The 121,104-nt window shown below is 37.8% G+C and overlaps 19 protein-coding genes and 1 pseudogene across 26 annotated transcripts; 15 read left to right on the top strand and 5 right to left on the bottom strand.

The window, feature by feature from the left end:
* The first annotated feature begins 3,113 nt into the window (after positions 1-3,113).
* On the top strand, positions 3,114-7,940 carry LOC110771439 (Zinc finger C-x8-C-x5-C-x3-H type family protein). Its single transcript, XM_021975734.2, has 7 exons — positions 3,114-3,614; positions 4,302-4,471; positions 4,746-4,799; positions 5,561-5,677; positions 5,783-6,076; positions 6,843-7,103; positions 7,249-7,940. The coding sequence occupies exons 1-7, from the start codon at positions 3,473-3,475 to the stop codon at positions 7,591-7,593; spliced, it is 1,383 nt and encodes a 460-aa protein (XP_021831426.2). The 5' UTR covers positions 3,114-3,472; the 3' UTR covers positions 7,594-7,940.
* An 11,983-nt stretch (positions 7,941-19,923) lies between these two features.
* Positions 19,924-21,302, top strand: LOC110771446 (ethylene-responsive transcription factor 3-like). Its single transcript, XM_021975744.2, has one exon. It carries the CDS (start codon positions 20,234-20,236, stop codon positions 20,948-20,950), a length of 717 nt encoding a protein of 238 aa, XP_021831436.1. The 5' UTR covers positions 19,924-20,233; the 3' UTR covers positions 20,951-21,302.
* Positions 21,303-24,913: 3,611 nt separating this feature from the next.
* LOC110771465 (mitochondrial pyruvate carrier 4-like) lies at positions 24,914-27,849 on the top strand. The gene is made up of 5 exons (XM_088250665.1): positions 24,914-24,968; positions 27,243-27,341; positions 27,435-27,487; positions 27,616-27,686; positions 27,780-27,849. Exons 1-5 carry the CDS (start codon positions 24,914-24,916, stop codon positions 27,847-27,849), a joined length of 348 nt encoding a protein of 115 aa, XP_088106791.1.
* A 940-nt stretch (positions 27,850-28,789) lies between these two features.
* On the top strand, positions 28,790-33,401 carry LOC110745351 (uncharacterized). Its single transcript, XM_088250450.1, has 11 exons — positions 28,790-28,948; positions 29,549-29,797; positions 30,108-30,314; positions 30,411-30,491; positions 30,614-30,700; positions 30,800-30,895; positions 31,049-31,102; positions 31,209-32,383; positions 32,650-32,698; positions 32,802-32,841; positions 33,044-33,401. The coding sequence occupies exons 2-11, from the start codon at positions 29,555-29,557 to the stop codon at positions 33,190-33,192; spliced, it is 2,181 nt and encodes a 726-aa protein (XP_088106576.1). The 5' UTR covers positions 28,790-28,948; positions 29,549-29,554; the 3' UTR covers positions 33,193-33,401.
* A 143-nt stretch (positions 33,402-33,544) lies between these two features.
* LOC110745339 (eukaryotic translation initiation factor 3 subunit I-like) lies at positions 33,545-36,156 on the top strand. Of its 2 annotated transcripts, none has more exons than XM_088250451.1 (5): positions 33,545-34,011; positions 34,137-34,264; positions 34,364-34,483; positions 34,578-34,660; positions 34,968-35,056. In XM_088250451.1, the coding sequence occupies exons 1-4, from the start codon at positions 33,762-33,764 to the stop codon at positions 34,611-34,613; spliced, it is 534 nt and encodes a 177-aa protein (XP_088106577.1). In that variant the 5' UTR covers positions 33,545-33,761; the 3' UTR covers positions 34,614-34,660; positions 34,968-35,056. The 2 variants fall into 2 exon arrangements, with proteins under 2 accessions (XP_088106577.1, XP_088106578.1); XM_088250452.1 differs by lacking the exons at positions 33,545-34,011; positions 34,137-34,264 and adding exons at positions 35,142-35,221; positions 35,650-36,156 and having other exon boundaries at positions 34,968-35,054.
* A 3,837-nt stretch (positions 36,157-39,993) lies between these two features.
* LOC148295985 (triacylglycerol lipase-like protein) lies at positions 39,994-42,355 on the top strand (annotated as a pseudogene). The gene is made up of 5 exons (XR_015834693.1): positions 39,994-40,312; positions 40,443-40,515; positions 41,398-41,462; positions 41,747-41,856; positions 41,972-42,355. The product of XR_015834693.1 is annotated as a triacylglycerol lipase-like protein (transcript).
* A 253-nt stretch (positions 42,356-42,608) lies between these two features.
* Positions 42,609-45,807, top strand: LOC110745358 (triacylglycerol lipase 2). Its single transcript, XM_021945439.2, has 9 exons — positions 42,609-43,446; positions 43,535-43,645; positions 43,737-43,877; positions 43,987-44,097; positions 44,220-44,363; positions 44,447-44,487; positions 44,795-44,874; positions 44,952-45,047; positions 45,174-45,807. Exons 1-9 carry the CDS (start codon positions 43,234-43,236, stop codon positions 45,491-45,493), a joined length of 1,257 nt encoding a protein of 418 aa, XP_021801131.2. The 5' UTR covers positions 42,609-43,233; the 3' UTR covers positions 45,494-45,807.
* An 888-nt stretch (positions 45,808-46,695) lies between these two features.
* Positions 46,696-49,192, top strand: LOC110745342 (triacylglycerol lipase 2-like). The gene is made up of 6 exons (XM_088250030.1): positions 46,696-46,917; positions 47,010-47,120; positions 47,211-47,354; positions 47,459-47,535; positions 47,620-47,715; positions 47,884-49,192. Exons 2-6 carry the CDS (start codon positions 47,107-47,109, stop codon positions 48,201-48,203), a joined length of 651 nt encoding a protein of 216 aa, XP_088106156.1. The 5' UTR covers positions 46,696-46,917; positions 47,010-47,106; the 3' UTR covers positions 48,204-49,192.
* A 2,900-nt stretch (positions 49,193-52,092) lies between these two features.
* On the top strand, positions 52,093-54,591 carry LOC110745357 (triacylglycerol lipase 2-like). 2 transcript variants are annotated; one of them, XM_021945437.2, is made up of 9 exons: positions 52,093-52,579; positions 52,672-52,782; positions 52,875-53,018; positions 53,105-53,215; positions 53,309-53,452; positions 53,558-53,595; positions 53,741-53,817; positions 53,925-54,020; positions 54,189-54,591. In XM_021945437.2, the coding sequence occupies exons 1-9, from the start codon at positions 52,421-52,423 to the stop codon at positions 54,506-54,508; spliced, it is 1,200 nt and encodes a 399-aa protein (XP_021801129.1). In that variant the 5' UTR covers positions 52,093-52,420; the 3' UTR covers positions 54,509-54,591. The 2 variants fall into 2 exon arrangements, with proteins under 2 accessions (XP_021801129.1, XP_088107347.1); XM_088251221.1 differs by having other exon boundaries at positions 52,475-52,579; positions 52,672-52,729.
* Positions 54,592-54,886: 295 nt separating this feature from the next.
* Positions 54,887-57,109, top strand: LOC110745350 (triacylglycerol lipase 2-like). 2 transcript variants are annotated; one of them, XM_021945430.2, is made up of 9 exons: positions 54,887-55,116; positions 55,241-55,351; positions 55,438-55,578; positions 55,670-55,780; positions 55,881-56,024; positions 56,128-56,165; positions 56,286-56,362; positions 56,437-56,532; positions 56,701-57,109. In XM_021945430.2, exons 1-9 carry the CDS (start codon positions 54,961-54,963, stop codon positions 57,018-57,020), a joined length of 1,194 nt encoding a protein of 397 aa, XP_021801122.2. In that variant the 5' UTR covers positions 54,887-54,960; the 3' UTR covers positions 57,021-57,109. The 2 variants fall into 2 exon arrangements, with proteins under 2 accessions (XP_021801122.2, XP_088107348.1); XM_088251222.1 differs by having other exon boundaries at positions 54,888-55,116; positions 55,881-55,931.
* Positions 57,110-59,266: 2,157 nt separating this feature from the next.
* On the top strand, positions 59,267-62,647 carry LOC110745346 (protein disulfide isomerase-like 2-3). Its single transcript, XM_021945424.2, has 9 exons — positions 59,267-59,468; positions 60,091-60,249; positions 60,516-60,629; positions 60,866-61,023; positions 61,158-61,257; positions 61,379-61,555; positions 61,646-61,791; positions 61,961-62,107; positions 62,198-62,647. The coding sequence occupies exons 1-9, from the start codon at positions 59,334-59,336 to the stop codon at positions 62,376-62,378; spliced, it is 1,317 nt and encodes a 438-aa protein (XP_021801116.1). The 5' UTR covers positions 59,267-59,333; the 3' UTR covers positions 62,379-62,647.
* Positions 62,648-62,828: 181 nt separating this feature from the next.
* ATZW10 (centromere/kinetochore protein, putative (ZW10)) lies at positions 62,829-68,189 on the bottom strand. The gene is made up of 14 exons (XM_021945423.2): positions 67,454-68,189; positions 67,135-67,272; positions 66,772-66,945; positions 66,359-66,520; positions 65,569-65,802; positions 65,354-65,491; positions 64,793-64,885; positions 64,580-64,675; positions 64,124-64,252; positions 63,935-64,012; positions 63,656-63,814; positions 63,417-63,564; positions 63,229-63,311; positions 62,829-63,143 (listed from the first exon to the last, which is right to left on the bottom strand). The coding sequence occupies exons 1-14, from the start codon at positions 68,009-68,011 to the stop codon at positions 63,063-63,065; spliced, it is 2,271 nt and encodes a 756-aa protein (XP_021801115.1). The 5' UTR covers positions 68,012-68,189; the 3' UTR covers positions 62,829-63,062.
* A 2,366-nt stretch (positions 68,190-70,555) lies between these two features.
* LOC110745340 (uncharacterized) lies at positions 70,556-71,646 on the bottom strand. Its single transcript, XM_021945419.2, has one exon. The coding sequence runs from the start codon at positions 71,516-71,518 to the stop codon at positions 70,850-70,852; it is 669 nt and encodes a 222-aa protein (XP_021801111.1). The 5' UTR covers positions 71,519-71,646; the 3' UTR covers positions 70,556-70,849.
* A 2,993-nt stretch (positions 71,647-74,639) lies between these two features.
* On the bottom strand, positions 74,640-77,368 carry LOC110745348 (GDSL esterase/lipase At2g04570-like). The gene is made up of 3 exons (XM_021945426.2): positions 76,777-77,368; positions 75,286-75,775; positions 74,640-75,053 (listed from the first exon to the last, which is right to left on the bottom strand). Exons 1-3 carry the CDS (start codon positions 77,140-77,142, stop codon positions 74,860-74,862), a joined length of 1,050 nt encoding a protein of 349 aa, XP_021801118.1. The 5' UTR covers positions 77,143-77,368; the 3' UTR covers positions 74,640-74,859.
* Positions 77,369-87,018: 9,650 nt separating this feature from the next.
* LOC110745347 (GDSL esterase/lipase At2g04570) lies at positions 87,019-89,089 on the bottom strand. Its single transcript, XM_021945425.2, has 3 exons — positions 88,639-89,089; positions 87,734-88,223; positions 87,019-87,449 (listed from the first exon to the last, which is right to left on the bottom strand). The coding sequence occupies exons 1-3, from the start codon at positions 89,002-89,004 to the stop codon at positions 87,256-87,258; spliced, it is 1,050 nt and encodes a 349-aa protein (XP_021801117.1). The 5' UTR covers positions 89,005-89,089; the 3' UTR covers positions 87,019-87,255.
* A 3,297-nt stretch (positions 89,090-92,386) lies between these two features.
* On the bottom strand, positions 92,387-95,271 carry LOC110745349 (GDSL esterase/lipase At2g42990). The gene is made up of 3 exons (XM_021945428.2): positions 94,771-95,271; positions 93,917-94,409; positions 92,387-92,841 (listed from the first exon to the last, which is right to left on the bottom strand). Exons 1-3 carry the CDS (start codon positions 95,134-95,136, stop codon positions 92,648-92,650), a joined length of 1,053 nt encoding a protein of 350 aa, XP_021801120.1. The 5' UTR covers positions 95,137-95,271; the 3' UTR covers positions 92,387-92,647.
* Positions 95,272-98,134: 2,863 nt separating this feature from the next.
* On the top strand, positions 98,135-101,680 carry LPXB (lipid-A-disaccharide synthase B). 3 transcript variants are annotated; one of them, XM_088249927.1, is made up of 9 exons: positions 98,135-98,227; positions 98,504-98,798; positions 99,094-99,193; positions 99,361-99,466; positions 99,550-99,773; positions 99,935-100,007; positions 100,331-100,569; positions 101,000-101,226; positions 101,329-101,680. In XM_088249927.1, the coding sequence occupies exons 2-9, from the start codon at positions 98,563-98,565 to the stop codon at positions 101,528-101,530; spliced, it is 1,407 nt and encodes a 468-aa protein (XP_088106053.1). In that variant the 5' UTR covers positions 98,135-98,227; positions 98,504-98,562; the 3' UTR covers positions 101,531-101,680. The 3 variants fall into 3 exon arrangements, with proteins under 3 accessions (XP_088106053.1, XP_088106055.1, XP_088106054.1); XM_088249929.1 differs by having other exon boundaries at positions 98,142-98,227; positions 98,542-98,798; XM_088249928.1 differs by lacking the exon at positions 98,135-98,227 and adding an exon at positions 98,234-98,371.
* Positions 101,681-102,149: 469 nt separating this feature from the next.
* On the top strand, positions 102,150-102,844 carry RALFL17 (RALF-like 17). The gene has a single exon (XM_021945436.2). It carries the CDS (start codon positions 102,317-102,319, stop codon positions 102,644-102,646), a length of 330 nt encoding a protein of 109 aa, XP_021801128.1. The 5' UTR covers positions 102,150-102,316; the 3' UTR covers positions 102,647-102,844.
* A 1,748-nt stretch (positions 102,845-104,592) lies between these two features.
* LOC110745355 (mitochondrial pyruvate carrier 3) lies at positions 104,593-106,417 on the top strand. Its single transcript, XM_021945435.2, has 5 exons — positions 104,593-104,922; positions 105,478-105,576; positions 105,866-105,918; positions 106,060-106,133; positions 106,227-106,417. Exons 1-5 carry the CDS (start codon positions 104,868-104,870, stop codon positions 106,273-106,275), a joined length of 330 nt encoding a protein of 109 aa, XP_021801127.1. The 5' UTR covers positions 104,593-104,867; the 3' UTR covers positions 106,276-106,417.
* A 50-nt stretch (positions 106,418-106,467) lies between these two features.
* LOC110745353 (mitochondrial pyruvate carrier 4-like) lies at positions 106,468-110,424 on the top strand. Of its 2 annotated transcripts, none has more exons than XM_021945433.2 (6): positions 106,468-106,601; positions 108,809-108,915; positions 109,404-109,502; positions 109,734-109,786; positions 109,927-110,000; positions 110,090-110,424. In XM_021945433.2, exons 2-6 carry the CDS (start codon positions 108,861-108,863, stop codon positions 110,136-110,138), a joined length of 330 nt encoding a protein of 109 aa, XP_021801125.1. In that variant the 5' UTR covers positions 106,468-106,601; positions 108,809-108,860; the 3' UTR covers positions 110,139-110,424. The 2 variants fall into 2 exon arrangements, with proteins under 2 accessions (XP_021801125.1, XP_021801126.1); XM_021945434.2 differs by lacking the exon at positions 106,468-106,601 and adding an exon at positions 108,292-108,509.
* Positions 110,425-121,104: the final 10,680 nt, after the last annotated feature.

Genomic DNA, 121,104 nt, shown 5'->3' with positions numbered 1-121,104 from the left:
CTTTAATTTATTTATTGTTTACCTTTGGTTTAAGCAGGGGAATTTAAATGCTTATACAAAAATCACAGCTTAGCTTCTGTCGCAGTCAAATTCTTTTGGTAAAATGTAAGTTAGTCATGATTGACTTTTCGAAAGCATGGTTTGACCAGCCTTTATGCATGCTAATTTGTCCCCTTGTGAACTTGTTGGATATGATTCGTTTCCTAGTTTTCTTGGGACATCTGGTCTAAAAGCTTAGGATCCTAACAATCTATAGCTGGAACCAAACTAGCCAATGTGAAGGCGACTTTACTTTTAAAGTGCCTGACCGAAGACGATGTTTAACTTCATGCTAGTGTTGTTGCCTACTTCTACTGGCTTTTGCTTGACCTGTTAGTTTTCAATAATTTATGTTAAAGCTTTAACGTCCTTGACCAACTGCCAACTCCCTTCTTTCTTATTATGTTTGTTTACTATCATGGTCCTCTTCCATATGCGGCAGCTGCCTTTAGATTTCTCTCTCTCTCTCTCTCTCTCTCTCTCAAAACATACCTTTCCCTGTTTCAGGGCAACATACCTTCCAAAGGACTACTTTGGACGCCTTGACAGGTCTTTTCGATAAAAGATGACACGTGTTGTCCTATAATTTCAATGTCAGAATTATTTCCGGAGATTCAGTAGTTTAGGTATGAAGCCCACAAAAGTGACAGTTAGCTAACTTATAAAGACTTTCACATCAGGAGTGATAAAACATCAATTAGTACTGAGTTTACGAATTTCAAACTTTACTATTAACCGAAAATGGAAAATTCGATATGGGTAAAAATATTTCATAAGATCGTGACATAGTTGCCTGTTTTGGCGTTTGCCAAGCAAGATATGCACCTAAAACGAACCCAAGTATTTTCATTTACGATTTATTTTTATTTTTTTTAAAACACCCAACCATTTATGCTGCATCTAATAATCACATAGGTGTACTATGGTCTCATTTGATGGCCGGTCTTGGTCTTGGATTGAATTAGAGTCAAGTCTAAACCAGTTCTCATCTCTATGTAGGATTTATAAGATACAGGATTGTTGTCCAATTTAACAAAAATGAGTCTTGAAAGTTATTATATATTAAACTGTTGTCCAATTTAACAAATCATTTCGATGTTACTGCAATTATGTTGTTTGACTGCTTAGCTTATCAGAGAATTTTGAGAAAGAACAAAAGAAAAGAAAACCCCGTACCCAAACCGGTGGTCAAAAGTGGAGAATACTTTCTTCTCAGTTTGTTGTGGCAGAAATTAAGTTGACGTAGGGGTCAACAATAGTCCTGAGTTGCTGCGACGCAGTGAACCTACGAAATCAGGGCCTGTGCTACAGAGCCTAAAGCGACCAGTGAGGACATACAATGGGGTCGTTAGCCAATCACAAAAATGAGCGAGTCGTGACAAAGAAGGCCAAGGGCTCTCTCTCTCTGGGTGTCTGGACATGACACTTTCTACGCTGCCAATTGGTGGTGGTCCACTCGGTCGAATCTAATTGCCCACCCTCCCCCGGGACCCACACCTGTTAGTGTAGTGTGAATTGTGCAAAGAGATTTCTTGGGGCAAAATTAACCTCTTTGGACCATCGTACCCTTCCCAATCCCAGGTGAGTCCCCCTTTACGGTAATTAATTTAATTCCACTCAATTACAGTGATAGCGACACCCAGCGAAGTGCTTGGGGTCTCAGTTTCTTATATTGACCATTATACCCTTCCCCTCATTTTCTTTCCTTCTTCACAAACAATAAAAGGAAAAGGAAAAAGAAAAGGGTTTTATAATGTCTGAACTGGTTCAGTTCTCCTCGTCCAGTCCACTTCAAAAAAAAAAAAAAAACTATTGACAACGTTGGTGCACACGTTTAGAAAATCCTACACTTTTGAAAAATGCATAGACCTTGTCCATGGTGGTGGCAAACCTAGCTATATATATATATATAGGTGATCCTATGATATCCTTATTGCTACTAGTAGAGTGAAGCATGACATTTGTTTATAGGATGAAGCATGGATCTTTCTCTATCCATAATTTTAATTTTTATGTTCCATTTGTAGTAGATATTTCCCACCACAACCACTGGAGTGCTAGTCCTCTACAAATGTGATTGAGGAACTATATATACGCTAAGAAACAAATAGTACAACTTCAAAATAATTTTAGCGTATTAACATAAACGTGTCATTTTTTCATTCTCAAGTGTTGTTTGAGGTCAAATAGGGCAGTTGGTAGATCAATTAATGCGTGGAAAAAAAGAGAGTATATCTTCAAAATAATTTTAGCATATTAACAGAAACATGTCGTTTTCTTATTCTCGCTCACTGTTTGTAATTAAAATGAGTAGTTAGTAGAAAAATTAGTACGCATAATTAATTAAACATGATGGTGCGTTACTAAAATTTGAGTTACAATTCAAGATCCATAGGTTTCACTAATGAACTCCCATATATAATTTTATATCTTGTGGTCGAAATCTCACCACCTCCCCCTAACTTTCATCTTGCCGAAATCTCTCCTGCCCTTTTAAGGGCATACACCTTTTTTACATTTCTTCAAACCCAACAAAATGAAATACAAATTGTAGTAAACAAATACTTCTTTCAGGAAGACATAAAACACTCTTGTTGTCATTATTGTGAATAACTTTTTCATTCATGGGGATAGTTTCGTCTTCTACAAAATACGGTAGTTTGCAAAAGATCACTCCGAATCTATTCCACTAGAATTCTGAATCCAACGATCCATATGAAATCACAGGCTTATGAACCAACAGTGATGGATTTATTCAATTATATCACATTGAATTCCTTTTTCCAAACCATAAATAAAATATATAATAAGAAAAAGATATTCCGGACCAAGAAATATTTATTTCTTTAAGATAATAAATTCCTGATCGCCTGAATGAAGCAGTAAACAATGGCATGGGCCTGTGCGCTTTAGTTTTTGACAACATGCTTCTGCATTAATCAAAGGTATTAACCAACATAATTACTCAAAATAACGCAGCATAAGAGCCCGACACGTGGTGGGCATAAATGTCTTTTCACGCAAGGAGCTATTTAATTATTCGTACACGAGGGGATGAAACTTACTTTTTCCGGGTTCACATTCAAAGATCCCCAACAGTTCCTTGGCCTTTTTGATATAGTTGGAAAAGGAAAAGAGAAAAAAAAGCATGGAGAAAAAATAAATAAATTAAATTTAAACAAATTTATATCAAATAAGAAACACATTGTCATAGCCATAATTTTATTTAGAGTTATATCTCTCTGATTCTCAGTCCCTTTTTTTTATGCTCCAAAAGCTTTTTTGTTTTTTTTCTATCTCCTCCAGTTTCAGAGTCTTTGATCACATTCACACAGCCTTTTTATTTTGATTTTTGGGTCTGTTTTTGTTGCAAATTTCTGAGATTTGGGAGTCGGCTGCTGTGATTTTCCTGAGAAAGTCCGAAGCTTTTTTTATGAGTTTGATTGGCGAAACTGAGAAAAGCAGAGCAAAGCAAAACAAAGGGCGGGTGTACACAACCTCTGTGCTACCGATGCCAGAAACTCGGCAGGCCCAGAAGAATGCTGTTCCGAATCAATCCGATGGCAACGTTGAAGGTAACACCGCGTTTTGATGTACCCAGTTGGGAGTATAACGATCTGATGATGGTTTTGTATTGAAATATATCTCTTATTTTATGGTTATGATATTTTGTGATCATGACGGTGCAATGTGTTATGTGTCGGTTTACTCTGGGAATGTATTGAATTGTTTTGATTCTGTGTTTTGTTGATGTGTTGATATTGTCATGGTTTCGGAGAACTCCAGTGGTAGGTGCAATGCATATTGTGGATTATCAAGGAATTTGTGTTTGTTCATAGTATATTAGTTGAAATTCGGAATTTTGTTTTCAGTTGTTTAAAAACTTTACCTTTTTGTGACAAGTGGGTATTTAGTTGGTAAGAAGTATGATGTTGATGCAAGTCATTTTCTTATTGGGGTTTTGAAGAATGTTGTTTTGTATCGTTGTTTAGTTGTAAATTTTCAATTCGTTTGGAGATTTCACATTATGCCTTCAAAGTTTCTATTTTTGGGGGTTCACTTTCAGAACCAATTGAAAATTTGATTGATCCTAGTTTACGGCTTTTTTAGTATCACATTTCGGAAATTGTAATCTTTTGCTACTTCATGTTAGTTCTTTTGAGGAGTTCTGATAGATTATACAATGCAGATTGAGGCTTTGGAAATTTGAAGATTTGATGTCCATATTTAATTTACACATCTATTTCTTGTATCCATTGTAGAGGCATTTTGGCGGTTGAGTATCAACGATAATCAAGATGGGGGCGGTGTGGCTCAGTCTAACCCATACCCTGATCGACCTGGTGAACCTGACTGCATATATTATTTGAGGACTGGTTTGTGTGGTTATGGAAGTAATTGTCGTTTTAATCACCCTAAATATGGTTCACAGGTAATTAAGAATGTTCCTTTAATTGATATGCATGGTTTCTATAGAGTGATTGCATTTTGACTGAAGTGTTGCGGCCCTTGCTAGGAGTTTTATTCATTGCTTCGACACAGCTTCTTTCTTTGCCTTTTGCAATTTTCTTGGAGTGTTGTGAGGAGTTCTATTGATTGCTTCTACACAGCTTCTTTCTTTTTTCTTTTCTGGCTCTTAACTATGCAGAGTGTGGCTCAAATGGTATTAGTGAACTGAAACTTATGGTACATTATTATATCTGCAGGCTGCTCAGTACAATGGAGAACTCCCTGAAAGAGTTGGACAACCTGACTGTGGGGTAAGATTTTCATTTAATTCAGATTGTGCTGATTAAGAATCTTCTTTCTTACTCATTCTTCTCCCTCCTTTCCTTCTTTGTATGCTTCCTACGTTGATGCTTTCTAAGTCATATAAGATTAGAACTTCTAGGAATTAGAATAAGATTGAAAACAGGGTATTGTTTTGTTCATCGGATACACTTTGTTGGTTGAGTTGATATAAGTTTGTTAGGTGTATAAATTATGTAATTGGCGATTTGAATCATCATATGAAGAGAAATATCAAATATATTGCTGATCCTAGTGGTGTGGACCTGGGAACAAACAGAACATTAGACTGGTCGCTTGTTTAATAAGATCTAACCAAGTTATTCCCTCTTAAAAAATGTATCTACTATATTATCCAAGTGCAGACTTTTATGGAGACTGTCAGTGTGAGAATCTCTTAGGGTTAAGTAGAAACATGAAAATTGAATGATGATATCTAGGCAAGCTTGTTCTAAAGATATTCCGATTATAGTCAGTTGTTTGCTACATCTAATATTGTATTTGGTTATGACCTGATGCTCCTTTATTTTTTTTCTTTACGGGTATTTGTTAAATTTGTTCACCATTAGTAGGCATAATCCCATGTTTCAATTAACATGGGGTTAAACATAAGACCTTTTTTTCCTTTAATTCCTTTATATATCTGTGAGCTGTTGGTTCATTGGGTAAAAGAAACTTTCACACTTGGATTAATATTAACGATTGTAGCAAATGTATGCACTCTGTGTGGCAGTATTTTCTGAAGACAGGAACTTGCAAATATGGATCTACCTGTAAATTCCATCATCCAAGGGACAGGCGTGGAGCTGGACCAGTCGTATTCAACATTTTAGGACTCCCCATGCATCAGGTTCTTGACTTAACTTTGTCACTTGAGTCCTGGTTGTTCTCAACTAGACTTTCAGAGAATAAGTGTGCTCGCCATTTTAACAATTTTTAGATTGATTAATCTCAGGAAGAAAAATCATGTCCTTATTACATGCGAACTGGATCATGCAAGTTTGGACCTGCATGCAAGTTTCATCATCCCCAGCCTCAGTCACTTGGCACTGTCTTACCTGCTTTTGGAGCTGCAGGCTCCACAGTTTTGCCTTCTTCAGGTCTACCTTATGCAGGTGGACTTTCTGCATGGTCATTTCCAAGAGCGCCATATTTATCAGGCCCACGTTTACAATCTCCACATTCTTACATGCCTGTTGTTCTTCCACCCCAAGGCATTGTACCTGCCCATGGATGGAACACCTATGTGGTCAGTGTCTTATCTCTTTAATAGAACAAAATGCCGACATTACTATATTATGTTCCTATTAGTGTCATACATTCGTGAGGAACACTAAGGTTTCTCTGCTTATATTGTGGTATTACACTGTGTTAAAGCTGGTTTTTTCTTTTGGGAGAAATGACAAGAAACTGCTTTATAGCCTTTTCAATTTTTTTTCTTTTCTTTTTGAATAAGATTGCCATGGTTTCAGCTTGGAATGCGGCAAGGACACTTCAAAATTTGTCATGTAGTTTACTTCACACTGATGAATTGTTTAGTATGAAGAGTTTATATGATCTTCAAGGATCATTGACAGTCATCTGTCGAAAACAGTGGAAAGTACAAAGTCTTTAAGAATCTCTGATGTCATTGTCAACTATGCTGCTCCTTGCTTCTTTATATCCTTAGCTATGAAGAAATTTTCCTTCCCATTATGCGAATGCGTTCTATGGGTGGATTGAAATGTTTGTTACATTCTTTTTCCCCCTCATATTGGCATGTAATTATGAGTTGCTCAAGAGTCTTAACCAAACCAAAGGAAGCTGCAGCCTAACATTGTCATGTCCTACATCTATATGCCCTTTATTATTCAAATTTCAATGTCCTACATTATTCTTTAAAGTTGATATGGCTGCTCATAAAGGCCTTAACATTTTGCATCTCTGGTGATTTCAGTGATTGAATTTTTTGTGGACTAAAGAGGAATTGTTGCAAGTTTTCTTTATTTCTAATTCATATTTTATTTGTTTAATAGGGAAACATTAGCCCTGTGACTTCCACTGGAATTCTTGGCTCCAACCTCACATACAACTCTAGAACTCAGGGGGAGTCAGCTTCCAATGGGCAGGTTCACTTGTTGTCAAGCTCAAGTCTCCCACATAGGCCTGATCAACCTGAATGCCGGTATTTTATGAGCACGGGGACTTGCAAATATGGAATAGATTGCAAGTACCATCACCCAAAAGAAAGGATTGCAGAATCAGCTACACACCCACTTGGGCTTCCCTCAAGACCTGTAAGTTTTGTTTCTATTTTCTAGATTACAGTGATGTGCATGTTGGTTTGTGCACTGTTCAGCTCAGTTCTTATAAACAACTCAGAGAATTGTTTCGATGGTTCTTCTATCAGTATTCCTTTTTAATATCTTAGCCAACTTGCAGGGGCAACCAGTATGTTCATACTACATCATGTATGGAATCTGCAAGTATGGACCAACTTGCAGATTCGATCACCCATTTGTGGAACATTCTGCTGGCTATAATTTTGGTATGAATGCTTTGCCACTTGATTCCTCCCTCCTTGGTTATCCCAGAAGCTGGTCAGTGGCCCATGGATTAGAGACTTCCCCCTCCATCTCCGCAAAATTTCCTGATGGGGTCAAGAAACCTGTGAACAACAAGTATGAGAACTCAGATACAAAGATTGCTGACGATTCCCCTGAACAAGCTGGTTCTGTGCCACCTTCTCCAACTTCCTCAGAACCCGTACAAGACCAATCTGGTTGAAGCCAGATTTTTTTAGGTGCACTTTGCTTATTTTTTTATTTCAGTATCTTAAAAGGGAATATTTAATACACACTCTCCTGCCCCCCCCATTTTCACCTGTGAATCTCCGGAGTTGGATAGGTTCTCTGGAGATCAATTTGATGAGCAAAAACTGGGGGGCATGGAAAGCATTTTTTTTGTGGTGAATAAAACGCAGGTGGAAAATTCTAAGATTCCTCTTTCTTTTTTCCTTTAAAATTCCCTATCCCCCAAACTATCTTTTTATTTGGATGATACCTTTTCTCCAGTTTGGCTCACTGGATGATGTTTTTATTTGTTCAAAGGAAGTTTGTGCTTTTAAACCTCAATTTTGATTGCTATTGGGTGTGAAAAATTGAATTCTTGCATTCTGTTACAAGTGACAAGAAATGGCTAGCTGTTGGTTATGTAAATCAGATGGTTAGAATGTGGATGGTATGGATGAGGAGTGCAAATACATAAACAACAGAGATTGATATGACACTTTGGGCTAAGCGGGTCTTCTTCTTGTGCAAAATTGCCAATAGCTGAGCCTTGTTGGGCACCTTTACTCCCTTAAAGAATGTGGGCCAGCCACGTTTTATACAACAATAACGGGGAAGAGGCAATATGGAAGAATAAAGGAGAAAACGTTTTCAAGGTTAGAAGCTATTATTGACACTCTAAAATAATCATCACAAACTTCTTTCTGATGAAGAAAAATAACATAGAAATGAGTGTAGGATTACTATATTATAGTGCTAATAGCAATTATGTAGATTTAAGTTTAGAGAAATTAAAAAATTGAGAATAATAAGTCTATGAAAATCGGTAGTACAAACTTTTATGGCTAACCCGAGTGATGAGGAATGGAAAGAATGTGAGTTATAATTAGGATAGTTTATGAGTTCTATCTCTTTCTAATTTACCAACAAAAGACAACATATGGTTTAATCCTTGTATCACCTTAATATAAAATTTGTACCTATGTTTTGTAATAATTTATTATTTAAAAGTTTAATATTAGTAAGCAAAACCACTTATTTTATCACACATTTTTTTTCTTTACGGGATGGAATTATATTATAGACTTTATGATGCTCAAGACACGGTCACATGCACAGAGGTCCCGAGTCACGTGACAGAGCGGCATCAAAATATTTCCATCCAAAATCTCTGTGATGCAATTAAATAGGGTCCCACACCTACCATGCGCATTTAATCATCCCCCGCACCAGTCAAACTCTTTGTTCACCACGACCGTCTGATCAATGATTTAACAACGACCAAACACCTTTTGCCACAATTACCACTATACCCCTCGTTGGCGCAAGCATGCAATCAAGCGAAGTCACCGGCAGCCCCCATCTCTTTTGCGCAGGTTGCGTACGATACCATCTACTTTTCTTTCCCGCAAAACTAAAACCCGAAAAAAGCTGCCCCTGCTTCTGCTTGGTGCTAACGTGCGCTTGTGGCAATCCCGCAAACAAAGCAACGAAACGCAACCGAAGCTAGAAACCAAACAAGGCGACGGGTAAGCTTATTTTGGAAGCGTAGCCCCGTGATTGGTTTGTGCGCTGATTTTCTGGTTTTGGCTTAGCATAATGGTCCATGCTGTCGCTTTCAGTTCTCGCCACGTCGTCTAGAGGACCTACAATGCCTTCTCGATCAAAAGCAAATTGTATTTCTTACATGCGCACCCAAAATATCTCTTTGCACCCACTTATTATTACTATTTTACATTATATCGAGAAGCATTTGGATTTTCAATAAAAAAAAATTAACGTTCCTTAGAAGCATTTCTATAAATAAAAAATTGCTTATGAACATAAGTGTTTGTTACAATAGCTTTCCCAAACAACCTTAGGGGGCATTTATAGTCAAGAAAAATAAGATTGAGGGCTAATGAGGGTTTATTCAGTTGGTAAGGTCCATATACTGTGTGTAGTCTCATTAGTGTTCAAGTCTCACTGCCAGCAATCTGGCTCGAGGTTGTGGGTCTACTCTGGCGTTTGTGGTGAGAATAATTAATCTCCCCTTAAACTATTTTTTATTATATTTATAAAATATATATATATAAAAAAAGGGATTGAGGGATGACATGCCAAGACAGTGTACCCTCACATTGCACATGAGTTCAATCCTCCCACAACATTAGAATAGTTAAAATATAGTTTTTTCCAAAAATAAATAAATACATTTTGGTGTGCATTTATGTTTTTTTTTTTAAAGGGGAGCGCCAAAATCACTACGCCGTGATTATGGTAGCAAGTTTCCTATAAATAAAAAAAATCTCATTTTTTCTTTAATTGTGGTGTGTATAAAGAGACAAAATTTGATTTTTAAAAGTTGATGTAGAGAAAATGAATCTAGCAACATTTTTTTTTAAATTTTAGGGTGGGGAAATGTAAATGAAAAGTTATCTTTACCAAAATAGTAAAGAGGGTAAGTTAATTAAATAGTCTCCTCTCCTTTGTAACTAAATAAAATTATTGATAAAATGTGAAGGATTGAATAGTGACCCTACACGTGTGTGAACATGCATCTTTAGACTAGCAAAAAGTAATTCTCTGAATTATTGCTTAGTTGGTGGGAAAGTTATTACACATGTGAATTAGGTCTAGTGACACATAAAGTGACTTAAGTATTAAACCAGAAATGTACTGAGGTAGATACATTTTCACATCATCATTGTGCCCTATCCTTTTAAGAAATTTGACATTATAGGAAACCTACTCTAAACCAAATTCAAATGGAATTACAACATCTCCAATTGTGTATTTATTGTTCTTACCTAGTTTTTATCTATTGTACCTAGTTTTCAATTCGAAATTAACCTCAATATTCAAATTTTAAGAAGATTTTTCAAGCTAAAATCTATCTTTAACTATGTACATATTGATAAGGAATTTGTAGCTCAAGCGATTAAAAACATTTTCTATGTAGTCCACTGATATTAAGTTTGAACCTCAATAACACCTTCGCAGTGAAAAATCCTCATTACCCATCTTAACTTTGGAAGAAAAAAAAAGTGCTTACCCTTAATTCCTTAAGTGAAATTTGCTTTTTTGGGTGACCCTATGCTCCCATAATAAATAAATAAAAACGTTTTATTCTATGAGTGACCTTATGCCACATCATTGAGTCGAGTGACGTGGCATAACCCACAGAGCAACAGGGCGCACATTGTCCATTATGCCTCGAACAAAACAGGGTTGAAGTCAAAAGGTGGTTTGAGTTCATTAAATTAATGGAGCAATTTGTGTACAAGAGGAACACGTGTGGGTCAGAGAGTGGGTGATAGATTATATAGGCAAAGGGCCGAGCGAGGGAAGGCGTCTACAGCTGTCGGTTGGCTGTGAGGTGTGGCTCTCAGGGAAGGTCGCCTCGGTTTGGTATTTTGTGTGAGGTGTCTGACTCGTTTTGACCGGGAAACCGGTGCTCCCGGTTCTCATATTCGGGTCTTGATTAGTGTGATTCACGCGGATGGATGGTAGCAGATGCCTGACTTACTTGTCTGATTGTGGCAGTGATTATGTCTTTCATTAGGAATTTTGAATCAAAAGACTACCATTAAAAATAAATTAAAAAACTTTTTCTTATTTTATTTCTTTATTTTTATTTATCAAGGGCACCATAAATATTTTCGTTTTTAAGGGACAAAAAATACATGAATTAACATTGTTAGTCCCAACACACTTCTTGGACATTAGTTTGTGAGCGTTTTTTAAAGTTGAAGTTTAAGAAATTTCTTTGTTCAAATCGGCTAATTTAAACATTGTTCTATCTTTAGGTTGAAATTCTCGTGACACCCTAGTAGTATGTGTGAGAAACTCCTTTTCATTTGTAAGTTAGACTATCGCTTGTATTTTTTAAAAAACATTATTCTATCTTTTAGTGACAATCTAACCTTATGATATATAGTTTTCATTTTTATTTTTTGAGAAGATCATAAATTCAAAGTTAATCATATCCAATTTAACTGCAGTCGAGTTTTGTGTTTCATAATCCAATCTAATGCAATTAGAAGTTGGATTGAATTTGTGTTTTCGTAATCCTCGTGTTAGGTTATGTGGATATTTGAAACATACAAATTCTCAACATTTTCACAATTAAATAAGAACATGCCCTTGACATAAATATTTATAGAAGAAAAAAGAAAAAGTGGCAAAGTCCAAACTCACACCCTATAACACTAAACATGTAATATTTTTTGTACTTAAAAGGATGTAAAGCCAATTAAATTGGTTTCACATTTCACACAGAATCCAACCGGTAGAGGAGAAAACCAATTAAAATTGTTTGATTAGACTGAATTGATTTTAGTTTGGATCTTAAAACACTTATTATGAAAGCAATAAGTCTTGTACCTGACAAAAACATAAAAAAAGGGGGAGCATGCAAAGTCCTAATTTCAGTTCAAAGATATCGATGAACTCAAACAAGTTTAGTCATATATACACGCTTCTTGCCAGTCAAGAGGAGGCAAATCCCAGACAAAAAGCAATAACTATAGAATATATATTGGCGGAGTTAGGATTGTATGTGTGGGAGCTGAACTGTAATACAAGTATAGAAATAAAAAATCAATCATGCATCAATAATATATATAAGAAAAAATTGATATTTTTTACAACTTTGTAATCAATTTCATGTATCAAAATAGAAAAGTCTTTTGATAAAATCTCATTTCCCTTTAAACTATTTATTTTTTATTCCCTTGGCTCATCAGTTTGATTATTAAAGGATTAATACTTTCCTTTTTATGATTATTGGCTCAGCGGTGTAATGGGTCCACAAATATTTTACATATAATTATAAATGAAGTTATTATGAATTGCAATGGGGGCCATTAGAATGGTTATATGGTTTGCATTGTTAAATATACGAACTAAAGCCCAACCTTTACTGTGTTGAGAACAAATTGTGAAGGGGCCAGGGCCACCTCAAGCCCTAGAGTACCTCCACTCCTATATAGAGATTCTGTTGAGGGATTTCTAAAATAAACTCATTTGATGGACACTTTTGCAGGGCCCACTCCACATTGTATTTCACTAATCCAAACCATAATTCGAAGATCATCTCAACAAAATCACTCGAATCCGATATCATTTGATCACTCAATTAAATTATTAAAATTTAAGTATTTTCTTAAAGCATCGTGTTCATTGATTTTGTTAGTCTCAATTAGATATCTTAATGATTTTCAATTTGCATGATTTTTTGCAAGGATGATCTTTGAATGAAGATGTGAAAAATAAATGGTTTGAATCATTGAATTATTTTTTTTTGTAGGGGACCTTATGGGGTGTCCCTCCCTCAATAGAATGAGACTATACATATACACATACACATTTAAAGCAGCAATAACTTGTTGTATTTTATCATACTTAAATATTATACAAGAGTTTTTTTTTTTTTTTGGGTTGGGGTAAGTGGGGGCCTAAAAGCCCAAAGTCAAACAAATTACAAAATAAAAGAACGAGGCCTCACAACGCCCCTAGCATCCATAGCAAGAATATCTTCGAGGAAGTCAGGCACCTTATCATAGACATGGAGACCAGGGCCAAGATTATAACTTCTGGTAGCCAAAGCATCTACAACTACATTTTGTTTGCGGTAGATATGCTTAATTGCACAACACTATGGTTCATGGATCTTCATTTTACAACAGGAAATTATGCAGTAAAAAGGGTGAGTTGGAACAGTAGGAGAAGATAAAAGAGTTACAGCAACATTAGAGTCACATTCAATCTCCACATCACAGCGTCCCAAGCCAAACTAAGCCCCCAAAAGATACCCCATAATTCAGCCTCAAGGATTGTACTTGCACCCAAATTCACAGTAATGAGAGAGTTTTTTTTTCAATATAAGTAATAGTCTACATTACTCTAATGACTATTAATTAGTAATCGGAATCAAAATAAGGAGTTGAATTCCTACTAATTTAATTCATCCTAATCCAATTAGGGATTGGTAAACATGCTTTAAATTAATCTAATTTACAGAAATAAGGATAACCTTAGGTGCAAATGGGGTGACTCATTGCATTAACTAATTGGCCTAACTAGCCTAATTCACGTATTAGTTTAAGATTATAAATTTGAACTTAAAAGAATAATAATAGCCCTTTTTAATTGGAAAATAAATAAATAATAAGGTGGGAAAGAACTAGCCCAAATGGCACCGCAGGGTTCAAAGCGGGTTCTTGAATCTGAAGAAGGGAGATAAATAACCACTGTGGCTATCTAATAAAAATGTAGCCATAAGTAAATAAAATTGAATATAAAGCTGGCTGTGGGCTGTGCGCATTTGTTCAATGAAACGAGAAATGCCGGACCGGTGGTCTCAATCTCAAAATTGTTTAAGTAAACGTTCAAAGTGGGACCCATAAGCCCATTACGGTGTTGGGGCAGCGGGCTTGGTCGGTTCGGTGGTATGTGCAGTCTATGCAACTACGTATTGATATTTAATGACAAAATTGCCCTCGTCTTATTTGAAGGGGTAATTTCGTCTAACAATTATTAACACTTCCATAAGTATGAGAAAATATTGGGATATCGATATGATACATCAACCAATAAATGAAAAATATATAGCAAAACTGATATCCGTTGTGTTGTTTTTATCTAGCCCTGTCATCCATTGATTCTAAAATGATTGCATGATCCTGTTTTTCAAAAATATAAACAAATAAAATATTTGCCATTTCAATTAGAGTTGCAAAATTTGAGATAAGTGTTAAGTATGATGAAAAACGTTGCTCTATATCATACCATCAATCTTGTTAAATTAGAAATGAGTTGTTATCACAAATAGTCTATGAGGTTTATCAAATTATCACATGTTCGGTGGTTCTTTATAGTTTTTTTTTTCTTATGATATTATTAGTCTTTTATGTTACACCTTACATATCAATTTGATTCTACCGTGAAATTCCGTCAATGTTTTATGTTAAATTAGGAACGTGGCACGTATGTGGTGCCCACATAACCAATGAGATCATGCCCCATCGACCACAAACCACCCCCTCCCCCCAATTCAACCCTCTTCATGGACTCAACCTCATAGACCGCCAATTCCCCCCTTCCCCACCTCCGTCCCTCTCTCCCTCTCTTTCTTTCTCTCACCCTTTGTTTTTCTCTCTATCGAGAAAACTCCCGAGCCCAACGCCACCATATAACCCCCATACCCCACCCAAGATCTACCCCATCCCCATCCCCATCCCCAACTCCACTCAAGACCTATCCCTCAACAACTACCCAAATTCCAGCCCCACCCCCACCCCCACTCAAAACCTTAGGAGCCATTTGTGATACTTATTACTAGCAGATACGAGCCTAGTCAAGTTGGCTAAAGCGAATGTGCTTCCTACTCTACACTCAAATTTGAATTTCTCTCATCGTAGTTTAGATTATATTAAAATAGAATATCACTTATATATTAAAAAATATTTATAACTAGAGTGCACATCAACAATAAGTCTCTCAATGTACTATGTAAAGTCTCAAATTGTTTTTTGACCAATTAGGTCTTTGTGAATGATATTCATCTTTCTAACATTAGAAATATGTCCAAATTTAGCTAACTAATTTTCCATCGATAAAAGAAGTTTTTATTTTCATATTGCAATTTTAAAAAATAAATAAATACTTCAATCACGCACCTAATCCTATTTTGTCTGCTTCACTCATACTTGATTGGGGGAATAAGTCATGAGGTGCAAACCCGTCACATTAAAGACTGTTAAAACAGCAACAGCAAAATAGCTTCAATAATAATATACTGCCAGTAAAATAGTAAATGAGTGGCCCCCAAGGGTTTTAATTCTGATTTTAACCATGATAAATTACCTATCTTCTTCTTGTGCATCTCATAAAGATCAATTAATCCCCATAGCCAGCGAAAGAGAACATCTAATTTTCATTGTATTTAATGGTCATGAAAATTATAAGAGCTTGTAATTAAAGTGGCTAAAAATATTTACCATTTCACATAAGATCATGTATTCAATTCTTTCATATATCAGTATTACTTGTATAAAATAAATGTAGAAAATAAAAAATTAAGACGAAAAAATAGATGATAATATATTTTTTAAAATACAAGTGATAATATAAACTACAGAGAATGAGGTTTCTCACACACACACTTAGGGCCTATTCGGTAACGTTTTAAGAGGTTGTTTTCATTTTCAGATAACAAAAATGAGGCAAAAACACGTTCGGTGGCCCAAAAACAGAAAACACTGAGAATGTTTTCATAAAATGAAAACAAATTCATGTGTACTTGTAGAAAACAGAAAAAAGTTGTTTTCATTCTCGTGGAAAACGTTTTCATAAAAATAACTCACATATTATTATTTCAAATTGTACTACCAGACACGTTTTCATTGTTTTTGTTTTCTGAAGATCTTTTCTAATTAATATACCAGATGCATTTTCATTTCCTGAAAATGCAAATTTGTTTTTTTGTTTTCATTCTCTGAAAACATTCTCTAAAAACGTTACTAGACGGGCCCTTAAGTATCATGAGAGTTCAAATATGAGACCACTAATTTTCAAGTTAGGGCTAGTTTCCATTGGATTAGACTCCATTGGAAATAAATGGCATTTTAGTATGGTTAGCTACCACTAACTAATTTATGTACTGATGATTAGTATTTAAATTTCATCTTCGCTCGAAGCACTGCGGGGGTGGGAGTAGTTATACGAAACAGTGCAGGAAATTTTGTGGCTGCTATGGCAAAGCCCTACGCATATATGTCATCGGCTTGGGAAGGACTTTGTTTTGCAAGTCTCATACATGAGGCAGGAATTGTGCTTGAAGGAGACTCGTTGGCTGTTGTAAACGCCGTTACCTCGCATAATGAGGATTGTTGAAGATGCTCGTGTTGTTTTGCAGGGGTTCACGGAGGCTAGGTGCCATTATGCTTCTCGGGTTAGCAACGGAGTTGCACATCAGCTTGCTTGTTTTGTTGTAACTCTAAATGATAATTTTGAGTGGTTTGAGGTGTCCCTTGATTTTATTCAGGATGCCCTTGTAGAGGATGTCATGTATTGGGGTCAAGCTGTTATGTCCCCTCGAAAATATTATAAGTGGAAGAAAAAGTATGGAAATAAGTTAATTTGATTTGATGGATATCAATTCAATTTATTTTAATCTTTGATGTAATTTAATAATACTTTGTAATATTAGGTAATTGTCTAACTAATTATTCATGAAGAGAATAGGGCAATTATAGTAGAGTGCTGCTAAATGAACCCTAAAATTAATTGAGTACACCCTATTACCAAACTATTTATTAAATTACTAATTTACCCTAATATAAAATGACCAAAAAGAATATATTAAATTGTGAAATAAATATAATTTTAATAAGTACACCATACTCATCATATTCAACCCTAATCAAACATAGAGAAGTTTTCATATTCCTTGGTGCCCACGAACAACGCCGCAAGCACTGATGAAGGCGCAAGGAGGTGTCGTTGAATGGTGTATAGCAGATAGGAAGGGATAGATAGCAATGATTCTAATCCAGCTAACTTACTTGCAATAGTATCAATCTTCGATGAGTGACTAGAAGAATTTTTCCTTTGCGGAGTAAAAAGTGATCTTCATAAACATATGGTAAGGCAAACTTCCCACGCACTTTAAACAGATCAATAACCGGAGGAAAAATGAACCTGATTCTGTCAGCTGCAATATAGCCTTCATGACAAAAGAAAAAGAATTAATTTTAGTCACTGAATACAAGTAGATTATAACCAAACAAGACATCAAGCTGGATATCAACCAACAAATAATCATACAAGTAGGTTTACTTAATTTAAGGTTGAAGAAGATGAGAAAGTATGGAATATTAAATAAATTGCAGACATTGAGATTAACACTGGCCTCTCTAATAACATCACCAAAGTCTTCTATGCCTTTGCTTTCCTGCCAAAGTAAAAAATTTAAATAAATTGTAGACATTAAGATTCATGAGTGTAGAAATTGCAACAAGTAAGATCTGGAAAAGTATAACACTCATAAAAAGAGAAATTTGGTTTAGGATTGGTATTAGGGTGTTGTGTAATAAGAGTGTATTAGGGTGTACAAAGGGTATTTTTGATAGTTAAATAGGGTGTACTTAGTTAATTTTACATTTTGATTAAAATATTAGGGTGTACTTAGATCATAGGGTGTACTCAGTTAATTTTAGGGTTCGTTTAGCAGCACTCTTATAGTAACATGCATAAAGTATCTTCGAATTGTGGCACTTTAATAATAGTATAGGGTATCTAAGGCTTCAAAAATTTCCTGTAATGTTCCGCAACAATTTTATTGCGACCATATGAGGAAATGGTATCAATTTCCTAAAAAATGTATAAAACTTCACCCACCGTTATGTTTTTTTGGAAATAATTTATTTTAATGTGGCCTTCCTTTATTCTGTTTTCTGTTAGACGATTGTCACATTCTTTTTTTAAATTTGTAATCATCGTATTGACATGCTATAACGGATTAATCCAATAAATATACACATAGAATAAAGGGTTATTCGTAGCAATGGTCCCTCAACTATACCAGTAGTTACACTTTGGTCCACCAATTCAATTATTAGTTGCAGGGGTCACTCAACTAGGTGCTATGTTGCACTAGTAGTCCTTCAGTCAAGTTTGTGACTTTTTTCGTTAAAAATGAGGGTAAATTCGGAAATTCATCCACAACCCTCCCTTTCCTCAACAATCCTCCCCTTCCTCCCAGTGGTCCTCCAGTTGATCCTCCACTTGGAAGGAGCTTGAATGGTGGCTATAGGTCTCCACCTCGTGGCTGGGCTAGAGTTGGCCCTAGAGATTTTGGCGCTGGGATGCCACCTCCAAGGCATGAAGGCAGGTTTCCTGACCATCAAATGCGAAGAGATCGATTGGATTACTCAGACAACCATAGAGGAAGAACCAAGTTCGATCGGTTGGATTCTTCACCACCAAAAGATTATAACCGGCCTATGTACATGGATCGAGGACGAGATGATCGTCGCGGCATGGGGCAAGGCTGAATTGGCTCAACCCACGCCTTCGTCCTCCACTCACGCTTGAAGAAGATGGGCCATGGATCGAACTTTCGCAGCTTTGATTTTCTCTTCTTTTCTCTCTAACCAAACGGACGAGAAGTGGTGAAACGCTACCTTGGCTTGCGAGCGTTTGTTTTGGTGCGAAGCGAGAGTCGTCGAGAGAGTGAGAATTGGGTCTGGAAGTGCCAAAGGCTTTTACTGCATAGATCGAGTTGGGTTTATTTCTGTGTTCTTAATCTTTTAGGTGAAAGTTCTGTTTTTGCATTTTGGTTATGGGAATGAAGGGTGATTTTCAATTTGGGCATGATTCAAATTCGTTGAATCTTCTCTCTGAGGTTTTTGTTATCGTCAAAAATTGGAAGAAAGATGATGTTAAGAAGGCCATGGCCATGGCTATGAGAAATTGCTGCTGCAACCCACTTCGTGGATATGGATTTGATGGGTGTTTGATTCCTTAGAAGGCCATGGTCAAGCAAAACAAAAGGGTTTTTTCATCATCATCATCTTCTTCTTCTTCCTTGGATACGTTGGCTGAAGTTGCAACCCAACAATTGATGGAGTTGGGGGATGGGAATGGACTCACAATCGAGTGGGTTTTTAATGAAAAAGCTGTTCTTGCAGAGTTCTTTAGTTTCTGTGCTAAAAAGAAAAGGTGATATGCAGGTGATATGCTAAAAAGAAAAGCTGTTCCGAATTTACCCTCATTTTTGACAGAAAATTTAACAGAGTTTGACGGAGGGACTACTGGTGCAACGTAGCACCTAGTTGAATGACCTCCGCAACTAATAATTGAATTGGTGGACCAAAGTGTAACTACGGGTATAGTTGAGGGATCATTGCTGCGAATAACCCTAGAATAAATATATAGATACGTGACAATATGACCACGACACTCAAGTATTTTTATGAATTTCGATACATCACGAATTTTCACTGAAAATAATTTAAATATAGATAAATAGTTCAATTAAAACAACAAATGTGTATATGGCATGACAAACTTTTTTTTTTTTTTTTTTTGGGGTTAAGATAAAAAATCTTCTCATTGCGTGCATGTGCTGGCGTTTTACGTGACCTTATAGAGTGTGCAAGAGAATATGAAGTTAAAAAGAAGAGAGGGGCATTTAGTTTGAAATAAGAAAAAAGGAAATGGAGAGACACATGGAAAAGGGCAGAAAAAAAGCACAAAAATCCACGTGTTTTTGTAGAGGAATGGTGTTTAGGTAATTTCACGACAGCCATTTTCTTTTTCCGCATTCCCCATTTCGAAAGAATAAAAAAGGCAAAATGATAACAAACAGCGAAAGGAAGAAAGAAAACCAGGAGAGGAACAGCAAAGGCAGAGAGAAAGAGGAGAGAAGAAAGAAAGTGATCAAACAAATCCAAAAACACCAAAAAATTGGAGAAGAAGACCCAACAACTACAACACTAACAATCACAATCCCCTCCAACCCCAACCCCTCAAGGAGGTGGTAGAAGAAGGAGAGAGAAAACAGAGCCCCCTCATCCAAGGCCCTTCTTCAATCTTCATCTCTACCTACCATCTCCTTTTTTTTTCTTTTTCTTTCTCGGTTTCTTTTTCCCATGCGGCGAGGAGGCAGAGCCACCGCAGCAGCAGCAGCAGCAGCCGCAGGAGGAGCAGGAGCCCAATTATGCAATTCCAAACCCAAGCCCACGGCGGCCCAAGAAATCCGGTTCCGCGGCGTGCGGAAGCGGCCGTGGGGCCGATTCGCCGCCGAGATTAGAGACCCCTGGAAAAAGACTCGGGTCTGGCTCGGCACCTTCGACTCGGCGGAGGACGCGGCTCGAGCCTACGACGCAGCCGCTCGATCCCTCCGTGGGCCCAAGGCCAAGACCAACTTCCCTCCCCCTACCTCCGCCGCGGATTACGACATCAACAATAACCACCGCCTCCCTCCTCATCATCCTACTCTCTACGACGACGACACGGTTTGCGATGTCGTTCAGGCAAGCAGGCCCACCTCCAGCAGCCTCAGCAGCACCGTCGAGTCGTTCAGTGGGCCCCGCCCCCAGCCCAGGCCCAACTCCGATGCTCAGCTGCAGCGGAGACCCGTGCACCCTGTCCCACCCGATGACTGCCACAGCGACTGCGACTCCTCATCCTCCGTCGTTGACGACGGCGATGATTGCGTCCTGACGTCGTCGTTTCGGAGAGTCTCGCCTTTGCCGTTCGATCTCAACCTGCCGCCGCCCCCGATGATGGACGGCCTCGATTTATTCAAATCCGGTGAGGTTTGTGGTGATGATCATGATCTTCAAGCCACCGCTTTGTGCCTCTAATTACCGTATGGATCTCCATAATGGTTCTCCCCTTTTTCCTTTCTTCTTTCGTTTTTTTTTTTTTGTCTGCCCTTATTTTCTCGGGAAAATCATTATAAAAAAAAAAAGAAAAGAAAAAAAGAAGAGGAAATCTGGTACTTGGTGATTGAGAAGAAGAATTTGAGTTTTTTTCTTTTCTTGTTTTGTTTTAAATTCTACGTTGTTAGAATATTATTGTGTAGAAATAGCATCTGGGTTTTCTTCTTCAACTTGATGGGTTTTGGAGGAATATTCTGTGTATTGTTGAAGCTAATATTAGATCTTGTTTACCCAGCACTAGATCAAGATCTGATCTGGGTTTTTGCAATCTTCATCAGATTCTCAATACCCATCTTTGTTTAATTTTTATTTTTTTTCCCCTTTGTGTACAGAACATTATCTGAATTTAGAAAAGGGCTCTATTTTATTCAAAGGAAAGCTTTCCATTTTGTTATTAGTCAGAAATTTGTTTGGTGAGAGAGAGAGGGGGGCAATGCATGTTGATAGGGTTCTTGATAAGAACCATTTATTAGCTGCACATGTGATGTTATGCAGATTCTATTGAGTATCAAATATCAATATATCCCCAAACCCCAAGGCCCCTCCTGCAGACAGAGGGCACCCTTCCCTAGCTACCTTACAGAATAATACTGAGAGAGAAGCTTGCCCTTCAAATCACATGCCTTTTCTCTTTTCTTCTTTCTTTTCAGTCACCTCCACTCCTCCACAAGTGAAATGAAAGAAAGACAAAAAAATAAAGGAAAAATATAATGTTTAATTGCAAGAGCTACTACTACCAAAAGTGAGTGAGGAAAAGTCTTTGATTTTGGAACATCTCTTTTGTTGTTCAACTTAACTTGTTTCATCTTTGGATTCTTTTTTATTTATTTATTTAAATTGTTTACTTTGATTCTATTTGGTGGGTGTTAGCTAGTAATTGTTGGAGAAGACGTGGCTATTGCAAGAAGACTTGTCCAACGGGGAATTCCTAGCTTTGTGTTGAGCATGATCATTATTTCTAGTGTGCGAAGAAGACTTCATGATTTTGTTCCTATAGGAACTATTTATAATCATTCTCTTTTCTTCCCTTTTCCTTTTGCTTCTTCTTTTCCAAGTAACACAAATAAATTTGTCGGGTTACGCTCGAACATTTTCTACCCCTACAAATTTATCATAGAAAAGATTGAGCTTGGCATTTCGCAAACAAGAAACTTGGGTTTATCTTGGAGTATTTCTTTAACTTGGGTTTATCTTGGGAGTATTTCTTTGGGTGTTCGTCGAAATGAGTGGTGGTGGTGAAGAAGCACTGACCACTGAAGCCATCATTTATATTCATCTCAAAACTCGTCGTTTTATGACTCTTGATATTCTTAGGCTGAATCATATTTTTGGTGGCCGTAACGTAACTTGCTTTATTTTTCATTTTGGTCTCCATCATTTTGATTTTGACAATTGAGTTTGGTTTGTATTTCTAACAACCTTACACTTGCAGAACTTGATTGCCACCTAAATAAGACTAATATACCTGAAAATGACCAACTGCGGGGATTCAAAATGTAATTGAGCAACTTTGTATACCTTTTTTATTTTCCGTTGAACAAGAAGAAAACTGTGATGGAGTTTTGTCCCTCAGATTATAATTACAATTTTCTTTCATATGCCTATTTGCTTTGGGTATGGTTAAATGGAACAAGAAGAAAAGAAAATCTTTTTTTTTTTCTTCCCTTTTTATTATTATTATTTTTTAAAATAAAATCTTAATTACCATAAATCTATTGGAAGGCAGAGGATTAGGACACCTGTTTCTTTCTTTATCTTTCATTTTTTCGAGAAAAAAAAAAACAACCAAATAGAGGTATTATGAAAATCTATTTTTGTCATTTGTTTTCATTCTAAACCCACTACGAAATTGTCGCATTAGTTAGTATCTCTGATATTTTTGGTAAAATTTTCTAGTACTCTGCTGCACATAGAATTGGGTAGGTTAAGCACAACAGATTGGGCCCAATCCAGATCTTAAATCTTTATGAAATTTCCAGCCCAATTTGCTCAATTTGGCCTACTGCCCTTTTTTGTTATTCGCAAGTTATGTTAGAGCATTTCCAGCAGTCAACTTAGGTCATTCGATTACCGAAGGTCCTCACCTTCTTCCCTATTGAAGATACCACCTTCCTACACATTCCTTTCCTAAGTTGACCCTCCCAAAAGGAGCATCAACAAAACGGTTTCAAAACCTTCAAACCACAGCAACAGAGATCAACATATCAAAAATAGGGTTATCGTACCTCCATTGAAATACCCAGAGCTCTCAAAAAACCCTAAAATTCAATTTCTTAATCTGTGTTTCTTTAATTATGGATTTTCTTTGACAATTTCATGATTGAGGCTTGATTGGTTTCAGAAATTTTTGTACTATTATTTATGGTTGAGGTCACACGCAATTTGGTCATGTGGTAGAATTTCTCTTTGTGAACATCAACATCTTGATGCAGGCCAAAAAACTAGTTTGTTTACTTCTCTAGTTAATTAATTCTGTTTCCCTTACTCTACATGTTTTGCAATGTTTGTGTTGATCATTTAGCCATATTGTTCTTCTTCATTTCTCAATGATGAATTGCTGATATCAAAGTTTGAAAGCTTAATTATGTCCGAGTTTAGTTCATTTTTTAGTAAACACCATGCTAATCAGCTAGATGGTGCTTAATAACCATGCATCAAAGTTCTTGAGGTTCAAGAACATGATTGAGATTATTGGTTTCTAAGTCAGAAACTAGTTTATCAGAGAAAGAAAACCCTCATCAGTGTTTAAACCCAGGCCTCAGATTTGATTTAGGTACAAGCTTAGGCCTCAGATTTTTGTGGGCAAAACCAGAACTTTCCCAATGGATCACAGGATATATGAACACTTATTGTGATAAGAAATTGTAAAACAACATCAGAGCCACTCATGTTAAAGGTTTATTATGTGTTTTAATTTTGCAGTTCATTTTTGGGCCCCAACTTTTAAATGGGGTCTAACCATTGCAAATATTCTTGACTCCTCAAAACCACCTGATGGATTATTGTTGGATTATGTTTGAACCTCATGATTCAATTGAGGCCAATGAAAAATTTAACCTCATTGATCGCTTCTTTCTCCCAGACCTACTACTTTATGACTGGAATGCTACATGTAGATTTTTAGTTTGTATTAAGCAAAACAAAGTGATACATTGGGGTCTGCAATGTGGTACATGTAGCAGAACTTCTCTATATAAACATCTTCATTCAGCACCTTTAACCCCGCGCATACAAGCCATTGAAAGAGGGTTAATTAGGTGGTAGAGAGCGTTTATCCCTGCACTCAAAGCCAGAGTTTGAATCCTTCCCTTTTCTTTTGGCCTTCCTTTTAACCAAAAGGAAAGAAAAACCTTACAAAGCTTTGGTCATTGCAGTATTTCAGTCACTAACAAGTTAACAACGGCTATTCGCCTAGAGAAAATAGCGTTCCATCGCCTAATTAAGAGCACTGCTAGCTGCTAGTTGTATTGTAAGGCTGCTTTGTAGCAAGATATGCCTATTACATATACCAATTCATGAAAAACCCAAAGAATATGACATAAACAGGTGATGTACAAGACTTGTATTTCTTAATGGTGAAGATGTTCATGAAAAAGAGTTTAAAATGCCTTCAAAGTCACCTCTCAACAAATGAATAACTTGAACCAGCGGATGTACAATTTTTTAATGGCTTTGACCAAATCATAAAGAGATACAATTTTGATTCTATCCTCTGCTTAAATATTATACAGTCCCTTTCTTCTAGTCAAAAGGTATTCAATCGACATAATAATAAGTTCCTTTCTTCTTCCTCCTCAGTTTTGCTACATTACTTCAAACAAAGAGAGAGAGAGAGAGAGAGAGAGAGAGAGAGAGAGAGAGAGAGAGAGGTCAAATTCTAATTTCATGGCAAATTCTAAGCTGCAAGCAATTTGGAACCACCCAGCCGGCCCGAAAACTAGTTCGTTTACTTCTCTAATTCCCCTTACTCTACATATCTCTACATGTTTTGTGTTGATCATTTAGCCATATTGTTCGTCTAATTTCTTAATGATGAATTGTTAGTATGAAAGTTTGATATCAAAGCATCCCCTGCAGATCATATAACTGAGTTCTGTACATTAAAGTTTTAGTAAGAACCATGCAAATCAGCTCCATGGTGCTTTATTATTATTATGCATCGAAGTTATTCAAATTAAAGATCACGACTGAGATTATTATTGATTTCTAATTGTTTGCGCTAAAACTAGACGGGTAGTAAATAGGCCAACTTAAAGATGAGGTGGATGCTGAAGGTAAGGACCCTCAGTGTGTGAGAGCATTCGGTAAGTAAATAGGCATGCATACATAAGACAAATGTACGTGGTTCACCCGAATAATGGGCTACGTCCATGGAGAAGTATGTTCTCATTACGATAATGTGAGTATACATTGCACATAGGTTTAAACTCAAGGAGAAGAGGAAGAATACCGAAGGCTGAAGGCCGAAGACCGAAGGCTGAAGGTCGGAGGCTGAAGATTTGGCTGAAGGCCAATGTTCCGTGGGCTTGTAAATGGGCTCATGGGTAAGCCCATAAGGCCCAAGTAGCCTGCCCAACTCTCTCTTTCTTGAAGGGGAGAGGTCTCATTTTATAAAGAAGGGAGAGTCCCCTCCTCTTGTGTTTTGTCGATGTGGGACTCCCTTCCCGAAGGCTGATAGCCGAAGGCTGAAGGCTGATGACCGATGCCGAAGGCCGAAGGCTGATGGCCGAATGATGATGGGGTGCCGAAGGCCGAAGGCAGATGCAGAATCATTGGGGGGATGTGAAGACATCGCACGCGCCGAATGATGATGGGGTGCCGAAGGCCGAAGGCATATGCCGAATCATTGGGGGGATGTGAAGACATCGCACGCGCCAAATGATGATGGGGTGCCGAAGGCCGAAGGCATATGTCGAATCATTGGGGGGATGTGAAGACATCGCACGGGCCAAATGATGATAGGGTGCCGAAGGCCGAAGGCATATGCCGAATCATTGGGGGGATGTGAAGACATCGCACGCGCCAAATGATGATGGGGTGCCGAAGGCCGAAGGCATATGTTGAATCATTGGGGGGATGTGAAGACATCGCACGGGCCAAATGATGATAGGGTGCCGAAGGCCGAAGGCATATGCCGAATCATTAGGGGGATGTGAAGACATCGCGCGCGCCGAATGATGCAAGGGTGCCGAAGGCCGAAGGCATATGCCGAATCATTGGGGGGATGTGAAGACATCGCACGTGCCAAATGATGATGGTGTGCCAAAGGCCGAAGGCATATGCCGAATCATTGGGGGGATGTGAAGACATCGCGCGCGCCGAATGATGCAAGGGTGCCGAAGGCTGAAGGCAGATGCCGAATCATTGGGGGGATGTGAAGACATCGCGCGCGCCGAATGATGATGGGGTGCCGAAGGCCGATTGTAGGAGGTGCCGGGGGCATGGCTCAAAAGGGTGCCGAGAGCACTCGTGAAGGAGAACGACATAGTATTTTGTATCGCTTCCCACAGACGGCGCCAAACTGTTTGCGTTAAAACTAGACGGGTAGTAAATAGGCCAACTTAAAGATGAGGTGGATGCTGAAGGTAAGGACCCTCAGTGTGTGAGAGCATTCGGTAAGTAAATAGGCATGCATACATAAGACAAATGTACGTGGTTCACCCAAATAATGGGCTACGTCCACGGAGAAGTATGTTCTCATTACGATAATGTGAGTATACATTGCACATAGGTTTAAACTCAAGGAGAAGAGGAAGAATACTGAAGGCCGAAGGCTGAAGACCGAATACCGAAGACCGAAGGCTGAAGGTCGGAGGCTGAAGATCTGGCTGAAGGCCAATGTTCCGTGGGCTTGTAAATGGGCTCATGGGTAAGCCCATGAGGCCCAAGTAGCCTGCCCAACTCTCTCTTTCTTGAAGGGGAGAGGTCTCCTTTTATAAAGAAGGGAGAGTCCCCTCCTATTGTGTTTTGTCGATGTGGGACTCCCTTCCCTTTGGCTTGGGAGTGTTTGGGGAGTGCTTGGCCAGATATTGTACAAACACTAATTTAAAAATAAAAAAAAATCCTCATCAGGTTTCAACAATCCATGACCTCAGGTTATTGATTTTTCTTATGTCTCTTGTGTTTCAGTCAACCAAAAATGTGAAAACTACTGTTGTGATGCTAATTGTAAAAGAACATCAGAACCACTCATACATGTGTTTTAATTTTGCAGTCCATTTTTGGGCTCCAACTTTTAAATGGGGCGTAACCATTGCCAATATTATCGACTCTTCAAAACCACCTGAGCAACTCTCCTACGTTCAGCAATCAGGTTGGTTTAATAGATTTCTCTCTCTCTCTCTCTCTCTCTGTTTGTTTTTTTGAGGCCTCTGATAGAAATTTTTGTCATCCCCATTTTATCCAGCCCTTACATGCAATGGACTTATATGGGCAAGAAACAGCGCAGTAATTACACCAGTAATTAATTCTAAACCTCAGTTCATTAACTTAATGCTTAATTTTTTATTTTTTTAGGCCAATGATTTTGCAGTATATATAAGTTTTGAGTTTTTTCTTATAGTTTGTTCATTTTGGGACCGCAAAAGAATTGGAATCTTTTCAGTGTCAGTATTGGGATGGCTGCAGCTTCCATGTTTCAACTTTCACGTAAAATTCAGTAAGTAGTGGTCATTCACATATTTTCATTTTCTTTCTTATTTTGAAAAGTAATTACAATGAATTAATCATCATCCATTTCCGCATTTTCCAGGCATGACTTATCTCCCAAAAACCAACAAGCTGCTGCAAAAGAATCACTTCATCAACTTATTATAGAGTAACTTGGCATACCAAGTTGGGCACACTCTGATTTGAGTTATGTAAACTGATTATTACTTTTATTGACGCTAAAAAATGGTTCAGCACTTTTTAGCCCAACTTAGAGATGAGGTGTGATGGATGATGGGTGAAGGTGAGGACCATCACCAAGTGTGTGAGAATTTGGGCAAGCGATAAATATACAGAAGGCAAGATTTACGTGATTCACCCTTAATCAATGGGCTACGTCCACGGAGAAGTATATTCTCATTATTATAACAATGTGTATTTACATTTGTACAAGGGGCTGAGCCCAAATATAAAGAGACTAAAGATCAAGCCCAACCAAGGGGAGATCCCTTCCTAAGTGGAGTGTGGTCTCCTTTTATAGGTAAGAGGGAGTCTTCACTTCTTGCAATATTTCAATGTGGGACTCTGCGTCTTGTTTAGCATCGCTTCTAGTTGCTTGGTCGAATATGGTATAAACAACTTTCTTTCTTTTTTTGAAATACAATCGATGGTAAATTACGGAAGAGTGAGATTAAACTCGAGTGTAATGAATAAGCACACCGTGCCCAACTAACCCAACTATTTGTGTTATAATTACTTAATAAAGCCCAACTAACCCAACTATTTGTGTTATAATTACTTAATAAATTATATTTTTTTTATGGATTAATGTTGGATTATGTTTGTCAATAAAGCCCATTTTGGTAGCTGTGTCTTATGCTACGTTTTTCACCAATCACTCCATTTGTAATAAACATTGCTCCAAAAATTAAATGAATATAACAGACAAAGAGAAAGTTCTAAATAGAAAAATATATGTATATATACAAAAATCTAGAAAGTTCACTAGCTTGGCTAATCCCTTAATCCCTATGGCCATGCGCCAGCACATACGTAACATGCGGTCAACTACACACTGCTGTTAATGTTAGCAATATTCCCACATATTACTAAAGTACGCCGCCTCTTATTCCGCGCCCCCATTCCTATATAAGCAACTGATCGTCAAAATTCTTTTACCATTTGACGTCTTAAAAATTGAGCTGATATATAGGACAACGTAATTCTCAGAATATCCGCTTCTCAGAAAGACAGAGTTCGATCATAATCTGAGTAAGTCATCCCAATTCTCAATCTGGGTTTCTTCAATTATGGAATTTTCTTTCATAATTTCATTATTGAGGCTTAATTGGTTTCAAAAATCTCTGTACTATTCAATTTAGTTCGTTCATTTCTATGCCTATGGATTATGTTGATGGTTTGAAAACTGTTTGCCCTTTTTTTTTCTTCTCAGTTTGAGCTGATTTTCATTGAAATTTCAGGTGAATTCTTGTTTGTTTTTGTTGTTTTTGTCAGTGGGGTAATATTAGGTACTTATGGGTGCTTTTGATTACCGCTAAAGTGGAAAACTTTATGTGGGTTTTCTATCTTATTTCAAAATTTTGATGGTGGAATGAAGAAATGATAGTTTTCATTGGGTATTGAAAAGACTGATGATTTTCACTTAGCTTTCTTCATTATTGTATTTCAGTAAATAAAGTTTAGGAATTTAAGTGTGCATCTTGTATAAGTAATTTTGGTTTGTTGGTAAATCTGCATACATTCTTATATATATATATATCAGAAGTTGACATTTTCTCTTTGGAGCTATAGCTATTATTATAGACAATAAAGATGCACATAATCAAAAAAATTTGTCACACTGTTTTGCAGGACAACATGCAAGATCCACAAGTTGAACACAACATTTGGGTCATATGGAGAGGAAAGAAGTTTAATGTGGAGATCAACGCGGGCGCTACTCTTAAGGACCTCGGGCATGAACTGCAAAAGTTAACTAATGTCAAAGCAGATACGATGAAGCTAATTGTTCCACAGTTTTCTAATAAAAGCTCAAAATTGCTATCTCCTTTCTCTGATGAGCATGAGAAGTTGAGTTTAGAGGAAACTTCAATCATTGAGGTATCATATTTAGTTGTCTTCGCATAAATGGTTTTACAATCAGAAAAGAATATCTAGCTATGGATACTGCTTATGGAGTTTGGTTTTTGTACTTGTTTATAAGATCTGATAACTTGTCCCAAAAGAAGTTCAATGTCAGCGACTTAGATGGCAAGGCGGCACACTTAAGCGCCCTTTCGATTTCTGTTCAAGTTTCACTAATGATGTGCAATAAATTTCTTTAAGGGGATAATCTTGCTATTTGATTGAATTTCTATGATGAACTTTCTGAGTTCTTGCATGATAACTGATTGCTTTTCTTCTTGTTCAGGGAAAGTCCATCAGAATGATGGGAGTGTCTGAACATGAGGTTGATGAAGTTTTACAACATGCAAAGACAAACTTAAGGATAGCTGGATTTGATGAAGAGGAAATGAGATTGAGGCAGCGAATGTCATACAGGCCTCATACTCTGAAACTTCCACAAGGACCTTATATCTTTTGTGATTTCCGAACACTTCAACTTCCAGGAATTGAGGTATTCTAAAATTATGTATGAGGAAATGTGAAGATATTGCAATTATCAATTTTTGGTAGAGGCTTTTAACTTCAACTTCTTGTTACTTGTCTGCAGTTGAACCCTCCGATGTCAGAGGCATTGAAAAGAATGCACATGCTTGCTGCAGATCCTGGAATTATTTCTGTCATGAACAAGGTATCATTGATGCATATTCTCACACTTGTATAAGCAGAATGTCCAGTATGCTGTGCATATGATTCCTTGGTATACTCTTGCGTCCCTGCTGGTAATTTATCTTTGCATTGTTCTTCTTAAAGCATCGTTGGCGTGTGGGAATCATGACCGAGATGGCCCCTATTGGTTATGTTGGCATAAGTCCCAAATGCATCCTCGGCTTCAATAAGGTAATCACACTCTAAACATCAGAATATATGATGAAATTAGTAGCAATAGTATTTTCTCTTTTCTTTTAATTTCTGATTGACACTTGGTTGCTGTTGCAGAACCACGGGGAGGAGATATCTCTGCGCCTTCGAACTGATGACCTTAAGGGTTTCAGGAAATATGAAAGTATCAAGAAAACTCTTTTGCATGAGCTTGTAAGCTATATATTTACCACATTTTCACTGTGTGCACATATTTTGTGTGGGTACATTATTTGTCTGCAGAAGCTTTGTGTGGTGTATGCATATGATTACATGATATGGTGTTATGGTTTTAGGGGCCTTATAGTTTTCTCATATTCATATCAGGCTCACATGGTATATTCTGAACATGATGCGAACTTCTATGCTCTGGATAAACAGGTAAAAAAAAATAATGGTGTTCATATGTGAGAGTGTGCATGTTTAGGCTTCCATGGTTGTTTCCACCTTAGTCTCCTTCATTTAATTTAATGCTATTTCTGTTTAGTTGAACCAAGAAGCTGAAAGTTTAGATTGGACGAGATCAAGAAGTCACACACTGAGTGGAGTGCAGTATTCAGAGCATTATGAAGAAAATTTCTATGTTGGAGGCAGAAGTAATTCTTCTCAGAAGCTTGGAGGAAATATGTCAGATCGGCTTCCAAGTGCTCGTACATCTTCAGTGGCTGCTGCTTATCAACGTCTAGCAACTGCTTCTCATGATAGTGTGTCTGAAGTACATGAAGAATCACACCCTGATGATTCCATCCCCCATATGCGAATAGAATCCAGCCATATGGATTTTGTGGGAAAAGGAAACTTAGAGATCAGAAGTTCACACAAAATTCAGTGGAAACCTGATATGGAGCCTGATCCTGATGACCAGTCTGGTAATCAGAACAATTTTGAGCCCAGTCCTGATGAATCTTCCTCACAATCTTTGGGAAGCGGGACCCTTTTTGGACAAGATTTCAGTGAGTCTGTGATGTCTCACCCTGTGTCGCATTCGGTAAGTAACAGGAAGTTGGAAGGGACAGAGTCTCGTGAAGAACCAGATGCTGATTATATGGAAACTTGCTTGAAGCATGATGTTGTAGCTGAACCTGAACCTTTTCACTCTCACAAGATGGAGATTTTGGAAAGCAGGATTCAGCCAAGGAATAATGTGGACGAACCTGATCCTGATGACTTGGATGCAAAACCAGATTTAGGATGTGGTTCTTATGGAAATATCATAAGACCTAACCATGATGATTCTTTGGTTAGTGAAACTATTAAATATGAAGCCCATCCAAGGAAGGTTCATAATGAACCTGATCCTGATGATTCTCAATCAAATGGAGTCATTCAGGCAGAGCCTGATCCTGATGATTCTCAATCAATTGGAATGATTGATGATTTGCAATCAAATGGAGTCATTCAGGCAGAGCCTGATCCTGATGATTCTCAACCACTTGGAATCATTCAGACAGAGCCTGATCCTGATGATAATTTGGTGCATCCACGGGAAATATCCAGAATGCAGATTGATGAACCTGATCCAGATGATGAAGAATTTCAAAGAATTCAAGACCCTGTGACAATTTTTTGTAAACGCTTACAGGAGAACATTGAGTTGCTGCAAGCTGAGGTTAATCCCACACAGGCTACCACAGTCCTCCAAACTCTCTTTAAGATAATTAGGTACAGTAATCTAATTTGACTTTTAGCTTATAGCCTTCCTCCATGCACATATAGAAGTTTTTCGATTGGTGTATATCACCAGCTGGTTTTATCTTTTATTTTTTACAACGAGCATGGGATGGGTCACATTTATATCCAGTCTCTTGCTTTGAAGCAACTTATAGAACTCAGGAATCCCCTACATATAAACTGCATTGTTATGTCAATCTGTTGTTGTACCTTTCTACATTGAGTTGTTCATCGTGGCTTATCCATATTCTTTGTAGGAATGTGCTCGAACACCCAGGTGAGATTAAATACAGAAGACTGCGCAAGGTACAACATTGTTACCCTGAATAATATGTCATTTTACCTTTAATATTGGAGTTTCCTCCTCGTTAAATGTTTCTCCTAATAGCTGACGGGTGATATATTGCAGGCTAACCCAGCAATCCAAAGGAATGTGGCAAACTACAAAGGTCTGAAACTTCTCTTACATCTGGATTTTATTTTTATTAATATGGTTTAAGGAGTATTTCCCATATTTAAATGGAACTCTGAGGGGTTGGATAATAATTATAGGAATATATCTGATAATTTTTCTGCTTGAAATTAAAGCTGTAGCTTCATGATGAAAAATGAACAACTTTTAACCTCCCCCTCGTTTTGTTGTGATTTTAGCTGCAATGGCTATCCTTTTCCTGCTTGGCTTCAATGAAAATGTTGTGGATGAAATTGGAAGACCAGAAACTTATCTAGTGTTGAAGCGGGATGATCCGGGCCTATTATGGCTTGCCAAGTCCTCCCTTGAGACATGTATTACTTTCTAGTCCTGGAAATATTAACATATGGAGTTCTACCTGAAGGCTACAATTGAAGCAAAAGGAGTCTGCTCTATTTTTTCTCTACTGTATTGTGCTTCATGTAATGCATGCTTGGTTGTACATTTGATTGTAACGTGTTTAAGTAGATGTATACATATGATTGTTCCACACTGACACTACTACGTTTAGGCTAATAAATAAATAGTTTTCGTATCTTTGTATTGGCCTGCTTTGCTGAAAAAAAACTTACCTATAACGAGTATAGCATTGTTTTGCTATCTCCGGCCAATAATACAATGACACATGAAAAAGTTATTCTATATTTTCTTCTTCTTCATCTTTGTCCCCGAGATCTGGGATGTTATGTGATGCCAGATTTGAAGAACCCCACCAGCCACATTTATTTATTATTAATTTAAGTTTTAATTTTATTAATTTTCTTTTAAATATATTATACTTAAATTTTATATTAAAGTTAATTATTTTTAACTTAATTAAATAATTTTTAATTAATGAAATTGACGGAAATGAGACATTAGACTTGATTTGTTAATAGCTGCAAGTACAGTGACCACATGAGGCCGATTCTGATGAAAGGGCACGGGAGGCCCTTGACATTTTTGAGATACAACAGGGAGGGGGACCTCCTTTTCTCCTGCGGCAAGGATCATACACCAAATGTATGGTTCGGTGACAACGGCGAGCGCCTCGGCACCTATCGCGGCCACAACGGTGCCGTTTGGGCGTGCGATCTCTCAAGAGACTCCGCGCGCCTCATCACCGGTAGCGCGGATCAGACTGCCAAGCTGTGGAACGTTCAAACCGGTCAGCAGCTATTCACCTTTAATTTTGACTGTCCGGCGAGGGCGGTTGAATTCTCAGTGGGCGATTGTATTCAATTTTTACAGAATAATTGAATTCTGAGTCATTGGTGGTTTCAATATTTTCAGAGGTTGGTGAATCGGCTCTGATACTCAAAGGACCTCAGGGCAGAATTAACAGGGCTGTTTGGGGGCCTTTGAACAGAACCATCATAAGCGCCGGAGAAGACGCTGTTATTCGTATTTGGGACTCGGAGGTGACTATTGGCTTATAATGTTATTCAATGTGCATTGGAAATTCGGAAGCTTTTAGTTTATTGTCTTAAGTTTTGTTTTCCATTCTTTCCAATTTGCAGACTGGCAAACTACTAAAGGAGAACGATAAGGAAGTGGGTCACAAAAAGACGATTACATCACTTGCAAAATCTGTTGATGGTTCGCATTTCCTCACTGGCTCGCTAGATAAATCGGCCAAGGCACTGCGTCTCATAAACTCCGTCTTTTTGTTTCTATTGAGTTGTAGCTTCTGTATTTGTACTGATTTTGTGTTTTCTGCTGCAAAATTTTCAGCTTTGGGATATTAGACGCTTATCAAGACCTACGTGACTGAGCGTCCAGTCAATGCCGTTGCAATGTCTCCTCGTCTTGATCATGTATGTTATTGTAATCTCTTTTTTTCACTATTAGTTACTGATATTCGTAAAATTGTCATCGTTTTGTTTTCCTTTCCATTTGAGTCAATAAGTTCCCACGTATTAAGTTAATAGTGGGTTGAGTACAAATATGATTACATGCATTCTACCGGTCGCATACTCAATAATTTGCATGTTTAAATTTGATGAATGGATGATACTTACTAAAGATACGTTCCTTTATATCTCGTTTATGCACTGTTTTTCCTTGTTCATTATACAAGTCTTTTTCTTTTTCTCAAAACAAAATTCCTTATGTGCTGTCCAGGTGGTACTCGGTGGTGGTCAGGATGCATCAGCTGTCACCACAACTGATCATCGTGCTGGGAAATTCGAAGCCAAATTCTATGACGAGGTAAACCTTAATATTTTTGTTTATATTTTTTGTATAGGTTGTTGTCACTTCAGTACATCATTTTTTTTATCCCAATGACATGTATAGGTTCTTCAAGAAGAGATTGGAGGTGTTAAAGGGCATTTTGGACCTATAAATGCTTTGGCTTTCAATCCTGATGGAAAGAGGTACAGTTCAATCCCATAATTGGTATTGTTGGTTTCATGAATACGTAAGGAGCAAATTCTTCTTAATTAGAATTGGACTGCATTTTAAGTTTTCATTGTGATATATTTGTACATGAACAATTTGTTTAGCTCCAAAAAGTTATTTTAACTATAAAACCGAGATGAGATTTTGCATAACTTTTGTACATGCTATCCGGCATATGTACCTGGTTAAAAGTCTTTAAAAGGGTGCTAGAGTTTAATTTATGAGGTAGGTATGGCGGTATCAATGTTTCTCAACTGATAAGTGGGTTATTATCTGCCTGTTTGCATTGAGACAATTGTCATGGACAGCAATTTCATGTTTCTGTAATCAGAAGTATTTTAGCATTACTGTCCTTTTGTTTGTGTAATGATTTGTTTATTTTATTGTATTTTGTAACTGTCAGTTTCTCAAGTGGAGGTGAGGATGGTTACGTACGTCTACATCACTTTGACTCAGATTACTTCAACATCAAGATTTAGGTTACTTCAACATCAAGATTTAGGTTGCAGCATACTGTGATATCAATTCTCACTTTGACTCAGATTACTTCAACATCAAGATTTAGGTTGCAGTATACTTTGATATCAATTTTCACTTTGGAGCGTGCTGGAAAAGCTATTTCGCCCTTTCCCAAACCATCTGTTTCCAGCAATTATTTCTGTAGTTCTGGTATTGGGATTAGTTTTGGACCTGGTATTGGGATTAAACAACCATGTTCTGTATTTGCTTAAGAAGTACTATGTTACATTCTTTCATTTTCTATTCTCAGAGCATTTCCACCCATTTGCCATGGCAACCCAAGGGCAACCACCATTCACGTGAGATATGAGGAGAGTAATTTGTATAAAGTTTTGGTGCGGGAAGTGATTTATAAATATAAAAATATAAAAATTCTGAAATTTTTGGTGTTTTTTCAGATTTTTTTAATTTTTGTTGTTGTTGCGGACATCATCAATGATGTCACAACCCTAAGGCAACAGCTCAGGCTGTTTTTGCCTTAGGGCAGTTCAAGCAGTCAAACCCTTGTCATGGCAAGGGGGGGGGCTAGGGCTGACACTATTCACCTCAATAGTGTCTGCCCTTGCAAATCGTAAGTTGCACTTGCAGCAGTTGCCCGGGCAAAGGGCAAGTACTATTCAATTTTTTGTTTTTTTCACAAATTTGTTTACCTAAACAATTAATTTGGACAATATTTTCGGATAAAATATTCGGAGAAGATTTTCAGTTTCAAATTTCAGATAAATTTTTGTTTCAAATTTCGGATAAATTTCAAAATTTAAATTTCATATAAATTTCATCTGAATTTCAAATTTTAGATAAATTTCATCTGAATTTCAAATTTTAGATAAATTTCATTTCAATTTCAACTTTTCATTTCAATTTCAAATTTCAGATAAATTTCATATGAATTTCAAATTTCGGATAAGATTTTCAACCTATAAAATTGCGCCACGTGTCATATGAATTTCAAATTTCAGATAAATTTCATTTGAATTTCACCTTTGCATTTGAATTTCACATTTCCGAAAAATTTCATTTGAATTTCAAATTTCGGATAAGATTTTCACCCTATAAAATTGCGCCACGTGTCATGTCTATCGACCTAAATTTTTCTATAAAACTAAGGCTCAGCTCCACAAACCTCTCACACTACATCTTCTCAAAAATTTCTTTTCTCAGATTTTAGATTTTAGATTTCAGATTCCATATTCCATTCTCAATGTCAGACATGGAGGAGGTCTTGGAGAGGCAAGAGCAAGAAATAAGAGAAAGAAGGCGTAGACGAGCTGCAAGCAAAAGAGCCCAGAGAGATCTAGATCAGCAACTTGTCATGGCTGTGGCTTTGCTTGATGAAGAAAATCAGAGCAGTCGTGGTTCACATGAAGGCCGTGCAGCAAATGTTGACAGACATAGGCATTCTCGGGGTAAGAATCTTATGGAAGATTATTTTATCCCAACATCTCTATACTCTGATGTTCATTTTTGAGGGCGATATAGAATGCAACAACATTTGTTCAATAAAGTCATGCATGATATTTGCAATTATGATGAATACTTTGTGCAAAAGAGAAATTGTGCTGGTGTTTTGGGACTGCTTCCCGAACAAAAGTTCACAGCTGCTATACAAATGTTGGCGTATGGTGCATCTGCTGATCAGGTGGATGAGATTGCCCGGATGGGGAAGTCCACTGCTTTGGAGAGTTTGGTTAGATTTTGCGCTGCAGTCGAAAATCTGTACACCAGGGACTACCTGCGCAGACCTACGCCCATGGACTTGCAACGACTTCTACAGAAGGCCGAACGGAGAGGATTTCCAGGAATGATTGGTAGCATCGACTGCATGCACTGGCAATGGAAGAATTGCCCAACCGCTTGGCAGGGAGATTACGAAAATTGGAAAGGCCAAAAAAGTATCATCCTTGAAGCTGTTGCAGGATTCGATACATGGGTTTGGCACGCCTTCTTCGGAGTTACTGGATTACAAAATGACTTGAACGTCCTAGGTCAATCCCCGGTGTTCAACGATGTTTTGAGAGGAGAAGCCCCGAAAGTCACATATGAAATCAATAATACCGTCTACCAAACTGGGTATTATCTAGCTGACGGCATCTACCCAAGGTGGACAACATTTGTGAAATCAATTCCGCATCCCCGAACCCAGAGCAAAAATTATTTGCTACCCATCAAGAGAGTTACAGAAAAGATGTGGAGAGGTGCTTTGGTATCCTCCAAGCTCGGTGGGCGATCATTAGAGGTGCGGCACGTATGTTTGATGAGGAGGTGTTGAGGAGCATAATGATGACATGCATCATCCTCCATAACATGATTGTGGAGGATGAGTATGATTACGAAGCTGAAGAGGTGTATGAAGAGGATCCCATGAACACGGCCTTGACAAGAATTTATGAAAAACCCATAGGCCCAAATGGAGAACTATTGGAGCATGAACCATTGGTTAGAGATGGTCGTTTCATGCACCAAATGATTGATCGATATACGATGATGCAATCGTCGTATATTCATGAACGCTGTCAAGTTGACTTAATGGAGCATTTATGGGCGGTGAAAGGCAATGACGGTGAATGAAGTGAAGTGAAGATGTTTTTTAAGATTTTAATGTTTATATTTTATGTTTAGTTATGTTTGGTTTTTTTATGCTTTAGTTGTGGTTCGTTTGTTTTTATATTTTTAATGCTTTGGTTGTGGTTAGTTTTTTAAGTATGGAATGTTTTGAATAAAAAAGAATTTTATTTAATAGTTTCTTTGGTAACTCAAAGAAAACCAATACTACTAATAAAATAAAATACATGAATTACAAGCAAACTAATTAAACAAAACATTAAAATACAATGAAATGAAAAGGCAAGCAAACTAATATGATAGAGAAAAATTAAACTTGAAAGTGAAAAAAATATGGAGTCGAAAATGAAAAAAATATGGAGTAGAAAGTGAATAATAGTTGGAGGAAGAGAAAATGTATGAGGATTTGTTGTTAAAAATGAAGAGGATTGATTGGTATTTATAGAAAAAAATTCAGTAATTTTTGGGATTTTTAAAAAAAAATTTCCGAAATTTTTTCATAATTTTTGGCATTGAAAAATTCCTGGGCGTTGGATTGGATGACAAAAGCAATCGGAAGGACCAGAAGCTGCCACGTGGTGTCTGACCCCTGGGCGTTAAAAAAAATTGAATTGCGCCTGCTGACGTCACGCTGGCGTCAGCAGCGCCTTCGGGCCAGCACTCGGGCTGATTCTGCCTTCGGGCCTGCCCAGGCAGGTGGACTCCAGTAGTTGCCCGGGCTAGACTTTGTTGCTGGAAATGGGTTTTAGCGTTTTACCCCCCCCCCAGCCCTTGCCCTAGGGGGCTGCTGGAACTGCCCTTAGGGCCTGCCAGGGCTTGTGGAGCTCATGCCTTGCCTGGGCTGTTTTATACTGCTGGAAACTGCTTCTTGGGCCTAGGCCCCCCTTGCTCGGGCTGGGGGGCTCCACTGGAACTGCTCTAAGAGCATTTCCAGCAGTCAAACCCTTGCCATGGCAAGGGGGGGGGGGGCTAGGGCTGACCCTATTCATGTGAATAGTGGCTGCCCTTGCCTTTTTTAGCTATGTGTGTTTCCAGTAGTCAAACCCTTGCCATGGCAACTACTATTCATTTTTTTGTTTTTTTCAAAACTTTTTTTACTTAAATAATTATTTTTGATAATATTTTCGGGTAAGATTTTTGGGTTCCTACGTGCACTGGCGGATCCAGAAATTTTTTAGCGGAGGTGCAATATTGACTAAGTATGAAAAATGATTTTTCGGAATAATCATTTTCTCAAGATAATTTTTGGCAGCTTTTGTTCCTTACACATCAAATAAGAAAACTTGATTTTATGGGATTTTATTATGAAGTATATATTGACTTAATGAGCCATCATTTTTAGCCTAAATTGTATTTTGCAAAACCGATTTTTCATATTTTGATTTGGTGAGAATTTAATTTTCTAGTATTTTTATTTGAATCCAAATAAGGGGTACTTCCTTATTTACATTGTAAATTTAAGTAAATGGAGTGACACATAGCACATTACAGTTGGCGCACGCTGACGTCATCACTGACGTCAGCCTTGCCCTCGTTTTGGACCTGGGGCTAGCCTTGCCCGAGGGCCAGCCCAGTTCGGTAGGCCCCACTGCTTGCCCGGGCCAAAGTCTGTTGCTGGAAACACGATTTTGGGCTTCCCCCCCCCCCCCCAGCCCTCCCCTTGGCTGCACTGCTGGAAATGCTCTTATGGACTCCCTGACTGTTTAAATAGTGATGAACTCACTGAGAGCACATCTGATCTTGATTCTTGACCAATAAACGACCCAAAGAGGAGAGGTGAAACAAGGAAGAAGAAAGGGAAAGGTTGAGGCCTTGCCTTCTTTTTACCCTCCCAGAATTACCGTGTTGGTTTTCCCCTAGAATGCACCATGCAGCGACTTAGAGGCGCAGGGACCGTAATTTCGCGCTCTCTACCCGTGACCCAGTTAAGGAAGAAAGCTTTCAGATCATGGGCAGCTGTTCAGGACACTTTTTTTTCAACCAAAGTACTTGCTTTATCTAATTTTTGGGGTTTTCTTTGAGTTTGAGCTAATGGGTACCAATTGCCTTCGATTTTGGTGCAGTTTTGTGGGGGTTTCTAAACGCTTTGTTTTTTCTTTTTGCTGAATGTTTTAGGATATATTTGAAACGCATAAGGTTGTATTTACGGTTGGAACTTCCATAGCTTCAGTTGCCACAGCATGGTTTGGTGAGTTTCTTTGTGAATTTTTTGTTCTGCCACTTTTTAATTCTCAATTTTGTTTTGCTTTTCTGCGTATGTGTTTGTTTATGATCGTCAAATTGATAAAGGGCGTGAGTTAATGATTAGTATTTTGAGTTTAGCTAGCTATATGGTGAAAAGAGTGACATTTTGGCACTCAACTTCAATCGCGATTTGCAATTTTGGCAGACAGTGCGTTGTAATTTGTTTGAAACCATCCTTAATTCAAATTAAGGAAAGTTTTTGTAACCTACAATTTTCTCACTGCACTTCACCTTATTTCAATAAGTGTAAGGTATAATGAGCAAATTGTAAGGTAAATATACAAATTCCCTTAAACTAGCCTTCACATAAAAGGGCAAATGGGTTTTTGCAAGCCTTGATAGTGCGACTTCAGTTGGATGAACTTGAATTCAACCTGAGCTTTGGGTCAATCAAACGTATTTGATAAGTTTACCAAACATGGGTATGAAGTCTTAATCCGAATTACAAGTTGGGTGAACATGGACAAAATGATTCCAGTATGTTATAACATGTAAATTTCAGATATACAATATTTTCTAGTCATAGGTGAGTTCTAGTGCTAGATTTGCAGAGTGCCAAACTTATGAAGTTATGATATAATCAATTATTAATCATTTCTGGATATGGATGAACTATATAGGCATCTTCAAGAAAACATATTATGGTTTATGTTGTTCTTTGACTAACTTATTTATCTATGATTGAAAGATTCATTATAATTTAAAAAATTTGGTCTGCTAATGCATTGAGGTGCAAAAGTTTTCCTTGAACCTTATTACTATTGTCTCTCTCAATGGCATGTTAGAAAAGAATGTCTTATCCAATACACATCTGTTATGGGTGCAGGATATACTTTACGTCATGTACATGAATCAAGAGTTGATCAAAGGCTCGAATCAATCGAAAAAGCTGTAAGGACAATATTGAAAACTGTTGACATTTCACTTGGTATATTGCTAAACTCTTTACAAAAACACTGTTGGGTTTTGAAGTCGCCCTGAACGGACAAGGATTTTTTTTTCTTCCTGTTAGTTATATTATCCATGTCTTGTATTCCTTTTTTCATCCCATTTATGTTGTTAATATTTTTTTATGGTAGGATAAGGCATTATGTGAGCCAGATCTCATTCTTAATTTTTCTAGTTAGATTTTGGTTATGCTTACATTTGGATGTTTGTTTATGTTTTGGTAGCAGATGAAAAGCAATCATAATCTGGAACATTCGGAAATTAGAAACATTGTTAATTCTGGAAGTATTGGTATTCCTTCATGCATAGCCACTGCCGGAACCACTTTGGTTGTCGGGTTTGTTACTAAATCTTAATTTCCTTGTCTGAAATATAATTGCCTCTCCAAATGAAACTAGAAATATTGAACTATTCAGGCTTTTTACATGTCCACCTTTTTAACTGAATTGCAGTTACGCTTTGGGTTGGCGAGGTGGAAGGTGGTATGCAAATAGGAAGTTCAGAAGGGAGCAGATGAAATTGCTAGGGCAAATTAAACCTAAAAGGTGGCAATTGCTCAGGAGATCATTGATCAGACCAAGAACTCAAGACAATGCAGTCAAAACTTTAGAGAAGATAAAGGACACTCATACCCCACCTAATTTTGGAGAATCGCACCAATCTTGTTAGCAAGCATAAATCATGACAGATTTTTGTATGCTGAGAAAGCCTGATGGAAAAAAGATTGTTGATAGAACTTTATAGTTGTTAACGGTTTTATTTTTTGTGCAGGTATTTATTGAAACATAAGATAAATGATGAGAATCATAAAAAGGAATTAGATTCAGCATTGCCTTTCTTGTTGTGAATCAAGATATGCGTAAATGAATCCGCTTTGTACTCGCTAACTGCTTGAAATAGACCAGTTGATGAATTTTTTTCCTTCTGGTTTCATTTGATTCCTGAGCGCAATCTGTGTGAGAGATGAGGTACGCTTGCTTAAAGTACCTCGTTTATGCAGAAAATGGTTGACTGGAAATGAAAGTATTGGTGGTTTTTAACTCTGATTGGCCACACAGGAGGAAAGTGTTTGAGCCCTTATTAGTTTGATAGTTTCTCTCAACCAAAGAAAGTGTCGGGGGTTTTATGAAGTTTGGCTTTGTTTTTTATCTCCATTGTGGCATGGTTTTGTGATTAGAGCCTTGTAAAAGGTACCTCGTTTGTTATTATGTGCTCTCTCTTTCTCTCTCTGGTCAGATTATAATGTGCTAAAAATGAAATCTACATGAATGTAAGAACTCTTTTTATTCGCCATGTGTGAAATGAGGCAATGGGGTTTTAGCTTTCTATGCCTCCATTGGCAGTACGTCTTAATCTCTAACTAATTAGACAAAACAAACAGTGACAACGTATGAGTCTCTGGACATGAACATGTTTTGGCTTACACTCTTGGACTAGGTTTGAACTAACAGAGGAAATTCTTTTTAAAATATGGAATCGTGGCAGCGACGAAATCCGAGGTTGATGTAGTTTTTAATTGTTTTAAATTTGGAAGGGGGTAGGTCCCACGAAGATGCCTTAGATTAACTGTGTAGTTTAAACCACTAAGGCAATCTGTTGACGAAAGGAGGTGTATGAGCTCATGTGAACACCCCAATTCTGTTTTTATCTGGTTTTTCTGTACCTATAAAAAATATGTAAGAGCCATAAAGGTGATTCTATCAGGAAACAATTAATGAAACACATGACGAAGATGATGGGTAATAACATTTTAGCCTCTAGTATTCTAGTCATTCTTCTTTTCTGTGAGTCAGCAGTTGGAGCAAGAACAAAGCTACTCTCAGCCAATAATGGTCAGGATGCTACTTCTGCATTGGCTCCATCTGCCAATGATGGCATCTGTGCAACAATGGTGGAAACTCATGGCTATGCTTGTGAAGAACACACAGTTATGTGTCTGCCTTTGTTGCTGCTCAGTTTATCAAGAGCTATTCACACTAAATATTGACTGAAAGTTGCATTTTTGGGTTCTATAGGTAACAACACAAGATGGCTATATACTCAGTATGCAGAGAATTCCAGTTAGAAAGTCAGGGGAGGCATCCGGAAACCGGATACCGGTACTTCTACAACACGGGCTGCTGATGGTCAGTAATTCTGCGCCGGTAACTTGAAATCTTCAATAGGTTCAGTAAATTGGTTAGATGTAACAGTTTTTTTATATGGTGTGGTGGGCAGGATGGGATAACATGGCTGCTACTACCTCCTGACCAATCTTTGGCATTCCTCTTGGCTGATAATGGGTATGAGGTCTGGCTTGGCAACACCCGCGGCACCAAATATAGCCTCGGCCATACATCACTCAGTCCCGATGATCCGGTAACTACGTGCCATTCTTTTCTTGGTTACTTGTGAAAACATGAAAATGCTCAATAACACAAACGCCATATTGTTTTTCATATTAGATGCCATTTTGCTCGTTTTTCAGGCTTATTGGGAATGGTCATGGGATGAATTGGTCGCTTATGATCTTCCAGCTACATTCCAGTATGTACATGATCAAACAGGACAGAAAATTCACTATGTTGGACATTCACTGGTGAATTTCACAAACTCTGAAGTTTTGTTCTGTTCTGTTCTGGGACTTTTTTAAAAAAAAATATATATTTTTTTCTAAAGACACAATATTAATGGAATTATTATTATTATTATTTTTGGTAGGGAACTTTGGTAGCTCTTGGTGCTTTTTGCAAAGACCAGCAACTGACTAGATTGAGATCAGCTGTCTTACTTAGCCCGATTGCTTATGTTGGTCAGATACCTTCACCCCTTGCAAGAGCTGCTGCTGAAAACTTTATTGCTGAGGTAAGAGCAAATCCCTTTTTCTAGTTATTTTAGTTGTCCAAAAGAAATCAACTCTTTGACAACCTATTACCTTCTTCTAACAGGCATTATACAAGGCAGATATCAGAGAGTTTAATCCAAAAGGGTAACAATTCGTGTTCACTTGTTCTTTACGATTCTCAAACCACTGTTTACCAAGTACAGCAGTATAATATTTTATCTTGTACTTTAAGAAACTTACGATTTCTCCAAATGCTTCTAACTTTTCGATGTTATATTCCTTAAAAGTTTTCGAGAAGACTCGAGAGTTCTGATTCAAATTTATTTGCATATACAAATTGACGTGTGCTTTTCCAATGTCTCCAAGCGAAGCCTAGTTACAGACATAATATTCATTCCTATTAATTTGATGAACTATAATCTGGTCTGTTTATGTTTCCCCATACGAACAGGAAGGCACTAGTCGAAGTTCTCAAGGCTGTCTGCAGTAAACCAGGTGTTGACTGCACTCACTTGTTGACCGCTTTCACAGGTAGCACAGATGTCCCTAACATTGTTACTAGCAATTAAACATTCTTCTATTGACTATTTTTTTTTTGGCAACTGAAGGCAAGAATTGCTGCTTAAACTCTTCCATAGTAGATGTTTTTCTGGACCATGAGCCTCAGTCAACCTCAACAAAAAACTTGGTCCATATATCTCAGAGTAAGTCCTCTTAATTTCTGATTCACAAACACCATGGAAAAATCTTCAAATTATAAAAGCAAATGTTTTTTATGTGTGCTCAAAATAAGATTAAAAATCAAATTCAATCCTGTGTTTTGTGTACAGTGATAAGAGATGGAACAGTTGCAATGTTTGACTATAATAACAAGGATGAGAACATGCAACACTATGGGCAGCCCAATCCTCCAGTGTACAGCATGACAAGCATCCCAAATGACCTTCCTCTCTTCCTTAGTTATGGAGGGGCAGATGCTCTTTCTGATGTCAAAGATGTGAAGCTGTTGCTGGCCAGCCTCAAAGATCATGATGGAGATAAGCTTGTGGTTCAGTACAGAGATGATTATGCTCATGCAGATTTTGTCATGGGTCAAACTGCTAAGCAAGATGTGTATGATCCTCTCATGGCCTTCTTAAAACTTCAATGAGAATATTTACTCGTCAAAAAGTTCTTTTCCATTTGACACCGCGCAAAATTATACAAATTCTAGACTTGAAAATAATGCCTTGCGGGTTAAGCAGTATGCAGTACATGTGTGAGCTTTCTTGTAGTGTAACTTGTTCTTTATCAGGAATATAGTACAAATAATTCAAAGCTATACATAACAACTAGTGCTGAACAAAAGGAAGTTTCAAAACTTGGTGAACATGGAAACGGTGGAAACTGTTCCAAGTCTCCAATAGACAGTGACAGAGCGTGACCAAAAGAAAACCACCCATTTTAGTTTCATTGTAAACCACCTATTGTATTATCATTATAAACACCAATTTTCAATTAACAGAAATTTTATGTTTATGAAAATGATGGTCAGTTCATAAGTTGTGGACACTCTACGTTGGGATGAAGTTTTTGTTTCATTTGATTAAAATCCAAGACTTGAGAGAGACGTTCGTTTTTGGCGATATTTATGTCCAGTGCAATAAGCTCCATACCATTGATAAACAGAATGGACAATGTCCGGCTCAATCGTTTTTGGCGATTAAGAGTATCAGCAGCATGGACAATTTCTAATGAATTTTTTTTAAGGGAGATTCACTATTATGCCCGATATGGGAGTCCAAATTAAAAAAAAAAACCCTATATGAAATGGACTTACAACATAACAAAAAAAACTTTTAACTTCTTTTAAATTACAAAACTGCCATTGATTTCTTAAACAAACCCAACCCCAAAACCTCATAAAAAAGCCCAAAACACTCAATAGGGCATCAAAGTAATTTAATAATCAAAATTAAATTCAATGGGGCCAGCTGTCATTTTTTCGGTTTTTTTTTTGATTTGTTTATAGAAATTAAATGGTGTAGGGTATATCTATATTATTAGTGCTAAGAATGGATATATGACTAAATATCTCTATTTTTAAACATAGCTGCATGGCATTGAAACAAGAAAATTTGGAGAGAAGAAACTGAAAGAGAAAGGCATTTGGGTGAAGAATTTGGAGGTGACTTTTAATGGGTGAAATGTGGCTGATTATGATTAACTGATGTGGCCAAAAAAGAGTTTGCCTTAGTGAGCCATACATCTTTTTCCAAATGGTGAATGATAGAATGACACTGGATCCTGCCATAAATATTATTGTCTTGGTTAAACTGAAGGCCTGTGTTTCAATAATCTGTTTGATATGCATTCGTCTACTATAAATAACACAATCTGTAACAACTGTTACACACAGAGACATCTTAGATTCAAATGGAAAATCCTCCAACCATTCTACTTGTTTTGGCTCTACTTTGTGTTTCAGTGGTTGCAGCAACAAGAACTAAGCTGCAGTCAATCAACAATCTGGATGTTGTTGGTATTTGCAAATCAATGGTGGAGACACAAGGCTATACTTGCCAAGAACATCAAGTAAGCATCAGAAAGTACTTCCTGCCTTATCTCTATCTTTTTCAGTTTATGTGACAGATATCAATGTTTTTGTCACTGTTGATGAGTTTCAGGTAACAACAGAAGATGGTTACATCCTTGGCTTGCAGAGAATTCCAAAGGGACGGTCTGGTAATGAGATAGCAGACAGGCAGCCTGTTCTGTTACAACATGGGGGCTTACTGGTTTGCACCTAGGCACCATGTATTTGAGCATGCATACATATACATGTGCAAGACATGAATGAACTAAAAACCAATTGTGTGTGGCAACAGGATGCTTCATCATGGCTACTCAATCCACCGGATCAATCTTTGGCATTTATCTTGGCAGATAATGGTTTTGATGTATGGCTTGCCAACTTTCGCGGGACAAAGTCTAGCCGCGGACACACATCGCTTAGTCCTGATGATGATCCGGTTCTCTTTGCCTTTTTGAACATTGATCACATCATGCAGATAATATCATAAACTTAACTTGGTACAAAGTTTTAGATATTTTGTTCTTCTCAAAATCCCAACAGGCAGATCCAACAACTTGTGGAGTTTATCTGCACAACACGGGGCATTGACTGCTCGAACCTCCTGGCAGCTATAGGAGGTAGTAGTAACAATGTTAGGCTTGCTCATTCACACTTTTATTTGATTGAATTGATTTTTTGTTTTTTGTTTTTGCAATCTCCAGGCCCAAATTGCTGCCTCAATTTTTCAAACATAGATGCTTTAGTTGAACATGATCCACAGCCAACTGCGACGAAAAACCTTATACATCTGTCTCAGAGTAAGTCTCTTTCATTTCCAGGTTCAGTAATGGTGAGTTGTAATATCTAAAGTATAATAGAAACTGTAGTATCTGTTTTGAAAGTTCCAGTTCTCAAAAATCCTAACTAATTTAATTAAGTTCTTACAAAATTTCAATTTTTGCTCCTTGTTTTTTGATTTTGGAAAGTTGTCAGAAAGGGAACCGTAGAAATGTATGATTATGGTCTTGAAGACACTAACATAAAACACTACAAGAAACCCACTCCTCCTGTGTACAACATGGCAAACATTCCGAAAGACGTTCCTCTTTTCTTCAGCTATGGAGGGAGAGATTCGATTGCTGACATTAACGATGTGGGGATTTTGCTTGACAAGCTCAGAGATCATGACAGGGACAAGCTTGTGGTACAATACAGAGAGGAGTATGCTCATGTGGATTTTATTATGAGTGTGAATGCCAACCAAGATGTGTATGGTCCTCTACTGGCCTTCTTCAGGCTCCATTGAGAGTTTAGTTACTTTTGCAGTCTATAACATATTGCCTTCTGTAGGGTTTTGTTCACCATTAATAATGAGATTTATAACTATGTCTACAAGGCTTGTGGTAGGTAGGCAGGTTGAACATGCTTTTCAAATGCTGCATTAGGTGCCCTTAAGTAGAGGCTAATTATATGATTAACAAAAACAAATTAATCACAGAACAGAATATTACAGATTATTTGCATCTGGATGAGCATGTGCTGTAATGTTAGGCTTCATATTACCATATAATTATGAAAAGGCAATGAAAAACTAGGCAGCTTCAACTGTTAATATAATTAGCTCACTGAGAGGATCAAACAAGCTCTCTTTTCCACCAAGATCATTACAAGACAGAAGACTCAACAATAACTCAGAAACCTTGCCATCTCTGTCTTCTCAAATACAGATGTTTGGTCTGAGAGCAAAATGATTCTGAGCTGCAGCATGAACTGCTAAAAAAGGATTGACATGATTGTTTCTTGTTCGATGGCCCTTTGCACTTTTCGAAGGCAAGAAAAGCTCTTCGCAGCGAACAGCACAAGGCGGTGAAGCTCTAACGTTAACTTGCTGATTAAGGTTCCTGTCAGCTGAGCACCCCAACATCTTCAGCTTGCTAACCAAATTGATGAGCTTCTCCATCCTCTTAAGCTTCTTTGCTGTGCTTCTCATAACGTACCTCACTCTCCTAAGTTGGCAATGCTGGGTTTTCGGGGCTTGCTCAGCTTATACATATATGTAGTTAGGAGTTGAAAGTGTGCTCTGGCATATCACACGGAAATTGTGTAAGCTACTACAAGAGCAAGAGTTTGTAGTTTTCACGAAACTTGCTTTTCTTCTGTTATTTCATAAATGAATGAGAACGTTGTCATGACCAATAGGCCTTGTCTTTTTCTTGCTTTTATAACGCTCTTGCAAGCCTTAGCTTGAGGATGTTACGTTCAGTTTGTTAGAGAGAGAGAGAGAGAGAGAGTGGAGATTTTTGGTTTCTTAGCTCATTAGGAAAAAGTTGAATGGATCAAACAATAATTTCATTGCTTCTTCCAATTTTATTCATATTTATATTTGTTTCCAACTAAATTAAAAGTGAATTGATATATTTCTGATGTTATAGCTGCTTCCATTTACATGATATTCGAATAACAAAATATTGAAAAATCAAATATATATGCTTGCCATAAACTTATTACTAGCTTTTCCAATGTAATAAAGAAATTAAAAATGTTCTACAAAAAAAAAAAAAAAATGTTTCTTGGATATTTCTTTGAGTTGTAACTTGTGCCGACTATAAGTTTATCAGTTATTATTTTTTTATTTGGAGAGAGATTTGAAACCGGAGCCAAGCTGACACTTCATTATTTATTTTTCAACAGGCCTCCCATACCATCTTTCTTCTTCTATATGTCGATGACATCGTGGTAACTGGCAGTGATTCCACTCATCTCCAACAATTCATCTCTGTTTTAGGTGGCCACTTTGACATCAAAGACCTTGGTCCGCTAAGCTATTTCTTGGGTTTACAGGTTCTTCATAAGGATGGTACTTTCCACATCAATCAACTCCAATATGCACATGATCTTTTACAGAAAGCCAATCTTCTCAACTCCAAACCCGCATATACTCCATTGGCTGCCAAGGTTCTCCTCTCTATCTCTGATGGTGCTCTCATCTCCAACCCAACCGAGTATCGTGAGCTTGTTGGCAGTTTACAGTATCTCACTCTTACTCGCCCTAACATATCTTTTGCCATCAACACTATTGCTCAGTTCATGAGTGCCCCTCGCACCTCTCACCTTGTTGCCGCTAAACGGATACTTAGGTACATCAAGGGCACTATTGATCTCGGCCTCACCTTCACTCCTCAAACTGCCGCAGCTCGTCTCTCCGCTTACTCTGATGCGGATTGGGCTGGGTGCCCTAATTCTCGTCGGTCAACCACTGGATATGTGATTACTCTTGGAACTAACCTCATCTTATGGTGTTCCAAGAAACAGGCCACAGTCTCGTACGTACATAGTCGGAATATTGTGCCCTCTCTCATGCTTGTGTCGAAACCACATGGCTCTGCTCCCTTCTTCATGAATTGGGTGTGCGTCTTCGGTTCCCGATCCAACTCTTTTGTGACAATCTCAGCACCACGTACATGGCTGCCAATCTAGTTCTCCATGCCTGCACACGTCACATTGAGTTGGACTATCACTTTGTACTTGAAAAGGTTGCTCTTGGAAGTCATCAAGTTTGCTTTGTTCCTTATGTTGACCAACCTGTGGACCTGTTCACCAAAGCCCTTCACAAACCACGCCATCAACATATGTCTTCCAAACTTGTGCATCCTGTGACGCCCAGTTTTCCGGGGGGTGTTAACGCAACTTTCCTTTCCTAGCACACGCAGAAGTCAACTTCACAATCTCCTCCTAGAAATTAGCCTTTCCTACTATAAATCAGATTTCTTGCTGTAAATCGGATTGTATTCATGTCTATATTATTTTGAGTGCTGCTATTTCCACCCACCTGTCCTATTTTCCCACCCGCCTCATTTTCAAAATTTTAAAATAAATTTATACTTGTGTAAAATGACTTTTAAAGACCTAAGGTAAAAACTTTTTTAATATCATTTCAAATAAAACAATAAACTAAAATAAAAATAAAACAACATTTTTTCATTGTGTTGGATTTGGTGGCAGCGGTGAAATGAATATGTGTTCCTCGTTTCCTCTGTTTTTATTTTTCAATTCTTTCTTGTGGTCTCATTTTTTGTTGGCTGTGGTTGCTTTTAAAAAAATAATAATAATAAATCAAGTGTTGTGGATGCTTTATCCACCCTTTTAATACAATCGTTTCTCTTTTAAAAAAACTCACTTGGTGTATGAGATTAAAGCCTCTTCCTTTGCTTCTGTACTATTTTTTCTTTCTAGATTTTTGTTTATGTTTTTTTTTTATCTTCTGAATTCTTGGTGAATTAGTGTTTTCTTATTTGGGTTATTTGTCTCTGACAGATTGATATAAGACTATAGGTGAATTCGCTTTTTTTTGGTATTAATCGTGGCTTCGTCTTGCAACTCTGACCCTTAACCCCAATTTCGCGCAGAGGTTGAAGAAGCTCTGCACAAATAACTAAGTATTTTTGAGAATTTTTCTCAAGCCATGGTGGAGGAGTGTGAAGAGGTGGGGGTTGCGTCGGGAAGGGGGGAGAGAGGGTTTTTGTTTTTGTTTTTTATTTTTTTTAAAATGTTATTTTATTATTAGTTTATTTTAATAATTTAAGGGTGTTTTAGGAATAATGGTGGGTGGAAAGATAAGATTTTATTTTTTTCAAATTTACATGGTGAGTGGGAAGATAAGGTGGGTGGGAAAATAGGACAGGTGGGGTGGAAATAGCAGTACTCATTATTTTTTACCTTAAGTAGATATCCTGTACTAGTATAAATAGGGACTTTGTGTAATCTGTTTTATACAAGGAAATATATTTTCTACACATAAAAACTAGTGCTGAACAAAAGGAAGTTTCAAAAACTGTCAACTCCAAGTCTCCAATAGACAGTGACAGAGCGTGACCAAAAGAAAACCACCCATTTTAGTTTCATTGTAAACCACCTATTGTATTATCATCATAAACACCAATTTTCAATTACCAGAAATTTTATGTTTATGAAAATGATGGTCTGTTCATAAGTTATGGACACTCTACGTTGGGATGAAGTTTTTGTTTCATTTGATTAAAATCCGAAACTTGAAAGAGACATTCGTTTTTGGCGATATTTATGTCTGGCACAATCAGCTCCATACCTTTCATAAACAGAATGGACAGTGTCCGGCTTAATCGTTTTTGGCAATTAAGAGTATCAGCAGCATGGACAATTTTTAATGAAATTTTTTAAACAGAGCTGCATGGCATTTAAACAAGAAAATTTGGAGAGAAGAAACTGAAAGAGAAAGGCATTTGGGTGAAGAATTTGGAGCTGAATTTTAATGGGTGAAATGTGGCTGATTATGATTAACTGATGTGGCCAAAAAAGAGTGTGCCTTAGTGAGCCTACATCTTTTTCCAAATGGTGAATGATAGAATGACACTGGATCCTGCCATAAATATCAGTGTCTTGGTTAAACTGAAGGCCTGTGTTACAATAATCTGTTTGATAGCTTTCGTCTACTATAAATAACACAGTCTGTAACAACTGTTGCACACAGAGACATCTTAAATTCAAATGGAAAATCCTCCAACCATTCTACTTGTTTTGGCTCTACTTTGTGTTTCAGTGGTTGCAACAACAAGAACTAAGCTGCAGTCAATCAACAATCTGGATGTCGTTGGTATTTGCAAATCAATGGTGGAGACACAAGGCTATACTTGCCAAGAACATCAAGTAAGCATCAGAAAGTACTTCCTGCCTTATTTCTATCTTTTTCAGTTTATGTGACAGATATCAATGTTTTTGTCACTGTTGATGAGTTTCAGGTAACAACAGAAGATGGTTACATCCTTGGCTTGCAGAGAATTCCAAAGGGACGGTCTGGTAATGAGATAGCAGACAGGCAGCCTGTTCTGTTACAACATGGGCTCTTACTGGTTTGCACTTAGGCACACAATGTATTTGAGCATGCATACATATACATGTGCAAGACATGAATGAACTAAAAAACAATTGTGTGTGGCAACAGGATGCTTCATCATGGCTACTCAATCCACCAGATCAATCTTTGGCATTTATCTTGGCAGATAATGGTTTTGATGTATGGCTTGCCAACTCTCGCGGGACAAAGTCTAGCCGCGGACACACATCGCTTAGTCCTGATGATGATCCGGTTCTCTTTGCCTTTTTGAACGTTGATCACATCATGCCATCTGCATCATGATCTCATACTAATGCATTATCTTATATGATATGTAGTCTTACTGGGACTGGTCATGGGATGAATTGGCATCTCATGATCTTCCGGCTTTCTTCCACTATGTGAACAATCAAACAGGACAGAAATTACACTATGTTGGGCATTCCTTGGTAAATATTTGTACTTTTGTTCATAATTCAAGCTTTTGAATTTTGTTAGACATATAAAAGTAGATGACTAAGACTTGAAGTAATGAATTATAGGGAACTTTGACTGCCCTTGCCGCCTTCTCCCAAGAAAAGCTGTTAAACTTGCTAAGATCAGCTGCTTTGCTTGCTCCGGTGGCTTATCTGGGTCAGATGTCCTCACTGTTTGTAAGAATTCTAATGGACATATTTTTAGCAGAGGTAACACAACTCAATGAACTTTTTTGTTTTCAAATATGGATTCTGAAATTTATTGTTAGAAAAATAGAATAACTGACCAAAATGTTCTCTTGTTTTGTTAAACAGAAACTGAAATTGTTGGGTTTACATGAATTCCCAAACGGGTGAGATAGCAACTTAAGCTGTTTTGCTTCAGTTGTTAAGACAGATGCAGACAATATCATAAGTTTCAATTTGGTACAAAATTGTGTGATTTGTGACAGATGACATCAATAACAACTTTTTTTTTTTCCCTCAAAATTCCAACAGGCAGACACAACAACTTGTGGAGTTTATCTGCACACTACCAGGCATTGACTGCTCCAACTTATTGACAACTATAACAGGTAGTAACAATGTTAGAGTTAATGATTCACACTCATAACTTGAATTTTTTAATTATTTTTAACTCCATTGCTGATTGACTTAATTTTTTTCCCCTTGCAATCTATAGGCCCAAATTGCTGCCTCAGTTCTTCAAGCAAAGATGCTTTATTTAAGCATTTCCCCGAGCCCACTGCGACAAAGAACTTTATACATCTGTCTCAGAGTAAGTCTCTTTCATTTCTAGGTTCAGTAATGGTGAGTTGTAAGTGCAACAAAAAGTAAAAACAATAGCATTTGAATTTTGAAGCTTTAAGTTCCCAGAAATCCTCTCTAAGTAAATTAAATTCTTATAAAATTTCAATGTTTGCTCCTGTCTATGGATTTTGAAAAGTGGTCAGAAGGGGAACGCTCAAAATGCACGATTATGATCTCGAAGACACAAACATGGAACACTACAATCAGCCTACTCCTCCTGCGTACAACATGACAAACATTCCGAAAAACGTTCCTCTTTTCCTCAGCTACGGATTGAGAGATAAACTTTCTGATGCTAATGATGTAGGGCTTTTGCTTGACAACCTCAAAGATCATGACAAGGACAAGCTTGTGGTACAGTACAGAGAGGAGTATGCTCATATAGATTTTATTTTAAGTATGAATGCCAATCAAGTTGTGTATGATCCTCTAATGGCCTTCTTCAGGCTCCATTGAGACTTTAGCTACTTTTGTAATCTATTGCAAAAATAAGAGGGTTTCTGATGTTACAAGTTACAACCAAAGAATCCCAATTTGGCAAGAAAAAATTGATAGGGTAGAAAGACATTTCAGTGAAGAATTTGTGGCTGACTTCAAACTCAAAGTGGGTAAAAGGGTCTTTTGACTAGTTAATGTGACTCATTATGACTGACAGATAGGGAGAGAACAATTCATGACGTGTACAAAATAAATTTGCTTCATTAGAAATACATATCAGTAAGGCACACAATCTGTCTAGTCTCTAGGTAAGTATGCAATATAATGACACTGGACCTGCATTAAATATTGGCTCAAGCTATTGAACATACGCAACAATTTTTTAACAATGAACAATAACCCTTCAACCACTCTCAGGAAAAAGCTTTAAAAATTCTAAATTGTTGCACTCAGAGACAACCAAGCTCAAAATGTCTAACCCTTCAACCACTCTACTTCTTTTGGCTCTACTCTGTGTTTCAGCAGTTGCAGCAACAAGAACAAAGTTGAACTCAATCAACAATCTGGATGATGGGATTTGCAAGTCAATGGTGGAGACACAAGGCTATACTTGCCAAGAACACAAAGTAATTATCAAGTGTCGAAAATGCCAGCCTTACTTCCATCTTTTTCAGTTTATATATGTCACTCTTTGACATTGACTGATTAAATTTTGTTTTCCTTTGTCATGGAACTTTTGATGGGTTTAAGGTAACAACAGCAGATGGGTACATCCTTGGCTTGCAGAGGATTCCGAATGGACGATCTGGTAATGAGACAGCAGACAAGCTGCCTGTTCTGTTACAACATGGGGTCTTCCTGGTTTGCACCTAAGCACACTATGTTTGAGCATGCATATATACATGACATAAATAAACTAAAGAACAATTGTGTGGCACTGGCAACAGGATGCTTCATCATGGCTACTCAATCCACCGGATCAGGCTTTGCCATATATCTTGGCTGACAATGGTTTTGATGTATGGCTTGTCAACAGTCGTGGGACAAGCTCTAGCCGCGGACACACATCGCTTAGTCCTAAAGATCCGGTTCACTTTGCTTCTGCAAATGTTCATCACATCATGCCATCTGCATTATACTCTTTTACTAACAATACCTATGATCTTCTATGATATTTAGGCTTACTGGGACTGGTCATGGGATGAATTGGTTGCATATGATCTTCCTGCTTCATTCCAGTATGTGAAAAATAAAACAGGACATAAATTACATTATGTGGGGCATTCCTTGGTAAATATTTGTACTTTTTTGGTTTTTTCATATGTCAAGTTTTTAAGTTCTTTTGTACATAAAAATTAGATGACTGAGACTTGGAAGTATGGAATTATAGGGAACTTTGACTGCCCTTGCCGCCTTCTCTGAAGAAAAGCTGTTAAACTTGGTAAGATCAGCTGCTTTGCTTAGCCCTGTAGCTTATCTGGGTCACATTTCCTCACTGATTTTAAGACCTGCTGTTGACATATTTGCTGCAGAAGTAACACAACTCAATGAACTATTTTGTTTTCAAATATGGATTCTGAAATTCATTATTCTAACGTAGCATAACTGACCAAATGTTCTCTTGTTTTATTTAACAGAAACTGAAATTGTTGGGCTGGCTGGAATTTCCAAATGGGTGAGATAGAAACTTAATCAATTTTGCTTCATTAGTCAAGGCACATGCGGATAATATCATAAACTTAACTCAACTTGGTACAAAGTTTTAGATCTTTTGTTCTTCTCAAAATCCTAACAGGCAGATCCAACAACTTGTGGAGTTTATCTGCACAACACGGGGCATTGACTGCTCAAACCTCCTGGCAGCTATAGGAGGTAGTAGCAATGTTAGGCTTGCTCATTCACACTTTTATTTGATTGAATTGATTTTTTGTTTTTGCAATCTCCAGGCCCAAATTGCTGCCTCAATTCTTCAAGCATAGATGCTTTAGTTGAACATGATCCACAGCCAACCGCGACGAAAAACCTTATACATCTGTCTCAGAGTAAGTCTCTTTCATTTCCAGGTTCAGTAATGGTGAGTTGTAATATCTAAAGTATAATAGAAACTGTAGTATCTGTTTTGAAAGTTTCATTTCTCAGAAATCCTGTCTAATTAAATTAAGTTCTTACAAAATTTCAATTTTTGCTCCTTGTTTTTTGATTTTGGAAAGTTGTCAGAAAGGGAACCGTAGAAATGTATGATTATGGTCTTGAAGACACTAACATAAAACACTACAAGAAACCCACTCCTCCTGTGTACAACATGGCAAACATTCCGAAAGACGTTCCTCTTTTCTTCAGCTATGGAGGGAGAGATTCGATTGCTGACATTAACGATGTGGGGATTTTGCTTGACAAGCTCAGAGATCATGACAGGGACAAGCTTGTGGTACAATACAGAGAGGAGTATGCTCATGTAGATTTTATTATGAGTGTGAATGCCAACCAAGTTGTGTATGGTCCTCTACTGGCCTTCTTCAGGCTCCATTGAGAGTTTAGTTACTTTTGCAGTCTATAACACATTTCCTTCTGTAGGGTTTTGTTCACCATTAATAATGAGATTTATAACTATGTCTACAAGGCTTGTGGTAGGTAGGCAGGTTGAACATGCTTTTCAAATGCTGCATTAGGTGCCCTTAATTAGAGGCTAATTATATGATTAACAAAAACAAATTAATCACAGAACAGAATATTACAGATTATTTGCATCTGGATGAGCATGTGCTGTAATGTTAGGCTTCATATTACCATATAATTATGAAAAGGCAATGAAAAACTAGGCAGCTTCAACTGTTATTATAATTAGCTCACTGAGAGGATCAAACAAGCTCTCTTTTCCACCAAGATCATTACAAGACAGAAGACTCAACAATAACTCAGTAACCTTGCCATCTCTGTCTTCTCAAATACAGATGTTTGGTCTGAGAGCAAAATGATCCTGAGCTGCAGCATGAACTGCTAAAAAAGGATTGACTTGATTGTTTCTTGTTCGATGGCCCTTTGCTCTTTTCGAAGGCAAGAAAAGCTCTTCGTAGCGAACAGCACAAGGCGGTGAAGCTCTAACGTTAACTTGCCGATTAAGGTTCCTGTCAGCTGAGCACCTCAACATCTTCTTCAGCTTGCTAACCAAATTGATGAGCTTCTCCATCCTCTTAAGCTTCTTTGCTGTGCTTCTCATAAGTTAAAGTACCTCACTCTCCTAAGTTGGCAATGGTGGGTTTTTGGGGCTTGCTCAGCTTATACATATATATAGTTAGGAGTTGAAAGTGTGCTCTGGCATATCACACGGAAATTGTGTAAGCTACTCTACAAGAGCAAGAGTTTGTAGTTTTCATGAAACTTGCTTTTCTTCTGTTATTTCATAAATGAATGAGAACATTGTCATGACCCATAGGCCTTGTCTTTTTCTTGCTTTTGTAACGCTCTTGCAAGCCTTAGCTTGAGGATGTTACGTTCAGTTTGTTAGAGAGAGAGAGAGAGAGAGAGAGTGGAGATTTTTGGTTTCTTAGCTCATTAGGAAAAAGTTGAATGGATCAAACAATAATTTCATTTCATCTTCCAATTTTATTCATATTTATATTTGTTTCCAACTAAATTAAAAGTGAATCGATATATTTCTGATGTTATAGCTGCTTCCATTTACATGATATATTTTATTCGAATAAAAAAATATTGAAAAATCAAATATATATGCTTGCCATAAACTTATTACTAGCTTTTCCAATGTAAAAAAGAAATTAAAAATGTTCTACAAAAAAAAAATTGTTTCTTGGATATTTCTTTGAGTTGTAACTTGTACCAACTATAAGTTTATCCGTTATTATTTTTTTATTTGGAGAGAGATTTGAAACCAAAATCTTTTTTCAATAGGTAATAGTTTTTTATTTTTACTTTTTTTTATAGATTTTATAAGACATTGGTATGCACAAGGGAATTTCATAATTTCATAATAAAAAATAATTAGGGCTTGAGCACTATTATTTTAGAGATTTTCTATTTAAACCCCACACTTCTCTTAGTTCACCCCATGTTCTAAGTTCACCCCATCTTTTAATTTAAATTTTCACAATTTCTAAGAAAATCCCACTATCTTTCCAAACTACCCTTAAATACACTCCAAATTGAAAAAAAAAAGAAATAAAAGAGGTTTTCTATTTAAACCCCACAATTTTCTTTGTTCCCAGAAGAAAAAAAACACAAACAAATGGAACCCCAAATCCGAAATTTAATACTTTCTAGAGAAAGAGAACAACTTTACCTCTCTCTAAGTAGAGCAGTTTGTCCTGATCTGATCCAATTTATACTTTAACTCTGTCCTGATCCAATTTAAATAGGATGTAGAGGAGTTTGTATTTTTCTAAAACTTAATTAATATGAAGAGTGGTGGGGTGTGTGGGGTGTGTGTATAGATGTACTAGAGTTAATTATTAAGTTGGATGACCTTTTTTGTCTTAAAGATTTAAGTAGTGATTTAAGTATTGGGGTGAACAAAGTGAAGTGCGGGGTTTAAATAGCAAATCTCTTATTTTATTATAAAAATTTGATTAAAAAAAATGTTTATTGCTTTATGATCAAGCTAAGAGCAACCCCATTGGTCCAAATCGTGACGAACAAATCATAAAGAACAAAAAACACCAATAAATTTCATGAGAAACCATGGCCAGATGACGTGTAAATCTGTCATTGGTCCACACACGTAGCTCCGCCCACAGCCCAAAACCCAGTAAAGGCCCGCTTTGTCTTCTATGCCTCGAGAGGTTTCTGAACTGATTCGTAGAACAAATCTCAGAGAGAGAGAGAGAGAATGAGAATGAGAGGTAATCAATTTCGAGCTTTGTCAATCAGCTTCTTATTTTGCTTCGTCTTCAGTGTCTGTGATGCACTGTACGGACCATCATCGCCAGTTCTTCAGCTAACTCCTTCCAACTTCAAGTCCAAGGTAAATTTTGAATATTTAGCAGTAACTGTAGCGTACCCTTTTCCAGTTCCTTAATCTTTTGTAATTTATTGGAATTCGTCACCATTTTGATCGAAAGAAGCACCTGGGCATTGATTGGTTTTCATTTCAGAAGTAATTCTATTTCTGTTGAAAGCAAGCATGCCCCTTGGGTTTTGGCCCTCGAAAAGCAAAGCAAAGTTCTTTCTTTTATTGGTTTTAGACTTTTAGTTCTTACTGAGCTTATTAATTTAGTGGGATTTAGTCATGTTTGCTACTTGACTGTTCGGGGATTAGATCTGGTTCATAGCTTCTTGGGGATTTTCGGTTTAGAAAAGCAAGCCAATTTTGCACTGATTGGAACTTATGTAATGCATTTGCTTAGTTAAATGCACTTTCTCTTTTGGGTTTTGTTTTTGTTTTCTTTTCTCATTTGATATATGATCAACAAGTTCTGATTCTTATTGGGTTAATTATGGATTCCTAGGATAGTATATTACTTACAAATGTTTTTAATGTGATTGTTATTTTCGTTTGCGATCATATGATGTGATCAATAAGACATTGGATCAGACCACAATCTGACTAGTATTGCCTCGAACTGAATCCTTTGCAATGGTGGCAGGTTCTGGACTCGAATAGAGTTGTTCTGGTTGAATTCTTTGCACCATGGTGCGGACATTGTCAAGCTCTAACACCTATATGGGAGAAGGCGGCTACTGTCTTAAAGGGTGTGGCTACCGTGGCAGCTCTTGATGCTGATGCGCACAAGTCCCTTGCTCAGGTTTCCTATAGTTACTCTTGCAATTGCCAATTTTGACATCTAAGTTTGAAGATGCAATAGTAGATTACCAACGTCCCTCTGCCTTCAAATAACTTAATCGAACCATATGATTCATATATTAGGTTGCATGAAAATTCATTCCCATTCTTTAATAATTTTGAAGTATATGGACAAGGAAATCTGAAGATTTCTGGTTTGTATTTTCCTAATGTTTCCTAATACGTTAATTTTGTGTTGGGGTGTTGATGTGTTTGATTGCTCTATAGGAATATGGGATTAGAGGATTTCCAACAATAAAGGTGTTTGTACCTGGGAAACCTCCAGTTGACTATCAGGGAGCAAGGGATGTGAAACCCATTGCAGAATTTGCACTCCAACAGGTTTGTAATCTCTTGTTCAAAATTATTATTATTATTTTTTTGTTAGTTTATTCTTTTGTTTGTAATAGAGACAGTCTTGTGTATTCATGTCTGCTCCACTATGTCTTATCTTGCTTTAGGACTTATTCATGGGATGGATAGACGGTGATAATCATTTGTCTCACTTGGTCATATAATCCTCTTGCATAAAATGCATTGAAGTATTAGTTATGTGACCATGCCATTGTCTTTCACAGATAAAGGTGTTGTTGAAGGACCGTTTAAGTGGAAAAGCAACAGGAGGACCAAGTGAAAAATCTGAACCTAATGCTTCAGTAGAATTAAATTCACAGAATTTTGATGAATTGGTGGTTAAAAGTAAAGAACTCTGGATTGTGGAGTTCTTTGCACCTTGGTAAGTGCTTTTAATTGGTATGATGATCTTATAAGCTATTTTCAGATAATAATCTCTCAGTCTACTATATGAACTTAAAGTGCACCTGCTTGTAGCAAATTATCGACTTTCTTTCAATTTCCTTTTTCTTAAAGGTGTGGGCACTGCAAAAAATTGGCACCTGAGTGGAAGAAGGCCGCTAAAAACTTGCAGGGGAAGGTGAAGTTGGGACACGTTGACTGTGATGTAGAGAAGGTAAGTTTGGCTTCAGGCTTTTCTTTTTGGGAAACCAGGCCAGGGTGGGATGGTAGTATGTACTGGATTTACATGTTTTTATTTCTTGTACTATATGGTTCTAATGAGGTGGCATTACCAGTCTCTGATGAGCAGGTTCAATGTTCAAGGATTCCCAACCATATTGATATTTGGAGCTGACAAGGATACCCCACTCCCCTATGAGGGTGCAAGGACTGCTAAAGCCATTGAATCATTTGCTCTTGAACAATTGGAAACAAATGTTGCACCTGCTGAAGTGACCGAGTTAACTGGCCCTGTAAGCTCTTAGCTTCCTTCCAATAATTAAGCTGTGTGAAAATGTAAGTAACCTAGGGGACTAAAGCTTTACTATAATCTTCCCTTGTAGGATGTCATGGAAGAGAAATGTGGTTCTGCTGCCATCTGTTTTGTCGCTTTCCTACCTGATATCTTGGATTCCAAGGCAGAAGGGAGGAACAAATACATTCAGCAGTTATTATCCGTTGCAGAGAAGTTCAAAAGGAGTCCCTATAGGCAAGTTTTTGGGAATTCTCTTACCATTCTCTCTCTCTCTCTCTCTCTCTCTCTCTCTCTCTCATGCGGAAGTGTCTGGAATAATGCATAAATCATCCCCAATCAAACCTCTCTTGCTTGAGAAGCTGAATATATAGTTACTGACCATGAATATTCATGTATGTTGCAGCTATGTCTGGGCAGCTGCTGGTAAGCAGCCAGACCTCGAGAATCGTGTAGGTGTCGGTGGTTATGGATATCCAGCATTGGTGGCCTTAAATGTGAAAAAAGGTGCTTATGCACCACTTAAGAGTGCATTCGAGCTTGATCAGATTATGTAAGTTTTCTGCCTCCACCTCATCTTGAACTGCCCTCGAGCCTTGTGATGAATAAAACAAATTAATGTAACTCTACTTCGTTTTCTCAGAGAATTTGTTAAGGAAGCCGGGCGTGGAGGAAAGGGAAACTTGCCTCTGGACGGCACCCCCAACATTTCAAAGATCGAACCCTGGGATGGTAAAGATGGACAGATCATTGAAGAGGATGAGTTCTCCCTCGAAGAACTTATGGGCGGAGGAGATGATACTACGAGCAAGGATGAGTTGTGATAAATTAAAAGCAATTATAGTAGAGAGAAAAAATCTGTACCAGGCTAAGATTGATTTTGGAGGACGCTACGAGTTAAGTGTTGCTGGTCATTCTAGTGTTCTGTATTTAAATGACGTTGTCAACAGTGCTCAAGAGCTTTCTTATGAGGAAGGGCTCTCTTTTGTTCTCGTCTTAGCTTAACTTATCAATATGGTGTGATGCCCTTTAAAGGGTTCAATGTTGAGGAACGTCTATTCATATCAGCAAGGAAATGACCGCTTTCGTTTTTCGGAGTTTGGCTTTTTTGCTTGCTTTGGACTGGATTAAAAAAATTTCTTATGCTTGGATTTTATACTCAAAACTCTTGATCAATTTTTGTGTGCTGGTATTTAACTCAGTAACTCCTCATCATATCTTACAATGGGACAAGGGTTTCGAAAAACACCCAGAAATTAAATCAGCACGCCCAGTTTTGAATAAATAAAAAAGCTAATCCTTTCTATTCCTTTTTATATTTTGGAAGAAGAAAAATTGATCCATTTGCTAATACCCCTCATATCGGATCCACAGTGGATAAAACGTGAATCACCTATACATGCTGTAGCTTCTAAGTACATCTCCTTCTAACTATTTCAGAATTTCTCCTTTTGACATCAAAGTAATATCAAAACGGCAATTCCTTGGTTGAAAGTTGAATGGGCCTTTTAAAAGTCGCCATTTATCCTCCCTAAGCATTCTCTTCTCAAAGTTGAATCTTGAAATATGGCCTTGATAAAATCTACCACCTGCAAAAATGAAGAGCTTGTAAAACCAATGAATAACGAACCGCACAGAAAGCCGAACAAAACACGTGCTCTAGTGAAATCATACCTCCAACGACGTAAAACCACAACTGTACAATTGTCCACTTTCCCAGGCTGTTGTAATAGATTTTAGAGGCATGTCTAATAAATCTGAAAAAGAAACACAAAGAAAAAGGGCATTTGGTCTCAGTTTGCAAGACACCTACTAGATCTCTACTGAATCAATAAATTTTCAGCATTAGACAGAAAACTTGCCTGCCAGTTTACGAATTTTACGTAATGAGGGTATGAGATCATCAAGAGTGCAAGTGATACCCTCTTGTGACTTCACTACTTGGAGAGCGGCCAGGGCGTCCAGCAAAGAAATTAGGCTTTCCAGCATCACATGAATCAGTCTTTGAAGCTAGGAGCATAAAAACAATGATTTAGTTAGCTGCAGACATATATACAGCATCAAAAGTACAAGAACCAGATCTATGACTGATTGATTATACCTCTAAAGTTTCTTCTGCTGCCATATCATCCAAAAGAAGTATGTCCTTTGCGACTCTAGAAAAAACGGACTCAAGGACCATACACATGCTTCTCTTGTAAGTTGAAGCCAACAAGAGTGGCTCCCATATCATACGCACCTTCTCCAGAATGAATACAACCTGACCAAGATATGTTTAGCCTTATAGCCACAACTCACTGGAAAGAGAAAGGCACTAAATCCCTTAACACCTATAACAACAAATAATATATGAAAGAAAAACATGCCACATGAAAGTTACCTGATCTATACTGAATTTTGCAGATTGAAATTGTTGCATTTGATGGGTATTCTGGAATCCGTCAGCGCCATCTAGAGCCTAATAAACAAAAAAAAAAATTGCTTAAGTCAAAATGGAAACTGCAAGTTCCTAAAATAAACACAACTTTCTGATTCTTATATGAATTGGAACATTTCAGCAAGATTTTACCTCTCTCAAATTATGAATAACAAGTTTAATTTGTCTCTGAAGTATTTCCTCTGCCATTAGATGAAATCTTGGAGCCATATCAACAAACATAGCATGTTCTTTGATGGAACTTGGAAAGTCTGAGCGATACTGGGGCAAAAAGATAATAATTGTATGAGCCATCAAAAGATTTAGATATTACAAGAAAATTAAAGTTATATGCCCTTTAGGAACTGTTCAGATAAAATGAATTCCCTATTGATGGAATAGCAAATCAGCAATGTGTTGAGATCGTTTACGTTGTGCATCCCAGAAATAGTGGACCGTCATTCTTTGGAACATAATAGAACATATCATTTTTTTGATTGGATAGTGGGACATGATATTATAGATGCATGCATGTGATGCTGTGTTGGTGGTGCGGGAATAGATTCTACAAATTAATAACACGAGCTCATTATGATTGTTCGTGGATACCTCAAAAGCAAGCCCAAGTATCTCTTGAGATAGATAAAGGCAATCATTGTACATAAGAGCAGCAACCTGGTTGATTCCATCAAGCTGCCTTTCTAGCTTCACAAGTCAAGAGAGAAGATTACTAATATAACAATGATGCACAGTTGTGTTTGAAAAAAATTACCAGATGGTTTAGCGGGGCAAGTTTTGTAGTACTAGTTTCCATGTACTAACCTTAACAGGAATCACAACTTCATAGAGAAGTAGAGCATCCCTTGCAGCACGATAGAACTCAAAAGCAACTCTTGGGGATGACAAGCAAACATCCTGCACAAAACCAATCACAGTTGTGGCCTTAAAATAGAACAAATGTAATTTATGAAGAACCATGAGGAAAGATAAGTGCACTTAAGGTAAAATGATTTAATCATTAAAATGAAATCATGATTTCCTTATTACTAGAATATTTCGAGAGATCAGCATATCAATTTTTTCTTACTTTCTAGACCTTGAAAGTTTTTTTTTTGGTTGGAAGTTGTTTCTTTAGGTTCCTTCCCATCTGATCTACAGTTTCAACAATACTTTCTTTTTATACACAATAATGTTAGAGAAAGTATAGTTGATCATGCCTGGCAATTACAGCAAATCATCTAATAAACTTTTTATGACAAGCAAGCAACCTGCTAGCCTTGAGCCACATATTAGTGTTATTTTATGGAGAAAAGTCATTTATTTTTTCTGTTCAACAACATTTAGAGGGGAAAACCAAATAACTATAAATTTTAATCCATATACCTTAAGTGTCTGATGCACTAGCTTCATTAGTTGAATTGCTGCTTTGGACACCACACAACTCTCTGACAGGAATAGCAAGTCAACATGACCTGGAGTTTCGGCAGCAACGCCATCTTTCTTACCATTCCTTGTATACTCCTGTGGAAAATATAGTATTCAAAGGCTAACATATCAATATAGCTACAAATGCATTCAAGACGGTCTTAGAAGCTTACTTGAGGAGCAGCAAAATCACATTGTAGAAGCAGATTTCTAGCTTTTGCCAAGATTTCTGTCTTCTTCCTGGATGCGAAGTGAACCTCGACATTTTCAGCAAAATTGCTCAGTTGGTTATCTTTGTTATCAGATGCTGAAATAAACTTCATTTCCCTTAAAGCAGTCTCAAACTCAGAAGTACATTTGATGATCTTCAGAAAGTCAGCAAGTTTTGAAGCATCTTCAGGGACAACCTGATACAATAAACTTGCATTATTTTTCTTTACCTAATAAAAACAAAAGACAAACAGTATGTCTTCCTATAGCATAGAAATATGCAAAATGAAAAATTTCATGAACCAGATATGCAAGCAACATATTTGATCACGGATAATGACGAAGTAAATTTGAGTACTCAGTAAAAACTCCTTTATTAATAGTGACAAGACATCAGAACCAATTATTATTTTTAACTTATAATGACATCAATAATGGCAAATAATCTGGTTATCATGTAAGCCACTTCGAAAAAGCTAGATGCAACAAACACATCAATAACCATAATAGCAAACATAGTAAAAACTCAGGGCACAACTGTTTTCTCTTTAATTTTTTTTTATCACATTATCTATACACTAATTGAACTGATTGATCAAATGGTGAGATCAATGATAAAATGTCGATTTCCCAGGTCAAACTAAAATCAAATAGTGGACTACTATTCTTAAATTGTTAACGTATATTTATAATAGAGTTCAAATAAACTCGTAGAAAAGGAGGGCAAGGGTGGGAAGAGATAAAAGGAAGAACCTTAGAAAGAAAATTAGAAATAATTAACTCTGAAATCCTTGGCCATGTCAATCTTCCAAAGCATCGAATCCAAGACACATCTTGAAGGCAAATGTGGTTGTTAATAAACTTGATAACCTGAATAATCCCTGAGTAGATAGTCTCACCATCCATTTTTTCAATCTGAAAATCCAAAGGAAAAATGTCAATGCAACAATTAGCAGAATCCGGAGAAGAGAAATTTGTGGAAATCCACTTATTAAATTGAAAAATTAACAGTCTTTCCCGCAAATCAGCTATACAATGCACTGAGGTAAACCCTTTTTTTTTTTTCTTTTCTCACAGATTACATGTTCTGCCATTAAACATTTTCAAGACAAACCATTGGAACAGAAAGAAAAAAAACTTAGACAAGAGTGAGATGCCAAATCTACCTTAGGATCACTTGAAGGTACAATGTTCAGTGTCGCCTCAGTCATTACTTGTGAGTCTGGATTTACTTCTGTCACAAAGGACATAGGAGCTCCAAAATTTAGAGCCGGAGAGATGACATGCTTGATCATCAAGTCGGCAACTTTAGCAAGCCCATAATCCAAAATTCCAACCACCTACAAGATCCCTTTCACAAAATCAGAGAACTGAATTCATTGCAAAGCACATTGCCCTCATTGCGTAAAACCAAAAACCATTTGTAACTGCTGAATTTCGTTTAGTTTTGAACATTACAAGGTTATAATGCGTCTACTTCTACTGTCAATGTTAAACGGAAGGAACAAAAGATCTTGACGTGAACTTACATCCAAAGCTTCCAAAACTGTACGGAGCTCAATCCCATCATTTCCATCGACGCTTAGTACATACTTGACTCGGATTCTATTAGATTCCCGTTCAAACTGCACCGCATTTCCGATGAACCTCACAAGCACCTCTTGAATCTACAAACCGAAACCGAATTCCTCTAAAAAACACAATCACAAAACTCAAATAAAAATCACCACAAAAACAATCACGTTTCACTGGAACAACGCTAATATTTTTTGCCATGAACTTGTTCTTTGATTTTCTCTCATTTTCGCTGATTTTCTCGTCGACCAAACAGAAAGTTATCCCGTTTACCTCCTCAAAGCACTCTGACCACTGTTTCCTCAGCAAGCTGTAAACCACAGGCTCTCTCTCATCAACCCGATCATCGTCAGACACCCTAAGAGCCTTCTTGAGCTCCCTCAGTTCCTCAGCTGTAAATCTCAGCCGCCCATTCCTCAACCCCTCTCTGGCACCCTTCAGCTTCTCACTTATTTCCAGAATTGCCCTCACCAACTCCAACAATCCCTTCTTCTCCCTCACCTCTATCGTCGTGGCGCTCATCTGCTTCATAATCTGCCCGATCTCCACCTCGATCGGACGGTCGGAAATCGAACTCAGAAGCTGACCGACGTCGTCGGAGATTTGATTGGAGCGTGAAACGGCATCGTCGCAGACGGAGAAGAGGTTGGCGAAGTCGTTGTGGTGAGAGAGGAGGTAGGATTGGATTTTCGACTTGATTTGGAGCGAGTGGGAGTCGAGGCGTTGGATAAGGAGGCGGAGATCCGGTGCGGACAGAGGGGTAGTGGGGTCGCTGAGGTCCTGCGCCGACAGGAGCTCTCGGACGTTGATTGAGTCGAACAGGGCGTCCATTTTCGGCGAATCGGACGGCTGCGAGTGCCGGTTGGAGAGACTCGGAGGAGTATGGTCTGCAGCGGGGTGGTGGAAGAAGAAGGAAGAAATGGAGTTGTGGAGGTGTTAGGCGGAGTGTGACAACGTGCGCCGGGCGCGTTGGTGTTGATTTTGGGGCGGGCTGTTACTATCCGCGGGGAGGTTTTTTATTCGGCTATGGGCCTACTGGGCTTAAATGGGCTGATCTTGGGCTTCATATTTCAAAGACCCAACCAAAAAAATCCAAACTTTTCTTAAATTTGAATTTTTTTTCTTTTCGACAATGCGATATTCTAAACTAAACTATACGTATTGTCTTTTTAACAAGCATGCTTAGTCATGGATTAAGAATGTGGTGCGGATAGAGGACGGCATACGTTGCGTGAAAATGACCCAAGTCATGTTGAGTGTGTTTAGGTTTGTTTTGACTTACATTTGTCAAGTTCAACTGTTTTAGTCAAGCTTAATTAGCCACAAGATGATCCCCATTTCATCTTCGTAAGAGCATCCACAGTGGGGGGTGTATTTTTTGGGGTGTAAAGCCACTTTTACATCCTCATTACACCTCCGGGGGGTGTAAATACGCTTTTTGCTCCAATGGGGGGGGTGTATTTTCAGGGGTGTAAAGCCACTTTTCTCCATTTTTCCTCTCCTTTTTGCAGTGGGGTCCCACCTGCAAGAGATGTAAAAAAAGATGTACAATTGCATCTAAATATACATCTCCAAGGTTGTGATGTAATTATACATTCATATACACCCCTCCATTGTGGGTGATTCCGATCACAATGGGTGTATATTTAATATACACCCCCCCACTGTGGATGCTCAAACCATGCAACATCTGATGTTGAGGCAGCGAGGGTTTTGCTTTACTAAATTTCCGGGACCATCGATGACCAATTGAGGGGTCAAATGGGTTGTATTTAACGGGGTGACACTTCGTGTTAAAGAGTTATATTCATATCATATTGTGTCCTTTCATGTTCGTGTTTGTTTTCAAAAGTAGACAATCTTAATTGCGTCCATTAAGTGATCATGTTGAATGTGTCAAAGTTAACCTAAACTAGTTATGATCATTTCGTATTCGAATTGACCCCAAGCTAAGAATTTCAAAAGTAAATTTCTATTATTCTTATTAAACCTATAACTATTATAATTTATACATTAGTTATCAAACAAAATTTCACTTAATTATGAAAACATAAAAAACAATAAAAAGTACTCTTACAATTATACATTTCTCGTACAGTATAATAGACTAGTTATTGAAATGATGAATAATATTCTCTATGTAATAGTTTAACGTGTCAAAATTAAGTTACTAAGGGCTTGTTTGAGAGTGATTCTGGATAGGCCAAAAAGCACTTCTATGGAGAATCACTTCTCCATATAATCACTTTAAGTGATTTTAACTAATTTTATGGAGAAGCACATGAGAGCTGCTTCTTCCCATAATCACTTAAAGTGATTATATGGAGAAGCACGTGAGAGGTGCTTCTTCTCAGAAGTGATTCTAACCTATCCAAAATCACTCCCAAACGAACCCTAAATTTGACACTAACTCAATTTGTTTATCCTTATTGTTTAGGGGTTCGAATCATTTTCGTATATCCGTGTCTAAGTAACGATTAACCCAAACTCACTACTCTTTGTTGTGCTCTAATCCGACCCAAATTAACAGATCTCTCTCATAAAAACAACCTAATTCCAAACTCAGTCCAATCACCAAAACTCCACACCTAAAAGACTAAGCCCACCGCAATGTTAATGGTTTATGTTCGTGCCCGGTTATGAAAGTTGAACTTTTATTTATTAGTTTAATAGTTACAAGGGCATTACTAAATAGGTGCAATGAGCAGCACGCCTGAAAAAACAGATCATTATAGATTTGACAAAAACAAAAGTCTAACTAAAACTTAGACTAATTCACATGTCGATACAAAACAGCATATTCTCTTCCTTGCCAAGCAGTAATGCAGAAATAACCATGAAAGATCCCCTCCTTTTCTCTCATCAATTTAATTTCCATTTTGATTAATTTTGATCACACTTAAAAGAGAGAGAGAGAGAGAAGAAAGAACATTAGAGGAAACAACCTTATTGGACCATGGATGGTCCAAGAAAATTGGCATTTTCAAACGTAGAATTAGAATATCTCGATTCAACGCTGATGATTATTGACCTTTGACCATTTCCACCTCAACCCAGTTACAATCAAACTATTTTATGACTTAAAAAACTTCAAATTAATGATAATTTTATTAAATTAAAACACAGTCTATTTATGGAGAAATACTTACATGAAAGATGATAACATTATTTTGCTATATCCGACCAATCACGATATGCCACGCTTGATAACTTTGTCACCTGGCATTCTATGATTGGTCGGAATAACAAAGCATTGATATATCTGCTACTTATGACTATGGCTGCAACTTGCAATATTCTTAAAAATAAATAAAATAAATAAAAAATCTCCCAAATTAAGCAGAACATAGAGTAAAACATAGTGACCTCAATGCAGAAAGATAAATGCTGCAAAAATGTTATTGCAGATGAATCAAACATTATCAATCTCACAAATGAAGCAAAACACAGATAATTTACAAGAGGAACCCCCTCCCAATAATCCAAAATTCAGCACCAGATTGGAACTTATATCCAATTTAGTAAAACCATCTTGGAAAAAAATACAACAACTAAAAGCAAAACCCAAATTAACAACAGATGGGTAATTTACAAAAAGGGATTAAAAAAATAAAATTGAAACAGGAAAATAATTTGGTAATTAGGAACTTATCTGTGTTGAGGACAGAACTAAGCCCTATTCCAAACACCCCAAATCCTGTCCCCAATGAAACTCACAAGCCTCCTCATGGTCCCCTTCTCCATCCCAACTTCACAGCCTTCATCATTACCAGAGCAATCACCACCGTCCATTTCAACAACAACAACATCTGGGCCCACCTCCACCTCCTTCATCATCACTTGCCCTAATTCCCCAGAACCCATGTGACCATCTCCCCTGCTGCCTTTAATTAATTCATCATCACCAACTTTGTTCATCTTCCTTCTCTCTGCCTTCCTCACCTTTGAGCTCCTCACCTTCTTCTTCTCCACCAGCCTCTCCTCATAAGCCTCTATGATCTCATGTATCAGCTGGCGATTGGGCGAAGCATCCCAGCGCGCCCAAAAGCTCGTGTAGCACCTGAAGCAGTCGCACTGGAACAGAGGAGGGTGCAGGTGGGGACCACCAGCCTCGCCGCCTCTTCTGTTGGGCTCGTGGGTTGTGCAGATTTTGCTGCCTGAGTTGTTGTTGTTGTTGTTGGTGCAGGAGATGAGGTAGGCGAGGACCTGCTTGTCTTCGTCACAGAGGGCTGCGGTTAGGGTGAGAATGGCTGCGGGGAGCAGAGCCAGAGGATCGGCTATGGAGGGCGTCGATGGAGATGGGTGGACTTTGCCTTTCTTGTTGTAGAGCTTTTTCATGGCGGCTGTTGATGTTGTGGGGTTTTTCTTTCTTCTTCTGCCAACGGAGGCTCTGATTTTTTGGTTACAGAAAAAATAAAATGATTTCGTTCAACTTTGAAGGCTGGGCTCTGTTTTCACGTTTTATACCTCTTTGGACTTGTTTCGTGGGAAATAAGGAAGTCAAGTTTAGGAGCTCACGGTGAGAAATAGTATAATACTAGCTTCATAGTGGGCCCATCTAGAGAAAGGATAATGCTAGGGTTAATACATTGTGAATCACCTCTTTAATATAGGTGAGTCCATTGTATTGGTAGGCTCCACTTTTATTAGGAATAGGAAAATGCTAAGTATATCAAATTTTTATACCACATTGTGTACAATATTCGAGTTCAATTTCCCTATTACCAAATTCCTTGTGCCTTCTTATATTCTTTTTAATTTTGTGACACGTGTTCCTTTACTTAACAAAAAATAAACTCTATTAATTTCCCTAATTTTTATTAATATTAATAATAAAAATATCAATACAATATTTTAGAGGTTTTCTTTATGGAGAGGCTGTCTTCATAATAGAGCGATGAGAAGATGAAGGGATGACAAAAACAATTTTTCGATGTTGAGTTACAAGGCTAATGGGTTTTGTACATCAGAGGTTCTGTTGCTGGTGTTGACAAATGGAGTAGAAGCTCGAAGGGTCACCAATGATAGATGGCAAATCTGGCGAAGATCCTTTCGATAACTTTCAGGCGATGAATGAGAGCGGTTTCAACTAGGTTCCATAGATTGGAGCCTCCTGATGCCATTGGTGTAGGTGGCATTACCAGTTGATGTGCGGTGGTCAGAGATCAACGAATGCATTTACAGTCGCCTTGACTTAATGACGTTCTGATTTGATTAATTGAAAAAAAAGCTTGTGAATTTCGGATGGGTTCATCGATGTTGAAGGCGTGTCAAAATTTGCAACGATTCTTTGAGGAATCACATGGAAAATATAGGGAAAATTACTAAAGCACGGAAGAGTGTTGGCTGTGGTAGAGGATATGGAGTGTAGAAGGCAGCGCCGGGTGGGGGTGTGTTTTAGACCAAAAAAATGAGGATATGAGGATTAGACTTTTTTGTTGTTGAAATATTTAGTCATATACCCATTCTTAGCACTAACAACATAGATAAATCCTACACCATTTAGTTTCTATAAACAAACCCAAAAAAAACCTCAACAAATGACGGCTGACCCTATATAATTTAATTATGATTATTAAATTACTTTGATACTCTATTGAGTGTTTTGAGCTTTTTTATGAGGTTAAAAGCTTTTTTGTTATGTTGTAAATGGACTTTGGGTGTGCTTCTAAATTCCATTTCATATAGGGTTTTTTTTAATTTTATAATTTGGGCTCCTATATTGGGTATAATAGTGAATCACCCTCTTTTTTTTCTCCTTAATTTCCTTATTGTTGTTATTAATATTAATAAAAAATTAAGGAAATTAACAAAGTTAACATTATGTTAAGTAAAGAGACACATGTCACAAAACTAATGAGATAACAGGAAAATTGGACTCATAGTACTAATCTTACCACATTTTTATCCCATATTTCGATACCACATGATGTGGCATGTCCATATCATATGTCACATCAATTAAATAAATGAAGTGTATTTTAATAAATAAAATTAGAAAAACAAAAACTAGTATTTTACATGATATGGTATGTACACATTAACTGCCATATCATGTGGTATAAAATTATGGTATAAAAATATGGTAAGATTAATATTATTCATAAATTATTATATGGTATTGAAGTACATTCATGTTGTATAACCTATTCACATGTTAAATATGCGCTTCATCTTGACGGAACAATTTCACAATTAAAAATTATATGCGCGAGCATGCACAAGTAACTGTAGCATAATTAAAATTTAGAGATATTTAGTCATATACCCATTATTAGCACTAAAACTATAAATAAACCCTACACCATTTAATTTCTATAAACAAACCTAAAAAATGACAGCTGACCCTATTGAATTTAATTTTGATTATTAAATTGCTTTGATGCCATATTGAGTGTTTTGGGCTTTTTTATGAAGTTTTGGGGTTACGTTTGTTTTAAGAAATCAATAGCAGTTTTGTAATTTAAAAGAAGTTAAAAGCTTTTTTGTTATGTTGTAAATGAGTTTTGAGTGTGTTTTTAAAGTCCATTTCATATAAATTTTTTTTAAAAAATAATTTGGGCTCCTATTTTGGATATAATAGTGAATCTCCCTAAAATTTAATGTGAAAGTCATGTTACTTCATTGCTAAGTAATAAAGAGTCCTCGATAAAGCCGTCTCCATTAAAAAAAGATAAAAGTTTTCTAAAATATGGAATTTTGACCTAAACTCGAGCAAATAAATTATTACAATTAACCGTGGTGGTGGGATATCATAAATTATTATTGATATCCTTTGTCAAAATATTCGGCAAGTCCAGAAGCAATAAAACAAAGGTGGGGTACGTACTTAGATAATTTTGATGTTCAATTGGACGTTTCTAGAGCTTGCTAGGAGAGGCTCATGCATAATATGGAACATTGGGATTTTATCGTCCTTCCCCACCTTTCTGTTTCAAGAGAAAGCCATGGATGAACATAAACTTCCAAATTATTGATGATCATCAAATTTAGACATAACCAATACATCATCATTGATGATTATGAATCTGATCACTCAGTTTGTCTTGGCATTATTTAACTTGTAATATGAAACTTATATTCCAAATTCCGTCTACAAACACAGGAGACCGAAAAATATTATTATACGGCCACTTCATTTTTTTATAGGCATTTCATCGAACACCTTACCTTTATTTTGTAAAGAAATATAAAAAAAAATCCTTAAATAACGAGAGATGAATAAAATAGAGCCGAGTGTCATAAATAGTTGCCTTATTATGTGAAACCGAGTGTGGTCCACCCTTGTCTGGGCATTGTCCTAGTTCAAGTTGCCTAACTAGGTCCTGGTCCTTCAAATATCAAGTACTTAATTCAAAATTACTTAAATTCATAGCCAACCCTGCCACAACAACGTACTTCCACATAGCATGTTCCTGCTGTTGTCTGTAGGGTACACAAATGTGGGGGGGAAAAACAATTTATATAATGAAAAGTCTGAGATTACTAAGAAATGGGTACAAGTAAGTACTGATATCCCAGGCACCAATTTGATCAAAAGGTTCACAGGCTTTATGCCATTTTTCTGCCAAGTGCCAAAATCATATTTTTCTACCAACATTAGGCTTAATTTCTTAATGTACTATATGTAATGACACTAAAACATAGGACACATACATTGGTCTTGAAATTAAAGAGAATCAAAGAAACTGGGCCAGTACATTTTTCACCACATAATCAGAGATGATATGGTTTGCTTTCTCCGTTGGATGAAATGAATCCCAGAATATATATTTGCTTGCATCTGTGCAGGTGAACATGTTGTTTCGATTGCATGCGTACCCCATTTCAAACATCCCTGTGGCACAGCAAGCCACTGATGTCACCTCAAATCCTGTCAGTCACACGAGAATTTAATCAAACAAATCACAGTTTAACACGTGTACAAATTCTCTAGCTTAAACCGGGGGGAAAAAACTACAAATAAAAATCACATGATATCCACCACCCAAAAGAATGTGAATGCTTAAATGCTAAAGTGAGAAATATGGTGTTCTAAAGTTTTTGTGTAGTGGTTGGGTCAAACATTTGCAACAGAGCACATTTAATACAAGTCACTGGCTTACCATACAAAGAAGGTCTTCTTATCATCTGCAGGAAAATGTAATATGGGTTTGAAAACACAAGTTTGAGACCAGGAAGCTCTTTGTTGAGGTTTATGGTCAAGCCATTCAACTTGCCATTGAACTCCAGAGCCACATTGTTGTAATCTGCAATGCAGTCATTTCCACCCATGAAGTTTGTGGTTCTCTCCAATGGCAAGCACCCCATTGGAGGCAGACCTGCCAGGGAGATTTTCCGAGCTCCGAGATTGTAGAGTTGCTTGATGAAATTTCCTGCAATTCCAATGAGAAGATCTTGGTACTGTTGGATAGAGTATTGGGATGACCGGCCGGGGTATGAGTAGTAGTTTTCCAGGAAGTCATTGGTGCCTAAGCTCATAATGTGCAAAGCTCCATTGATTGTTTCATTTGCTTTGTTTCCTCCAAGATAAAGTCTCAGTTTGTTCTGGTATTCCCTGTAGTACTCCAGTTGCTTCCATAGTGGTATCACAGACTGCAAATTAAGGCAGTGACAAATGATAAACTGGGATTTTCTTAAAAAAAGGAAAATTGAACATGATATTGATGGAATGGACAATGAATGGCTAGTATCGAATATCAATCTACTGTTAAATTTTAGAGAGATGGGTGATTGGCCCACTACTGGCAATATCGATATTGTCCCCAACTTAGCTACCTACAAAGCCTAGTAAGTATGAGGTTGTATCACAAAGGCCTTGGTTATATTAGTAGTGGAACCATTCATTATATTTTGTATTTTATTTAGTCAAGTTTCCGATGAGGGACTCATATTCTTCAACACGCCCCGTCATGTGGGACTACCATATAGTGGGCCACGCGTGAACATCATGTATTGAGTAAGGAGTAAGGGTAAACATTCAAGCCCAACATATGAATACCACATGCTGAGTAAGAGGTAAGGGTAAAGGCCCAATAATTCAGGCCCTATCAATAAACCCGCTATGATACCATGTTAAATTTCATAGAGACGGGTCATCGGCCCACTACTAAAAACATCGATATTGTCCCCAACTTATCCACCTACAAAGCCCAATACGTGTGAGGTTTTATTACAAAAGGCCTCGATTGTATTAGTAGTGAAACCATTCATTATATTTTGTATTTTATTTAGTCAAATTTCCGATGTGAGACTCATATTCTTCAACATTTACAATACAACATTAATTGTCGATATTTAGGTGATATTAATTACTAAGTATTAATCACATGTTTGTCCACAAAATATTGTCAAAATATCGAGAATAATGCACTAGGTACTATAGATTCGTAGCCCATCTGATTTTTATTTTTTATTTTTTTATACAAGAGGTAATATTAAATTAATTTAATTTATGGGGAGGAATAGTTTCGAACTTAAGTGCAAAGAAGTGAGCTCACTGTCCTGGCCAACTGACATAACCCATATTTGTAGCCCATCTGATATTAAATGTGTGCGAGACAAGAGAAGCTTTATACTAAATATTTGGTACTTACCAGCACATCTGAAGTTGCAGTATCATAGCCAGTCCCAGCAGAAGCAAAGGTGACACCAATGGCAAAATCTGATATGTTATAGGAAGGATCCAAGTAGGCAGGTATGAATGGTCTGAGTCCAAGAGCCTGGGAGATGAAATCTGTAGGCACTCTGCCGTTGGAGAACCTCCCAGTCGGCTTGCCACCGGAAAAGTCCCGGCCATAAGGCTGAAAGTTGCTCCTGGCAATTGTGGGAATCTGGTTGTTGTTCCCGGCATCAACCGAAGAGTCCCCGAACACAACAACTGCTGGGACTTTGGCAGTAATTCTGGTGACTAGCAACAGGCATTGAGCTAGAAGAAGCCATGAAATGTGCAAGTTTGCCATGTTCAGCTGTTTTGCTTTTTAATTATTTGTGTGCAGATGTGTGTGTAAACCGAACAACCTTGGACATGGGTTGAGGAAGGGGGCTTTGTCATGTATAAATAATATTGGTTGGAACATAAATACAAAGGATTGAATTAAAAGGCATTGGGGTAGAGAGAAGTTGTTGGGAATTTAAATTGCTGCTAATAGATTTCTAGACAGAGAGAAGAAAAAAATCTTTGCTTGGCAAGAGACGGATGTACCATTAATTCCATTGCATTACTATGGAGCAATTAATATAGGATCAAGAAATGAAAAATATCAAATTAATTGTGGAGGTGATATGTCTGCAGGTAGAATATTATGTCAAACTAATTTATTTGTACTGTACGAATTTCGGAGAAAAATGAAACCATTCACTCACTCATCCGCTTATATTTTCTGACTGATGAAAAATCACGTAGTTTTCAAAATTATAGTTAACAATTTGAGAAAGATAATTAGTACTAATTTTGACCATAAGCATGATATATTTATTTTTCCAATTGATGTTGGAAGAGATTCAAGTTCGACTTCTCCCCACACCATGATCCCAACCACCCCAGTCCCGTTAATGAGAAAAAAAAAGGGAGAAAAGAAAACCAAACTCAAGCCAGTTGCACAGGAGGACCAAATATATTGTTGTACCAATAAATGTTGTATCATTTTCATTGACGTGGATGGATTTTGTATACACTAACGAATTATTTATGTCTACCTACCTATACAAACGTAGGAAAAATATACCCCTACCTATAGGCATAAAGCCATATTTAGTGGCAAATTATTGAAACTCATAAACCAAAACTCAATCCATTTGGCATTATCAAATCTTTCCTATACATCATGTTGATTGGATTTTTTTTCACATGCATGAAGATCATATTAGATATGGCCCTCAACTTTTAAGCTAGAGATTTGGAGAGCAAATAAGACTGCATTGGCCTTCACAACTACTCACCGAAAAATGCAGCCAAATGTGGAAAGTGAGTGAGGCAGAAGAGAGCTGTGTGAGTTAATTTAAAACATATCATGTGGTTGCCAACCCCCAAGAAAATGGCCAGTTCCTTTCAAACTTGACTTGGGTTTTTAAAGCTCTTCCCAACAGAATTGGAGGTGCTAAAGTTTTGTGATTAAATACATGCCTCATTTTCATGTCTTTGGAAAATTAGTTGTAATGTCCCCGAGCCTCAACTTCTAGTTCCACTATTATCTATCTAGTTTAGTTTTGGCCATACATACACGTTTGATATGTAATGATGGATGGGATTGATCACAGAAGAAAAGGAAAAGAAAAGAAGGTGATATTTGATCTCAATTCTTTTATTTAGCTTTCATACTCCAACAAATCTGCCAGCTTACTTTTATGACATTGGGTTGGGGACCAATGCCCAAAAATACCACAGATTTTGCTGCCTGAGTTGTTGTTGTTGTTGTTGGTGCAGGAGAGATGAGGTAGGCCAGGACCTGCTTGTCTTCGTCGCAGAGGGCTGCGGTTAGGGTGAGAATGGCTGCGGGGGCTGGCGATGGAGATGGGTAGACTGTTGAAGAAAAAAAAAAATGGCTCAATTAAAAGATACAAAAATGAAGACAAGCGACCGGTCGCAGGTTATGGGCGACCGGTCGGTTTCAGGCAGATTGCAAAGTCTGAATTGGTTTTCAACTCTGTGCCAAAGCGACCGGTCGCAAGGTATCTGCGACCGGTCGTAAGGTATCCGCGACCGGTCGCAAGGTATCCGCGACCGGTCGCCCCGACTTTGCTGTTTCAGTTTTCTACGCGTTTTCAAGTCTTCCTTTGTGTGCTATCACTTTCTATCGACTTGCAAGGATATTTCTGATCAATTCTGAGATATTAGAAGGTGGCAAGCAGCTGGAAAGATGGGGAGAACACTTTGGCAAATTGATGACTTGCTTCAATGAGTGAATACTCTCTTGGTTCAAGAGATATATGGCAGCTATCATCCATTGTTCCCTTGCTTTGTGAGCTGCCAAGAACAGGTGTCTAAAGTTATATAACTAAAGCAAGAACGTGCAGAACTTAATGATACCTTATCTTGGAGTCCAAAGGCCTATATAAGAGGGAAGAGGAAGCAAGAGAACATTAAGTTGTTAAGAGCATAATTTTGTGCAAAGTATAGAGAGTTGTAGAGAAGCTGGAAACTTATAAGTTCAGAAAATACCAAGGGGAGAGCAAGAGAGTTCTCTAAGTGTATCAAGTTGTTGAGCAAGGGTGAGAGAGAAACAGATTGTGAGGGTAGATTTCTAAGGGGGTTTCCTTCTTTGTAAACCAAAGTTGTAATCTATCTTCATTAGTGAAAGTTCTCAAGGAGATCACCAAAGAGGAAGTAGGCATTTGGCTGAACCTCTATAAACACTTGTGTCATTTCTATTTGGTTAAATTTCTGTGTGTGTGTAAGACTCATCCATCATAGAGTTTGTCACAAAGTTCATCAACAACAAGGTCCTAAGGGGAAGTGAGTTAGTCTTAATTCACAACAAGTGGTATCAGAGCTGTGTTTTGGCAGCTGGGCTAGTTCTTTTTGGAGTGCTAGTGTGTTGAAGATGACAAGTGAACAAGAAGCTGAGAGTGGTAGTAGTTCACAGCATGTGAAGCATCCACAGGCAGCAAGCATGAAGGTGGAGCTAAAGCCTTTCACAGGCAAGGAGAACTTCACCCTTTGGCAACGAAGGATGAGGTCTGCTCTTACACAACAACATCTCCATGTTGTGTTAGTTGGCAAGGAAAAGAAGCCAGCAGACATGAAAGATGAGGAGTGGAGTGTACTTGACGAGTTAGCCAGAGGAGCCATCGAAAACTACCTCTCCGATGATGTGCTCATCAACGTGTTGAAGGATACAGCGAAGCAAACATGGGAGAAGCTCGAAGAGATGTTTGCAGGGAAGTCGCTGTCCAACAAGCTCTTCCTAAAGGAAGAACTCCTAAATCTGAAGATGGAAGAAGGAGGTAATCTAATGGAACATTTAAGTAGTTTCAATAGATGTGTTGCTGATTTGCAAAGGATGGAAGTTATTTATAGTACGGAGGATAAGGCACTTATGTTGCTAACATCCTTACCTCCGTCCTATAAACACTTCCGAACCACTCTTATGTTCGGGAAGGTCACTCTGGATTTTGAGCCGGTGCTACAAGACATCATGACGCACCATAGGATGGCTCAACGTTCTGGAGAAAACTCTCAAGGTGAAGGTCTATTTGCTAAGACCGATGAGAGGGGTCGTTCAAAGAGGCGTGAAGGCAAGAAAGGCAACAAAGGAAGATCAAAATCCAAGGCGAAAGAAGGTTGTTTCGAGTGTGGGTCAAAGGAGCACTGGAAAAGGAATTGCCCCATATGGAAGGAGAAGAAAAACAAAGGGAAGAATGCAGCAAACACAGCTGAAGAAGTCACGGAAAGTGATGGTGAGCTTTTATGTGTTAATGGCCATGTTAAGACTAATACATATGCTAATTCTTCAAGGTGTTTCTCTTCCGATTGGATTTTGGATTCCGGGTGCTCATACCATATGTGCTCAAACAAGGAGTGGTTTGACACATATGAGAAAGAAGAAGGTGGCGAAGTTGTGATGGGGAATGGCTCGGTTTGTAGAGTCATAGGCAATGGTACAATCAAGATAAAGATGCATGATGGGACGGTTAGGACGCTTGGAATGGTAAGGCATATTCCAAAGTTGCGTAAGAATCTTATTTCCCTTGGAACTCTTGATAAGAATGGTTATTCTGTTAAGGCTAATGGAGGGAAAATCATAATCTCAAAAGGTTCACTTGTGGTTATGAAAGGAGAAGTTCAACCTAATTGTCTATATAGATTGTGTGGTACAACAATAACAGGTGGAGCAGCTGTGTCCACAAGCAGAGACTCGGAGGATGAAACTCAGCTTTGGCATTTGAGGCTAGGGCACATGAGTGAGAGGGGCATGCAGGAACTACACAACCGAAAGTTGTTGAAAGGTGTTCAAAGCTGCAAGCTGGAGTTCTGCAAATTTTGTACCATGGGAAAGCAATCAAAAATAGCTTTCAAGCTGCGAGACAAAGAAGAAGGAAGCACAGGGGTGTTAGATTATATTCACTCGGATGTATGGGGGCCATCACCGGTTAAATCAAAGGGTGGAGCTCGCTATTTCGTGACTTTCTTGGATGATTTTTCCAGGAAGGTTTGGGTCTACTTCATGAAGGAGAAATCTGAGGTCTTCACCAAATTCAAAGTGTGGAAGGCGGAAGTGGAAAATCTAACCGGAAGAAAAATCAAGATCCTAAGGAGTGACAATGGTGGTGAATATAATGGCAATGAATTCCTTGAGTTTTGCAGAAACGAAGGCATAAAGAGGCACTTTACCGTGAAGAAGACGCCCCAACAAAATGGAGCTGCGGAAAGGATGAATAGAACTATCATGGAGCGTGAGAGATGTATGAGGATTCATGCAGGATTGCCCGAATCATTTTGGGCGGAGTCAGTTAACCACGCTGCCTATTTGGTTAACCGATCACCTTCAAGAAATCTTGAGTTCAAATGTGCAGAGGAGGTATGGTCAAATAAGTCAATAGATTTAACTAATCTTAAAGTGTTTGGATGCAGTGCATTTGCACTTATTCCTAGTGATGAAAGATCCAAGTTGAAGCCTAAGTCACTTGAGTGTATTTTCATCGGCTTCGAGAGCGGTGTGAAGGGCTACAAGCTATGGGATCCAGTAAACCACAAGAAGATACTCAGCAGAGATGTTGTGTTTGATGAAAAGACCATGCCTATGAACAAAGTCAAGAATTCAGAAGCAAAGGAGGATGTTGTTGGGAGAGAAACAATCATTGAAGTTCCACTCAAAAGGATGTCAAGGAAGACTTCACAAAAACAGCCAATTGAAGACGTTCAGGAGGAGGAGGAGTCTGACATAGAGGAGGAAGAAGCTGGGCAATATCAACAACAAACTCAAGAAGAAGAAGAGGCTCAAGATCAGGTGGAGCCGTCATCTATAGCTCGGTCCAGGCCCAAGAGAACCATCAAACCACCTCAAAGGTTTGGATGGGACACGGACTCAGTTCACTATGCCCTAAATGCAAGTGAAGAAGAACCAACCACGTTCCAAGAAGCTGTTGAGAATGAAGAGCGGGAAGGTTGGATGGAAGCTATGATGCAAGAGATGGAATCTCTACACCGAAACTCAGTTTGGGAGTTAGTTCCTAAACCCAAAAATCGCAAGGTTATTGGCTGCAAATGGGTGTTTAGGAAGAAAGAAGAAAAGCATGAGAAGGTAGCCACCATGTTCAAAGCTAGATTGGTGGCCAAAGGATACTTGCAAAAGGAGGGAGTTGATTATGATGAAATCTTCTCACCGGTGGTGAAACATACTTCTATACGGCTGCTACTCTCCATAGTAGCTCAAGAGAACATAGAGGTGGAGCAAATGGATGTGAAGACTGCTTTCCTCCATGGAGACTTGGAGGAAGACATCTACATGAGCCAACCTCAAGGGTTCATTGAAGCAAACAAGGAAAATCTGGTTTGCAGGTTGAAGAAGTCTTTATACGGGCTGAAGCAATCTCCAAGGCAGTGGAATAAGTGCTTCGATTCTTTCATGATGAAGATTGGATATAGAAGATGTGAATCAGATTGCTGTGTATATAGTCATGCATTTAAGGATGGTAACTTCATCCTTTTACTTCTTTATGTTGATGACATGCTAATTGCATGTAGAGATATGTCAAAAATCCAGGAATTGAAGATATTGCTTGGAAAGGAGTTTGACATGAAGGATCTAGGCTCTGCACAAAAGATCCTAGGAATGGAGATAAGGAGAGACAGAAACGCAGGCAAGCTATGGCTATCACAAAGTAAGTACATTTCCAAAGTACTTGAAAAATTCAATATGATGGATTGCAAGCCTGTGTCTACTCCTTTGGCGGAGCATTTCAAATTAAGTGCGCAGGAATGTCCTTCTACGGATGATGAGAAGGAAGAAATGAGCAAAGTTCCATATGCAAGCTTGGTAGGGTGTCTCATGTATGCAATGGTTTGCACACGCCCCGACTTAGCTCAAGCCGTAAGTGTGGTGTCAAGATACATGGCGAATCCGGGTAGACTTCATTGGACAGCAGCGAAGTGGATTCTCAGGTACTTGAAGGGCTCAAGGAGGCTTGGGATATTGTTTGAAAAACAACAAGGTAATGCATGTGTTTCAGGGTATGTAGATTCTGACTATGCAGGGGATTTAGACAAGAGGAGATCCACCACGGGATATGTCTTCATTTGTGGTGGAGGACCGATTAGTTGGAGAGCGGTGTTGCAATCGGTTAGTGCCTTGTCTACTACAGAGGCGGAGTATATGGCGCTCACGGAAGCTTCGAAGGAAGCGGTGTGGCTGAAAAGATTGGCTAAGGAATTCGGGATAGCCCAAAACTTGGTGGTGATACAAAGTGATAGTCAAAGTGCAATCTACCTAGTGAAGAATCAAGTATTTCATGGAAGATCTAAGCACATTGATGTCCGATACCACCGGATAAGGGATTGGGTGAAAGATGGAGACGTCATGATAGAGAAGGTTCATACAACGGAGAACCCTTCAGATTGTCTAACAAAGCCAGTCACAACATCAAAGTTCAAGCATTGTTTGGGCTTGCTCAATCTTGTTCCATGCTAAAGATTGAGGTGGAGTTCTTGAGAGTTATCCGGACGATTCTCAAGAAAGCAAAGATGTCCTGGAAAACCAATGATGTCCACAAGGAGTTTTAATCTCGCCATGGTGGAGATTGTTGAAGAAAAAAAAAATGGCTCAATTAAAAGATACAAAAATGAAGACAAGCGACCGGTCGCAGGTTATGGGCGACCGGTCGGTTTCAGGCAGATTGCAAAGTCTGAATTGGTTTTCAACTCTGTGCCAAAGCGACCGGTCGCAAGGTATCTGCGACCGGTCGTAAGGTATCCGCGACCGGTCGCAAGGTATCCGCGACCGGTCGCCCCGACTTTGCTGTTTCAGTTTTCTACGCGTTTTCAAGTCTTCCTTTGTGTGCTATCACTTTCTATCGACTTGCAAGGATATTTCTGATCAATTCTGAGATATTAGAAGGTGGCAAGCAGCTGGAAAGATGGGGAGAACACTTTGGCAAATTGATGACTTGCTTCAATGAGTGAATACTCTCTTGGTTCAAGAGATATATGGCAGCTATCATCCATTGTTCCCTTGCTTTGTGAGCTGCCAAGAACAGGTGTCTAAAGTTATATAACTAAAGCAAGAACGTGCAGAACTTAATGATACCTTATCTTGGAGTCCAAAGGCCTATATAAGAGGGAAGAGGAAGCAAGAGAACATTAAGTTGTTAAGAGCATAATTTTGTGCAAAGTATAGAGAGTTGTAGAGAAGCTGGAAACTTATAAGTTCAGAAAATACCAAGGGGAGAGCAAGAGAGTTCTCTAAGTGTATCAAGTTGTTGAGCAAGGGTGAGAGAGAAACAGATTGTGAGGGTAGATTTCTAAGGGGGTTTCCTTCTTTGTAAACCAAAGTTGTAATCTATCTTCATTAGTGAAAGTTCTCAAGGAGATCACCAAAGAGGAAGTAGGCATTTGGCTGAACCTCTATAAACACTTGTGTCATTTCTATTTGGTTAAATTTCTGTGTGTGTGTAAGACTCATCCATCATAGAGTTTGTCACAAAGTTCATCAACAACAAGGTCCTAAGGGGAAGTGAGTTAGTCTTAATTCACAACATAGACTGCGCCTTTCTTGTTGTAGAGCTTTTCATGGCGTCTGTTGATGTTTATGGGGTTTTTCTTTCTTCTTCTGCTAATGAGTCTCTGCTTTTTTCACGTTTTACCCTATTTCTTTCGACTTGTATCGTGGGAATAACGGGGGAACTAAAGTGTAATGAACTCACGGTGAGAAATAGTATAATACTAGCTTCAGAGTGGGCTCATCTAGAGAAATACTAGTTTCGGTAATTTTCAGAAATTATTATATGGTATTAGAATACAGTCATATGATATAATCTGTTTATGTATCATAATATAGGTGGATGACATCTGAAAAATAAATATGCGCTTCATTTGGCCGAACAATTGAACTGTTAGAAATTATATTTGCAAACATACATGATTGATCGTAGCATAACTCAAATTTTAATAGGGTGTTGTTAAACAAACCCTAAAATTAATTGGGTGTTTACAATTCAATATATCCTTTTTGGTCATTTTATATTAGAGTAAATTAGTAATTCAATAAATAGTTCGATAGTAGGGTGTGCTATATTAATTTTAGATTCATTTAACAACACCCTTTTAATAACATGTAAAAATTTGCACATGGGGTGGCACCACAGTGGAAAAGTGAGCCAAATTCTCCCCCACCCCTGAAGTGCATCCGGGTTCGATTTACGTATGAGATAATCTTAAGACAATCCGATATAATGCTTCCCCTTCCTTTCCTTAGCGAATGATGAAAAAAAAAAAAATTATAACACCTAAAAATTTAATGTGCAAGTCATGTTACTTCATTGCTAAGTAATAAAGAGTCCTCAATAAATAGAGCCGTCTTCATTATAAAAACATTTGATAAAGCTTTCTAAAATAGGGAGTTTTCAACCATACTAAATTATTACAATTAACCACATGTGAGGCGTGAGCATTATTGATATCCTTGTCAATAATATTCGACAAGTCCAATCCAAAAGCAATAAAACAAAGTTGGGGTACGTACTTAGATACGTTTTATGTTCATCTGGAATTCTAGAGCTATGGCTAGGAGAGATCATGCATAATGTGGAACATTTTGATTTTGTCGTCTTTCCCCCACCTTTCTGTTTTAAGCGAAAGGCCATGGAGGAACATAAACTTCCAATTTGATGATCTAAAAGCATGTCCAGTGGGTAGGCGTAAATTTGGGGGTGTTTTACATCCTTTTTATATTTCCGGCGGATGTAAATCATGATTTTGCTTCAATGAGAGGAGATGTAAATATGAAAATGTAAATTTGGTTTTCTTGTATTAACTTGTTTTTATATTAGATTTTCTTGTGTGTTAATTGTTTCTTATGTTAAGTTTAATTATTTTTTCCAAACAAATCGACCTAATTTTTTTTAAATTCTAATAAGATTAAGAAAATAACATTGTATGAGATCCTAGGGATCTCACTTGCAGGTGCGCATATAAGGCGTATAATTATTTTCTTCATCAACATTCTCTCCAATTTTCTTTTTCGTGGATCTCACTTGCAAAAGATGTTGAAATAGTAATAGATGTACAATTGTATTTTATTTCCCATCTCCGATGAGAAATATAAATTTACACCCTCTTACACCTTCTCCTTACAGAGGATTCCGGTAGCGAAATGTGTATATTTGACATACACCCCTTTATATACCCTTCCATTGCCGATGCTCTAACCAATCAATCCTCATTGATAAATATGATCACTGAGCTTGTCTAGGCATTATATAACTTGTAGTATTAAACTTATATTCCAAAATCCCCTCAGCAAATAAGGGATCTGTGGATTTTTCTTTGTGGGGGTAGAAAAATATATTACCATTACCACATGCCCACGTCAATTTTTATAGGCATTTCATCAAGCACATTACCCTTATTTTAAAGAAATATCAAGAAAACCCTAAATAACGAGGGATCAATGAAAAAGAGCGAGTGTCGTAAATAGCTTGCCTTATTATGCGACACCAAGTGTGGTCCACCCTTGTGAGGGCATTGTCTATGTCTAGTTCCAATTGCCTAACTAGGTCCCAGCCCTTCAAATTACAGTACTTATACTAGAGCCCTTAATTCAAATTACTTAAATTTTTAGCCAACCCTGCCACAATGTACTTCCACATAGTGTGTTGCTGCTGTTGCCTGTAGGGCACAAAAATTTGGGGGAAAAAAAGAATTATATCATGAAAACTGAGGGTTACTAAAGAAATGGGTACAAGTACGTATTGACATCCCAGGCACCAATTTGATCATAGGTTCACAGGCTTTATGCCATTTTTCTGCCAAGTGTCAACATCATATTTTTCTACTAACATCATTCTTTATGTCTTACTGTATTATATATAATGAACACTAAAACATAGGACACATACAATAGCCTTGAAATTGAAGAGAATCAACGAAACTGGGCCAGTACATTTTTCACCACATAATCAGAGATTATATTATTTGCTTTCTCTGTTGGATGAAATGAATCCCAGAATATATATTTGCTTGCATCCGTGCAGGTGAACATGTTGTTTCGATTGCATGCGTACCCCATTTCAAACATCCCTGTGGCACAGCAAGCCACTGATGTCACCTCAAATCCTGTCAATCATACAAAAATTTAATCAAACAAATCACAGTTTAACACGTGTACAAATTCTCTAGCTTAAACCGGGGAGAAGAAAGTAAAAATAAAAACTATAAAGAAAAATCACATGATAACCGCCACCCAAAGAATGTGACTACTTAAATGCTAAAGTGAGAAATATGGTGCTCTAAAGTTTTTGTGTAGTAGTTGGGTCAAACATTTGCAGCAGATCACAGACTTAATATAACTCACTGACTCATCTGAAAAAATAAAAAATAAATATAACTCACTGACTTACCATACAAAGAAGGTCTTCTTATCATATGCAGGAAAATGTAATATGGGTTTGAAAACACCAGTTTGATCCCAGGAAGCTCTTTGCTCAGGTTTGTGGTCAAGCCCTTCAACTTGCCATTGAACTCCAGAGCTACATTGTTGTAATCTGCAATGCAGTCATTTCCACCCATGACGTTTGTGGTTCTCTCCAATGGCAAGCACCCCATCGGAGGCAGACCTCCGAGGGAGATTTTACGGGCTCCGAGATGGTAGAGTTGCTTGATGAAATTTCCTGCAATTCCAATGAGAAGATCTTGGTATTGTTGGATAGAGTATTGGGATGACCGGCCAGGGTATGTGTAGTAGTTTTCCAGGAAGTCATTGGTGCCTAAGCTCATAATGTGCAAAGCTCCATTGATTGTTTCGTTTGCCTTTATTCCTCCAAGATAAAGTCTTAGTTTGTTCTGATATTCCTTGTAGGACTCCAGTTGCTTCCATAGTGGTATCACAGACTGCAAATGATGAACCGGGATTTTCTAAAAATATGAAAAATTGAAAAGACACTTGGCTTGGCTAGTATCGAGTATCAATCTACAGTACACCATTGTGGATATTTAGGTGATATTAATTACTAAGTATTGACCAACTGTTTGCAGAGTATCCACAAAATATTGTCAAAATATCGAGAATGTACCAAATACTGTAAATTGGTAGCCCATTTATTTAGGTTTTTTTAATTATAAATTTTTTTTTTATACACATGGTAATCTACTCTAAATTAATCTAATTTAGAGGAAAGGGGATTCGAACTTGGGAGCAAAAAGCGGACTCACTGCCCTGACTAACTGGCTAACTGACGTAACCCATATTTGAGATTATATGTGTGTGAGATAGAGAAGCGCTTTATACTAAATATTTGGTACGTACCAGCACATCTGAAGTTGCAGTATCATAGCCAGTCCCAGCAGAAGCAAAGGTGACACCAATGGCAAAATCTGATATGTTATAGGAAGGATCCAAGTAGGCAGGTACGAATGGTTTGAGTCCAAGAGCCTGGGAGATGAAATCTGTAGGCACTCTGCCATTGGAGAACCTCCCAGTTGGCTTGCCACCGGAAAAGTCCCGGCCATAAGGCTCAAAATTGCTTCTGAGAATTGTGGGAATCTGGTTGTTGTTTCCTGCATCCACCGAGGAGTCCCCGAACACGACGACTGCAGGGACCTTGGCACTAATTCTGGTGACTAGCAACAGGCATTGAGCTAGAAGAAGCCATGAAATGTGCAAGTTTCCCATGTTTCAGCTGTTTTGCTTGTTAATTATTGTGTGGAACAGAACAACCCTGGACATGGGTTGAGGAGGGGGGACTTGTCATGTATAAATAATATTGGTTGGAACATAAATACAAAGGTTTGAATTAAAAGGCATTGGGGTAGAGAGAAGTTGTTGGGAGTTTAAGTTGCTGTAGTACTTTACTGAGGTTGGTCCAGAAGATTGCTGAGGTTGGCTTTTCACACACAAGAAAAAAAATCTTTGCTTGGCAAGGGATGTATGTATCATTTATTGGTCCATTGCATTACTATGGAACAATTAATCTTTGGTGGCCAAATATATCAAATTAATTGTAGAGGTGATATTTCTGCAGATAGAATATGTCAAACTAATTTATTCAACCAGGCAGAAGGCCCTGGCTGCACCGTACAAATTAAAGTACATGTATAGAGAAATTAAACAACTCTCTCATTTGCTTATATTTTCGGACCCGTTAAAGATCACATTATCTTAAAAATTATATAGTTAACAATGTAGAGCCATTTGAGAAAGATAATATTGACATAATTTTGACCATAAGCATGATATTTATTTTTCCAATGTTGGAAGAGATTCGAGTTCGACTTCTCCCCACACCACGCCCCGACCTCCCCCCGGCCTCCGGTTAATGGAGAAAAGAGAAAAGAAAAGGAAACTAAACTCATGAGCCAGTTGCACAGGAGGACCAACATTGTTGTACCAATAAATGTGGTAAGGATTAACATTTTTATTCCCGTGTATATATATGAATTTTGTATAAACTATCAATTATTTATGTAAGGAAAAACGTTGGAAAAATACACACCTACCTGTACGAACGAAATTAACTATGCAAAGGCACGAAGTCCACATTTAGTGGCAAATTATTGAAACTCATAAACCAAAAATCACTGCATTGGCGTTCGAATCTTTCATATATAATGTTGATTGGATAGTTTCACATGCACGAAAGATCATATTAGATATGGCCCTCGACTTTTAATTCAGATTAGATTTGAGAGCAAATAAGACTGCATTGGCCTTCACATCACAACTACTACACCGAAAAATGCAGCCAAATGTGGAAAGTGAGGCAGAAGAGAGCTGTGTGAGTTAATGTAAACAGATCATGTGTGTGGGTGCGAATGCAAACCGCCCACGAAAATGATCAGTTCCTTTCAAACTTGACTTGGGTTTTTAAAGCTCTTCCAACAGAATTGGAGGTGCTAAGCTTTGTGATTAAATACCTGCCTCATTTTCATGTCTTTGGAAAATTAGCTGTGTTGTCCCCTAAAGCCTCAACTTCTAGTTCCACTATTATCTATCTAGTTTAGTTTATACTGCTCATCAAGATTATTCTTTTGTTGATCACAAAAGAAAAGGAAAAGAAACGAAAGCGATATTCGATTTCAATTTATCTTTTATGTAGCTTTCATACTCCAACAAATATGGCAGCTTACTTTTATGACATTGGTTTGGGGACTAATGCCCCACAAATTTATAGTTTAAGAAAAAAAATTCAAACTAACCCCTAATGTATTTGTTGACCCCAAAATCTTTTCGGTTAACTAGGACAATTATTTTGAATGGAATAATCAAGGGCCGAGCATATTTGAAAACAAAGTCGTCCTTCTTTGGTGTTAGTGCTATGCGTTGTGTGCCAACTGTAACGGCTGTGAGAGCGAAGAGAGTGATATGATGGTGCGTGCCTTGGATTTGACTTCGTCAAACGATTTGGGCTGAGTTAAGACCGATTTTGAAACCGTTGGGTCCTTAGCCTTCAAGGCTAATTGTGTGCGTCGTGTTGGGTGCTTGAGACTGCCATGCTAGGCTGCTAAATGATATCTCAAGTCCTCTTTGAATCAAAATGAAACAAAGAAAATGAGAGAGAGATGGATCGGGTGGTGCTTAAACGAAAACTCTGATGAATAGAGCTATTTGTTGATATGTTAAATTGATGATTACAATGATAGTGCTCAATAACTTTGAACAAGCTTCATAGTTCTTGGTGATATGCAACGTTGAATCCTAGGAAAGCAATAAAATTTATCTTAGGAATACATTGAACAGCTTGATTTTTGTTGAGATATTGGGTGTTCAAAAATGAAAATTGTTCAATTATTTATATGCAAAAGTTGCCGCCTCGAGTATTTTGAAAAAATCTGGGATCCCTGTACCCTTCCCCATTTTCCCCCGAAATCTCCCCTCGTTAGGGCCGGGGACCCAACATTATGGGGATTTTTGCCATCCTTAGCCTTCAGGAGGCGTCGAGACTTGCGGCCACCCCCCAAACCTTTTGTGTGAGCCGCCCTTTTACCGTCACATCGTGCCTCAATCACTGATCCCAAGGTACTTTTACTGATTATTCATTCACTCCGAGTTCCAAGGGTTCCAATCTTTGAGTAGCTCAAGTTCCAAAAAATAGCTCGACGTCCCATCATTCCTTTTGCTCTATTGTGTGGCACTCTTCTCAAGGAAGTGCACGTGAAATCCTTGCCTCAGTCGGTGCTCATGCTTTTTACTCGGTTGAGACCTTCTAGGCCGAGGAACAAATTTTGAGCTTTGAGTTTCGTCAAGTCTCTGTCATGTCTGACGGTTTGGGTTAGGTCTTAGAATTGGGCCGTCTCCTTAATGCTTGGGCCGAAGTTTCGGTGCATGAGTTTTGGGTCGAGTGGATCTTCGGTCAATTTTAACTTTGGGCCTGAGTTTAGACCTAGGCCGAGTTCGTTGTTTTCACGGTCATGGGCCTCCTGGGTCTGACCCTCGTCTTTTTACTTTGGGCTTGGATACTTTAGCTTCTAGGCCCAAAATCTTGGCTCAATGGGCCCTTTCCATGTCATTTCCCCTTGTGGGGCCAAGAGGGAAATTGTTTAGGTATAAACAGTACTAAAACTCCAAGTGATCAACCTTTTACATGGATCCTAGCTAGACAAAAATGAACAAGCTCCCTCTTAAATAAAACCACAAAAAACGTAAAACAGTGGCTTGTGGTTGTGGTACTGTTGGGGATTTCAGGACCTTAACCTCCAATTCCCACATGATGAAACAAAAGTTGCAGTAGGGTACATAAATAAAGAAGGAATACGTAGAGGTTCATTACACATGGCCATGGTAAGCCAAATTTTTGGATCGTTATCTCTACTTCTGTTCTTAATAAGGAATCCCGAATACATCCAAGCTCACTACCTTTCCCCACTCTATCTTGAGCTCCCCTTCTATGCATTTTCCATTAGTTGCTTTCGTTGGCTCCAACCCTGAAGGAAGTTGAGGTTCCACCCCAAAACCAATTGGCTATGGGGGAAGTAGCCCAACTCCTTATAAACCCAGACCAGGTCCCTTAACTTTTCAATGTGGGACAAATACTCTCAACATGCTATTAGCCATTACATTGTTGACTTGGAATCTATATCATGAGAAATATCAGATCATACATTAAGATTTCAAACCCAATTTAATACAAATTCAGATCATCAATCGATCTGTGAGGAACAAATAGTTGAGGAGAAATAATAATCATGATGTTTACATATGTAGATGATCTAACATAGACTGCAAAACAACCAATAGAACCCCACACACTACTTTTTTTTTTTTATACTGCCAATGAAGAAAGCATTTTTCTTCAGAGAGACGGAGAATATATAAAAAATCACTCGAAGGTTTCTCGAAGAATGCCAGTCACAGAGGCTGCAAGAATCTTATTTGTTTTGTCTGTAGGATGGAAGGCATCCCAGAATACGTACTTATTTGCATCTTTGCATGTATATGGGTTATTCTCATTGCAGAGGTAGCTCATTTCGAATGTCCCAGTAGCACAGCATGCCACCTCAGCAACCTCAAATCCTGTCAACCAATCACACACAAAAAAAAAAAAAAAAAAAAATCATAATTAAACCAATTTTAGGCCCTTTTTAAAAAAATAAAAAAATAAATTTCAAGAGCCATTTGTGTGTTCTCTATCTTCTAACAGAAAGAAAACAGAGACTAAATGATGCTCAAAATCAAAGTAAATCATAATTAAGAAAGGTAAGAGCTACCAAATTGCTTGGTTGTTCATAGCTATCAGTGATTGATTAGCTTCAGTTAATTCTAGAAAAACTCAAGGTGCTAAAATGGCACAATGATTCTGGTAGCTGCAACAAAAACAGAAGTCAAGTGTGTGCCAAACCAGACTTGGTTAATTGCTTGCATGCTTATATTAAACTCCCATTAAAGTTTCCCACCAACTTTTTCAACCACTTTCTTGTCCACTTCATCCATATGATTTTTCCCCAACAGGCCCCTAATTAACTAGCCAGTAGGTGTACCCTTTATGTAATTAATCATAGTGACTGCTAAATCTGGTTAATCTTGTATAAGTTTTCCTTCTGTCAGTCAAATGGGCAAAGGTCTATGATCCCCCCGGTTTTTCAAACTCCTATTATATAGTTTTACCTCTGATATCACTAAATGACTTCCATGAAATGGGAATAGCACTATTTTGCTATTCCCGGCCAATAATGCTATGACACGCGTGATAACACTTCCACGTGGCATAGCATTATTGGCTGGGATAGCAAAACAATGCTATCCCCGTTGCAACCAAGTTTTCCTCATTCATAAGACACTCAACAGAATGAGAACACATCTACTACTAGTCAAAGTTGAATATTTTCTGCTGTTAGGTGTCAGAGTCTGATATAATTATGTGTGTCATGTATGTAACCATAATTTTCAAACCAAAGATCTGATTTTTCCCCAGAGAGAAAGTGTACAAGACTACCAATGACCGTGCTCTGATTGGAACTTTGCCAAAATAGAAAAGATGCTGTCATGGCATAATGATGTATATATTTTGTCAAGATATGGCTATTGCATCAGTGCAGTTCTATAAGCATGTATCTAAAGATTAATAGTTGACAGCTAAGTATTAACTTACCATATGAGGAAGGCCTTTTAATGATTTGATAGAACAGCTGATATATTTTGTCTGTAAACAGAATTCTAAGGCCTGGAAGCTCTTGATTCAGCTTTGCCACCATATTGCTCAACTTCCCATTAAATTCCACAGCCACATTGTTATGTTCCTGCACACAATCATGATTAGCCATGAAATTTCTGGCTCTCTCTAATGGCAGACACCCCATTGGAGGAAGCCCAGTTAGAGATATTTTTCTGACCCCAAGACTGTAGATTTCCCTGATGAAATTTTCAGAAAGTCCAATAAGGAAATCCTCAAACTGTTGGACTGTGAATTCCATTTGCCGGGTGGGTATTGTGTAGTAGTTTTCCAGGAAGTCATTTGTTCCTAAGCTTATCAAATATAAAGCCTCTGTCAAAATTTTCTTTGCCTTGGCCTTGCCAAGATAGGCTCTCAATTTGTTCTGGTACTCCTTATAGTACTCCACTTCTTTCCACAGAGGTATCACATTCTGCATTGTACACCAAGTTAGTTTTTATGAGAATTTTTTTTTAACCAAATATTCAAATTTGAAGCATTGATCAGGCGAATTGTCCAAATTGATAGTCTAGTAACATAACATTCTTGATACATAACGCGAACAATATTAACTAAAATTTAGACAAGCAAAGTATGAAAATACATGGGGCATTGTATTTGCATGCATGCATGATTCATACTGTAATAAGATGATGATTAAAGCAAGATAAGGCAAACCCTTATTGTGAATGATGAGACAAATCCAAATTCCGAGACAAAGGGCTTTCAAATTATAGCAGATAAATGCAACATAAAGAAAGAGGCTGATATCTTTTGATGTGTAGGAGACTTACTAGTACATTAGAAGTTGCAGTGTCATAGCCAGTTCCAGCAGAAGCAAAGCAAACACCAGTGGCAAAATCTGATATCCCATATTTGGGGTCCAAGTAGGCAGGAACAAATGGTTTGAGCCCAAAAGCCTCAGAGATGAAATCTGGAGGAACTCGACCATTCGAGAACCTTCCTGTGGGCTGGCCACCAGCAAAGTCACGCCCATATGGCTTGAAATTACTCTTCAGAAGTGTAGAGATCCTGTTGTTGTTTCCTGAGTCCACAGATGAGTCTCCAAACACAATAATAGCTGGAACTTTAGCCTCATACTTTGCTACTTGCAGTAGGATTTGAGTGAACAAGAGCCATGGAGTGTATAAGTATGCCATTTACTCTTAGCTACTTTGTGTCAGTGGCTACTGGCAAAGGCTGGAGATATTTGAGATGAGATTGTGATATAAAATAATATGAGAGGAGCTGAGAAATTTGTGGAACTTGTGGAGAAGAGTGTTTGGTGGGTGAGAACATGTAATGGTGATTTGTACTCTAGGAATAGGAGCCTACTGGCTAGAATGCAGGTAGGCATAGTTATGTCCAATGACTTTTGCAGTAATGTGACAGAAAATTCAGAAAAAGACTTGTGTGATACAGGGATTTCACTGGTTTTTTATTCCGGTCATTCACGATATGCCAAGTGTGATAACTTTTTCGCTTGGCATTGTGTTTCTCCGAAAAATTAACAATGCTTTCCTAAAGAGATTAGGAACCAAGGAAATAAACATGAGAGGAAGCAAACACACCTACAGGCTACAAGTAAAAGCAAGCTGCAATGCCATGAGTTTGCAGGCCAATTCAATTATGTCAGTTGTTGTGTTTGGTAACCTGGTTTAAAATTCAGTTCTAGTTATAGGAGCAGCACCAAGACATTGCATAGGTCCTAATCTCATTTGTTTAAACTTCACAACTCTAGATATATATATATGACAAATTAAGAACAAAACAGATATAGCAAATGATAATGAATGGGGTTTTAATCCAAAAAATTGTTGTTGAACTCTGCGTTTTGTATTAATCAAAGGTCAATAAACCCAAGTTTGTGGTCCTGATGTTAGGAAGGTGATTATAAATTCCCAACTAGTTTTGAGTTTACATTATTGGTGGGATCGTTCATCAAAATTCACTTTTTGAGTAAGCGGGACAGAGGGTAGTTCTAGCATTTAAGGGAGACAGAGACAGTGACAGGCCCTAGTTAAATTGTTCTGAACCCAAAAGAAAGCTGGCTTTTCTGTATGAGGCTCATTTATAGACCTTTTCTGTGCTCTGAATTGGCTACTACAAGTTACAAGGACTCTTTAAATTATAAACCAGATTTCTTTGCTTTTTTAAGTTCATTTTGCAGATGAGTGATTCGATCGTACCAACTCATATGCACCAGATTTCATCATATAATTATGAAGTTAAATGAATTTGGGTAAGAATAGTACTAGAATGGGTGACCTTGGGGGAGTCCTCGTATTAGTTCTTAGGGCATCTCCTATGCTAAAGGGGCTAAACCCAAATTTTCACCCTTTATAATACAACTATTCATGTATTGCCCGCACTCAAACAGTTTTTTCCTCAAACCCTCACACTCAAATTTTGACCCCTCATCTTTATTAAATTATTAAAAAATGGTTTAACTGTATTTATTTTGTGTAGTTAATTTTTCTTGAGTTAATTTTTATTTATTACTTTTTGATTTATTTTTCTGAACATTTTGACCTAAATTTTTTGAAATTCTACAAAACTAATTTTATCTATGTATATATAAAGTAAATGGCAGAGAATGATAAAACATTCAAAATACCAAAAAATACCATTGGTTAATAAAAACATTAAGAATTGAAATGATTAATTAAATGGGGATAATATAGTAAATTCACACTTTTTCATATTAAAATAAATTAAAATAAAAAGAAAAATTAGATAATTGATCATATTTTTATGGAACACAACTACCCATTATCTTTTTTAATTCTAAAATAAAATAAATTTTTTTTTAAAAAAAACTTCTTGCAGGCACAGAAGCGCGTGTGGAGGCTAGTTTCACTTAAACATAAATGGATGGTATAAATGAGTGGGTATTTATAGAATTTTGGAGTTGAATATAATTTAGATAAATTTAAAAAGTTATTTTAACCATTTTATTTAAATTTCAACCATTACATATCCTTTTTAACCATTGAATTGCCCAACTTTGCATCACAACCATTGATCTAATCTAAGTACCGTTGGGTTTTTTTTTTTTTTTTTTAATTATTTAAAAAAGGTCAGATTCAAAAGAGAGCCTTTGATTTCCCTGGGACAAGTGCTGTTGGCTCGCCACGTGGCATGCGAAAAGGCCAAGTGGCCGACATGCTGATGTTGCCAAGGCCAAGTTGGCTTCCAATTTGGTCACCATTGATTTCCGGTTCAGGCAAAACACCAGGCGCTATTTAGCCCAAGTTATAGTCTAGCCCCAACATTCGAGAAAGGATATTGAGGTTCAAACTCGAATTTGACCTTTTTAGCCTCTTCAAACTCGGATTGGAGATGGCCTCAGGGATGAAAAACAACTAAGTATCAATTTCTTCTTTCTTCACTTTATCTTAGTGCCTACAAGCAAGCTATACATCCATCTATGACTCTTCATTTTTTTCAAGCACTTGAGTTCACGTACACATTTGTTTCAAGATACTCCATACATATACATGAATAAATACATAAATCAATATTTAAATCCTATTAAAATCCTGCACTCTAAATGATGAAATTTTTGATTTAATTTTATAATTAATCTTTACACAAAGAGAGAAAAGAGCAAGGCTTTGCAGATCTGTGATTGTGACATCAATTGTGCTTTGTGGTTATGTTTTTTTTTCATGTCTATTCATGTCACACTCATGTTTAGGTGTTTATTTCTTCTTTGAGTCATCTTTGTCGAATCTCATAAATAATTATGTTTTGTAATAAGATAAGGAATTCAAAAAAAATAAGTGGCTTGGCGTGTATTAGTGTCACACATAAAAATATAACTTCATTGTACGATAAAGTTAGATCACGTGATGAGTGTTGTAGACACAACTGTTCGATTAATTTGTTGTAAGTAAGTTTTTCACCTACACATCCCATGCAACGCGAAAATCTGGTGAATCTAAGGCAGTGGAAGAGTAACAATTTGCCATCAATCAAGTTTTGGCTTCCTCACCTGAAACATTGATATTGATTCATCTCCTTCAATTTCTTCCAAATAAAATCTTTTTAGCTGTTATCACCGTTTTGGTCTTAGCCAATTATTGGGCCACTCTGGTTCTGCATCCCTTTTAGCCCATGAAAAAAGAGGCCCTACTGAACATTTCAAGTGGGCTTCGGCGAAACTCAGCCAAAAACTAACCCAAAAATTCCGAAGCAGTTTTCTGAAACCCTCTGCTTTCTTCCACTGCTTGCCTCTGCTCCTCAACTGTAAGTTCTTCCTTGGCAACTTTGCTTGCATTCTCATTTTCTTTTTAATATTTAAATTGCTATGTATTTTCTTGAAGAAAATCAATTATTTTTATTGGGTCCAAATAATGGCTGCCTAATTACAACGCTGAAGCTTAAATTTGGGTACTTATGAGCTTACTAACTTCAATTTTGTACTCATTTTTCTTATCCTGCTGTATAAAGTTTGTTAATTTACTGTGCATTTTGTTTTTCCTGCATTTGGGTAATGATTGTTTCGTTTGTTCATTGCCTAAGATTTTCAACACACTGCTTTTCTTGTGCCCATGAACCAGAATGCCTAAGAGGTATTCAGAATGCGGTTCAGAACAATATGGAAAGTGGGTGGTAGAAATGTTGTGGGCTTCTCTAGGCCACTCCGAAGATATACATCAGTTTCAAGCAGAGATGTAATGGATGTGGCTGTTAAAGATGGGGAGCTGAGGGTCTTCATAGTCGCTGGAGAGGTTTCTGGGGACACCATTGGCTCTCGTCTAATGGCATCTCTAAAGAAGCTCTGTCCAGTTCCTGTCCGTTTTTCTGGTGTTGGAGGGTAAACTTTTAATTTCCCTGCAGTCTTATTGGAATTATAATTCTTTTCAGAAATCCTTTTTTGATGGGGTTATGTTAGCAGCTCCTCTTCTGTTAAATCTCCTTGTCTAATAGTGAGTGTGTTTAATTAATTGTGTTATTTTTTTTTAATAAGGACAGAAAATATTCACATGGATGAGATTTAGGCACTTTGGACAAAACCATGGTTTTCAAAATTTTGTTGTTTGAATGATATTTGATTAAACTTCTTCCTGACGTTGTTGGAGGTCTTTGTTTTCTCGTCATATTATTTTCAGGTCCATGATGTCTAAACAAGGATTAAAATCTCTGTTTCCTATGGAGGATATTGCGGTAATGGGATTATTGGAGTTATTGCCTCATCTGAATAGGCTCAGAGTGAGTGTGAGCTACATAAGACTTTACTTAACAAAGTCTATGATGAATGCAGTTTTAATTTAATTTAATTTTTATCTTTGTAAGCATCTTTGTTACAAGAGAAAAGATTGCTGCATCCTGGCATCTTGTTAGGTCAAGGTTTTAAAACTGGAACATGATTGTGTCAGGTGAAGCTGCAGGAGACAACAGAGGCTGCTCTTCTGTTTCAACCTCATGTTGTTGTAACAGTGGATTCCAAGGGTTTCTCTTTCCGTCTCTTAAAGCAGTTACGGGGTAATATGCGCCACCTTCTTGGAGTTATAATCAGACTTTAGTGATACATATGGTGTTGGAAATTGGCGACATGCTTTTTGCAGCTAGATACAATCAACAGAGATTCAATGTTCCAGTACACTTCCATTATGTAGCCCCATCGTTCTGGGCTTGGAAAGGGGGTGAAGCAAGACTCGGAGGCCTGACTGAATTTGTGGATCATGTCTTGTGTATACTTCCAAATGAAGAAGAAGTTTGCCGATCAAATGGACTAGCTGCAACCTTTGTGGGCCACCCCATTCTGGAGGATGTTTTGGAGTTAAATTTGGTATGATTTGTTTTCATTCTTTTGGGATTTCTCAGATTTTTAGTTTAATGTTCTTTCTTCCAGAAAGCTGTGAATATAACGTAGTATATAACTAAATATGCTGTTCAAATTGATTTCACTTTTAAGTTTAAAGTACTGATACGTAGTATTGTTTTTGGAAGGACACTGCACCTCATGAATGGAAGATAGAAGGAAACTGTGAAGATTTCAGAAAGAGATATTCAATACCTGCAGGTAAAATCTACTATTCTGTTTTAATTTTTTTTTTTATAAAAATATCCTATGTGCTACCTAAGAGTGATTGAGTTATAGTGGTCTAAAAATTGAGGTTGCAAAATGACACTTTCTCCATCAACTGGTGTTTTTTCCTTTTCTTCTCCTTATTATAGGTATTTTTTCAGTAAATTATTTAAGCTCCGTATTGTTATTAGGAATATAATATTTGAATCATTGATCTTCTCTGATATTTCCTCCCCAAGTCCTTATTGAGTCATCTTTCTGCTCGTGCACATTTCTTCCTCTGTTCATACATATAATATGTGTGTTTTATTTTGCAGGAACCACAGTCATTTCCTTGCTTCCTGGAAGCAGATTACAAGAGGTCACCAGAATGCTTTCCATCTTTGCAAACACTATGAGATTATTAAAAGGTTCCTTTCCCGAGTTAGTAACAGTCATCCATGTAGCTCCAAATCAGCATGTGAAGAACTACGTCACTGGAATCACTAACAAGTGGCCTGTGCCTACTGTATTGATTCCAGGAGGATCCCTGCACCAAAAATATGATGCATTCAGTGTAAGTGAAATGAACCTTTCTTGTGGATGATATAAAACTCAGTGGCTAGGATTCTCGCTTTAAATTTAAGTTTCCATGGCATATTTCCCAGAAAGTTTGATCTATCGATTCCTGTTGATGTGAATGAAAAAATCACCTTTCTTGTCACAATATGGGTTCTAATTAAGTCCAACCAATTTCTCCTTTAGCCAAAACATATTAGAAGGCTGGTTTGTATTTGCAAAATTTTTAAATATCTAGAGTTGACAAGTAATCGGGCTGTTAGCAAAGTTCACTGCAATGTATTAATTTTTTGTCACTTTGTTTGATAGCCAACAGGGAAAGAATCTGAGCATATCTAAAGCCAAGTTTTCAGACTCCGTAATTTGGAATGCGTGCTTTATTAATTTGTCTATTCCTGCTCAAACTTGTTACTCATGTTGACCTGCAGGCAAGTAGTGTTGCGTTATGTGCTTCTGGAACAGTTGCTTTGGAGTTGCAGCTTGCACGGCTACCATGCGTAGTTGGTTATCGAGCTCATTTCCTAACTGAGTGGATTATTCGTTATAAATCCAAGATACCTTACATCTCCCTCCCAAATATTCTCATGGATTCAGCTATTATACCTGAAGCTCTCTTTCAAGCATGTACTCCAACAAACCTATTCTCATCGATATTGTAAGTTTTATTTGTTTTCATTCAACCATGATCTCTTTCCTCTGTAGTTTAATTACTGAAAGACGGGGGATTTATAACTCAAGTATATATGATCCACCACAGGAATTTGATACACAACGATGGCCTGCGAGAAAAACAGATCATTGCTGCTGAAAAGGTTATCGGACTTCTATGCGCTCCGGCCAGAAATTTAGGTAACCTGTCACAGCAGCATCAAGGAGGGAGGTTTCCCCATTACACACCAAGTATGATAGCAGCAACCGCAATACTGTACCATGCAAAGCCAGAAGTGCTAATTACTTAATTTAAAAATGTTGTCCAAATGTTTAATATCATCTCACCAGTGATATTAAAATAGAAGGTGGAGAGTTTCGTTTTCACTGTCACTCAGATTATCCTATCCAAATATTCTCCTTGATTTATTTCCCTTATGTTGAAAGTGGTTTTTTTTTTCTGTTGACAAATGCTTTCATCTAAACGGATCCAATATGGGATTGGATTGGCCTGTATCATAATCCATTCCATTAACAAAATTGGACAATAATGAGAAACACATCTCTACTTGACATACTCATGCAAATATATACAACATTTACAACAAACATAACACAATTGATATCGTATTAAGGCAATCAAATTATCACCAATTTGGATGAACAGGGCTCATGTTCGATTAGTTAACGAGTTATGTTATCAGATCGGATCAGATAGCCTATTCCACACACCAAAGAACAGAAAATGAAAGAATCTAACACAAGGCATGGTGGATCTATCTTGTGCCGAGTCTTGTGCTTCATGTACAGGTGTTACATGTAAGCTTAGATCAGTACTGCCTTTGAGGAACCATAATTCACATAACAAGGCTGATATGTAGCGCAGTCTTCCACTTCACATGCTAACTTAAACCTTAAGACTCGCTCAACTCAAACAAACTCCTCAAGGCCACAAATCAAAACCGCATCCTATTTTTAGTAAACAACGCTCTCTTTAAATCCCAATCACACTATCAAACTCCTCAAACCCCAAAATCCCAATTTCTACTCACAGTCCCTCACAAAAAGCTTGACAAACCCTTTTTCATATATCAACCATGGCTGTATCAAGAGTAATGCTTTTACTTTGCCTAGGGACACTTATGGTAAGTGTGGTCTTGATCAAAGTGGCTGAGGCTCATGACCACCATTCTGGTCCCTGTCACGGGGACCCGAACAAAGGCGATCAATGCCGGGGAGATGAAGATGATGTAATCGGAGATGATGATGTAGATGAAACTTACAAGATTGTGAACAAGGTTGCAGTGTCTTTCACTGGTAGACTGGGGGATTTTGAAGAGGCAGGCTCAACACCACAAGAGCCAGATGAGGCACAGCCAGAAGATGCTGAGGAGGACCAAAGTCATCTGATTGTACTGGGACATTGATTAGCAAATGGAGCTAGCTAGCTAGCTACCTGTGCTTACACCAGAGCTGCAGGCTTTTTTATTTTTGCATTTGTTTCATATTCTTTCTTGGTTTCTTGTTTTAGCATTGCGTTTTCTTGTCCCTTTGAGTTGATTTCCTCTTTAGCTTTAATCAAATGTGAGATGGGTTCCATTATCATAAAAAGTTCATTGTAGTCTCTTGTTGGTTTTTTTTTTTTCAAATAAAAATAAATAGAAGTTATTTTTCAACTTATAATAGCTTCAATGCTTGTGATCACAGACTTGGTCTACAGGAGGTGTAAGCTTTTCAGTTATTTATACTAATTCATTTTAGTTGTCACTTTTTTTTAATAGAAATGAGATACGTCTACATTAGCAGATCTCATTTCTATAAGAGATGTGGTCACTAATGTAGTCGGTGGGTATATGTGGTACTAAACAACTAATACTTTCACTGTCTCTCAATCAGTGTGAGATCCATTGTGCTGCCTAGAAATAAACAGGGGGGGAGCAAAATTCTCCTTGAAGCTCTGTAGTCTATAAAAAGGAAAGTAAATTGGAGCCCAAATCACAGGTAAGAAATTCAGTCATTGAAACTTAGGCCTAAAACTTGTATAGGAATCCTACCCCACCGCACCCCTAAAAATTTGGTCTAAAATATACATGTATGTAAGGATGATCAATGACAAATTTAAATTAACTCGGAGAGGAGTTCACATGTAGAAAAACTTGGAAACAAATACAAATTTTATACTCGGTCTAATTAGAAGCACCAAAGTAATTACAACCCTGATCAATCAATTAGCTTAATTAGAGGTAATTAGAATAAAATTAAGATCAATCAATTCCTTCCAAAATATTTCTGGACAAACTTCTTCCTATAAATTCCAGAGAGCTCAGCCTATGCAATTTCACTTCATTATAATTTATTTTAGAGACCCTCTCATTCTCATAGCCTCTTTGATAAAATGGCTGTGTCCAAGGCAAGGACTGTTTTGTCTTTAAGCAGCCTCCTTGTGTGTGCAATATTTTTGGTGAAGAAGTAGAGGGCTTGAGGATTGGCTATGGCGCTCTGCCAAGAGATGACATTCCTGGATGCAGCTTTATGCATCCAGAGAACTGCTACAAAGTGAAGATAAATCCATATCAAAGGGGTTGTGAGCCTGAAGAACGATGCCGGAACAGTCTGAGTTATCGTAAAAATCCTTGATTTTGTTCTTTGGCAGATAAAGATTTTGGTGCTTACCCAGAGAAGTTGAGATGATCTTGGTGTGACAGATTGATCAAAATGATCATACTCACTAAGTGGTGCAATTATTTTATTTTTTGAATTTTTTTTCTTTGCGGATTTGTGTGTTAAGAAAATGAGACACTTTATTCATTCATGATAGGAAGGCTAGAACTATTGAAATAAATCTATGCTTGTCTGAAGGTGAAGTTTTGTACTGAACTAAATAAACCCTTTTTTGGGGTTACATATCACCAATTAATAATGCAGCCTAATATGCTTTGTTTCAAATTTCAATTGTCAATTCTAGAGTATTGAGTGGAAGGTTACATGCAATTTGGTCATGTGGTAGAATTTCTCTTTGTAAACATCAACATCTTGATCCAGCACATCGACACTCAAAAGCCAGACTTCGAATGTGACCCCTCTTCTTTTTTGACAGAAAGAGGAAAAAAGAAAGGAGGTTTTTTAACTACCCTTGTTTTACTTCTTTTGAATACAAGAGACAAGAGTTTCTCACACAAACACTACTAATGTGTAATGGGATTCGAACCTGAGACCAAGTTTAGGTCTAACTGCCTTTTATTTAGCTATTGGCCAAGTAGGAGAAATGCTAGCTGTGGCTTGAATATTCTGTGTTTGGTTTGGTGTACTTGCTTCCTGTTTGTTTTTGCAGCTTTTGGTGCCTGTTAAATTATAAGACTGCTTTGCTTTTGTAGCCAAACTCCAAAAACCAGGGGACCTATCTACAAATGTTGAAAAGACTTTTCCAATAATAGAGAGCCAGGATCTTATCTTATGTTTTCTTTTTCCTTTGTTTAAATATTTTTTTTTGTCGGATTCCTTTATTTAAATATTACAGTCGCTTTGTTTGTAGTCAAAACTCAGAAGTATTGGGAGGAATGATATATAATTATTTTTTTCTCTTCTTCTTCCTCAGTTTTTCTACTTTATCTAACCTAAGAGCTGAGGAAGGGGGCAGAGTTTGGTTTCATGGCAAATTCTAAGCTGCAAGCATTTTGGAACCACCCAGCCGGCCCAAAAACTAGTTTGTTTACTTCTCTAGTTAATTATTTATGTTTCCCTTACTCCACAAGTTTTGAAATATTTGTGTTGATCATTTAGCCATATTGTTGTTCTTGATTTCTCAATGATGAATTGTTGATATCAAAGTTTGAAAGCTTAATCATACCATGCTAATCAGCTAGATAGTGCTTGATTAACATGCATCAAAGTTATTGAGATTCAAGAACATGTTTGAAATTGTTGGTTTCTAACTCAGAAACTACCTTCTCAGAGAAAGAAATCCTCATCAGTTTTTAAACCCAGGTCTCAGATTTGATTCAGATACAAGCTTATGAAAGAAAAATAGAAAGATTTGCATGACTTCAAGGATAATTGATCACTTTTTCCAAAAGATTAAAAATAATTTAGTTACTTTACTGAAATTGTGCACATATCACTTCCTATAGGAATGTGATGACAGCTTTAACTAATGATTTTTTTTTTTTGTGTGCGTGTAAAACTAGATAAAACTAAAACTTTCCCAATTGATCCTAGCAACTTATATATTAAAGGTTTATTATGTGTTTTAATTTTGCAGTCCATTTTTGGGCCCCAACTTTTAAATGGGGTTTAACCATTGCAAATATCCTTGACTCTTCAAAACCACCGGAGGAACTATCCTATCCTCAGCAATCAGGTTGGTTGAGCTGATGAAAACCCTTATTTGTTTGAAGCCCCTGTCTTGTTAATTATGCATACGAGTTTACATTAGGGCCTGTTTGGGAGTGTTTTTAGAGCAAATTTGACGTCGTTTAGCAGACAAAGTTAAAAGTGCAAAAGCGCTTCCAACAAAAGCACTTATGAGCAAAAGTGCTTATTGGAGAAGCACTCCCAAACGGGTCCTAATTAGTATCGCACTATGAATTTCTGGTTGTTAAACTCATTACTGATTGAAAGTTTTGTCATCCCCATTTGATGATCTCCAGTCCTTGCATGCAGTGGACTCATATGGGCCAGATACGGCACAGTAATTACACCAGTAATTGATTCTAAACCTCAAATTATCAATTATAGCAAATAATTTGCAGTTGAAGAAAGTTTCTTATTGGCCAAGAAATTTGCTGTAAAAGTTTGAGACAGATTATTCAGTTCTTAACGCTTGTCCATTTTGACATTGCAGAAGAACTGGAATCTTGCCAGTGTCAATTTTGGGATGTCTCTAACTGCCCTGTTTCAACTGTCACGAAAAATTCAGTAAGTTGTCATTTACATATTCCGTGTATTTTTTTTATTTTTAAAATAATTAATTACAATGGATTTATTATCACCCATTTCCATATTTTTCAGGCATGACTTAACTGCCAAAACCCAAGAAGCTGATGCAGAAGAAGAATGAAGACAATCTCACTTCAATTTATTGTATATTAACTTGGCATGCTGGTGTAGAGTTGCAGTTTGTATTAAACAAAATTAGGGTCAGCAATGTGGTACATGACATGTAGCACAACTTCTCTTTATAAATATCTCTGTTCGGCACCTCTAAACCGCCCGCTTACTAGCCATTTAAAGAGTCTTAATTGGTTGTCAAAATTCTTTTACTATTTTCTTTTTGGTCGAGATTCTTTTACTATTTGACGTCTTAAAAATTGAGCTGATATATAGGACAACGTAATTCTCAGAATATTTGCTTCCTAGAAAGACAAGAGTTCGATCATAATCTGAGTAAGTCATCCCAATTCTCAATCTGGGTTTCTTCAATTATGGATTTTTCTTTCATAATTTCATGATTGGGGCTTTGATTGGTTTTAGAAATTTTTGTAATATTATTTATGGTTAAGGTTACACGCAATTTGGTCATGTGGTAGAATTTCTCTTTGTAAACATCAACATCTTGATCCGGCACATCAACATTGTGCACTTAAATGCCATCAAAAGAGGCTTAGGCTTAGTTTGGGGTTGCTTAACTTTTAAAAGAAGCAGCTTATTTTTTAAGTTTTGAATGAAAAAGTGTTTGGTAAATCAAGATAAGGCTGCTTTTTTTCAAAATTGCTGTGACTCACAGCAGATTTCAGAAGCAGCTCAAGAGTGACTCACAGCAGATTTCAGAAGCAGCTCAAGAGGTGCTTCTCAAAACTGCTGCGGATGGAAGCATGCGGAGCAATTAATGAAACATTCAAAATACCTATAATACCCCCATTCATTTTAGCAAATGACATATGTTATCCTCACTTTCTATTCTACGTTAAGGTACTGCAACTCGATTCTTCTTCTTTTCTCTGGCAACTCGACTTCTGTCCGCAACTCGATTCATCTTCTTCCCCTCCGACCAAAAAAAAAACCCAGCCCCTAGCTCTCCACTCCAGCCACAAAAATTCAAACCACATCTTAAAAAAAACTCAACCCCAGCCCCCCAGTCTGTGATATCCACTCCAACCACAAAAGATCCAAACCCCAAATATATCTTCAAACATCTGTATGCTAATTGTGGAGGACCAAAATCAATAGCAACACAAGCATCTACCCTCCTTCATCAATGATTTTCACAAAAAATAGATTCTTGAACCCATCAACAATTCGTTGACCTTCTCTTGGAAACCAAAATCAAGGGAAAGTTGAAACTCAAATCAAAACCACAGGAAAACAAAATTTTCATTTGGATTTGATTTCCTTCTTGTTGTTTTCTTTGATGACAACACAGTTTTTATTTGGGTTTGGGTTGAGTTTTTGGTTCTTAAAATTCTTGATCCGGGTTTTTTCTCTTGGTGTTTTGGGGCAATGGAGAGAGAGAGATACAGGTGGGTACCGTGGGATGGGGTTTTTTTAGGATTGGGGAATCAGTGGGGTAAAACCAATTATTGCATATTTGATTCCTTATCAATCAATGATAGGATTGCAGAGATCTGGAAGAAAAAAAAAGTGGGGGGGGGGGGGGGGGGTGGCGGGCTGTGAAGGAAGAAGAAAGGAGAGAGGAGAGAAGAGGGAGAGGAAAAAAAAATTGGGGCCCGTGAAGGAAGAAGAAAAGAGAAAGGAGAGAGGGAGAGAGAAAAAAAAAAGAAAGAAGAGGAAATGGGGCCTGAGAAGGAAGAAGAAAGGAAGAAACAAAAAGGAGAAAAATTATACATTTTTTATTTCTTATGGTAATTTTAGGTTTTGAAAAAAAATTCATCATGCCCTTTATTGTCATTATACACTCTTACAGCACTTCTATAAAAAAGTTTACCAAACACTATGACACTGCTTTTTATACTCACAGCACTTTTAAAAATCTAGATTACCAAACACTTTGCTGCTTCACTTCACAGCTGTTTATTTTCACAGCACAGCAGAAGCAGTTTTTTTTAAAAGCACAGCAATACCAAACTAAGCCTTAATACGTGACGGTTTGTAACTCTAGTGATAGAGAGCGTTTAGCCCACACTCAAAAGCCAGAGTTTGAATATGTCCCCTCTCCTTTGTAGATAGAAAGAGGAAAAATAAAAAAAGGAGGCTTTTTAATTACCTTTTTTTCTCTTCTGAATACAAGTGATTTTCTCACACACTACCGAGTATCATGGGGTTTGATGGCTTTAACGACCTTTATTTAGCTATTGGCCAAGTAGGAGAAATGCTAGCTGTGGCTTGATATTCTGTGTATGGTGTAGTTGCTTCCTGTCTGTTTTTGCAGCTTTTTGTGCTAGTTAATTATAAGCTGGCTTTTCTTTTGTAGCCAAACTCCAAAAACCAAGCGATCTACAAATGTTGAAAAGAATTTTCCAATAATAGAGAGCCAGGAACTTATCTTATGTTTTCTTTTCCTTAGTTTAAATAATTTTTTTTTTGTCGGATTCCTTTATTTCGCTTTCTTTGGATGCCAAAAACTCATAAGTATTGGGAGGAATGATATATAAATATCAACAAATATAATCTTTTTTTGTCTTCTTCTTCCTCAGTTTTGCTACTTTATCCAACCTAGGAGCTGAGAAGGGGGAAGAATTCGATATCATGGCAAATTCTAAGCTGCAAGCAATTTGGAACCACCCAGCAGGCCCAAAAACTAGTTTGTTCACTTCTCTACTTAATTAATTCTGTTTCCCTTACTCTACATGTTTTGAAATGTTCGTGTTGATCATTTAGCCATATTGTTGTTCTTCATTTCTCAATGATGAATTGCTGATATCAAAGTTTGAAAGCTTAAATCATATCCGAGTTTAGTTCATTTTTTAGTAAATACCATGCTAATCAGCTAGATGGTGCTTAATTACCATGCATGATGCATCAAAATTATTGAGATTCAAGAACATGATTGAGATTGTTGGTTTCTAAGTCAGAAACTAGTTTATCAGAGAAAGAAAACCCTCATCAGTTTTTAAACCCAGGCCTCAGATTTGATTTAGGTACAAGCTTAGGCCTCAGATTTTTGTGGGTAAAACCAGAACTTTCCTAATGTATCATAGGATATATGAACACTTATTGTGATAAGAAATTGTAAAAGAACATCAGAGCCACTCATATGTTAAAGGTTTATTATGTGTTTTAATTTTGCAGTTCATTTTTGGGCCCCAACTTTCAAATGGGGTCTAACCATTGCAAATATTCTTGACTCCTCAAAACCACCCGAGGACTTATCCTATGCTCAGCAATCAGGTTGGTTGAACTGCTGAATCGCTTATTTCTTTGAGGCCTATGTCTTGTCATTTCTACAGACGAGTTTACATTAGGGTCCGTTTGCGAGTGTTTTTAGAATGGCTAAATGCGCATTCAAATAACTAACAGCACTCCCAAACGGGTCCTAACTAGTTCAGTAGCACTATTACTTTCTGGTTGTTAACTCGTTACTGATAGAAACTTTTGTCATCCCCATTTGATGATCTCCAGTCCTTGCATGCAGTGGACTTATATGGGCAAGATACAGCACATTAATTAAACCAGTAATTGATTCTAAACCTCAAATTATCAATTAGAGCCAACAATTTGCAGTTGAAGAAGTTTCTTTTTGTCCAAGAAATTTGTTGTATAAGTTTGAGATAGATTCTTCAGTTATTATAGCTTGTCCATTTTGAGATTGCAGAAGAACTGGAATCTTGTCAGTGTCAATCTTGGGATGTCTCTAACTGCCCTGTTTCAACTGTCACGTAAAATTCAGTGAGTTGCTATATACATATTCTGCGTCCTTGTTTTCAAAAACAATTAATTACAATGGATTGATTGGCACCCATTTCCATATTTTCCAGGCATGACTCATCTGTCAAAAACCAGCAAGCTGCTGCAGAAGAAGAATAAAGACAATTTCACTTCAACTTATTGTATATTAACTTGGCATGCTGGTTTCTAGCTAGACAGACTCTTGTTCTAGTCATGTAAAATTATTATTACTTAGAGTAAAGCATAATCTTTCTCATGGATTATTGTTGGATTATGTTTGAACCTCACAGTTCAATTGAGGCCGATGAAAAATTTAACCTCATCGATCGCTTCTTTCTCCCAGACCTACTTTTATGACTGGAATGCTACATGTAGAGTTTTAGTTTGTATTAAGCAAAACAAAGTGATACATTGGGGTCTGCAATGTGGTACATGTAGCAGATAATAATTATAGGAATATATCTGATAATTTTTCTGCTTGAAATTAAAGCTGTAGCTTCATGATGAAAAATGAACAACTTTTAACCTTCTCCCCTCCTCCCCCCTCCTTTTTTTGTGATTTTAGCTGCCATGGCTATCCTTTTCCTGATTGGCTTCAATGAAAATATTGTGGATGAAATTGGAAGACCAGAAACTTATCTAGTGTTGAAGCGGGATGATCCGGGCTTATTTTGGCTTGCCAAGTCCTCCCTTGAGACGTGTATTACTTTCTAGGCCTGGAAATATCAACATATGGAGTTCTACCTGAAGGCTACAATTAAAGCAAAAAGAGTCTGCTCTATTTTTTCTCTACTGTATTGTGCTTCATGTAATGCATGCTTGGTTGTACATTTGATTGTAACGTGTTTAAGCAGATGTATGCATATGATTGTTCCACAGGGTAAATGGTGGAAAACTCCCCTGGACTATTCGGCTTGTCGAAATATCCACCCTGAAAAAAAAATTCAGCCAATTTAGCCTTCGTATTAAATTTAATCGCCAATTTCACCCTTGCCGTTAGGTTTTCCCCAATTCCATCCAAATGCCCGTAAAAAAAACCATGTGAGAAGCACGTGAGTCATCTGCTGAGGGTAATATCGTCCCTTCACACCTCAGCCCTCAGCCCCCTTTGATTGATTCCTTCTCTGTAACCAGCCAAAAGTTGGAAAACTTAAAAAAAAAAACCAAAACCAAAACCAGGCCAAAGAAATCAACAACGAAAACAAATCTGTAACCCAGATCTACATCAAAGCTTTGGACACAAACCCTCATCAAAGTTTTTTTTCCCAGATCTGCAATCCTGTCACTAATGAGGAATCTTGAAAACCAGGTGTCGCTTTGTCTTTGAAGGTACCACCCCAGACTCGAGCCGGGTTATTGCGAGTGCTAGGGAGGCTTGCACTGAATTTGTAGGTGCCACTGCTTTTGATGGGAAGTTGATGGCTACACAAAGTATTGTTTGCGTTATTGAAGTTTTGAAATTGTTTGGAAGTTAGAACCTTAATTATTGAAGTTGCAATTTGTTTTGGTGGTGTGAAGCATCAAAGGTTGGAGGCGAGAGTGGGTTCCACTTGTGTGTGAAGCATCACAGGTTGGAGATGTTGAAGGTTTTGGTGGAATGTATTGGGATTGCTCATTCGTTGACAAGTTCAGTGGCTTCTGCACATTCGTTGATGATAAGACGAAGCCAACCAACATCCATTCCTGAGGATTCTACATCCTTAAGCATATAGATAACATTTCTTTGACTTTAGGCTTTGTCAGCTGCTTGATTGAAGTTCGCTTCAACTCTTGAACCACATAACATACGCACTCGAGATAGTAAGAGCGGATGACAATTGATTCCAATTGACAACTTGCTGCTATATCACCGTATTTGTCAAAAATGGACTGGAGAATTGAAGAGAAACTTCCTTTCACACGGTATTTTCCCACAGACACATTGGAATCAGAGTAAACAGATCGTGTCTCTTCTTCATCACTCTCTTCAAAAGGTTTGAGAGTACCTGAGAAACTAAAGCTTCTAGAATCTGAAGCTGAACCAGCGGCGCCCTCTCCTGCATTGTTGACAGTAAGATTTGGAACAGAATGATGAAGATTTTCATTGTCTTCCCCTAAACTCTTTTTCCATGAACCCTAACTCTGATTTGGGAATTGACCATACGAAGGAAGCAGTCAAAGGGGACTGAGGGCTGAGGTGTGAAAGGACGATATTACCCTCAGCAGACGACTCATGTGCCTCTCACGTGGTTTTTTTGACAGGCATTTGGATGGAATTGGGGAAAATCTAACGGCAGGAGTGAAATTGGTGATTAAATTTAATACGAAGGCTAAATTGGCTGAATTTTTTTTTCAGGGTGGACATTTCGACAAGCCGAATAGTCCAGGGGGGTTTTCCACCCTTTACCCTTGTTCCACACTGACTCCACTACTTTTAGGCTAATAAATAAATAGTTTTAGTATCTTTGTATTGGCCTGCTTTGCTGAAAAAAAAAACTTACCTATAACGGGATAACACTGTTTTGCTATCTCTGGCCAATAACACAATCAGGGGCGGAGCCAAATTGGGACCAGTGTGGTCCCAAGCCCCCACTCAAGTTTTTTTCTTTTATTTTATATTTTAAAAGTAATATACTATTATGTATTTCTATATGTATATTATTTCAAATACTTTACGTTTAGATATGTACCCATATGTGTTGTGGTGGACCTGTTAAGGCATAAGGATGTACTTTAAATTGCCCCTTACTCAGCTAGTGGTGGTGCACTCCAGGTGTATAGATTACCTTATTTCCATTTTCAACATTTAAGTAAATGTCTTTGTCCTCTTACTTTAATTTATTTTTATATTACTCCATTTACTTAAGTTTACAATGTAAATAAGAAAGTACCCCCTATTTGGATTCAAATAAAAATACTAGAAAATCAAATTCCCACAAAATCAAAATATGAAAAATCAGTTTTAGTGTAAAATACGATTTAGGCTAAAAATGATGGCTCATTAAGTCAATATACACTCCATATCAAAATCCCATAAAATCAAGTTTTCTTATTTGATGTGTAAGGAATAAAAGCCGCCAAAAATTATCTTGAGAAAATGATTGTTCCGAAAAACCATTTTTCATACTTAGTCAATATTTTTTCATGTATGATATAAATGCATGAAGGGACCTAAGGTTTTTTTTTTTTTGGTTTAATTTGTGATATCTCTTGCAATTTTTCTTGCTTATAATGTATTTGTCTATTCCTTTGTTGAGGACAATTATGATTGCAACCAATAAACAATATAATTCTTGACATATGTGATATATATACACTATTTTTCATATGTATTGTGAGTTCGAATTTTTTATTCTTTATAATTTGTAAGAGGCCCCCATACACATGAAATTCTGGCTTCGCCACTGAACACAATGACACGGGGAAAAGTTATCCTATGTTTTCTTCTTCTTCTTCTTTGTCCCCGGATGTTTTGTGATGCTAGATTTGAAGAGTCCCACCAGCCACATTTATTTATTATTAATTTAAGTATTAATTTTATTAATTTTCTTTTTAAATATATTATACTTAAATTTTATATTAAAGTTAATTATTTTTAACTTAATATTAAATAATTTTTAATTATTGAAATTGACGGAATTGAGACATTGGACTTGATTTGTTAACAGCTGCAAGGACAATGACCAATTGGCCCCATGTTTGTAGTTGAGCAATAATGAATCAACGAGATTGCTAGTGTACAATTGATTCACATAATGAATTTGAGAGGAAATCATTTCCTGTGTCATTTCCCAAGGAATGGGAAATGAAGATTCCTTTCCTATGTTTGGTAATGTTGGGAAAGTAACCGGGAGATATCACTTTATTTCCTCTCCAATGTTTGTTTTGAGTAGAATGGAAAATAAAGTTTGTATAATTTTCCAATTATACCTATTAAATCAAATAAAAAAAGAATGCATTGAATGATATATATTATAATTCTAAATTAAATTATTTTTCGAATGTACACTATTATTCATAAAACTATAATAAAAAAGAATACTGATCGTATAATTCATAAAAAGAAAACAACATTAATTTCTAAATTTAATATTGAATTTAAATTAATAATTCTTTAAGGGACATTAATTAAACCAGTAATTGATTCTAAACCTCAAATTATCAATTAGAGCCAACAATTTGCAGTTGAAGAAGTTTCTTTTTGTCCAAGAAATTTGTTGTATAAGTTTGAGATCGATTCTTCAGTAATTATAGCTTGTCCATTTTGAGATTGCAGAAGAACTGGAATCTTGTCAGTGTCAATCTTGGGATGTCTCTAACTGCCCTGTTTCAACTGTCATGTAAAATTCAGTAAGTCGCTATTTACATATTCTGCGTCTTTGTTTTCAAAAATAATGAATTACAATGGATTGATTGTCACCCATTTCCATATTTTCCAGGCATGACTCATCTGCCAAAAACCAGCAAGCCTCTGCAGAAGAAGAATAAAGACAATTTCACTTCAACTTATATTTCAATATCCTTGTGTGTATTGGTTTATACGCATGTAGGGAGAATATCCCATGACAAGGATACGCATGTATCCGTTGCTTTTGCGTTGGTGGAAATTACACATCATGTTTGGTTCCCTAGTGATGGAGAGAGAGAGAGAGACCCACATGTGAGACTAAATGTTAGAATATGAGACAATAGTGGGCCCACATCCTGGATTTGAGTTTTAAGCTTGTCATAATTTTGGTAATCAACATATTTGCTGTTTTTTTTGGTCAACTTGTTGACGCATAAGTTGAGCTTCTTTTTTTTTTGGTTGGAATCAAATTTTATTAGATAAAAGGCAAAAGCCGGTTACTACAAAGTGAGCTCCTCAAAGGAATTTGACAAATTGCAACACAAGAAGGCATAAAACCTACTACATCATAAAACTTGAAGAGGACATAAAGCCCAGAAAAGCAAAGTGCACACAAAAGGCAGTGAATACAGAACGGGGAAATGCCACACCACCCAAAGCCAAACAGCAGCATAATCAACACAAGCCCACACCGACTGGAGAGGAACCAGTAACCAATGCTCGAGACAGAAAATGGTGGTGGACAAGCCACCAAAGCTACAAAGAGCGCTACCATAATCCAAGCAATAAGTGACATAAGCACTTTAAAAGCAACCCCAACTGCATAAGAGACACCAAATAGAGGAGACCCTCGTGTGGTCGAGGTGCTGAAGATGGTGGTGAAGGGAAGGTGCCGAGAAATAGCCGCCAGTGGTAGGAGGAGAAAATGCATATCAAGCACTAGAGGCTCTTACAAGTAAAAACTAGAAGAGAATATTGATCAACACCACAAACGGGTTGAAAACAAAAGCAGCACAAAAGGCTGAAGAGAATCGCACAGCACGCTTGGTCACCCCGTTTGCCACCAAATCACAGATAGAGGCTACTCACAGATCTGAAGTAGTTTTCCAGCATGAATCAAATCTCAAATCTGCAAAAGAAACAAACATAGCAAAAAAATTGCCGGCAACACAACAACGGAAACAATAAACCAACTGGAACCGCCACAGGGGAAACTACCCAAGCCACCAAAACATAGAGGCAATTCCTGGACAAAGTAGATCCAGAATAGGAGCAGAACAACGAAACCACCCACACCCAACCACACACTCTCCGCAAAATAAAAGAAAATCCCAAAGTCACAGCAAAAGAAAGGGGTGAGGAAGAAAACTCAAGGAGGGAGGGAAAGAGAGGACGGGAAACAAAGGAAGGAAAGGAGAGAGGGGCGAGAGGAGAGAGGAGGGGCAATACAGAAGCAGGGTAGAGGGGGAGGGAGGGGGGAGAGCAAAAGGAGGTAACCCACCCCCAAAGGGGGGTGGCGGCTAAGTCTCCAAGCCTTGGGTTTTCTTTCCTAAAGAGAGAAAGCGGCTAGGTCAAAAAAAGAGGGGGGTCGCAAGGAGAAATTTAATTAGTCAAACAAGCTCAGATATCATATTACGCCCACGCATAAGTTGAGCTATATGAAACATTTAGGAACCTTAAGATTCGCGTTGCTATTACATTCGTTATCCTTCAACATACGAAAAATGCAGTGACACCAAAACCTACTAATACGTGAGCTCTATGGAAAACTACTAATCTTGATAATGTTGCTACAATTTACAAAATATTAGATGATAAGGAGAATAGTGGCCAGCTTTGGTTCTGTATCCATTGCTCTATATTTTGGGGAATTACACATCAAAAACTCACAAATTGGAATTATCATTTCACATGCGGATTTGGACCCTTGCCCCATAATTTACACATTTTGATGTCCAAATCATAATTTTTCCCAAAACAGTTCTTCTTCAGTTTGAGATAACATATCTGAAAATTCAATGTTTTGAGAGAATCCAAAACTTTTTTCTTCTTGAGTCGAAGAACAAAAGGAACCTTAGATTTCTTTGTCATTGCACTAAGGTCCTTAATTTCTGACAAGATTGCGGTCAGATCATTCATTACCTCCAAAATTTCACTCAGGAGCCGGTCCCTATCAAATTCCACTTCAAATACTCCCGAGAAAATTGGTTCTGGCTCTGGATGGACGCCTTTTGGCTTTGGCTCTAGAACTGGAATTGAATTCAGTCCTTTCTTGAGAAGTGGCCCTGATACTTCCGGGAAAATTGCTTCTGGATTTGGCTCTGGATGGACGCCTTCTGGCTCTGGCTCTGGCCCTAGCTCTGGAACTGGAACTGAATTCAGTACTTTCTTGAAAAGTGGCTATGGCTCAAACACTTCCAGGAAAATTTGTTCTGGCTCTGGATGGATGCCTTATGGCTCTGGCTCTGAAACTAGAACTGAATTCAGTCCTTTCTTGAAAAGTGGCTCTGGCTCAAATACTTCCGGAAAAATTGGTTCTGGCTCTGGATGGACCCCTTCTGGCTCTGGCTCTGGAATTGGAACTGAATTCAGTCCTTTCTTGAAAAGATTTTTCTTGAAAAGTTATTTCTCTGCTTTCTTGGAAGCAGAAGTAGAAGCAGAAGGGTTGTTGTTGGAAGTTGATGCGTTTCTGAGCTTGCTGTGAATAAGGTTTAGCCCCCTGATGATCTTCCGTATGAACCAATTGGAATTATGATTTTTGGAAATGAGTTTCTTGACATCGATAGCAAAATCTTCCAACTTCGGAAGTAGTGCTTTTTCTTGATTGCAAGGCTGCACATTGAATACATCTCTCAGCATGCAACAGAGTCTCAATCCAATATCTGCCGAATCCAATTCTTCATCAATCTTTCCTGAAAATAACTGGATCGCCATTGTTGATGCTCCTTTTGGGAGGGTCAACTTAGGAAAGGAATGTGTAGGAAGGTGGTATCTTCAGCAGGGAATAAGGTGAGGACCTTCGGTAATTGAATGACCTGCAGAAGATAAGGGGAAGAAGCAGTCGTCAAGCTTCGAACACCGTCGTGGTGCCTGCCGAAGGCTCTCCGATGCTTAATTTGTTCTGGCTCTGGATGGATGCCTTCTGGCTCTGGCTCTGAAACTAGAACTGAATTCAGTCCTTTCTTGAAAAAAGGCTCTGGCTCAAATACTTCCGGAAAAATTGGTTCTGGCTCTGGATGGACCCCTCCTGGCTCTGGCTCTGGAATTGGAACTGAATTCAGTCCTTTCTTGAAAAGATTTTTCTTGAAAAGTTATTTCTCTGCTTTCTTTGAAGCAGAAGTAGAAGCAGAAGGGTTGTTGTTGGAAGTTGATGCGTTTCTGAGCTTGCTGTGAATAAGGTTTAGCCCCCTGATGATCTTCCGTATGAACCAATTGGAATTATGATTTTTGGAAACGAGTTTCTTGACATCGATAGCAAAATCTTCCAACTTCGGAAGTAGTGCTTTTTCTTGATTGCAAGGCTGCACATTGAATACATCTCTCAGCATGCAACAGAGTCTCAATCCAATATCTGCCGAATCCAATTCTTCATCAATCTTTCCTGAAAATAACTGGATCGCCATCGTTGATGCTCCTTTTGGGAGGGTCAACTTAGGAAAGGAATGTGTAGGAAGGTGGTATCTTCAGCAGGGAATAAGGTGAGGACCTTCGGTAATTGAATGACCTGCAGAAGATAAGGGGAAGAAGCAGTCGTCAAGCTTCGAACACCGTCGTGGTGCCTGCCGAAGGCTCTCCGATGCTTAATTTGTTTTGGCTCTGGATGGATGCCTTCTGGCTCTGGCTCTGAAACTAGAACTGAATTCAGTCCTTTCTTGAAAAGTGGCTCTGGCTCAAATACTTCCGGAAAAATTGGTTCTGGCTCTGGCTCTGGAATTGGAACTGAATTCAGTCCTTTCTTGAAAAGATTTTTCTTGAAAAGTTATTTCTCTGCTTTCTTGGAAGCAGAAGTAGAAGCAGAAGGGTTGTTGTTGGAAGTTGATGCGTTTCTGAGCTTGCTGTGAATAAGGTTTAGCCCCCTGATGATCTTCCGTATGAACCAATTGGAATTATGATTTTTGGAAACGAGTTTCTTGACATCGATAGCAAAATCTTCCAACTTCGGAAGTAGTGCTTTTTCTTGATTGCAAGGCTGCACATTGAATACATCTCTCAGCATGCAACAGAGTCTCAATCCAATATCTGCCGAATCCAATTCTTCATCAATCTTTCCTGAAAATAACTGGATCGCCATCGTTGATGCTCCTTTTGGGAGGGTCAACTTAGGAAAGGAATGTGTAGGAAGGTGGTATCTTCAGCAGGGAATAAGGTGAGGACCTTCGGTAATTGAATGACCTGCAGAAGATAAGGGGAAGAAGCAGTCGTCAAGCTTCGAACACCGTCGTGGTGCCTGCCGAAGGCTCTCCGATGCTTAATTTGTTTTGGCTCTGGATGGATGCCTTCTGGCTCTGGCTCTGAAACTAGAACTGAATTCAGTCCTTTCTTGAAAAGTGGCTCTGGCTCAAATACTTTCGGAAAAATTGGTTCTGGCTCTGGCTCTGGAATTGGAACTGAATTCAGTCCTTTCTTGAAAAGATTTGTCTTGAAAAGTTCTTTCTCCGATTTCTTGGAAGCAGAAGTAGAAGCAGAAGGGTTGTTGTTGGAAGTTGATGCATTTCTGAGCTTGCTGTGAATAAGGTTTAGCCCCCTGATGATCTTCCGTACGAACCAATTTGAATTATGATTTTTGGAAATGAGTTTCTTGACATCGATAGCAAAATCTTCGAACTTCGGAAGTAGTGCTTTTTCTTGATTGCAAGGCTGCACATTGAATACATCTCTCAGCATGCAACAGAGTCTCAATCCAATATCTGCCGAATCCAATTCTTCATCAATCTTTCCTGAAAATAACTGGATCGCCATTGTTGATGCTCCTTTTGGGAGGGTCAACTTAGGAAAGGAATGTGTAGGAAGGTGGTATCTTCAGCAGGGAAGAAGGTGAGGACCTTCGGTAATCGAATGACCTACAGAGGATAAGGGGAAGAAGCAGTCGTCAAGCTTCGAACACCGCCGTGGTGCCTGCCGAAGGCTCTCCGATGCTTAATTTGTTCTGGCTCTGAATGGATGCCTTCTGGCTCTGGCTCTGAAACTAGAACTAAATTCAGTCATTTCTTGAAAAGTGGCTCTGACTCAAATACTTCCGGAAAAATTGGTTCTGGCTCTGGATGGACCCCTTCTGGCTCTGGCTCTGGAATTGGAACTGAATTCAGTCCTTTCTTGAAAAGATTTTTTTGAAAAGTTATTTCTCTGCTTTCTTGGAAGCAGAAGTAGAAGCAGAAGGGTTGTTGTTGGAAGTTGATGCGTTTCTGAGCTTGCTGTGAATAAGGTTTAGCCCCCTGATGATCTTCCGTATGAACCAATTGGAATTATGATTTTTGGAAATGAGTTTCTTGACATCGATAGCAAAATCTTCCAACTTCGGAAGTAGTGCTTTTTCTTGATTGCAAGGCTGCACATTGAATACATCTCTCAGCATGCAACAGAGTCTCAATCCAATATCTGCCGAATCCAATTCTTCATCAATCTTTCCTGAAAATAACTGGATCGCCATTGTTGATGCTCCTTTTGGGAGGGTCAACTTAGGAAAAGAATGTGTAGGAAGGTGGTATCTTCAGCAGGGAATAAGGTGAGGACCTTCGGTAATTGAATGACCTGCAGAAGATAAGGGGAAGAAGCAGTCGTCAAGCTTCGACCACCGTCGTAGTGCCTGCCGAAGGCTCTCCGATGCTTAATTTGTTCTGGCTCTGGATGGATGCCTTCTGGCTCTGGCTCTGAAACTAGAACTGAATTCAGTCCTTTCTTGAAAAGTGGCTCTGGCTCAAATACTTCCGGAAAAATTGGTTCTGGCTCTGGATGGACCCCTTCTGGCTCTGGCTCTGGAATTGGAACTGAATTCAGTCCTTTCTTGAAAAGATTTTTCTTGAAAAGTTCTTTCTCCGATTTCTTGGAAGCAGAAGTAGAAGCAGAAGGGTTGTTGTTGGAAGTTGATGCATTTCTGAGCTTGCTGTGAATAAGGTTTAGCCCCCTGATGATCTTCCGTACGAACCAATTGGAATTATGATTTTTGGAAATGAGTTTCTTGACATCGATAGCAAAATCTTCCAACTTCGGAAGTAGTGCTTTTTCTTGATTGCAAGGCTGCACATTGAATACATCTCTCAGCATGCAACAGAGTCTCAATCCAATATCTGCCGAATCCAATTCTTCATCAATCTTTCCTGAAAAGAACTGGATCGCCATTGTTGATGCTCCTTTTGGGAGGGTCAACTTAGGAAAGGAATGTGTAGGAAGGTGGTATCTTCAGGAGGGAAGAAGGTGAGGACCTTCGGTAATCGAATGACCTGCAGAAGATAAGGGGAAGAAGCAGTCCTCAAGCTTCGGACACCGCTGTGGTGCCTGCCGAAGGCTCTCCGATGCTTAAGTTAGCTCTTTATGGTAATTTTGGCAGAGTAACAGTAAATGTGAGAAAATAGTTACCCTTTTCGTCCTGGGTATTGTTCCCTATTTATAAGGAGGTGAAAATGGAAGGCTTGCACAAAGTTTCGATGTGGGACTTTGTGCAAGCCGTTGTGGTGGTGACATGTGTCCCTGGAGGCTAGGTTCGGCAGTTGGGAGCTTCGGCAGGTATTGGTCGCCTTGGAAGAGTGTCTTCCTTCGGTAGGGAAGAAGGAGTGACTTCCT

This window comes from Prunus avium, chromosome 3 (assembly GCF_965620075.1).
Source record: "Prunus avium chromosome 3, drPruAviu1.hap1.1, whole genome shotgun sequence".
NCBI classification, from domain to species: domain Eukaryota; kingdom Viridiplantae; phylum Streptophyta; class Magnoliopsida; order Rosales; family Rosaceae; genus Prunus; species Prunus avium.
Note: the sequence above shows the minus strand (reverse complement) of the source record. Positions and strands in the feature narration are given on the sequence as shown.

Excerpts from the sequence above, each read along its gene's own strand:
- LOC110745357 (XM_021945437.2), top strand. The coding sequence starts at position 52,421 with ATGGAAAATCCTCCAACCATTCTACTTGTTTTGGCTCTACTTTGTGTT. Across the intron at positions 53,019-53,104 it reads TTAGTCCTGATGATGATCCG|TCTTACTGGGACTGGTCATG; the intron begins GTTCTCTTTGCC and ends TATGATATGTAG. Across the intron at positions 53,818-53,924 it reads CTTATTGACAACTATAACAG|GCCCAAATTGCTGCCTCAGT; the intron begins GTAGTAACAATG and ends TGCAATCTATAG.
- LOC110745358 (XM_021945439.2), top strand. The coding sequence starts at position 43,234 with ATGAAACACATGACGAAGATGATGGGTAATAACATTTTAGCCTCTAGT. Across the intron at positions 43,646-43,736 it reads TACAACACGGGCTGCTGATG|GATGGGATAACATGGCTGCT; the intron begins GTCAGTAATTCT and ends TGTGGTGGGCAG. Across the intron at positions 44,364-44,446 it reads CTGAAAACTTTATTGCTGAG|GCATTATACAAGGCAGATAT; the intron begins GTAAGAGCAAAT and ends TTCTTCTAACAG.
- LOC110745340 (XM_021945419.2), bottom strand. The coding sequence starts at position 71,518 with ATGAAAAAGCTCTACAACAAGAAAGGCAAAGTCCACCCATCTCCATCG.
- LOC110745349 (XM_021945428.2), bottom strand. The coding sequence starts at position 95,136 with ATGGCATACTTATACACTCCATGGCTCTTGTTCACTCAAATCCTACTG. Across the intron at positions 94,410-94,770 it reads CTGCAACTTCTAATGTACTA|AATGTGATACCTCTGTGGAA; the intron begins GTAAGTCTCCTA and ends TGTACAATGCAG. Across the intron at positions 92,842-93,916 it reads TAAAAGGCCTTCCTCATATG|GATTTGAGGTTGCTGAGGTG; the intron begins GTAAGTTAATAC and ends ATTGGTTGACAG.
- LOC110745348 (XM_021945426.2), bottom strand. The coding sequence starts at position 77,142 with ATGGCAAACTTGCACATTTCATGGCTTCTTCTAGCTCAATGCCTGTTG. Across the intron at positions 75,776-76,776 it reads CTGCAACTTCAGATGTGCTG|TCTGTGATACCACTATGGAA; the intron begins GTAAGTACCAAA and ends CTTAATTTGCAG. Across the intron at positions 75,054-75,285 it reads AAGAAGACCTTCTTTGTATG|GATTTGAGGTGACATCAGTG; the intron begins GTAAGCCAGTGA and ends TGTGACTGACAG.
- LOC110745347 (XM_021945425.2), bottom strand. The coding sequence starts at position 89,004 with ATGGGAAACTTGCACATTTCATGGCTTCTTCTAGCTCAATGCCTGTTG. Across the intron at positions 88,224-88,638 it reads CTGCAACTTCAGATGTGCTG|TCTGTGATACCACTATGGAA; the intron begins GTACGTACCAAA and ends CATCATTTGCAG. Across the intron at positions 87,450-87,733 it reads AAGAAGACCTTCTTTGTATG|GATTTGAGGTGACATCAGTG; the intron begins GTAAGTCAGTGA and ends TATGATTGACAG.
- LOC110745350 (XM_021945430.2), top strand. The coding sequence starts at position 54,961 with ATGTCTAACCCTTCAACCACTCTACTTCTTTTGGCTCTACTCTGTGTT. Across the intron at positions 55,352-55,437 it reads TACAACATGGGGTCTTCCTG|GATGCTTCATCATGGCTACT; the intron begins GTTTGCACCTAA and ends CACTGGCAACAG. Across the intron at positions 56,025-56,127 it reads TTGACATATTTGCTGCAGAA|AAACTGAAATTGTTGGGCTG; the intron begins GTAACACAACTC and ends TTTATTTAACAG.
- LOC110771465 (XM_088250665.1), top strand. The coding sequence starts at position 24,914 with ATGGCAAATTCTAAGCTGCAAGCAATTTGGAACCACCCAGCCGGCCCG. Across the intron at positions 24,969-27,242 it reads CCCAGCCGGCCCGAAAACTA|TCCATTTTTGGGCTCCAACT; the intron begins GTTCGTTTACTT and ends TTAATTTTGCAG. Across the intron at positions 27,488-27,615 it reads ACAGCGCAGTAATTACACCA|AATTGGAATCTTTTCAGTGT; the intron begins GTAATTAATTCT and ends GGACCGCAAAAG.
- ATZW10 (XM_021945423.2), bottom strand. The coding sequence starts at position 68,011 with ATGGACGCCCTGTTCGACTCAATCAACGTCCGAGAGCTCCTGTCGGCG. Across the intron at positions 66,946-67,134 it reads CAGTTTTGGAAGCTTTGGAT|GTGGTTGGAATTTTGGATTA; the intron begins GTAAGTTCACGT and ends GGGATCTTGTAG. Across the intron at positions 64,886-65,353 it reads TAGTGCATCAGACACTTAAG|GATGTTTGCTTGTCATCCCC; the intron begins GTATATGGATTA and ends GGTTTTGTGCAG.
- LOC110771439 (XM_021975734.2), top strand. The coding sequence starts at position 3,473 with ATGAGTTTGATTGGCGAAACTGAGAAAAGCAGAGCAAAGCAAAACAAA. Across the intron at positions 3,615-4,301 it reads ATCCGATGGCAACGTTGAAG|AGGCATTTTGGCGGTTGAGT; the intron begins GTAACACCGCGT and ends TATCCATTGTAG. Across the intron at positions 7,104-7,248 it reads TTGGGCTTCCCTCAAGACCT|GGGCAACCAGTATGTTCATA; the intron begins GTAAGTTTTGTT and ends GCCAACTTGCAG.
- LOC110745346 (XM_021945424.2), top strand. The coding sequence starts at position 59,334 with ATGAGAATGAGAGGTAATCAATTTCGAGCTTTGTCAATCAGCTTCTTA. Across the intron at positions 60,250-60,515 it reads CGCACAAGTCCCTTGCTCAG|GAATATGGGATTAGAGGATT; the intron begins GTTTCCTATAGT and ends ATTGCTCTATAG. Across the intron at positions 61,258-61,378 it reads TTGACTGTGATGTAGAGAAG|TCTCTGATGAGCAGGTTCAA; the intron begins GTAAGTTTGGCT and ends TGGCATTACCAG.
- LOC110771446 (XM_021975744.2), top strand. The coding sequence starts at position 20,234 with ATGCGGCGAGGAGGCAGAGCCACCGCAGCAGCAGCAGCAGCAGCCGCA.
- LOC110745353 (XM_021945433.2), top strand. The coding sequence starts at position 108,861 with ATGGCAAATTCTAAGCTGCAAGCAATTTGGAACCACCCAGCAGGCCCA. Across the intron at positions 108,916-109,403 it reads CCCAGCAGGCCCAAAAACTA|TTCATTTTTGGGCCCCAACT; the intron begins GTTTGTTCACTT and ends TTAATTTTGCAG. Across the intron at positions 110,001-110,089 it reads CAACTGTCACGTAAAATTCA|GCATGACTCATCTGTCAAAA; the intron begins GTGAGTTGCTAT and ends CATATTTTCCAG.
- LOC110745355 (XM_021945435.2), top strand. The coding sequence starts at position 104,868 with ATGGCAAATTCTAAGCTGCAAGCATTTTGGAACCACCCAGCCGGCCCA. Across the intron at positions 104,923-105,477 it reads CCCAGCCGGCCCAAAAACTA|TCCATTTTTGGGCCCCAACT; the intron begins GTTTGTTTACTT and ends TTAATTTTGCAG. Across the intron at positions 105,577-105,865 it reads ATCCTATCCTCAGCAATCAG|TCCTTGCATGCAGTGGACTC; the intron begins GTTGGTTGAGCT and ends GATGATCTCCAG.
- LOC110745342 (XM_088250030.1), top strand. Across the intron at positions 47,355-47,458 it reads TTAGTCCTGATGATGATCCG|GCAGATCCAACAACTTGTGG; the intron begins GTTCTCTTTGCC and ends AAATCCCAACAG. Across the intron at positions 47,536-47,619 it reads CCTCCTGGCAGCTATAGGAG|GCCCAAATTGCTGCCTCAAT; the intron begins GTAGTAGTAACA and ends TGCAATCTCCAG.
- LOC110745339 (XM_088250451.1), top strand. The coding sequence starts at position 33,762 with ATGAGGCCGATTCTGATGAAAGGGCACGGGAGGCCCTTGACATTTTTG. Across the intron at positions 34,265-34,363 it reads TTCGTATTTGGGACTCGGAG|ACTGGCAAACTACTAAAGGA; the intron begins GTGACTATTGGC and ends TCCAATTTGCAG. Across the intron at positions 34,484-34,577 it reads CGCTAGATAAATCGGCCAAG|CTTTGGGATATTAGACGCTT; the intron begins GCACTGCGTCTC and ends CAAAATTTTCAG.
- LPXB (XM_088249927.1), top strand. The coding sequence starts at position 98,563 with ATGCGGTTCAGAACAATATGGAAAGTGGGTGGTAGAAATGTTGTGGGC. Across the intron at positions 98,799-99,093 it reads CGTTTTTCTGGTGTTGGAGG|GTCCATGATGTCTAAACAAG; the intron begins GTAAACTTTTAA and ends TATTATTTTCAG. Across the intron at positions 99,194-99,360 it reads CTCATCTGAATAGGCTCAGA|GTGAAGCTGCAGGAGACAAC; the intron begins GTGAGTGTGAGC and ends TGATTGTGTCAG.
- LOC110745351 (XM_088250450.1), top strand. The coding sequence starts at position 29,555 with ATGCAAGATCCACAAGTTGAACACAACATTTGGGTCATATGGAGAGGA. Across the intron at positions 30,896-31,048 it reads AAACTCTTTTGCATGAGCTT|GCTCACATGGTATATTCTGA; the intron begins GTAAGCTATATA and ends TATTCATATCAG. Across the intron at positions 32,699-32,801 it reads AATACAGAAGACTGCGCAAG|GCTAACCCAGCAATCCAAAG; the intron begins GTACAACATTGT and ends GATATATTGCAG.
- RALFL17 (XM_021945436.2), top strand. The coding sequence starts at position 102,317 with ATGGCTGTATCAAGAGTAATGCTTTTACTTTGCCTAGGGACACTTATG.